Source organism: Dermacentor albipictus, chromosome 1, assembly GCF_038994185.2.
Source record: "Dermacentor albipictus isolate Rhodes 1998 colony chromosome 1, USDA_Dalb.pri_finalv2, whole genome shotgun sequence".
Taxonomy (NCBI): domain Eukaryota; kingdom Metazoa; phylum Arthropoda; class Arachnida; order Ixodida; family Ixodidae; genus Dermacentor; species Dermacentor albipictus.
Window position 1 is genome coordinate 190,194,335 of NC_091821.1, and position 125,107 is coordinate 190,319,441.

A 125,107-nucleotide genomic window follows, 5' to 3' on the forward strand; every position below is an offset into this window, starting at 1 on the left:
TCGCTTGGTATGCTCTTGAGTCACACAAAGACGAAACGTGCGCCTGAGCAAGCGGAACGAACCAAAGAACTCGGTGTCTCGGAGGGAGAAACGATCTACGCGAGCCAAACGTCGTGATCGGCACGGACAGCCGGGCCGCGACGTGCCATGAAGGCGGACGCGATCAGGGGGCTGACGCCTCGATGGGATCGTCCGCTATCTCGCTTGGGAGCACCACGCAGGCGCATGACTCCTCGCCAGCAGCACGGCACACATCGCAGGGGACGCTTTCCCACCAGACGCGCTACGGCGCAGCGATCACGTCAGAGGCGTCCCGCATCGGACGCTGCACCTAGGAATCGCGCTGTAAGCGGAACGAGTAGCCGCTTCGCCTAAACACGAGGGTTCGAGTGACGCACGTTGGGAATTGGGAAACTAGACGAAGGGGAGAAGAAGGCGAGTGGCGCGCCACCTGTCGGGGCAGCGCCGTACATTGCGAGGAAGGGGTCTTCTGTGTTTGCCGCAAGATGGCTCTGCGTGCGCCCCAAGTGCAGAAGAGATGTAGCGGAAACGTACTTCACTACGCGTTTAACTGCGACTTCTGTAATTTACATGCTCGTAATTACCGATAGACACCGCAGTATATCGTTCCACGGCACGATTCTAAACCAACACCGCATTCACTAGAGACGCTTTTGTCCCGCTTTGAAGCATCGAACTCATGGCTGAGTTGCCATTTGTTGGGCGTGTTGGTACATTGAAAGCATATTTAGCGCCAGCAAACAAGGACGTAAGGGAGACGACAACACAATGCGCTAATCGGGAAGGCTATCAGCAGCAGGGTTTCCGGAATCAGTGCAAGTTTCGGTCGTCGAGGGGCTGCTAAAAAGGTGCAGGTCTGATAGCACAATTCAGGACACGGCAAATCAAGGGACGGAACGTAGAAGGAAGGTAGCGGTAGTGCCCTACCTGCATAGAACGGCACATAAACTTAAGAAAATGGCTAGCCGGGTGGACACAAAAGTGGTCTTTTCCGCACCAGAAAAGCTGGCAAGAATATGTCGATTGACAGACCCGTACCGTAAGCCAGCTGCCGGGTGCTCTACGAATCATCGGAAAGCGCCAGTGGGATGCGCAGAGAGTGTTGTATATGAGCTTCCGCTGTCCTGTGGGAAGAAATACATCGGACAGACAGGGAGATGTCTTAATGACCGATTGCGGGAACATTGCCAGACTGTGAGAAATAAGCAAAATGGTCATCTGTCATCCCACTGTCAAGAATGCGGCTGTGCGCCGGTCTATGAATCCTGTCGTGTTCTTGCGAAGCACAAAGATAAAGACGTGCGAGAGATCATTGAAGCGCAGGCTATCTGGCGGAATAGAGACACGTGTGTTAGTGCCCCTTCAATCGACCTATTAGATAAGGAGACGGCTTTTTTGGATGGATAAGATTTCGATAAGGTGGCGCCACTGTGCATGGTTTATATATGTGTACTTCCTGAAGATCAAGTTGTTGAATAGCGCATTGTGTTGTCGTCTCCCTTACGTCCTTGTTTGCTGGCGCTAAATATGCTTTAATGGCTGAGTGGTAGCGTCTCCGTCTCGCACTCCTGAGACCCTGGTTCGATTCCAACCTAGCCCATCTTGCAAGTTGTTTTTTATTTATTAATTGCCTTCCGCCATTTTTTCGTTCATGGCCAACGCAGCCGACGCCGACGACACCGACTTTTTTGCGACACGAGCTCCTTAATGCTGTCATGCTAAAAGAGCTTTCGTATGCGCTGGGCTGGCCTGTATAAGTTGGTGTTTGATCAGCAGCATAGCATCCTGAGTTGGCAGCTCTGGACGAAAGCCGATCAAAGTTATATGGGAGGATGTCATTCTGCTCAGCGTATTTCGTGAGCCGATTTAGGGTGACATGTTCCATGGCTTTGCCTAGACATTACGTTAAGGACATAGGACCGAGGTTGTCCAGAGTGAGTTTATGAGGATAGTATTGGCCACCCTCCATTCCTCACGTGTACCCCTTTTCTACATTTATTGACATGTTCAGGTAGATAAGAAGTTAATTCATCATCTAGATTTCTTAATATCTCGTTAGTTATTCCGTCAGGTCCAGCCGCCGATCTACCATTAAGACTGTGAAGAGCCGCCGTCACTTCACTCCCAGTGAAGTCCCGGTCAAGTTCTTCACATATGCGTCCCATATATTCGGGGCTCTCGTCTCCTTCATTTGGTTGTTTAGGTGGGAGAGATTTGGCTGCGAGATTATCCACGATATTCCTCTGTGTTTTATCCTGGCATTCGTGATGAACTAACTTAGCTGTAGCTATTTCCTTGGTTGTCCTTGTTTCATTCTCGTTGATCAAGTGCTTGAGGAGGTTCCAGCTACATCCATGTTTGAGTCTACCATCAGCCGAGTTACAAATCTCATCCCACTGTTGCTTCACGAGGGTCTTCGAGTGATCATCAATTTCTCTGTTTAATTGCGCTATTTTTTTCCTTAGCCTTCTGTTAAGACTTTGCGTTTTCCATCTCTGTAATATAGCCTGTTTGGCCTCAATCAGATGCGCCAGCCTGCTGCCCATAGCCTCAATATTTTCCTCTGTCCTGGTTTCTTTAGTGGCCTCTTTTATGTCCTCTCTGAGCTGGATGACCCATGTCTGAAGGGGGTCCTGCTCGGCATCTAAAGGCCCCACTTTCCCTCTGTTCGCCCTGATTTTCCTGAACTGATCCCAGTCAGAGAATTTGAAGATTCTAGTTTCCTGTCTCGGTATGCGTATGCTTATGTACATGATGTAATGATCACTGCCGAGATCCATGTTTGAATTTTCCCAGTTGGCTCCTCTTGAGTTGTTTACAAAAGTAAGATCTGGTGTGGAGTCCCTGCTTGTGGACGTGCCACAACGGGTGGGATACGCCGGATCAGTAATCAAGCATAACCCCAGATCCATGGCGAGACTCCATAGCCCCTCTCCCTTCTTTGTGTTCCAAGTGTATCCCCATATGTGATAGGGAGCACTAAAGCCCCGTCCAATAATGAGCGGGGAGATTTTGACAACCGAAAGCACCTTGTTGAAGAGTGCTCTAAACCTGTCTCATGTCGTTAGGACTGCTGTAAATATTCAAGCAGAAAATGCTTTGCGTCTTACCTCTGTTCCTTTTAAGCAATATCTCAACTAGAATAAATTCAAACCTGGAATGTCTAAGAAGAATATCATGCTCAATGTATGGCAACTTTTTGTCAATGAGGGCCGCCAACACGCTCCCCATTTTTTTTTTGTCTCTACATATAACTTTGTACCCAGTAAGCATAATTTTGTCCGCTAAGGTTTCCTGCAGCATAATTACTTTTGGCCTGGCCTCAGATGACCTGATAATCTGTCGCAGTGCTGCTTTTTTGTGTTGGAACCCGCGACAATTCTACTGCCACACGTTAAATCCACGATTACTGTCCATTGTTATTAAGTGAGGCTGCCTTTCTATCACCCGCTATTTTTCTCTTTGTGATGGCCCCCGACAATCCAGGATTGGACTTTATACTATCCGCCTCCGATGGCAGATACTCATTGTCGCCATCCCCTCGCGCCTCAACCTTCCTAAGTCTTTTCTCCATCGTTAGCCTCCATTCCCACAATTTTTCCACTTTAAAGTTAGTCATTTCCACTGTCTCTCTCATCGCTTTAATTGCCTCTTTTATTTCAGTGAGGGCTGAGAAGACTGAATTATTCACGGAGCTCACCGCCCTCTTTCTAGGGGTAGGGGAGCTGGATTCCCCTGGATCGTTGATTTTGCTTACATGCCTATCTATCTCTACTCTAGCATGGCTAGACTGCTCTTATTTACGAAGCTCTACTACCTGCCTTGTCTGGTCAATTATTCATTAGCTTTTCTTAAAGAAGTTACTTCTTTAATTAATTGCTCTATTCTGGCATCATTGTCACCACCCACAGCCGCCGAGACGCCCCCAGCAACCCTCGCCAAGCCTTTCACTTTGTCAGCCCAGGTGGTTCCTGGCGTCTTCTTCTCGCCAGGTATTTTCATCTTCCATGTTTGTATCCGCCATGCCTGCGGGCAGGTGGGCTTACTAGGCCCAGCAAAGGCCCTGCTCTTCACTACTTAGCTCCGCTGAGCTCATCTCGGCGTGTAGGAGCAGAAAAAGTACCGTAAAATTTTGAAAATACAAGCCCCACCTCGAATCTTGGTGTCAGTCGATTTGCCGTCGCTTCGCAGATCCAGTGGTATGCTTCTTTTCGTTGTACTCTCAAAATTAGCGAGCGGAGCATGGTAAATAACGGAGCCGAGGCTTCCGCGTCTGAACTGCTCGGCGCTTCCAAAAAGTCCGGTGACTCATCGGCTTTTGTGAGCATCCAATTCGAAAAAGCTAGACGATTCTACAGGTCCCTATCTTCCAAGCAGTTGTGCTGGTTAAGGTGGTACGGGAGAAAGGCCGTCATTTTTTTTAATCCTCCAAATTGATGACTTGGCAATTGGTACCAGTGCGGCCACGTCCTGCGCCCTAGCATGAGGGTTTGGGGCCATAAATGCTAGATCATCCGTGCGTAGGCTGGGACTCAAAGATGGAGTCCTCCGCCGCGCTTTCTTGAAGCTGCCGGTTTGTCTCAGGTTTTCATAATTCCTGATGATGGTCGATGCGTTTGGTCTACCGCCACACTTCCATGACTGATATATATATTTACGGCCTTCCTCTTGCCATTTCGAACCCAAGGAAAGGATCATGTTTACCTTCTGCCCATTAAGGGCCGTTTATAGTCCGACGTAACGCCCGCGCGCGCGCACGCTACGTCACGTCGGCGAAAACGACATCCCTATAGTCGGGCGCACCGGCGCAGCCAACGTAACCGGCGGCTTCCGACGCGCCCCGACGGGCCCGGCGCCATTCGCGCGTCGGAGTCGGCGGAACTCTCGCACCACAATGCATTGCGCGCGAAGAAAAAGGCGTCTCCACAGGCGGCTTTTGTGGACTGCGTGCAACTTGGCGAACGTTCTGCGCATGCTCCGAAGATAGCAGCCGTTGGCGCGCGCGTTGAAGCATAGAGGGGATGGCTTCTCGGCTGGCGCAGCGCAACCGACGGAGCGTGACTGACCACGAACGACGCTCGCCCGCGCGCCGATAACGTCGGACTATAAACGTGCCTTTAGAGAAAGACGTGACGACTGAGACGAAACAAAACGCACCTTTATACCTTTGCACTGACGTTGTCAATTCGCTTTTGTGGTGATAGGGTGTGTGGCAAAAAAAAAAAAAACATCCGTGCACTTTATCTACTCTAAGACAACAGCTGTCACAGCTTGTTTCCAACTAACACCAAATGCGACGTGTTACTTCGGCCGCGGAGCGGCAGATAAAGCACCAGCTCGATTACGATGTTTTTCTTTATTTCCTTTATTTCGTTCTGGATAACTCAGAAGGAGCCTGTTCGAGGACACTGCTATATGATCCGCGTGGAGCGCAGTCATCTGGTATTCTACACATTTCACGAGGTTTATTTATCAGTCGGAAAAACTTAACACTAATTTAGTACGTTGCTGAAAATACCGCAGTTAGATGCCCCTGGGCTGTACCTTCAAATGTGTCATTGACACTTTGATAATTAGGATAGTACATGTCGAGTTATATAATTAGGTACAATTACCTAATTAAATCTCAGCAACGAAAAAATTACTGGCAGCTACTCCATTGTACTGTAAACAATATGCACTAGGCTTTCTTCGAGTATCGCATTGCTCTCTTTTTTATTTTTGGTGCATAATAGTTAATTGGGACACGCTTTATATATTTATGACCTTTGCATGCAAGTGACGATGTTTCCATCCCTAATAAATGTTGCAAATTATTAGAATTTTTTTTCATGAATCGTTAGCATTGCTTACTGCAAAGAGAAGCAACACTGATACCCACAACGTTCACGTGCATCTGACACGCCAGTGATAAAAGACTCTGCCGAATGTGTTACTAAAGTCTATAGGTTTCTTTCGTGATCAAAAAGGACGCAAAGCAATTTGAAGCATGTGAACATGCAGCAACATAATCATTACCTAGGCATAGGCTATTCATAGCTTTAGAAATAATGTTTTATTGGCTACCCCAATCTCTTTCAGAAGTATAATAAAGTTTGTCATGTGTGTATATTTAAATATATTGTATATGTGCATGATGTTTACAGTGTAAATTTAAAGCAATGCTGAAATGAGAAAATTCGGATGAGGCAGCCCCCGCCAGTGCTTCTAATGCGCGTGTTCTCCTACTGTTAGGATTTGCAGAAATAAAACAAAGGTATGGATCAAAAGCCGTGCACGTCCGCGACAGCAATGATGCAATAAGCTATTAGCCCCAGTAAAATTTCAAGTGAAAAGGTCGAGGAAGGTCAAAAGAAACCTCAAATTATGTGGGCGACAAATCGGTTATGGCACCTTGGATTTGTGTGTAGGGGTGGGGGCTCAGACCCCCCCCCCCCTCCCCCCGGAAATCTCCGGAGGGGGCTTGGGCCCCGGAGCGTGTGTGTGTGAAGTGATTATGAAGGGAGATGGAAGAGATAAGTGCAGTGCCGTAACTGTCTCTCACAGGAGGACACCTCAACAGCACCCCCGGAGCCGCCCCGCAGTCGGCGCCTATGGGACCATGCGTGTCAGAAGTGCGTGTGCTCAAGCTTTAATGGTGCCGTTGGATCAATAAGTACCCAGGGTTTACCCGGCTTGTCGATGAGTTAAAGTGCTTACGATGGGGCGTAGCGCTCCCCGATGAACACATAATGCGATAAGAGTAACGGTATTGCGATTTCGTCATTTCGCCTCATTTCAATCTGGTCGTTTTCACGCAACCTAACTTCACAACTTCCGCCATATCTTGCCCTTTGTAATTACATACTTTTCGACGGCGATCCTCTCACTTCACATTCACTCTATCGCGTGAGGATAAGGGCAATTAAATGAGGGTGAGAGCACCTTTGCTGGGGTTTGTCCTCGAGAGGGTGACCGTGCCTAGTCCTAAAACGGATGGAATCGCCGTGGTCTGCGAGAGAAAAGGATGGCGTCGTCATCATCAGACGCTGTACCATTCAACCCTTCAGGCTCTACGGCCACTTCTCCGGTGGAGTCCTACGGTCTCACGCAATTTGACGCAACCGCAAAACTTGATTCCATCGCGAAAGGTGGTCTTCCTGAATTAGGGGTATCTCCCGTGACGGAATCGAGAGACAAGGTTTAAGAGCTTGTTTAAGAGCTTTAAGAGCCCTATAAATGACCACGGAGTGGAATCCATGTTGGCTTCATTAACCCATCAGCATAATAAAGAAATAAGGAAACGCAAGTATGATGGAAAATACGCGATTATAAAACAGACGTCTAGATTCGAATAATCGCGAAGTGCTCAAAAACAACAGTGAAATTATAAGTTTGGAAGCCGATAAATAGAAAGACCTGACCTTTCTTTAAAAAAAAAATGATGATAGTCGATGAAGCAACCAACCCAGTCTAGTTCTAGCACGTTAGCAGGCCTGACGGCTTTCTTTGACGACATTGGGCTCGCACATGACACTACGGGACCGCGCGAAACCCGCAAACAGCAACTCTCCCTCCAATGTTTTTTTTTTTTTGTGCATGTGTGTGTGTGTGTGATTCCGCAGTCTCCTTTTCTCTAATACGTGATGTGATTTTATCGTGACTACAGTGCTGAGGGTATACTGTGGCCTGTGTTACTGTGCCCAGAGTGGAGTGCAGGGACAGCCTCATGAAACGTTTTCTTATCCAAAGTAATATAGGTTGTGCTTAAACTTCCTTAGAAAAATGTCATTAACGTTTTCTGTTCATTTCACCGTGATAGGCATCTTTAAATGGATCACCTCAATGTGACAATTAGGCTCAAATAAGTACCAATATATGCATTTTAGTACCGTCACACTTTTATTTCAATAAATTGATACCCTTTATCCGTCCCCATTAAAAGAAAAGACGCTACTGAAAGCCAGCTGCAAGTAAGAAGGCATTAGAAATGCACAGTTTCGTGAAAAATACAGAGAACGAGAGAGAGAAGAAAGCATGCTTCCTTTATTTTTGCCATTTATGTGAATTAATAGGAAAATATCCTCATATCACCTAATCACCCCAGACGAAGAACGCTCTGAAAGTAGCACGACCAGTATCCTTCGCGGGCTCTCGGACTTTTTACAAACGAACTCTTATATTATAACCCTATCTTGTGAAAGGTGAGAGCTCTTGTCTTGTTTAATCATATGCAAAGGTGGTAATAGCCAATCGCTTTGCTGTCGCGACATGCAATAAACATTTTTCTGAGATTTTTCCCTCCTTGTGCACTAAATTGCGCACGAAGGTAAGTAGGCACTGTCTTGTAAATAAAGCATACCTATTCTGTTTTAACCACACAGGTGTAATAATCTTTTGGATCTTGCAGAGTAAGATAGTGGCAGCGCGCCTATAGATATACACATGACCGAGGAAAGATTGCTCATGACGTAACGACATACTTAACTAAAAAATAAAAGAAATCTGGTGATTTTTAGCTGCAGGGACAACTGAAGACTTCAACTTACAGCAGACATTCTTGAATGCTTAAGGGTACAAGCAAGTAATAGGGCTAACCGGTATCACAACTGATATCAAGATGCCGAACACGAACGCCCTTTAACGGATAGTGATCGTGCTCAGGTGCTGCGATGCCTCTTCAAGTTTATTAAAATGCGAACCAGCGTGCCAGCAGTGGATAGTCATCGCTTCCTACGGCGGCCCTCGTTTTGGCAGTTTCATGCAGAACTACCTGCGGTCTAAAGCCTGTTTCATTGCACCATTCATGCGTGGGGGTGTAGCTCAGATGGTAGAGCGCTCGCTTAGCATGCGAGAGGTACTGGGATCGATACCCAGCACCTCCACTGTTTTTTTTTTCTCGGCAGGAGTTTCATTTATGTACAGTCCTGTACAGTCACGCCATGCAGTAACGTCCAACATCTAAAGAGGAAAACGACTTGAAAATGATAAGTGTTCGTAGGTCTTATTTTTTTTTTAAAGCCACCTTATCAATCCCGTCATCTTGTGCTCTTGGTTCCCGTGTATTCGCCTGCGCATTGGACAAGCGAGTGTTCCTTAATATGCAACATGCAACGCTCTTTCTTCCTCAAATGACCAAATGACTAAATGACTGCAAATCTAAGCATAAAACTAGTTCATTGTCACCATCGCCATTTCGTTCGTCTGACACGCCGCAGCTCGTTAAACGGTTACAGCCACCTGTTAAAAAGTTTGCGGGTACGATTTCAGGCAACTGCGGCTGCATTCCGATGTGGACAGAAAGCAAAAATGTATGTGCAATGAGTATTTGGAGGCCGTGCGAGAAATCCGAGCGATCAAAATAATTTGAAGTCCTCTATATGGAGCATTACTCAAAGCGTAACCTTGTGCTAGAAACTTTGTGCCTTATTTCGAGAAATGAATACTAAGAATCTGCAGCGAAATGCATTGCTGTTTCAGTCAATGTTTCTGCAACCTCGGGCAAAAATCCGGCAGGACCCATGTCAAGATGACTGTCGACGGTAACGCGTTTAGCATTGAATCAATACAGCGACACAACGTATTGCCACCGTCGAAACGAGTTATGTACGTATTCGATAGGTGAAACGCCAATAGTGACGGCACACAAGAAAGAAGACAGGACAAGGCGCGCTATCACAGCGCCTTGTCCTGTCTGTATTCCTTCTTGCGCACCGTCACTATTGGCGCTTCACCTATTGAAAGCTATGCACCAACTAGCCCCACAACGTGTTTTATGTGCGCGCTTCTTGAGAACACTCGGTGCCATCTAGCGCCGTCGCCAAGAGGCCTGCGCATGGCATTCGAAATGCATGGCGCGCCGGCGCGTACGCACTGTGAGAAATGCGTCATGCGGCAGCCGTTCCTTGGCCGTTCTCCTCCCTCGCGTTTCTTTCTAAACATGTTGCGGCAAACAAAGATCTTTATTTGCCGCAACATCTTTGTTTGCCGAAACAACAAAGGAGGACTGAAGCAAACTTTGTTTGCTTCAGTCCTCCTTTTACGACCAACCCTCAAGACACCACATGCTTGAACCACCAGTGCGAACTTCTTCTCGCCTTAGTCACATCTCTGCTAAAGCACGTTTACGTGGCCGCACAACACGTGACCACTTTTTTTTTCCCTGATGCAATAGTTTTTTTTATGTGCTGCCTGCCCACTTCGCTCCCTGTACTGACCGAGGACCAACCAACCAACCGACCAACCAACCAACCGACCGACCGACCGACCGACCGACCTACCGACCGACCGACCGACCGACCGACCGACCGACCGACCTACCAAACAAACTCTTTGTTACAGGTTTTCAACGTTAAAAATTAATTACAAACCACCTTCAATAGTCTGCCTATGTAAATCCTTCCACCTAGTTCGTTTTCTTTTTGCTTATGTATGTCGCGTTGCTTCTTTCAAAATTTTTTGTTCGCCTGTTTCAAGTTGTACCAAATCAGCATTATTCCATTTTTGTTGTTGTTGTTGTTGTTGGCTTTAATTGTATGTTCCGTTTTCTTTCTTTTGCGCAACCACTTTTACACGTGTTTGTACTGCCCCCCCCCCCTCCTTCAATGTGACGATAAATGAAATGAAATGAAACGACCAAAGACTACGCTAAAGAAGACAAAGTCGACGTACATGGTATATGCATTTATGTGTACTGAAACTGGGGGCATTACAGATGATACAATGTTGCATAATTGCATGATATTTTCGCATTATTTGCATTATTTTCTTCGTTCCACTGTCAGACCTTACTTTTTTTTCAGACCCTCCATTTCTATTATTCACGTGGAGGGTTTTCATTCGCTTTCCTTTTTTACGCACATTTACTATCGATGTTGTCTTCTGTCGTGTCAGTTGACATGCCTTTCTGTTTTTGACTGGGAGGCCAGGTGGGCCCATCCCGGGGATGTGGAGTCTAGGTGCAATGTAGTAAATTTTCTGCTATATTAGCGCTAATTACTAACGCACTATTAATTTCACCTGCTCTGCGATTAATTCTCGCTTCTTGTCTCGTTGAGTCTTACATTTTGATAGCTTTATAACCTTATAAGTATAACATTTTACTACTCGCTATGACGCTCCGGTGACGCGAAGGGGCCGTTTTTTTGACAAAGAGGTCAGATATATCCAGTTTTCACGTACGCCAATCCCGTGTGAAGTCGCGAAAGAGGACCCTGTCTTCAATACGGGTAGTGCAAGCTTTGTTTAGGGTTTCGCAGCGGAAGCCTATTTGACAGCCTCTGATCTTTTGCTTGTCTGTCCTTCAGGGTTTTTGACAGTGTATCCGTAGTTTTGTAGAAGTTTTATCTTTTACGCTACAATCAGTGATGTCTTCTTTGCGACGGGCCCTTTTACATGTGCCTAGGACACAGAAGTCCTCCAGCAGCTTTCTTTCTTCCCTTTTTAACAACTTTTGATTATTTTCCGCCAACCCTTTATTAAGCGTTTTGGGGGAACTATAGTCATGCAGCACTCACTAATTCCTGGAAAGCTTGTTTGCAACCATGCTCTAAAGATGTTGTAAAGATTCGTGCAGTATGTTTTAAGGGCAATGAGTGAGCTTCAATTTAAAACTGATACCAAAGGACACAGCTGATACCTTGTCCATGATGGTTATATGTAGTTTTACATGGAAGCGGTTATCCTCTCATTGGTCGGCATTTTTCGTGCCCATATCCGTGGGCAAAAATGTGGGCCAATTCTGGAGGTCGTGCAATGCCGGGCTGACACGCGGCGGAGGTGAAGCAGGCTTCAAGTACTCAGCAAAGTGAAACGAAAAGTGCATACATTCTTCGGAATCACGCATACAACATACATAATAGCATTCGCTTGAATGAAGAACAAGCACAAAACAAGCATGCGAACCACATAATTAGTGATAAGGCGCTCCTGATAACAATGCAAAGCGCGTAGCACTCCCCGCATACGTTTGCCGATAAAGATTACTGTTGCGCAAGCTGCCGCGGCAACGGCAGCTTGCGACGTGGGGAGTGACGTCACTAGCCTTTCGTATATAATAATTTAATTATGTAACGTGCCAAAACCACTTTCTGATTATGAGGCACACCGTAGTGGGGGACTCCGGAAATTTCGACCACCTGGGGTTCTTTAACGTGCACCTAAATCTAAGTACACGGGTGTTTTCGCATTTAGCCCCCATCGAAATGCGGCCGCCGTGGCCGGGATTCGATCCCGCGACCTCGTGCTCAGCAGCCCAACACCATAGCCACTGAGCAACCCCGGCGGGTCTTTCGTATATAAAGAACCAGCCTATAGCAACCGATTTCATTGTTGCGGCAGCACCGCTATGGGTAGGCAACGCATAGACTCCCTAGGAGACTCCCCAGGACTGCCGAGAAGCAGCGTAAATGCAAGGAACGGCAAAGGGAAAAAGAGACGCCAATACGACCAGCGGCGGCGTGCTGTCAAAATTACATTTACTCCGATTACTACCATTACTCTAAAGCAATAAAGCATTGCATACCCCACTGAGAAGTCGTACGGGTGGTTTTCAACAGCTTTGATGGACATCCGCTTTCGCAGGGCCGGGAGGGCCAGTCACTTTTTTTTTTCTAGTCAGTACAGGCGTAACCTTCCGGCTGTAAATATGTGCGTTTGCGTTTGACTGTTAGATAGTGAAATAAAACGAACACTCGCCAATGGAAAGACATGTATAGGAAAATAAAACGACGTCTCGGGTCCCGTACGGGACCGTTGGTCACAATGAAGCCAGCGCAGTGGATCTTGAAGCAAGCGCAGTGACGCAATGAAGCAACCGCAGTGACAAGAACCACTGCGCTTGCTTCATTGTGATCAAGGGTCCCGTACGGGACCCGAAACGTCAAGTTTTATTTTCCTATGCATGTCTTTCCATTGGCGAGTGTTCGTTTTATTTTATACGTTCATTCCTCGCCAGACGGGTTTCCGTCGAACTCTGGATTGACTGTTAGATTTTCGATTCACTTAAAGAGGGGATATTCGCCCACCTCTAATTTCTGTACGAGTATTTGATTCATTATATAAAATAATTGTAATTAGTGACATTTTGTCAAATTACCATAATTGCGACTATCGCACAAATATTGATGTCTGCCAGCGCTAAGAAAGTTGGACAGTAAACATTACAATGTTTGCTCGAATGCCCTGTGTTTAGTTATCAAAGACAGCTCGTCGCAGAAACACAAAGTAAAGCGTTGGTGACAGCCTACGAGCGGAGCCGCGACCCCTCGCCGTCCTGTACGCCGTACTGGTTATTCGTCGATGATTCCGGCTTGGTGGGACCAAGAGCTGAATCCCAAGTTTCTGAGCTTTGCTCAACCTGTTCGAGTGACGTTGCAGCAAGTAGAGGATTCCCTACAGTAGCGCAGTCACAAATTTATTTCGAGGGGCAAGAGCAAGGGCGGTTGAACCAAGAGGTGTTGGTTGAACTCTCATGTAACTGGCGTTCTATTTTTTTGTAGTGAGAAAATTACAGCGTCTGTTGCACGATATCAACTTATAAATTATACTACTTTTTGTCGTTCACGAGTGCACCTGCATCCCGCCTTTATAAACAATTTAAGCGCTTTATTTTGACACTCTGCGGTCCATAGCCCCCGTGCCGAATTACTGTAGTTCAGGTAATTTGACTACTGAACTATTGTTTACTATACCTGCGATCATACATAGGTATTTCGCGAAAACGTGCCTGGTGACATTTGTTTTTCTTCTGAAGTATGGTGAAAGAAAGAAAGAAAGAAAGAAAGAAAGAAAGAAAGAAAGAAAGAAAGAAAGAAAGAAAGAAAGAAAGAAAGAAAGAAAGAAAGAAAGAAAGAAAGAAAGAAAGGAAGATACAAACAAACGTGTAATGAACCTACAAACCTGGCATTCTAATTTTTTTTTAGTTTAACTGCGTAGAACCCAACTCAAAAAATACATGTATGGTTTTGTAAATGAATCTTTCTGTGATATCACACACATGCGATAAACACACATTGTTTGAAGACATGGCAGCAAAATCAGCGCAGACAATCAACGAGCATTGTTGCGTTCAAGTTCAATTGCACGTGCTGAATGCAAGTGAAGTTCTTCGAGAAAACAAGTGGCACGTCAATGCATTTCACCGCAATTTTGGCGACATGTATTTTGCAACTGGTGCTTGTTGAGAGAGAGAGAGAGAGAAATATTTACTTAATTTCGACCGCCTGTCCGGGGCTTCTGGGTACATGTTAAGGTGATTCGCGGTTAATGTGGAGCGCACATAAGACGAAAGACAGAAAGTTAGCGCAAAAAGCACTGACTCGCAACTCAGTTTATTTTTGAAAAACATGGTTCGGTACATAGAGGGTGTTTGTCTTTTTAGCTGCACCAAATATATTAAAAATTGCCTGTGGCAGATGGCACAATTCTAACCCTTGTTCTAAATTACTCGATGACACAGCCAGTGCTTCATCGAGAAAGAAAAATGATTAATTGAACCCTTTATTTAATTATTTACGGTACATATTTCAATCTACGAATTGTAGCTAGTGAGCGTGAAAGGTATATCGACGGTATAACGGGCTCACTTGCAACATATAGCCTCTACCCTCAGTGTGTGTGCGTGCGTGCGTGCGCGCTGAAGTGGTGAAGTGCTGCCCCAGACAATTATTTTAAAGATTTGCTAAGGCAAAGAAGAGTTGTACAAACTACATAGGCGATAACTTCCAAAATCAGGTTATATACGGATGATTCAGCATTAGTTATAGAGGCTAATATACCCTGGATAACGTTTTTGTTCTTCAATATGACGTTGATTAAATCATATTATGGTATCAAATACACAAGGAATAAAAAGTTTTTAAATGTATAAGCTGGCCGTACAGCGTCCTTGTGGTTCCAAAAAAAAGTTTAGAACTAGGTGTCCTTTTTTACACTATACAGGATATTTAAAAATTGGCTGTGTCATGTAGATAGCACAATTCTACTCCTGGAGTTGTATTTCTTGAAGAGGCCGACGTTAATCGTATGGGGAATCAAAATGCGTAATCAACTAGATAACAAAAGTTCACGAATTGGGATTTAACTAATTACTTTCAGGCACATATTGCAATTTACGGATTGTAGCTGGTGAGCTTAGATGACATATCCAAACGAATTATGAGGATGGTACCGGTTTCGAGATATGCGCCTTTTAACTTACGGTAAACTATTGTTCAACATACTTTTTAAATGAAAGTGCCATTTTAGGCACTGAAGCACAAAAATAACTGAAACGCCAATATATTTTGACGCTGACTTTGGGAATGAATTCTCGAAACTGGCGTCATCCTGAGAATTCGTTCCAAGCGGATATGCCTTGCGAACTCGTCGTAAACAATTCTTAAATTGCACTATGTGCCGTAAAGCAAAGCAAAGGTGAAATCAGGTAAAAATAAGCAAGTTAAAGGCGAAATTTGTGTTAATGCGGAAACAACAACTCACCATTACAGATTTCTATACATATCACAAGATGCACACCGAAAACGAGTAGAATTACGGGAAACAAACATTTGCTTTTCACTCTATAGTCACTCTTAATAAAATGGAAAACTTCATCGAATTCAATTGCTGAAAATGTGCACTTAAAAAGCAAATGAAGGAAATATTAATTAGAGAGTGTATAGACCGTTTCATCGGGCGAGGAGGATAGGGCGCGCGGAGAGCCTTTCTTCCTATCTGGCTTGGGCGATCCGGCGCGGCGCTGCTTGAAAGTATTGCTGTCGCGTGCTGCGGAACGATTTCGAGATGTTTTAGATGGTGCTTTGTGAAATTTACGCCAAGTCCGTTCATATAAGGTCATCAGGGAAGCTTTTCAGTGCAATGGTCGTCGGTTGCGATGTGTCCGCATTCATTCATTCATTCATTCATTCATTCATTCATTCATTCATTCATTCATTCATTCATTCATTCATTCATTCATTCATTCATTTTTCATTGTTACATGAATTGTACAATGAACTGTTAGGCCCGCAGCCAAAGGCTAGTGTGGGCCCATAGTCAATATGCATATATCAGCAGCTACAAAATTTAGTACACGTCTACTTCATATATAGAAACAAAATTTAAAACAATTAAGCGATAACAAACACATGAAATTAACAAAAGAAATACAGTAGAATATTAAAAGAAATGAATCAAGCAATATTAGATTGGTACAGCTTTTTGACAGCGATTGCAAAACACATGGAACAAATAAATGCAGTAGACTATAAACAAATGAATCAAGTAATTTTAGATTGGTACAGCTTTTTGACAGCGATTACAAAATTGTTTGCCATTTTTACTCCATGAGAAATTGAATTCCAAATTTTGGCACCATGAAACTCAATCAGTCGTTGACCATACGTGTTATGTGAGACAGGTAAGTTAAAATTAACCCAAATTCCTCCGCAGCGTACCGGAGGAACCATTCGTTCTGTGGTTTCGACACGTCCACGTTGAAATCGCAAACGACAAGGATGGGTGTAGTTTACTCTGTAGCGCAATGCGAAGCTCTTTGAAGGCAGAGTTTCCGAAGCTTCATTGTAGCTTCATACTAAGAACGGCGCGCTGTTATCTCGGAGGTCATGCTTTTGGGGTGCTGCGGTGTTTCGCAGTTCTACTGCATGATACTGTGACGTGTCCGGTAGTTCCAGACAAGTGTAACGCGCTGCGCGAAGCTGAAATGCTTGGAAAACGCCGTATTTGCTCTACAATTAATGTAGGGCATAAAAGGCGTCAGTGGTCAAGAGCAAACTCCAAAAGGGCCACACTACGGGCGCCGAAAGTAAAATTGCAAACGGTTGCAAAAGCTGTATTTTTTAAAAGTTTAGTGTACTAAAATGTTTTTATTAACATTGCATTATATGGAGGTGTCAAAATTGCAACTCCAGTGACGGCCATCTCGAAGGAACAAAAGTTGATCTCAAAGGTCATGCAAACACCAGAAAGGATTGCGAAAGCCGAAATACGTCATGGTCGCCATGTTTTATACACGGCCCTCATATTTGCCGCAGTTAGCGCTACGAACGCGCGACAAGCGTACGATCGCATGATCAGTGGGCACTTAGCCGATTTGTTGAAATGGTGCGCCTTCACGTTTTATGAAACGTTGCGGAGAGTGCTGGTTGTCTCCAATTGTTTTTCGACCAGCCAGTTTTGTAGACATGCGCGCTTTACGCGGTGAACTTCTGACGCTAACTACGTTTCTACATCCCTGTGATTGCTGCTTCATGGACCTCGTGCAGAGCTATGTCGAAAAGCGGACGACATGAAGAGCACCCGATTATTTATTGTACGTATTTGTACTTAAAAGAAAACGCCGGATTTGGCACACACCTGCGAGCATGGAGGATCCCGAAATTCTTACGATAGAATGGGAGATGATGGACAAATCCCGATTCTTCATGTTCAGTATTATCAACTCGTTCACCTTGCGTTGCCTGGTGTACCCTCTGACGGTTATCAAAACGCGACTACAAGTCCAAAAACAGGGAAAGCTTTATAGTGGTACATTTGACGCCTGCTCAAAGATTCTGCGCTACGAAGGCTTCGTAGGTTTGTACAGAGGCTTTTGGATTAATACAATACAGATGTTCTCGGGTATCGGCTACATCTTCACGTATGAAAAAGTGCGGGACGTGCTGTCTCGACACGCTGACATACACGACCGACGTTTAAAGGGCCTCATAGCTGGTGGCTGCAGTTCTCTCGTGAGTCAAACTATCATCACACCCTTCGATGTTGTCTCCCAGCACATAATGGTTTTGGGCCGATCGAGCAAAAGCGGCGGTATGGTCATGAACCCGCTCAACATCAGCGCCGACCTGAAGAGGAAGCACCTCATCTCTGCAGCCATTGTGCGTGAATTGTATCGGAGAGACGGCTTCAGCGGGTTTTACCGGGGCTACTTCGCATCGCTACTTGCTTATGTGCCCGCCAGTGCGCTATGGTGGATGTTCTACCCGGCCTACGCCGACGGGCTGCGGCGTGTCCTGCCTGGCTGGACGCCTCAGATGTTTGTGCAATGCATGGCAGGACCCATGAGCGGCATCACCGTATGCTTCATCACCAACCCAATGGACGTTGTGCGGGCCCGCATCCAAGTGCAGCGCATGAATTCAGTCACAGAAACCTTTTGGCAGCTCTGGACGGAAGAACGCATGCGTATGTTCCAGATTGGCCTGTCGGCTCGCGTAATGCAGAGCGTGATCAGCTCATTTCTGTTGGCCCTGGGCTATGAGACGCTCAAGCGGTGGAGCGTACACGACGAGTACAAAGACAAGATTCGGTGGTAGTTTACCAGGCACCATTACTGCAAGCTTGCCAGAAGATAACTGTAGTTAGGGCGCTCCTTGCAGGATGTGTGCTTGTACTACGTGATAGTGTTTATTTCCTCAGTGGCAACGTACCATAGCGCAGATTTATTTCTATAAAGAATGATAGATCAAGGGGAGCTTATTATGGTGTGCTTTATTTGCTAATGTCATGCCTTGTCACATTGTAGTGGCAGACACATTACCTACTTTAATGTGCACCAAATTTATTCCTTATTTATAATTAGTTCAGCTTCAGTGTGCTGCTGAAGTGAGTTAACCATTTTTGTGAATAGCACATTGAAACTTTTATGTTAGATGGAGAAAACTCCTCCTTTCCTTTTTGCATACTATCAACGTTTGTTCCATTCTGTGATAACTTTATCTGTCAAGCTTATAGCAGGCTGGACTTTGTTGAACAGCACAGCACATCACCAGACCCGTGTGCAATAAGTAAAGATTTTCACTAACTTATAAATTTAATTGTGTCATTTTCTAGTCTACAGGTTCTAGGAGAATTCATAAAGCCGTTCTCTTCTGTGCTAGTAATTTTTAGATATGCAGCCATGAAATGGATTGCTAAAAAAATGATAGCCACAAGTGCATCTGGCAAACATGTACCCTGCAGATTTTTCTTTCTCTCTCTGGCTCGGTACACTTTGAAGGACTCAAACATTAACACATTTTCAGATTATCTCTTTTCCATGTTTTATGTTTGCAGAGTTGCAAGTCATAATAGCAGTACAGTGACACTTATCATGTATGAAAGTGCAATGTTGGCATGTTATTTCATGAGGCTAGTTGATGTAAATGTAATTCACAAGGAAAGAAAGGAAAGAGCAGCAATAGCTAATCAGAAAAGTCAAGACATTTTCCAAATGGTTTCAGTTGCTGCATTTATTAAGGTCTTGCAAGACAGAAGACAGATAGGACCTATACATGAATAAATAAAAATTTCTTTATTACAAAAGAATTAAGGCAGTATGTATTTACATATAAAATTGTCTGCAACATTGAGGGGGCTGGGGAAATTTCATTGCACAGTTTAACGCAGTGAGAGAATTTCCTTGTTTGCAATGTTTATTATTGTGTTGAAGTCCACATCCAAGAAGCTTCTCCAAAACCGGTGCACCCTTCCCCACACTTGTGCTGGAAAACATGGGCTCCCTATGCCATGAAATATTCGTGCCACCGCACGACCATTGAATGAGTGGTCCCTGTGTTGCATCACAAGGCTTCGAATTTCCTGTCGAAGGCTGCTTAGACATGGCTCCTGTTGTGAGGGGAAGGGCAGAGGGGGGAAGAGGAAATAGTGAGCCTGTTACTGAACTCTCTTCAAGGCTGCAACAATGTGAGACACCAACTCTTAAACCATAATGTACTGTACTGTGTGATGGCAGCTGTGGGATAGTGTCGGTTAACATTTTGTTCTTTCAGATTAATTCATGCGAGCTTATTGTTGCCTAGGTAGACTTGCACATTGCAAGCTAGCACAAGCCTGTATACTCTGTTTCACAATCTGGCCCAGGAGTGGAAGCTACAAAGCATGCTCTGGTGCTCAATACTTGAGCAGGTGACACTGTGATATTGATGGATACTTGTGTGATCACACATCTGATGGTTCACACCAGCTGCAGCTTCCCTTTCAGAGCGAGAGTAATTGGAAACAAAGTATACGCATCAGCATACTTTTTAGATGGTCTTTTCTACAACTGACCACACTAATAAAATAGTGCTGCCATAAATCTAGCAGCACCAAGCCACCTGTAATACTGCACCATAAAACATACTTAACATTTTAAAACCTTTAAATATCAAGTTTGCTTTTCCAAACCCATTAAAAAAAATTTCTCACTGTGCTTACGACAAATACTTGCACACCCTAGGAAAATAAAAAAAGAGGTCTGCTGGCATTCTCATGAGCAAGCTTAAATTTGTGAATAAAATGATCGTAAACCTACTCGTTTCAGAAACTTCTTGTTAGGTTATTTTTGCTAGCTTTTTTTGTTGTTACATGAAACAAGTATAAATTGTTCATCTGTTGTTGCCAACAGCAGTGGAGCAATTTAGTCAAAATAAGGGCATTTAAAATATGCCAACCAACTTTCTCAGGTGAGCACAAATCTTGTAGTACTACTTACAGTCTGTGCAGGCTCTTCATCATCATCTTCATCAAGGTCCAACCTTTCATCAAAATAATCTTCAATCAACTTCTTAAGTGAATTGCTTTTTTCTATGCTTGCAGTCTCTGCACACTCGGCACATTCTTCACAAGATGCACTGTAGAGCAAAAGAATACAAATTTTGATGCGACTCTGAAATGCTCGAATGCAGTCTTGACAGACACAAAGAATAGCTGCTAGCGTGCTGTTGATTAAAATTATGTTCTGGGGTTTTATGTGCCAAAACTACGATATGATTATGAGGTATACCATAGTGGGGGACTCCAGATTAATTTTGGCCACCTGAGGTTCTTTATGTGCATCCAATGCTCGGTACACAGGTGTTTTCGCATTTCACCCCCATCGAAATGCGGTCACCGTGGCTGAGATTTGATCTCGTGCCCTTGGGCTTAGCAGTGCAACGTCAAAGCCAATATGCCGCCACGGTGGATGCCCTTATGCTGTCTTGGATACATGTACCCCAAACAGGCAATACATAGATTCAAATGTCACCTAGTGACCGCTCAACATGTGACCGCTCTTGTATCTTATTGGTTCCTGGAAACTCGGTTTTATTGAATGCTTGTTTTTTTTTCTTCTAAAACTAGACACGATGAAGCCAGGGAAAAGTATTCAATATGTTCCATGCACCAGCAGCTTTAATGAAATAATACGAGGCTAGCCAGCATTATTACTCGTAGTTTTCTAACACATGCAAGCAATTATTAAATAGAGCTCTGGTTCTGATCTGCAGATTCAGTGAAGTGAATGAAAAGTAAAGTAATGCTTTATTACCTGCAGGGTAAGTGCTATCTTAAGTTGGAATGACAACAATGTCTGCTTAATGTTAAGATTGTGCTATGTCACAATCGAAATGCTCTGCAGCTGCACTTGTGTTCAAGGCAACCCTGCGGAGGAAATCTAATAGTCCTCACAAAAGTTAAACCAGTAAAATAACATGACATAAAAGTACAGGACAAATACATGCTTACAGTAAATAGTGCTTATTAATAATTTAAAGAAACCATTATAGTACCTATAACTGTCAAACACAGTATGCACTTAAATAACATGACATAAAAGTACAGGACAGCTACATGATTACAGCAAATAGTGCTTATTAATAATTTTACAGAACCATTAAAGTAGCTAGTATAGTATAGTAGTGTAACGGTTGCACACAGTATGCACTTTAACAATTTGCTACTGTTACAGCTCCAGTACAAATGTGGATTGTGATACAGGTGGAGCAACAGTTTCCGAGCAACAAACAGTTCTCAACAAAAACATAAAATGCTAATCGAGACTTGTCATGATGAGCTGCAGTAGAACTGCAGAGCTGCTACCTTTGGAAGGCTTCATGCACTTTTCTTAGACGGGCAATATCCATCTTCTCTTGCTTTTGTACTCTTTCATACAAGTAATCCAGCAGGTGATCGCAGTCTTCTTCAGTGAGGCTGGCCGAGACATTCAGGTGAAAGGCAAGGTCTGAAAACTCCACAATGACACCTGTCTTGCGCGAGTGTCCTGTTGCTGTGGGGAGGAGGTGTCACAGGGTAACAGTTAGCACACACTAAAACTGATTGATTTCCGTCACACTCACTTACCATGAAGCATAGTGTTGTCATACTCTAGTCTCTTCAGATCCCTCTTGACCAGCTTAGAATTCCAGCCCATACGTGCAGCCACATCCACAACAGGAAATGACAGTGTGTTGGCAGGCTCTTGTTCACAGTTTTTCTCTTGCAGTGCTATTGCAGCTGCCACTGCTGCATTCTGAAATTGGTAGATGGCAGTTGCTGTTTTACATCATGCACTCTAGTGAAACCATGTTCTTTAGTTATAAGTATTAGTGTAGTTAACTTTAGTCAACGCAACCCTTAATGGTCTTTGTATGAAACAAAATGTTGATTCATCCTGGGGCTTAATAGCAACCAGTGTAAACTAAAAAAACTCAAGAGGTGTGACTGGAACTGCAGAACGTTTTAAAACGTAGAATGAAAGATGCAAGCAAGAATCATTTGGGAGGCACCATGCTACATACTTACAATGAGAGTTGCAGAACACCCTACACTTCTGTAAAAGACTAAGGTACAATGCACATTACAAAGTCATTATTTATAATTTGCCTTTGTAAGTGACATTGATACAATTTTACATCAATGAAGATCCCCTTTATGAAGGATTGCCAGAACATTCTTTTGAGCTTGGCAACCCTCACCATTGCTCTCCTTATGTTTTGGTTTAACATAAGGAAAATGGGCCTCATTGCCAGGAGATATATTGTGAAAATAGTTGCTTCATACTGAACTTTTTCTGGAAAAGCTTGGTGGATTGCACATAAACTTCCTTATTGTGCTCTACAAAAATATGGGGAACAGAAGACCACCTTTGCTTTTATGATCAGTGATCAGTGGGAAGGGTACTGTTTTTGAAATCACTAATTTATCCAGGCTCATTTAAATTGGCTTGCAGCAGTTACAGTATCTTCTCTATTAGAGCAACTGTTTCTGCAAATGTTGATATCCTGGGTGCCATTTCTGGGGAAAGCAGAGACAGTGTCAAAAGCTTTGTGCTGCTGTTAAACCCTGTTAAAAAAAGCACAGCATACACAGTCATCTGCTCTTGGAAAACTTGCGCTTTCAGGTGTACACCCTGTTCACCTTGGACTTCATTTAACCATCTGATAACAAGCAACTAGCTTGTAAACTGAAGAACATGTTAACTGTAACAAAACAAGCAGTGAGGAAACCACAGGCAGAGACACTGTCATATCTCTGTGGTTTCATTTAAAGTCAAGATGTCCAACCAATGCCAAATTTTGAGGAGCACTAGAAAAGTTTTGAGATGACCAGAAACGAAGCTGCTGTCTTGTATACCGCTACATTTTCTTGAAACGCCCTGAGATTCTATGTACTTTTGTTCTGATAAACCATTTTTAAAAAGCACTTTCTTCTACTCATTTTCTCTTGGTGCTGCACTCTTACTCTTGTATCTATGGATAGCTTCTTCAGGGCTTGAAAAACTCCTGCAGTGCATGCGGCGTTTCACTGTACAACACAGGAAATAATTACGCAGGGCCACAAGAAAACTTTCGGGTGGATGAGACATGAGTTTAATCTTTGTGGTCAAAAACAGAGTGCACAGGTGCAATGTCACGGTACATGATGATTCCCCTCAGTGCTGCCCTTGCCTGCCATTCTCACAGCTTGTTAAAGCTCCAGGGAGGCATACTATAGTGTATCACTTAGCTGTAGCAGTCCTTTGTTAATCAGTAGGAATAGTGGCAATGTCACCACTTTTTTTTTCCATCATTCTCTTGCCAACACTTTGTGGCAGCTCTACTTTTGTTGGTGGACTTCCACTGCAAGAAATCCACACTGCTCACTGGCACTTATTTTCTAAATCAAATGTCAAAAACCTGTTTCGAGCTGACTCGATCAAAACTGGCCAGGATTTCCTCGCACCATTCAACACAAATGCACTTTTGCTTATTTGTCAAGTGTGAGGCACCCATCAGGATGAAATTTTCCGGACTCTCAGATGCTGGAGCTAGATTTTTGAAACTGCTGGTGACACAGTCTGCAGGGCCATTGCAATGTCCTTAAATGTAACTTGATTGTTCTCAAACACAACTATTTCCACAGCAGCAATGTTTTCTCCGTCGACTGCGATCATCAGGCGGCCAGTTTTTTCTTCGTCTTTTCAGTTGTACCCCTGCTAAATTCTTGAAACTAGTGGAATATTGTTAAATGGGAAATGACAAGCTCCCTAAAAACCTGCTGTAAGCACTAAGGGCTGTCAGTTTTATTTTAATCACTCTTGAAATCATAAAATGTTATAACGCAAAGGTTCTCTCTTTCCCGCTTTATTGCAGATGGCGATAGAGTGCAAAGCAAACAATAACAAATTTAGCCCTGCATGAATCAACAATAAGCCTTGCCTGGGCAAATCACTAAAGGGCTGCTGTTCGCCGCAAGATCAAGCTACAGGTGGCAGCACTGTCGCCACGTTAGTGCAGATAGGAGGTCGGCGGCACACATTGAAATGCGCATGCGGCGGTGCTTCGCTGTGAACGAGTTGGACCGATTTTTTGGTAATGAATCGTGCTGACTGTAGCGAACTGATTATATTGCCCTCCTATGCCACATTTTCGCACGAAATACACCAAAAGTTTCTTTTTACTTGAAAGAAGCACCAATTGCCATAGAAGAAAGACTGGCAATCAGCCAAACAATGTGTGCTTCAGCACTTACTTGGGGCTTTTTGTAGATGTTACGTTGGCATTCCAGCTGCCCTCCTAAAACTGTTGTGCAGCTTAATTATTACTGCACTATCTGCAAATCTTCCACTAGCTATAAAAAAGCATCCCTGCACAGTAATGTTAAATTAGCAAGATAATGTGCATTTTAAACCAATAATTTTAGACATACATATCCATTTTCCTGTTGTTTTTTTTTTGTTCGCTGCAAAACGCAAATAGTTAATGAGTTTGATTAAGCAAGCTAGGCCACTGTGGGTGACAGCACATTAGCAGGATCACCAGGTTGCTTCAGACAAGAATATTTTTATTGCACTAACACTAAAAATGCGTAATTTAAGAACAGAGCTTCCCTTGTGTGGTTAGGTGTAAAGACTAATTATTTGAGAGGCTAAAGTAATTAGGTTTTTCTATTTCAGCTAATAATGACTACTGTTTTCCATCGAGCTAACACTCTACATTGAAGAGCTAAAGGAAATTATAGTAACTGCCTTTCAATTCAGTCTTATGATGTGCTGTGTCTAGAGACTGCTGTCACACATAACCCTGACTAACACCTTATTTTAGCCTTCCTTTTGTAGCAGCGAACCAAAAAACAAAAGCCCATGCTTTACTATATATAGAGGCAAAATAATGTCTCCCTTGTTGCATCAGAACCACATACTAAAAGAACACTTCAGGCTGCCGTATAACCACTAGGCGAGAGTTGTGCAATTATCACAATGCAGTTATCGTAATATAAAGTGTATGACAATAATGAGTGCTTGCTAATAATTCTTTCTTTTTTACCGCTTAGTGACATTCATGGCACCTAGTTCATACTGCGTGGTTACAGAGATTATGGAGTGATCAACACATTGCAACAAGTGGCTGAAGCGCGGCATTTACATGTTGCTACGACCACTTGATTTCTTTAAAATGAGGGAAAATGCTTTCTGGAGTGACTTGAAACACAAGATGACATTAAAAATAGTATGATTGTGGAGAATGGAGGGTGCGACGATAGCACATCGTGCGCTTGACATGGGCAGTCACAGATCTTACTACAGCGTACTGACAAGAGCGCAAGGCCAAATGTTTCTGTACAAGATGAAAAAAATGCAAATCAGCTTTTATGGCCGTGCTGCAACCAAGGAAAAAATGTTAAAAAAAATGCGTAAACACATAGGGCGTAGCAGATGAAGCACGGCGCAATCTACACTAACTGCAGTTCAAGAAGTGCCTGCCAGAAAGCGACTGCTAGATCTAGCAGCCAATAACTCTGTTTCTTGGAAAAGAAAAATTATGGGGTTTTACGTGCCAAAACTACATTCTGATTATGAGGCACGCCGTAGTGGAGGACTCTGGAAATTTCGACCACCTGGGGTTCTTTAACGTGCACCTAAATCTAAGTACACGGGTGTTTTCGCATTTCGCCCCCATCGAAATGCGGCCGCCGTGTCTGTTTCTTGGAAGTGTATTAATGATTCGTAACAGTTTGACTCAAAACTTTGCTAGGAACACTTGTAGTACCTCATTAAAACATACATGTGAGTTTGAAACTGGTTAAATGTACATATCGTAATATCTTCAAGACTGCCTGACTCTAGGCATATATGTGAATTGAGTTTTGACGCTTACCTTGTATTTTTCAAACATCTATCATAAATAGTCATTTAGGTCACGTCTTTATGTGCTCATGGGCAGCCTAGCATGAAAATGCTGCATGCACCATGTAAGGTTACTGGCTGACCTACCCTGTGGACAGGAAAATAGGTCAGCCCCTGACCTTAACTTGGCTAGACCACTTACAATGTGCGAAAGACCCCTATATAAGATGAGGGGCTAATTTAGCTATCTTTTCCTGAAAGAATCTCTAGTTCTTGTTTATACAGTAACAATAAACACACTCATACTTAAATGGCCTTTCACCAGTTGGGAAATTTTCTGTTATATGCTGAAACTTGTAATGCACCATACTAGGGAGCATTCTACTGCAAATATTTTTTAAAAGGGTAGGACAATAGCTGAGATAGAAGGAAGTGCAACATTGCAAGCGATCATGCAAGAAGGCAAGCTACGCTCCCTGTAGCAAAGGCTCTCATTATCTTGACCAGTGTCTGCAAGCGACATTCCTCCCCTGCCAACTCCCATATCATAACTGAGAGCCCATATTTACGCCTTGAGCTGTGCCTTGTTCTTTCGCTTCTCTCTCTCTCTTTTTTTTTGCTGCGCAGTGGATTTTCAGTGGCAGCTTCACATGCTCTACGTTTCATAAAAATCCTTGCGTCATTTGCATTGCTGCTGGCTATTTGTTCACTACAAGCAGGACCTTAATGCGGTAGGTGAAGATTGTGACATTTACTGGTGAGGAGGTTGGCTAATCCAAGAATAAGTGTGCCCAGACTTTCCTTGAACATACACCTGTTTTCATGGCATACAAAGGGGTAATATTTTTCAGAAATATTTGCAGCACATGATCTATGCATGGGGCTTGTTTGTTTGCTGTGCCCAAATCTGGAAAGATGCCTATTAAGGTACAGTTCAGATTGGTGAAGCAACATTCTTAACATGTGTTATTAGGAAGCACATTTTGTCTGGCTATTGGTCGAATAATTAGTTACACCAACGAACTTGACCAAGAAAATCATGATGGTAGGCGTGAATTTAAGTTAGAAAGTTGCAAATGACAAAAAGCAGCACCTTACAGACTGCAGCCTTCCTTCCTGGCACCACACAAAGCAATGGTAGAAGCAGATGACCTAAATTGATCTCTTTAAATGCATCTTACACACACACACATGCACGCACGCACATCTGAAAGAAAGCTGTGAGAGATAACAATGGAGATTGTTATGAAGAAATGCACCTAGGAGCTTTTGACGAAATGTTATTCTATTGCAAGTAATGAATAAGTAGCTTTACCTAGAGAAATCAGTATGTAAAAATAATGCCATTTGTTGCAGCAGAAGGGAATGGGAATATATTATGCATATGTTACTGGAAGACAAAGCAACAGCACTGGTTTTGATATGAATGAATGGATGCACACAGATGTTCCACGTTATTGTGATTAAAAAAAGAAAAGAAAGGGAAGGGGGGCACAGGATTAACACCGAAGCACTTTGACGATTATATCTGACCTATCTTTAGCGTGTTATGCCCACTAACGAGCAGTTAAATTGTAAGTAGTAGGACTGTGCCACCAATGTGCAGTGTTTAGTGCTAGCTTACTAACAGAAAAATGTAATGGACACGTCTGGAGTTGCATTAGTACTTTAGCTTGGTGCCAGTGTAAGTGGCAATGAAAATATGCACCTATTAGCATCATCATCATCAGCAGCAGCCGCCTCCTTAATGTCCACTGCAGGACAAAGGCCTCTCTCTGCGATCTCTATCACTGTCCTGCGCCAACTGATTCTAACCTAGCGCCTGTGAATTTCCAAAGTTCATCACCCCACCTAGTCTTCTGCCATCCTCGACTGCGCTTCTCTTCTCTTGGCACCCATTCTGTAATCCTAATGGTCCACTGGTTATCTAACCTACGCATTACATGGCCTGCCCAGCTCCAATTTTTTTTCTCTGAATGTCATTTAGAATATTGACTATCCCCATTTGCTATCTGATGCACACCGCTCTCATGCTGTCTCTTAACATTACCTCAAACATTCTTCTTTCCATCGCTCTTTGCGCGGTCCTTAACTTGTTCTCAAGCTTCTTTGTCAATGTCCAAGTTTCTGCCCAATATATAGGTGGGGCGATGAAATTAGGAAATTCGCAGGCACTAGTTAGCATTGGTTGGCGCAGGACAGGGATAATTGGAAATCGCAGGGAGAGGCCTTCGTCCTAAGTGGACATAAAATAGGCTGATGATGATGATAGCACTGGTAGAATGCATTGATTGAACGCGTTTCTTTTCAATGATAGTGGTAAGCTTCCAGTCAGGATCTGACAATGTCTGCCATATGCACTCCAACCCATTTTTATTTTTCTGCAAATTTCCTTCTCGTGATCAGGGTCCCTTGTGAGTAATTGACCCAGGTAAACGTACCCCTCCACAGACTCTAGAGGTTGACTGGCGATCCTGAACTCTTGTTCCCTTGCCAGGCTATTGGTCATTGTCTTTTGCATATTGGCCTTGAACCCCACTCTTACACTTTCTCTATTAAGATCCTCAATCGCAGTGTTGCTGAACAGGTCAATGTCATCTACAAACCAAAGGTTGTTGAGATATTCGCCATTGATCCTTACTCCTAAGCCTTCCCAGTTTAATAGCCTGAACACTTTTTCCAAGCATGCAATGAATAGCATTGGAGAGATTGGGTGTCCTCGTCTGACCCCTTTCTTTATAGGTATCTTCCTATTTCTGGAGGATTAAGGTAGCTGTGGAATCTTTGTAGATATTTTCCAAGATATTTAAGTAAACCTCCTGTACTCATTGATTACGTAATGCCTCTATGATTGCTGGTATCTCTAATGAATCAAGTGCCTTTTCATAATCTATGAAAGCTATATAGAGAGGCTGATTGTACTCTGCAGATGTGTCAATTACCTGAATGATGGCATGAATGTGATCCATCGTACAGTATCCCTTCCTGAAGCCAGCCTGTTCTCTTGGTTGACTGAAGTCAAGTGTTGCCCTTATTCTAACAGAAATTATCTTGGCAAATATATTATACAATACTAGAAGTAAGTTAATGGGCCTATAATTTTTCAATTCTTTAACGTCTCCTCTTTTGTGGATTAGTAAAATGTTGGCATTCTTCTAGTTCTCTGGGACCCTTGAAGTCTCACAACTTCAAGGGTCCATTTTTCAAGGATCGCTTTTCGACATTGTTTTGTATTGTATTCCCTTGATTTTGTATTTTCTTTTTCAATGTTTACCAGTGTTATTTTTTTTCCAATGTACAAATTCATTTGTATCTCCTACTATGTAGTTCCCTTTCTTTATTATCATATTTCTGTAAGCCCAACTACCCAATGCTCCTCCGAGCCTGTAGGGTAAATTGGATAACCAAACAAATAAATTTAATAACAAACAAATAAACAAACAAAACAAACATTTCATATAAAGGGCTGCAAGCTTTTTGTGCGTGATGTCTCCTCCATCTTTGATTAGATCGACTGCTATTCCATCTTCTCCTGCCGCTTTTCCCCCGTTTCATGTTTTTCAAAGCCCTTCTAACTTCGTCGCTAGTTATAGAAGGAGCCTCTGTAACCTGTTCATTACTAGTTCGAATGGAGGTATTATGGCTGCTCTGACTGTACAGGTCAGTATAGAATTATTCCGCTGCTTTTACTATATCTTCAAAATTGCTGATGATATCACCCTACTCATCTATGCCAAGTTTTCTTCTCACTGATTTCATGCTGCATCTATTTTTTACTGCTTCCTCAGTCTCTCTCGCATTATAATTTCGCATATCCCTTACTTTCTCCTTGTTGATCAGTTTTGACAGTTACGCGAATTATATCTGATCTTTTGAGTTGGACACTTCATTTTTGTCGTTTCTTTATTAGGTCCTTCATTACTTGGAAGAGCTTACCTACTGGTTGCCTTGGTGCCTTACCTCCCACTTCAATTGCTGCTTCTGAAGCAAGTCTAGTTAGTTTCATTCATTACCTCTATGTCATTTATCTCTTTGTTCTAAGTCTACATATTTGTTTGCAAGTACCAGCCTGAATTGATCTGCTTTCAACCTTACTGCATCTAGGCTGGCCTGTTTCTTTTTGATAAATTTTACTCTTTCTCTCTTCATACTGAGGTGAATCCTAGACCTCACTAACCTATGATCACTGCACTTTACCCTAGCCAACACTTCTGCATCCTGCACTATGCTGGGATCTGCAGAAAGTATAAAATGTATTTCATATTTTTTTTCACCATTAGGGCTTTTTCAGGTCCACTTTCTGTTGCTGCGCTTCCTGAAGAATAGTGTTCATTATTCGCAGCTTCTACCAACATCTCTCCTTTAGTGTTCCTAGAACCGATGCCGCAATTGCCAATTGCTTGTTCCCCAGCCTGCCTTTTCTCCACTTTTGCATTGAAGTCGCCCATGACTACAGTATACTGAGTGCGCACATTTCTCATCACTTATTAAACATCTTCATAAAACTGTTCTATTTCATCATCATTGTGATTGGAGGCTGGAGCATAGGCTTGTACTACCTTTATTCTATACTTCCTATTTAGTTTTATGACGAATACTGCTACCCTCTCATTTATGCTGTAGAATTCATCAATGTTGCCCACTATGTCCTTATGGATTAGGAATGCTACCCCATATTGCTTCTTATCTGGGAGACCTCTACAGCACAGGACGTGGCTGTTAGCACTGCATAAGTCTCACCAGTTTTTCTAACCTAACTAAAGCCAATAATATCTGAAACAATGCCTGATAGTTCCTCAAAGAGTCCTGCTAAGCTAGCTTCACTCGAGAGGGTTCGAGTGTTGAACATTGCCAGGGTCAATTTCCAGTGGAGGCCATAAGCAGCATACCATAACCAAAATGGTTGTGCCCAAGGGGTGCAAGAAAAACGGTTTGTAGGCAGTGATGTCGTCATATAAACTCACACACACGCTCACAAAAAGCTTTTCCACAAGACTGGGGCTATGGTCTTGAATTGTGTACATACTTTTAATATTGAACAGATGAAGTGTAGAAATATGAAATGAAACTTGGTTACACCACTTTTCTATTTGAATGCACAGGTTTGCTCACCTTTGATGCAACTGATCTCATTTGCTGTGGTCCACCATAGCACTTGATTGTGCATGTTGCATACACCTTATTTAGCACTCGCACAACTTTATCAGGATGGAACTCCAGGAAGCACAAAAGTGTGAGGATATCTTAGATGTAGGGGTAGAAAATAAGTGCATAGTTGGCAATGTTAGTGGACATGCAGTCATTTATGACCACAATAAAGAAGTGGAGAGAGAGAGAGAAAAAAAAAAGAGGACTTACTCTCTTCTTTCAAGTCCAGCTCCTCTACTGCAGCTTCAATTGGAATAGCAATCTCATACATGGAATTTTCATCCAACATAGGTGCCTAAAAATGGTGCACAAGTTATTTGAACCAAAAGACACGACATAGTATGACCAAGCAGAGAAAACTTCATACATACAGTGTTACCCTCAGTTTTTCTGCTTTCCACGAGAGGTGTGAAAACTTTCTTAAGAAGCTTTCTAATGACATGCCGATCCACTGAGTTTGCATATATGTGGCGCTTCAATTCATTTTGGTCTTTCTTCTAAAAGGGAAAAAAGATGTGACATCAATGCCAATGTAACTAGCACCATTTGTACCCATTATCTCTACTTCAAATACCATATGATATAACAACAAAAAATAAAACCAGGTTTGAACCCATTCTCAGGTAGTTGCTGGCTTTACACTATTTTGCGGAATAAAGGTGGCCATTAATGGCAGTTTACAGATAGGGTTCTTACAAACTCTACATGCTACCACTAAGTTTTGTTACAAGTGCAGCCCAGCTAATGGCCAGAGGCACTCCCTGTAGAACACCTGAATTAAGAATATGAGTTCTAGAATTCTAGTCACTTATGATCATCAAAATTTGTAATATTACAAGCTGGAACATGTACAACCTTAATTTTGCCGCAAATTCACTTTATAAAAACATGTCTAGTTCTCCTTCCTAATTCATATTAATGCTGCCACCTCTTCCTGATCTGTAACATTTGACTCCATCCATGATTCGACTCTTGCTTGTGCTCCTGTGCAGTGCAGAGATAACCCTTTTAACAGCCAGAAAAGTGCAAGACCAACAGATGTTACAAATACCAACCTCGGGCTCCAAAAACAGGTGACAATGTGACGTGAGACCATCCCGTCCAGCCCGTCCTGCTTCCTGGACATAGTTCTCAAAGCTCTTTGGCATGTTATAATGAATGATTGCTCTGATGTCAGCCTTGTCAATCCCCATACCAAATGCAACAGTTGCTACAACTACACGGAGCTTACCTGCAAACAAAGCACACAAGAAGTGGATTTGCTTCTTTGCTTTAATATAATGTGACATGCAGATCCTTACCAGTCATAAACTTTTTCTGTACCGAGCGCCGCCTGAATGATGTCATTCCAGCATGATAGGCTTCTGCATCCCATGCTAGGTAGGCCCGTCTGCTCTTAGCTGCTGCAATAAAGCAATGAGAAAGGAATGCTTCAGAAGAAATGCAGAACTATTTACAGTAGCCCAACACATGCCACATGCTTTTTTTTTTGCTTACCTTTTGAACCGTTGTCTCTTTCAATTGGCTTTTCAAGATGCTGCAAACTGGTTCGAATTAATGAAGCTAGCCGCTCTGTCTCCTCCCTTCGTGTGCAGTAAACTATGATGCTTTCACAGCTGCCAAACCTGCTCCCCTTTAGAAGCTCTATAAGAGCCTGCACACAGGTTAAAGAATGAAGCAAGAGAGTGTTAGAGATGGGCATTTTCCATTTTACAAGGCTTTTTGCATATGTCTATTATGCCAGGCACCAAACATGAGTTAGGAGTTATGTGACAGATTTACCAATGGAACTTTCCTTTGTGGTATCCACCTTTTTGAAATTGAAAGAAAAAGTGTGCTCATCTCGTGTTTCAGTGGTGGCAGAATGATTGTTTAGGTTTTCCTGCTTCCAGCAGTGACGCAGGAATCTTCTTCGAGGAAGGGGGGGGGGGGAAGCAAAGGCCTGGGCAGGCGGCTGTTGTTGCACATTGTTTAATGCCAGGTATCCTGGCACACAGAAATTTCGAAGGACGGTAGAGGAAAGAGGGTGAATTGGTCTGGTGTGCCCCCTCTGGCTTCCAGGTGGCACATGGATAAAAATGTCTTTATATTGGCTTCCTGGGGTTTCTTGCAATAAAAGTTGGTAGTCTGCACTCTGTCCTATCTTTCTTTCTGTCGTTCTTGTATATTGTGCAGTATGTTTGCTAGCAGAGACACTAAAGATGAATATTAAGTTAAGCTGTATTAGTAAATTACATCTTGTAATAGCAAAAACCACTATCTTACAGTGAGAGAAGGCTTGGCAATACAATAAATGCCATAAAAATGAGACAAGTGATGATGACACCTTGAAGTGGCTGCACCTCCTCACCATGGCATCATGAATTTTGACTGCATCTACTTGGGTGTAGTTAATTGTTTGTGAGTAGAGGAGGACTGCATTGTACACTAAAGGAACCGAAGACAACCTTACAAGTTTTGAAAACATTTACTGTGCCACAATGGCTCAAATATGACAAAATAGCTTGAAATCTGTCATGCCAAACTGATGTTGTGATGATGGGGTATCGGTAAGAAATAAAAAGAAAAGGCAGTTTGACCTTTATTGTAACAGCTAGTAATCAAAATGTTATCATAAAATCAACAAAGGCAACAGTTTCATAAGAATATATAACCTGTCTAAACTAATTTCGTGTTGCTCTTTAGTATCTTTTTAACACTTCCACTACAGCGTGGGTCACCAGTGGGTCGCAGCAGTGATTCTCACTGTTTGTTTTGTTTCTTCTGATTTGATGCATCAGGCCGCCATCGCTCTGCACCATGACTCACCAGTGGGCCATGACACACAGTAATCAAGATTTCGAAAAATGTTAACACAGTGAACAGGTTTGTCATTGAATGCTGGTCCATGGGTACTCCTTTTTTTAGACACTCTAAACATCAAGTGAACATAACAGACGTAAATGGCAGCTGTGTTATGCATGGAGGTGTCATTGACGATGAACATGCTTATACAGCATAAAGTGATTTTTGTTATTATTATTATTATTATTATTATTATTATTATATACAGGTCTAAACAAATGCAACATCCATGCACCAGTTTGCAAAACGAGTCTGTTAATACTCTAGGCATTCTACTTGGCAGGAATCTTAAGGCTATCACCAATTTCAAGAAATATGGCTTCAAGATCTGTAACAAAGTTGTTCCAATCAACATACATCCACACTGCACTTCTTTCACTATACTAACACAAATTTACTAGAAATGCAATGCATATTGATGCAAATGTAGAGGAAATATTTAGGACATAATTTTTGGAAGGAGTGCCAGGCAAAGGATTTCTAGCAAATGGGCATACTCTGCGTACTAGCCAGTTCTAATTTTGCAATTACAATATGTCACTTAAAGTAGCTAATAAAGATGTTAATTAGATAACTTTATATGTGCTGGATTAGTGAAATTGTTCGTGGACCTAGGAGATTGTGACTAAGACAATGATGCCTGGGCACTGCATCCTCTCTATTGTCCCAACTGCAATTTGAAAAGGCCCTGGCTACAGAGATGGTAAGGTGTTAGACTGCCCCAGAAAGGTGTTGTTCCCGGATTCGAATCCTGGACTGTGAAGCTTTCTTTACAAGCAACCCGCATGGGTTTCCTTTGTAGCTTCGTGCTACATTGGGGTGCATAACAATTTTCACTTTAGTGACACTTCCTCCACCTTGCACGACACCTCCTCCACTTGCAGGATTACACAGAACTAGTACATGCCATATTCAGAGACGGTATGCAATATTCAGTACAATGAAGTGCATGTGATCCTAGTACTGAATGGACGAGCTGTATGACTGAGAGTTCTAAACACACCATAATGCAGTGAAGTACAAAGTTATTATACATACCTCATCACGGTATTTGTCTTCTGAAACCGACAAAATGAGGTTCTTTGGCACAGAAGGTGACCCAATAACACCAGTAGAGGTGTTGTCAATTTGCAAGTGTTCTGCTATGCTTAGACATGTACTCCTTGTGGCAGTTGCTGTCAGTGCAAGGATGCAGTGAACCTTTAGCTGCATAGTCAGGACCTGCAAATATTTTCTTAGCTGAAATAACAAAGCCTCCAGAACAAAAACTTTTATGTGCTTCAAGTAAACTGAACACTGCATTAGCCACTAGAACAAATATCTGAAAGAACACTGAGCAATAATCCTTGTGATATTGCTTTCTTGCCATTCTCATGTTTTCTAAAGACTTTTGACTTTAAGATAACAGGTATATACAAGTTTGCTGATGTAAATTTTTACTGCAGAATATTTTGCATAAGCTTTTAACTTAACGATTCAGATATTCCCTAACATCCTTAGCTCTAAAACATCCTTCTCATTTTTGAGAAATAGCAACATCACACAGAACTAGTCACTTGCATGATTATTACAGTTGCCACCAAAACTGGCACCTCATAACTTCTAAGCAGTGCCAAAAACTGTCGTAAATAGAGCTCCACAGTGTCCACAGCCCAATTGAGGACCAAATCAAAAATTCAAATTATGGAGTCTAACGACCTGAAGCTATGCATGGACTAAGAGTGATGCCACTGCAGGGGCCTCCAGATTAATCTCGACCACATGGAGTTCTTTACCATGCATCTGAATATGAGCACATAAGAATTTTGGCATTCCAGCCCCATTTGAATACATCCTACATGGCTTGGAACTGAACCCGCAACCTCGTGCTCAGCAATGGAACACCGTGGCCACTCATCCATTGTGGTGGGTGAGGTTGAGAACTACATTATTACGATATGCACGGCTGATAGGTGGTGCCGTCCTTAAAGGGGGGGCACGGGTCTTAAAAACACAAAAAAATTGGGATTTTGGAAGTGTTGCATTCGAAATCTACAACTATTTTTCTACCTATCTGCCAAGTTTGTCGTTCCTAGAAACAGTATTTTAGGCGAAATAATTTGCGCAATGAGTTCCGGCTGACTTCCAGCCAAAATCAACCCCAAACAGCCCTTTCTTCCCATCACGCAGCTGCCGTTTCGCACTGCCTATTGCCGCCATCTCGGTCTCGTTTGTAAGAACTGCCTTCCTGCTTAAGTTTTCCGCCACTGCCGCTCAGGTTCGACCATTAGATGGTGCAAAATAAATAAATAAAGAAAAGCACATTATTTGTTTTCTATTGGCTGAACGAGCCGACCCGCGTGCCGCTGTCGCGCTGAGACGCCATTTTGAAAAACTGTGTGCAGCGACTGAGAAACGCAACAATGCCCGGGTCAGCGAGAAAGTTTTGTATTCTGAACAAATTCAGCAAAAAACGGAAGAAATCGATGGTTGGTAATGTTAAAGGTCGCCGCACTTCCCCAAGATGCAGCGAGGGCGATGTAGAGGCTACATCGAATGGAAGTTGGCGACAACGGCGTGGGTCCAGCGCGTGCGCCAGCTCGCGAAGCCGACAGGGGCTGCGTCCGTCGTGACACGGTGATGCTGCAGCCTTCCGATGTGGAGCAGAACACAGGATTCGAACCAAGGAAAAACTCCTGGAACTCGCGTCAATGGCAGCGACGAAGTGGAAATCGAATTGTTTTAGCCGTGACAGCAGCGTGGTGGATAGTGCACTCGACGAGATGGCATTCACGATTGCCAATTTGGATCTGCAAAACCAGCTTTTGAGGTTTACAATGTGCACAGCATGTGATAGCGGCAAAATTGAGTTCAAGAAAGGTGAGCGAGAATACAGCCTTGCTGTGAAACTTATGCTCTCATGTTCTAACTGCGAAGACATCGCGTCCGCGCGGAACTCGCCGCATGTAAGTGGCGATCAGACGGTGAACCCGTTCGTTGTAAATATTTTGGCAGTGCCTGCTATGCAGTGCACTGGGAACCAGCAGACAGCACTTAATATTTTTTCGGTGATGAACATTTCCAACCGCGGTCTCCACAACAAGACGTGGCAGAACTATGTGAAAAAAAAAAAAAAAAAATTGACCCCTGCAGCAATTCATGCGGCCGAAGAAGTGATGAGTCAAGTGTTCAAGGGGCACTGAAAAGATGACATTTAAACAGCAGCAGGCAATTAGACTACATTCCTGGTGGTTATTAGGAATGTACATGCGCAAATATGTGCAAACCATTTGTTAATTTTCATAAAATGTTGTGCTGTTTGTTTTTTGCATTTTTCTCAAAACACAAATTTTTGGCACCATGCAATATTGAGGCCTCGATATCTCAACACCTAGAACAGTTATAACTGAAATTCTTTTTGCAGAATGAAGTCTAATGTGTACATTATGAAAGATAGCAAGCGGATTTCTTACCTTTAATTTCAGAAATGAATTATTTTGCTACATTTTGTGCCACATGGTTGCCACATTTTGTAGGCTTACATTCAATAGGCTGTAAAGTATCTATTAATGGTTGGCTATGGTGTTGGGCTGCTGAGTACGAGGTCACGGGATCGAATCCCGGCCACGGCGGCTGCATTTTGATGGGGGCGAAATGTGAAAACAGCTGTGTACTTAGATTTAGGTGCACGTTAAAGGGCCCCAGGTGGTCGAAATTTCCGGAGTCCTCCACTACGGCGTGCCTCATAATCAGAAAGTGGTTTTGGCACGTAAAACCCCATAATTTTTAATCTATTAATGGTCACATAAAAAAGTGTTTGTTATACTTCAATCCTTACTCTGTATGCTATCTAACCATGTGTTACAAATAACTTTTATGGTGCCATTTATTTTTAATTGAGGCCACAAACAAAGGGAATTAAATGTTAATTACCTTAAGAACTAATTGAGCTACACCAAAACTAAGTACATATTTGAAATCGATACAGAAATATCAATAAGATCGACGAGTTTGATTAGTATATATGGGAAAATAAAGAAGATTATTTATATAGCAGTGTCACAGGTTTCACTAGAAGCATAGTGTGGGAAGGACGAACGACAAAGACTAGACAGGTTAGCGCTTGTCCTGTCTAGTCATTGTCATTCATCCTTCCCACACTATGCTTCTAGTGTAACTATGCATTACCAACCAGCCCAAGCCTATACCTTTCTGAAGATCACATGTTTCTGAGGCTCTTTTGCCAACAGACAAAAAGTAGCTATGCAAACAATACCTTGCAGCTAAGAACTGTGACATCTTCAAAGGCAAGCCAAACCCTCTAAATATTGCCTGCTTGAGAAAGCAGAAAGTAATTTTTAAAAATTTTACCAAAGCTATGTTTATAATACAGCCATAATAGATGGTTTGTATAGAGGGGTTTTGAATAGTGCAGAGTTTCATGTTTGCAATTGCAAATGTGTGCTGATTTCGCTTGTCAGAGAAGTTGTGACAGCTATGAGTGGTAGTGTCAACCTGACCTAATTTTAATTTGCTCGTTAGGCAGACTGCAGAAGGCACTGGTGCTTTCACACCACAGATGCTAACAACATGCAACTGTATTTTCCTTTTTATTAAGATGCTTCAGCATTTGCAGATTTCATCTAAGTTTTTCTATCTGCTTGTATCTGCTGTTTTCTCCACAATATTTACACGAGCATGAGCATATTGTGCAAAGCTGCTCCCTTCAGCTATCACTACATGCACAAGATAGCAGCGTGTACAGTAAAACCCCACAAAAAAGTGATGACAATTATGCAACCGGCTCATGTGACATCACCAGAGAAAAAGTACTGGAGGCAAACGAAAACAAGCAAAAGCAGTGAATCACTACATACTTCAAAGACAAGAGGCCACAACATTGTGGTAATATCTTTAAAAGAAAGTGATTCTGCCATACTGAACAGGACTATATAACAGATTCTACTTATGCCAGCACATGCTGTTGCATGTGCTCTTAACCTTGCTCATTTTATCATTCTGTGCCATCATGAAGCACTGAATTGCTGAAAGTACAGCTTTTCATGTAAAGAGAGATGAAAAATAAAATCAATTAGAGCTGAATGAATCAATTGCACTCTCTCGTTCTGTCTGATGTGTCTGTTTGGTTACTTAGCGTGATTAGTGTCATTCAGCATAGTTTAGAATGAATTAATAGATTACCCTTTCGCAATACCAAAACAGCCACTATTACTGTGAGAGGATGCTTGGTAAGCCAGAAAAGATGCAAAAACCAAAGAAGGGTGGCGACACCGCCTTGAAGTTCCCACACCAGCTTGCCCTGATGTTATGGATTGACACTCGAGCCCAGTTAAATTTCTGCACTACAGGATCAATTATATTGAATTCTAAAGGAGCCAAAGACGGAACTTCGCAAGTTTTGAGAATTTCTATTACACAAGAATGGCTCAAATATGATAAAGTACTGTGAAATTTGTGATTTCATGCTGACGTGCAATTCAAGAAATGGAAGTTTAGTCTTCATTTTCTCTTGTACAGTAATCAAGCTCTTACCACAATATTAACAAAAATATAATTTTTAAAAACTGATTTGATGCTTCTCTTTAGTGTCCCTTTAACAGCACCTATAAAATCGAGTCTCAGGTCAGTGTGTGCATACCAGTTTCTAAAAAAAACTCATGCAGGTAAAATAGGACACATTCTGAAGCATTTTATACAGAGGTAGTTTCAAAACCAAATTCTCAGGACAGCTAAATATGCATTAATTGCTCTGTTAAATTATAGCCTGCCTGTAGGATGGTTCAAGTTAGTGGAGACAGACTGTAAATGTTGCTGGATGTGATCACCCAGGATAGCAGCGATACAAAATGTTATTTGCTTTAGTGTTGTATAGCTGAAATGCAAGAGTAGCCAGTCAGAAACAAAGTAAAGCCTGGTGGGAATCGCGAACTTCATACTTGCCTTGTAAAGTTGCAAATATGACGGCCGGAAGTTGTGCGACCACTCAGAAAGACAGTGTGCCTCATCAATGCAAGCAAAAGCCACTGGAGGCAGCTGGTGCACAATGCCGTTGCCCTCCACAAGGCTTTCAGGAGAGACAAGCAAGAAATGAATGCTGCCTTCTCGAAGCTGTGCCAACACTTGCTCCTTCTGGGCCGGTGGCATAGCGCTGTGCAGGAATGAGGCCTTTAAACATGGAGCCAACCTTGCCACCTAAAAGTGTAAGTTATCCAGCTCAGTCACAAGCATGCATGGTCAAAGGAGTTAAGGCACCCAAGAATGCGTCAGAAGACAAATTTCATAAGATACAATGCTACAGCAATGAACAGGTAACTTATAACCAAAACACTGCTGCAGTGCACGAGACAGTGCACTTAAACCAGCAATGAGATGATTGAAGGGGTGCAAAATAAGAAGTGCATTTAGTGTAGCCCCGCCAAAAAAAAAGAAGAGCAGGGTAATGAAGAAGACGTCACCATTGGTGTAGGAGAGTATCAAGTTGAAAGCCACCATACCTAACAAATTCTTTGAAAATTTATATTGTCTCAGTGAAGTTTTATAGATGCGAATCAGCTATATCATCATTCCATATCCATGAATAAATCACTGCATACATGCTGAATGCCAATCTGTTGTATTATCACTGCAGCCTGCAATTATGATTCCAGTGGTTGTGCATCTCGGCATGACTGGCTCATCACCCCCTCCTTACTTTTCTAGAAAATTACTTGGCTTTGCATTTGTAGCATATGTTTTATTTATTTCAAATGACAAGCCCTTGGCCCTTTTTCTTAGTATACGCTTTTGGAATTAGAGCAACCTGTGGCAATTCATTTTTTGTGTTTCTAGTGCTGTATGTACTCTATTCTTTGTCATTGTTTCTCTTTAGCCTTGATGATAGGTCATCATGATCTTTCCTTTCTTTTTTCCCTTTCCTATCTATGTTTCAATCCCCTCCTTCCTAAAGTGTAGGGAATCATTGTGCCCTTTCTGCTGGTCATTGCCAGCCTGCTTTTTTCCTTCTTTTCCTCTCTGTCAATTGTATACGTGCTTTCAAACCAAATAATAAGAACAGCAACAACAACAGCTGTTCACTGCGTACGATGTGTAGCTGCTAAGTGTGCAGATCTTCCCTAATTATTTATCTGCTTCGCATGTTGTACGAAGTGAAGCCCACTGACATTGTGTAGGGAATAATACAGTCTATATAAAGGATGCACTTGGAACAGCACCAGAAAAAAGATAGGATGGTACTGTGTTCAAGACCAATATAAAGTCTAGCCTTTGTATGCTTTTGGAACAGTGGGCACATCAGCAGGAGAATGTTGGGGGTTTGATACACCCAGTTGCTGGTTGCCCAGCAATAAAAACAGTTACAAGTGTTCCTTGAAACGTCTATCCAACCTTGTGAGTGCAAACTCAACTGTGGTAGTTTTGCATGTGGCATCTCAAGTTCTCCTGAGGAGTGGAGTTGTCCCAAGGTATACGGAATGCCGGAAATGGTCACCAGCTCGTAAAGTCAGAGAAAGAGAGAAAAGTGAGCAGTGATTATTTGGCTGCTCCAGTCTATCATGAATTGCCAAGAGAAACAAGAAATGTCAATTCATGTGTGTTGGTATTCGGGATGCACATTGATGTCATTCTTTCAATATGGTATCACATTAGAGCTCTCAATTAGTAACATATGACAGGCACTCACTTGATCTTCCATTAGTGAAATCAATGGTGACACAACCAACGTTAGGCATTGTGTTTTCTGTGCGTAAAGGTATGCTGGGAGCTGGTAGCACAAAGATTTTCCAGTGCCAGTTGAAGACACCAACAGTGTTGACAAACCTTGAATTGGAAAGAGGTCAGTATAGTGACTATGGCAGTTCTGCTCACAATGGACAGATAGAAAAAAACCTTACCACATAAAATTCTCATAATCGTTGTTTCTTGGCCAGGTCTAAACTCGGAAAAGCCAAACTTACGTAGCGTTTCAAAAACAAATTTTGGTGTTTCTGAAAAGATAAGAAAAAATTCCTCAGTAAGGGCCTCTGGCTGCTATTAAAGAAGCGGCAAAAGGCACTAGGCCTATATAATTTCTTAAAGGAGTACTGAAAAAATTTGTCTCGTTTTTATTGATCTATTGGATAGCCGTCGACTCACTAATTACGCTATGAGCCTCAATTTACCAAGAGTGCAACAAGTTATTTATTACGTTACCTTTTATTGAGACAAGTTCAAAACATGCGCCAAGAGCCGCAATGACTTTGAAGGTGAAAATGGTGACCCATCACATCACCGAAACTTCTTGTCATGGTCTCGTGGCACCAGATATGACTGACGCATACACACACACTATGGTCATGCTGCCAAAATCTGAGTCCATTCTGTACTCAATGGGACAAGAGGGGGCAGTATGTCCTCCTGCGTTTCCAAGAGATGCGAATTGTTGGAAAGGCCAACTGCACTTCAGTGATGCACTGCCGTAACACTGCAGGCACTAAACTGCAATCCTGGGCCTTTTGATGTGAAATGGATTATTTGAAGAAGCTACAGGATACCATTATGACTAAGCTGGACAACGCTGACACCAGGATAACTAACAATGATGCTAAGATGGCTGAAATAAACAGGAAGCTTGGTACAACCCAGGCCCAGATAGGCAACGATGAAATTGGTGCAAGAGCAAGAAACCGTAATTAAGGATCAAACTCATCGAGTAAAAGTTCTACAAAAGAAAAATGTAGATCTCGAGACTAGAAGCCATAGATTAAACCTTGTGTTTTATGGGATAGATGACAACGACCAGTCTGAAACCTGGGAACAGTCCGAAACCTTGATTAGGGGCATCTAAACTACCAATTTGGGAATTGAAGTGCAGTCAATCAAAAGGGCACATACGGTTGACTGTTTTAATAAACGGAACGAAAGACCCACTATTGTAAACTTTTTGCCAGATAAAGTAAAGGAGGCCATTCTGAAAAACGTAAGCAAGTTTAAGGGTTTGCAGTATTGTGTGGAACAGGACCTCTTATTTGAAACTCGAGCATTGCAAAAGAAACTGGGAATACGGGAAAGTAAAGAAGGCGGATAAGAAAAACAAGGTTAAGCTAAAATCTGATCATAAATGGCAAAGCATTTACATGGGACGATGAGAAGGAAGAAGTTGTTGCCCTGTCTAAACGGTGACACAGCAGTGATCATCGTCTTCATTGTGATTTAATTGTAGTGGTAAATTACCGAAGTATAATAAACAGAACAGATGAGCTTGCTGGACTGGTTACGTCATTGAAGGCAGATATAGTGTTTGGTACTGAATCTTGGCTTAACCCATCCATCGATAATAAGGAGGTGTTTCCCAACAACTATGCTGCTTATTTCAATGATAGGCGGTGGGTTTTTTTGTTAGTTCACTCATCCCTTTTGTCTGCGATACTAAACATTGGTGATGATGCAGTTGAGTCAGTCTGGTGTACAATTACATTGGCTCACAATTTTTCTTTTATCACTGGGGCGTTTTACCGACCACCCAGCACAGATTTTTGTGTTTTTGAAACGTTATACGATATTGTTTTGGAGGTGTCTGATTCAACCATTTTACTAGCGGGCGATTTTAATTTACCAGACTTGAAATAGGAAAATGGTACATGTGAGGTCTTGAATGGTAAGCCGTATTAATGTAGAAATGAAAAACATGGTTGACAGTTTTGGCTTGATACAGTATCTCCTGAAACCCACTAGACTTAGTCATACCCTGGATCTTCTGTTTTGTAACTCGCCTAATTTAATTATGTAAATATCACTCCAGGAATTAGTGATCATCAGGTTGTCATCGCAAGTATTAAAACGAAAACTCAGTGCACAAAAGACGCACCAGTAGAAGGGTATTCTTCTTTGATAAAGGTGACTATTCATCAATTTCCGATAAACTATTGACTATTTGACTAGGAAAAACACAATGTAGATTACTTGTGGAGCAGATTTAGAAATAGGTTACTTGAACTTACAGGAGAGTTCATACCAAGTACTGATTCTGCTAGGCTTAAGAAATGTAAAAACCATGGATCACTTTTCGTATCTTGAGGCTAATTAAAACAAGAAGGTGCATCGTTGAAAGATACGAAAAAACCAAAGGACAAGTCGATTTTAAAAATCTCTAGGAATTAACATGCAAGTACAAGAAAACTGTTGAAAAATGCAAAAGAACAATATTTCAAATGACTAAATGACAAAATGAGGATAAACCCTAACTCTTCTGGCAGTACTTGAAGGGAAGTGGGTCTGATCCTGTTGGGATAAATGAAATTAATAGCAATGGATGCACTCTTTTTGACGACGTAGAAAAAGCAACATGCTTAAACAGTTACTTTCAATCAGTTTTTCTTTCTAATTCTGCATGCAGCCAACAATTGCCTAATAGCAGCGCTCCTCTTATGCAACCGCTGAAACTCAACGTTAGTGGCATTTTAGCTCTACTTAGGAATATTGATGAAAGAAAGGCTAATGGCCCCGATGGTATTTCTCCAAGAATTTTAAAACAGTGTGCTCGCCCTCTTTCACTTTACCTTTATCTAATATTTGAAAAATAATTATCTACTGGTCAGTTGCCACAGGACTGGAAAGTAGCAAACGTAGTCCCAATTCATAAAGGAGGTTCAAGAAAGGACGTTACTAATTATAGGCCTATTTCACTTATTTCAATTTCCTGCAAGATTATAGAGCACATAATACACTAGGCTATAATGAAACACCTAATGGACAACGCGTTGCTAACGAACCGTCAGCACGGTTTTCACGTACGACACAGCTTCTTGAGCTCTACAACGACCTAGCATCAGCAATTGATTTGGGAGGGCAAATCGACTGCATTTTTTAAGACTTCAGCAAAGCATTTGACACTGTTTCCCATTCTCTGCTTTTTCAAAAACTTCTACTAATTAATATAGATTCAAGTGTTCTTCAATGGATTGAGAACTACTTGTCACAGCACTGTCAGTGTGTTATCTTGAATGGCATCAAGTCAGTTTACCTAGAAGTCACGTCAGGCGTTCCGCACGGGTCTGTGCTGGGGCCTCTTTTATTTCTTATCTATATTAATGACATTCACTTAGGCATCATCGATAATTTACTCCTCTTTGCAGATGACTGTACTATATATAGAAAAATTAAAAATTAATGTGATGTTCCAGAACTACAAGCCAATCTTGAATGTATTTGCGAATGGTGTTCCATGTGGAAAATGAATCTGAACACGAGTAAGTGCGTCTATGTGTGTTTTATTAAGAAAGTAATGACTAAATATTTGGGTGTGCTGCTGTCGGGCGACTGTTCTTGGAATGCGCATGTGGATTATGTGGTTGTCAAGGCCATAGTAGCATTAAAGTATATTCAGAGAAATTTAATATGTGCAAATTCCAGCCTTAGAAGCATGGCGTACCTAACATGTATAAGACCTATCTTTGAATATGCCTGTACTCTACGACCCATCACAAACATGTCTGATCAATAAACTTTAAAAATTCAGAACAGAGCAGCCAGGTTTGTCTTGAATAGGTACGGTAGGAACTATAGTTGCACTGAAATGAAAAAAAGAGCGGAATTGGGAATCACTTTCACCACGCCGAAAGAAATTGTGGTTAAAACTTTTATACCAAATATTTATTAACAAAACTGGAATTGATAGCGAAAGTTATTTAAAACAGCCAAATTATATATCTGGACGGACTGACCACAAGTACAAAATTATGGAATACCAGGCCAGGACGAACCTGTATGCAAATTCTTTTTTTTTAGTAAAAACGATCGCTCAGTGGAATCAACTGGTGTCTGAGCAAGTGTGCAGTGTGAATGAAGATGATTTTTTTTTTTTTCAAGATTGTAACCACCCTGCTGTAGCGCCTTCGGGCAAAGCGAGGAAATACATGAATTAAAAAAAAATAATAATAATGTTGTCACTGCTTCTGAGCTCTATAGTCACAGACTCTCCTGCCCCATACTGGAATCCAGCCTTGTGAAGTACTTTTGATGCAATGCGAGGTAATTTTCATCCAAATCACCTTTATGATTTCCACAGCTGTGAACAATATCATTCGCAGCAGGATGTTAGCGGCTGAGTGATGATTTTAGCGGTCATTTTGTGTAGCTGAGAGGTAGTGTACTAAGTCATTAGAGGCACATACAGTCTTTGCCAACAGAAACAAAACCACCGCACACATCACAGCAGCTGGCTTCAGGACTTCTAGTCAGACTCTTGTTGCACCTGCACTGCTCAAAAGCCCTGGAGAAGAGGCAAAATATGATCCACAGACTTTCTAGGGAAGACTAGTTTTGAAGCTTTTTAACTACAGGATTTCCATGGGCACAACATGAAAACCAGGGCTCAATAACACTCAGGCTTCCACTGGCTTTGTTTCTTTTGACAAAGGCTCTAAATAGCATGTAGTTTGCACTTATGCAGAGTGCACTAGTTTCCAAATTATCATACAATACTAATGCTGCCCAAGCACTACAAGTGAGATGCTCTATTCAAAGTGATGCCTAAGTGCTAGGCCTCACCTGGAAGTTTTCCATGAAGGTCAGCTTTTAGAAGTGGCTGGACACCTATCCTTTCATTTTCTTTGATGTGTGCAGCAAGATTATGAGCATCGCTTTCATTCATAGTGTTTTCCACTCTATCTTGATGTTCTGTGGAGGAGACATATTGTTCCAATGAATGTAGGGCTATAACAGTTTTTTAGATGAAGCTTGAGCAGAGCTACCCTCCAAAACAATTTATAATCGTGCAAGACATCAGAAAATCTGTACAAAAGAATAACTTACGATTAATATCTTTTGAACAAAAGACCCTTGTCAAGGTTTCTGGCATGTTGCAGCTCTTGATACCACGTGCCATTTCAGCAGCTTCCTCTAATGTGGGCAAATGGGTCGCTTCTGGTTCAGCAGGGATTTCAAGCTTACCTAGAATAAAAATTTAAGGAAAAACAACAATCTTGGTTAGCACAGCACTCTTGTTTCTAGAATCACCTAAAAAGTGCACAGGGAACATACTTGTGTTTGTAGAACAGGAACGTGCCCAATGGCCAAGTTCACCACATTTGAAGCATTTTGATGAGCCACTTTTAGAAGAGGCTCCCTCTGAGAAATTGCGTTTCTTTTTCCACTCTTTGTATTTCAGCTGCCGGACATTCACTTTGTGATGACCACGTGAAAACTTCTTTCTCTTCAGGTTGATCCGCACAAAGTTTTCGCTAAGACTTTTACTAGTTTTATGCCTGAAACAGCATGTATTTCATATTTGAAGGCATCCATCATTAATCAGCGCAGCTACTACATAGAAACTTCTCAACACAAATATATTTTTCATTACCTTTTCGTGTTATCCTTTCCAGCTTTCCTTGGTTGTATTGCAGAACTTCCGGATTGTATGTCATCTGGATCTGTCATTGATGGCTTGTTTAACTCTTCCTTCACTTCAGAGTGTTCATCAGAACCAGAATTTTTCAAAGTCTTTCGTCTTTTCACTGTCTCTTGTTTCTTTCCAGACAGTCCAAGTGTGCTTGCAGTGTCTGTTATTCTCTGTCGTTTCCTCTTTGGCTTTTCGCAGTCTTTTTTTGCCACCACTTCAACCTCGAGACTCTCACATGCTTTCTTAAGAGGCTCCTCTTTCAATTTATGTGCAGCCTGCGATGGTAGGCATTTCTTGCTCTCGTCAAGCTTATTTACTCGAATTTCTTTATTTGAGCATAACTGGTGCTGGGTGTTTGGTATGTGACGAATAGTACCACTTTCATTTTGTGTATTTACTTGTGATTTACCTAACTGTGTACTAGAACTGTCTTCCTCAGATGTAACCCTTGAAAGCAATGTGAGATGATGGGACACATGCAGCTGCTGTACAACAGGAGTCTGAGGAGGTGTGGGTGTGAGAAACACATCGTCTGTTGATTCTACGGATGAACAGCTGATTGGACAAGTCTTGCTGACCTTTGTTTTGATGTATCCTTTCTCACTCAACCTGCCACTGCATGTGCTTGGCCTACATGCCAAGGGAAGTTGTGACGACGATGATGGAGGCGTGAAGAACACCTCATCATCAGCAATGCTATTTCTTGACAGCCATGACTCGTCAAGGCTATGTGTATAGTACAGCATACGTGAAGCTGATACCATCTTGCATGGAGATATAGATACTCTATCTTCATTTGTGGCTGTAATTTCTTCATTTGGAGTGCATTCCTTAGCTTGTACATGTTTGCAGTCAGTTTTGGAAAGTGCTACAGAGCTCGAGTTTTCCTTGTGCACTTCCAATCTCGTACACACAGGTTCATCTTGCACACTTTTAGATCGATATCCATGGGACATGCATCCTGGTTTGGATGAACTCTGAAATATAAAAATGGTAGTCAAATTCTCTGGTTTCCGACATAGACGATCATATGCTGGGAGGCTTACTTCAAGGTGAAACGACGCCAGCAGCTTTTCACGGACTTTGTTGGTGTAAACACTTGAAGAGCTTGGTCGTACTTTTTTTTGGTTCGCTGCAGATTTTCTGTTCAGTGAGACGTCCCATACGCCATCATCTGAGGCTACCTAGAAATGCAACCAAAGCAAGCCAACTAAGCATTACTAACCTCTGTACAGAATGAACTATGACTTACCGATGAACTCGGTTCAGAGAGACTTTTCTTGAGCTTCCAGTACTGTGAATAGGCCTCTGAAATATGTCCATGCGCACTGTTAAAAAGTGCAAGCGCACGTAAAGAGGACATAATAGTCTCCTTAAAGTATGTCGAAGAATACACACACTAACGAAGTTTCGAGAGGTTGCAAACAAGTTTTTAACAAAAGCATGGCGTCTATCAACAGAAAACGAAACGCAATCGCTTCGTCTATGTCGACTGCTTCAGGCTGGTGTCACTTCTTAGCAATGATGTGGCAGGGATGTCGACGCTCGCAGCTATGCAAGAACGACAGTTAAAATTCCAGTTTGTTTCGGAGTTTAATAAGAGAGAAGATGCACCTGATATTTTTTCCGGTGCGTCCTTTATGTCAGCCTGGAATAAGAAAACAAGAAAAACAAACGTTTATGCTCACTTCCCGTAAAACTCAATAGTTAATACAGCACGCAACTGGAAATACTAACGGCAGTAGGTTTTCTGGCCTTTTCAATGATGAATGTCTTCTCCCACTCCTTAATTACAACTTTAAGTCGTTGAAGATCTTGATTAAAGTTCATTTCATCAAGGACACAACGTCAATGATTCTGACAACCTAATTATATATAATTTATCCACATCGCAAACTTTCAATGGTTTCGCGGCAAAAATAAGCTGATAAACTAGGCTTGTCTTGACAGTGACTTGACTTCGCGCCTTTAACAAGTATTCAATGCATCATTTTATTTATTTTTCTTTAAACCAAAGCTTGCTTTTTCTACATAATATTTGCTACATAAATGTTTTTGGCCTGGTTTATGACTTTACGCAATAAAATTTGTTTCAGTAGCGTAAGCTTATTGTTACAATATGCAGGTGCTTTCGTTTTTGCAGGGCCTGTGATGCCTGTAGCTTTTTTTCTGTTCTTTTGGTCCGCCTTAGTGGTGCTTGGTGCGGTGCATGGTGTGGACCGTGTGGTGTAAGGTGTATCGGGCGTACATTTCGGGTCATGCGAAGTTAGCGCTGGAGTAGTGTAGTGTTCAAGTGAGAAAAGTGAGTGCACTGTGAGAGTGAAGGTGTTTGCATGCAGTAACTGAAGACACTGAGGGGCGTGCCTTTTTTTCGTCGTCGTTTGTGTACCGCATCTTGCTTTTTTGTGAGATTGTTATATTTAAATTAAGGAATTGAGCTGATTCAACGCGAGTTAAAATGTACTTGTAACTTATGTGTACAAAATTGACGATGTGTAATGGTAATCGCATTTCGTTACACAGAAAGAACCTTTGAGTGCGTGGTCAGGTACCCATCGTACCCATCAAGCTCTCGAACGTACCGTCTCGTGAAAGTGATAGCTCCTTTTGCTGGACATCCTCGCTGCTTAAGTTAGCCTGCTTGACGGACAGATATATGGAGCACAAGTCGAGAAGAGCGTCAGGAAATGGATGCCGCCTCCAGAACCTTGCGTAATATGAAATATTGTTTCCTTCATGTGCATGGAATGCTGTTCGAATATCGCCATTTAAGTTAACCCGTCGATCACCGCGAACACAGTTGCTTAAAAATTCACGCCACTTCTGTAGACTTGCACCAACGATGTATGGCTTATGCACTGCAATTATACGATCCTCCCATTTTCGGGTTTTGTATTTTTGCTAAATTTATGAAGTAAGGTTAGACCTATATATTGTATGGTTATGGAGAACTCCAGTGTATAACCTAAAAAAAAGAAAAAAAAGAGAGCCTTCTCCGTATTCGGTTTTACTTTTCGTTTATAGTTCGATCTGCTTGCGACTGAGAACAACCCAAGCTTTCTGTGCCAGCTCTTTTTTTCTCAAACATGCTATTAGAGGTTGCTCCAAGGAAGTATCTTCCGAATGTCCGAACTGTTCGTTTGTTCTGTTTTTTTTTTATGCTTCATTAATTCTTACTGGCGTACATGTGTATTACAATTTGCAGCATTGCTATGCCATACCGGCTGTGCATTTACACATATGTGCCTCAAGTTGCAGCAAGTTTTTTCTTTATGTTGGAGAGGTCATTTTGTTTGGAATGTCAGAGAGCATTGAAGCAGTGTTTTCTGATGTGCAGTAGTGTGTGATATCTCGTCAGGAAGGACTCTGATCATTTTTTGTTATGGTAGCCCTAGCCCTGTCACATGTAAGCCCAGATGCTTTTAAACGTCCCTGAAGTAAACCTACATTTTGCACAAGGATTTAAAGAAATGTGTGATGTAACAATTGGTTTGAAAGATCATGCTTAGATTGGGCCAAGGTAGCTGCTGAATTTCATGCCATAAGCTGATTTTCTGCTTGATACATTTCAGTTGATTGTAGTAGTTCATTTCAACCCATATATAGCAAAAATTGTGAAGCAATTATCACTGACATCATGTGGCTCTGTACTAAACAGCCCTGGCCTGGTCACTTTTATTCATGCCTGCAATAGGGCATGCACAAAACTGTGACAGCAGAAGCATACCATTTTGTCTGCACTAACATTGGCTAGAGCAGATGCCTGACTAGGATTTTGATATTGAAGTTTCAAGGACTTAATGCTGCCCTGGCAGTGTGTGTCTGCTTTTTATGAAATGAATGTGGTCATCTTGGAAAAAGTTTGACTTAATCTGATTGTTATGGTATGATATAGGGTTCAAATTTTGGGAAATCTATGGTTTCTTGTGAAACTAAAGGGCCCTATGTACATTTTACCTGCTTTTAGAGATTCACACAGGGGAGTGGGTGGTTTTAGCTTTGGGTTATAGTGGTTGTGTCGATGCACTGCACAGGCATGTAGAGAAAAACCAGTGTCATTTACTGCAAAGACAAGTGCTTCTGTACATGCCATTGAGTGGGTGCCTTGCACTGGTGGGTTCCTTTTAATGATGGGCTTCACTGTACATATAAAATTAATGCTGGCTTTGTGCGACTTTTTTGTGCCAACCGTGACTAAATGTTTACATGTCGACCCACTGGTTTCCACAATGCTAAAAGGTCACTTCTACATTATGATTCTGTTGTGATTGCTAGTGACTGCATGAATGTGGTCATCTGTCTCATACTAGTTGGCTAAAAAAAAGTGAAGTCACTTGGTTTGAGATAGTTTTCTGAATGCTCAAGCTCTTCTCTGCCTTGTATTTTCAGTATGTGCAGCACCATTGTAAAATTCAATGGGCACCTTACCCCAAGTGACCCTCTTCATCACCCTGTTCTTATTATTGGACAACCCAAAAACCTTGCCAAAATCACATTTGATGATGTCAAGTGCAAGCTTGAGCCCCGTGTTGGAGAAGAGGTATGTTTGTACACTTGTTCCTATTTAAATTCTAATTGTCATGCCATCCTGAAACCAATTGCAATGAAATTTCACTTTAACTAAATTGGGAATGAATGAGTGGCATGTAATACTGAAGCAACCTTGGTAAAGCTGTAAGGCTCGTAACGGTCTAAATTTCTTATTAACAGCCTTTTAATAGTGCCTTAGCAGATAGCACATGTAACCTGGTGGTTAGCAACTATAACATAAGTCCCAGCACATCGCCTCCAAGATTTTTCAGCACCCCACAGGCAGCTGCAGGTGGTGCCTTATATCTGAGGTCACGCCAAGGAGCCCCGCAATCAGTCATGCATTACTTCTGGCGAGCGATTATAGTTGCATTTTTTTTCCAGTTTTAGTATCACAAATGCCTACTTTTGTAAGCCTTTCATGATGCATCCACTCTTCTTCAAATGTAAAATGTTGCACGGAGGCTGTTCTGTATTTACTCTGTCTGAATCTAGGCTCAGTGAATGGCCCAAAATTTCATTGCTTTTGACCTTTAACCTATTACTTTGAGAGTTCTTGTTGACCTTTGACTTGCATAATGAGTTCATTTCCTCTAATCTCAGCAAAAATGTGGCTCTTATATATGTCATCAATGAAGCAGTATGTGCAGTTTCGATGCTAAATTATGGTAAACAGCTTCAGGTGTCATACGCCACATGCTTTGCCATATCATAAGAAGCCAACAAACAAAGACACCAAGAACAACATGGGGGAAATTACTTGTACTTACTCAATTAATTAAAGAAATGATAATGTAAATAAAAGTAGATGAAAAAAACATCTGGCCGTAGGTGAGATACGAACCCACGTCTTTGCATTATCTGTGCAATGCTCTTACCAGTTGAGCTACTGCGGCGCTGCCAAGGTTTGCGAGGGGTGGGGCTGGCTAACAATCCTAGTGTTAATTCTAGTAGTAAAACATAAATAACACAGAAAGTGGATGGGAAAACGGTGCCACAGTAACTCAATTGGTAAGAGCATCACACGCGTAATGCAAAAACGTGGGTTAATATCCCACCTGCGGCCAGTTGCTTTTTCATCCACTTTCATTTAATTTATCATTTCTTTAATTCAGTTAGTAAGTACAAGTAATTTCCCATATGTTGTCCTGGTTGTCTTTGTTTGTTGGCTTCTTAAGATATGATTAATAAAAAAGTGGGCCAGTCGATTCCCTTTCTTCTCATTAATTACATGCTTTGCCATGGAATTTAACATTTGTGTAATTGTCATCAGGTGTCTTTGCAGCGAAATTGATATATTGCTTCTTGTGACCCTTTCTCACAGCTGTGTGTTCTCAGCTATACTTCAATATCTTTTGGACAATAGATGTCGTGATGATTACCTGGTGGGCAATTATTTAAATTGAAATACATCCCGCACACAGCGGTGCATTTCCTGGAGAGAAGACATTCTAATTGATCGATTTGCGACTGTTCTATTGCATGCCTTAGCTCAGTGTATCCACCTTTGCCTGGTCCATGACTACACCTTAAATATAGCTTTGAACATGCCTTAACAACAAACATCAGCTCCTAATCCTGCAGATGATGTTAAGCCCTTCATCTGCCATAGCTAGGACACACATGCCTGAACATGAATGGTGTGATGAAAATGCAGTGTGCAATTCCAAAGTCTGCTCTTTCTGCTCACACGACTGTGCATTTTAGTGCTGCATTCATCATCATAGTTCTGAAAATTTCAGTGCTGATTCCCTTATCATTGGACAAAATGAAGTGGATGGAGTCATGAGCTACAAGAGTAATAGTTCTGAGAAATGTCAGACAAATCCTATTTAGTGTGACTGCTTAGCAATAATTTAGAGAAAGCAGCTAATGCACATCCTGTGCATGCTTCTTCATAGCAGTGTTGCACTATGTTTAACCTACCTGTTTCATTATGTTAGCAATTGCTGGTCCAACTTTGTTTTGGTTTTACCTTATCTTGCCCACATCCAGAAATGTTTGTGTAAGCAGTAATATGTAGGGATAGTGTGAAGCAGCTTACCAGTTATATCCGAGTACTTATTTCTCTGCCACACGATGTCTGCACAGGAAATTAAGTAAATATACTGAGCTCATGGGCCATACTCTACATATTGCTCAAAATGGCACTGGCCATTGTTAGGCGAATCAGTTTTTAATTCCAAAATTGTGCTGTCGGCTAGGCTTGCCCAAAAGCACAGAAAGAGGTTAAATCTTAGCAGGTGCTTTACCCACTGGATGGCCAATATTCTCTTGTAGTTCGTTTTCATATTTTTGCTTACATTGTGACGGCAGTTATGCAGGACGCTCATCTAAATATAGTAATTGCTTGTTTCCCACCTGTTTTAGATGTTCAAAGCAGCTGTGGGCTCATTGCACCCTTCACCCACCGACAACTGCTTCTTATACTTGAACTTAGCCATTGTGGCAGCTTTGCCAACCAAGTGCTCACGTCACAATACGCCGTCACATGCTCACTCGCTTACCAAACTGGTGAAGAGCCTTACAGCAGGAGTGGACGAGTATGTTGTGGTAAGTTTTGATTGATATCACTGCAACAGATTCTGAAGTGGGAGCTCAACAGCTTGCACAGCCATGTGCAACTGCATATTCTTCAGAGTGCGATTATTTTCTAAGCACTCAATGTACTCGTGTAGCACTTTGCATGGAATTACAGCGCATTAAGAAACTAACCATGGTAGACCATTGAGTGTACTTACTGTCATGGCGACCCGTCATGGTAGCTGTGTGGCTATGGCATTGCACTGCAGAGTCTGAAGTTGTGGATTTGACCCCGACTGCAGTGGCTGTATTCTGATGGAGGCGGTATGCAAGAACGCTCAATTATCATGCATTGGGTGCACCTTAAAGAGCCCTAGGTAGTCAAAATTAATCCGGAGCTTCCCACCATGGTGTGCCTCACAATCAGACCGTGGCTTTCGCACGTAGAGCCCCAGAACCTAATATAATTACTGTCATGGTGGTATCATCAGTGTAAATTGAAATCTGTACAGAAAAAAAAAATTAAAGTGAAAATACCTTTGATGTGTAACTAAATGGCAGAGCAACATTCAATTGCTGTAAGAGAGAAAATAGTGCAAGAAACGTACATGAAAAAGTCTTTCTTGTCCCGTTTATTCCTCTGTTTTCCTTCTTAATACCGTTTAACCAAGTAGTTCAATGGCAAACTCTCCTGAAACTCAATTGCTGTATAGCGAGCTTCTGAATGTATCAACCTAAAATCTATGTGACAGAATAGGAATAAAAGCCATGGACATTACCAGAAATCAAACTTAAGATGTGCTGTTGTTCTTGACTTGTTTGAACTGCAAAACTGACATATTGTGAGGCTTTGTTGTATGCTGAAGAGTATTTATTTATTTATGTATTTATATATTTATTAAAATACCTTCCACGCCCAAAGGCATTACATAAAGGAGTGGTATACATAAACAACAATGACATACATATGCAGCAATAAGGTTGTATAGTTGTATGAAGTTTACAAAATATTTATACACAGGTCTGTTTTGTTACATCACTTTAAATTAGTATGTGTGATGGCATGGTTTTCTGCAGGTTGTTTGCCAGAAGTAGGGAATGCTGGCAAAGTTGGTGTATTTACTTATTCAGTCTCGAGGTACAGAGACGTCATTTCATGCACTGAAGCACACAAGTGTCATGTGGTGTCATCTTGAAAATTCAAGTGGATCCGCCGTGCGAATTCCACAGCTATAATTTGTAAATTTCAATATGGGCCATAATGTAATTAGTTAAAAACCTAATTAGTGAATGTTTATTAATTAATCGATTCTGCATCTATATTTTTTCTGTAAGTATTGTCCGCGGCTTCGAGTAGACCAGCTCATGAATTAGAATTGTGATATCTGCCACAGGCAACATTTAAAAATGTTTGAGTGTTCGCTGAAACACATTAATATTATCTTATTAACACAAATATTATATTTGTCATTGCCACAAACGGTATGGTCCTAAATGAAAAAAAAAAAAATTTACATTGCTTCTAAATCTGTTCTGCAAAGTGAAATTTGCACCAAAGTTTTTTACCCATTTTTCCACTGCTGAGTGCTAAGGAAGGTCACAAATTGTATGGAATTTCATAAATCGCAGAATGGTGCACAGAGCTTTGCCACAGGGCTTGCACCAGATCCTAGTTTCCTTTCAAAACATTCTGCCGAAAGGTGCCCAGAGAGCACGATTTCAAAAACACAATCTTTGAGCATTGACATAAGGCTGCCATCTCTGTAATAATGAACCTAATGGATGTGCTGTGTTCATCCAGATCACTTTGAAAACAGGAATATTGGCATGGATGAGCTGAGCAAAGCATGAACTGAGCTCATCCTAAGGAAAGCTTGCCAATATTGCATTAATGAGCTGCGCTTGTCCAAAAGCTTAAGGGATTAAAAAGAAACTGTCATATCTAGGCCCCTGCTGTTCTTGCACATGGAGCAGGGTAGACATTAACGATTAAAAAAAATTTTCACCAGTAATTTTGCCTATTAGCACAAAAGTGCTAATTAATGTTTTAATTGCTCATCTGGGGGCACATGTGGTGCTTGAAAAATTTGAAGCGAAGGACTAGTGAAGTTGTGTCTGCTTAGCAGAAATCCCAAGATGATATAAAGCCTCAATTCTGATCCAAGGCTATGTCCTTGAATACCTCACGCAGTCCGTGTGCACAATGAACTTTACCCGCCATGGTTTCTCAGTGGCTATGGTGTGGGCTGCTGAGCACGAGGTCGCGGGATTGAATCCCGATCACGGCGGCCGCATTTCGGTGGAGGCGAAATGTGAAAACACCCGTGTACTTAGATTTAGGTGCACGTTAAAGAACCTCAGGTGGTCAAAATTTCTGGAGCCCTCCACTATAGTGTGCCTCATAATCAGAAAGTTGTTTTGGCATGTGAAACCTCATGATTTTTTTTAACGATGAACTTAACGTCAAAGAATACATATAAGCACTGTTTAGTAACTACCTAAATTCTCAGAGAGCGGCCAGATGCTCTGTTAGGTGACTTGTCCAGAGAGAGAGGAAAATGAAGAAATGGGGAGGTTTGCCCAATGGGAGTACCCAGTTTGCTATTCTGCACAAGGGAGATGGGGGAAGGGTGGGAGTGGAGGGGAGCATAAAAGATAGACTAGTATGGAGGGCAGCCTTATTGAATGTCCTTAATGTTTGCTAATTTCACTGCTCTGAAAATTTTCGTCTCAATATTTTACTTGCAGGTAGTATGCGAGTGGCAAGATGTGTTTGCTAGTGCTTGTGCTGTTGCCAGAGCATTTCCAGTGTACACCCGAAAGTCCAGTGGTACTCCAGGGTCTCACAGTGTTACAGTGGAGTTCCTGCTTGTGGATGGAGCAGGCGGAGGTCGCCACTTGGGTGAACCTGAATTGCGCTGTCTCACTGCAGCTGCAGAAGGCATTCAGTTGACAGCGAAGATTGTTGACACTCCTTGCCATGACATGAACACAGTGGCATTTATCAAGGTATGACCATTGTGGTAAGCTTTTGCTATAAGTACTGTGTGCAAAACTGCAAAACTAGTACAAAACAGTTGCAATATGCATGAACTTTGCATGATTGGAATTTGTGCATACTTCATATGAAATTTGGTGCACGTCAAATTTTTTAAGAGAGGCTAGTGGATAAAGGAAACAACCAACTGAGCATGGTTTCTGTAACCCACATGTGTGGAGGCAGGAGAATGAACGCTGCATTGATTTCGCTCATGTGGCTGAAACTGGTCATGCCATCTGACAAGTGCTACCAGCTAGTGAGTGGCTGCAAACAAGGCACATTGGAGAGAACCAGAAAGTGTGCTTGGACTTGGGAAAGCTCAAAAGGCAAACTATAGACAGCTTGGTCTTGCATCTTTGGATGGCTCTACAGTTTCACAACAGTGAATGGTTTCAGGTACTAGGAATGCATATACTTGCTTCAATTCAGTTTCTTTATGTACGATTGTCCGACAGAGTTCTTGTGATGCACATTATATGCCGATTTAGCAAGATCCAGAAAAACTGACAAATGGCATGGCGGTGGGATGGTTGAACTGACAGCTGGCACCGTGTGGGAAAAACTGGCCAGGTGGCAATCCTAGTGATGATCCACATTTTTGTAGAGACAGCGAAGTGATACTTAATTAACTTGTGTAACTACGGCACATTTTATTCCTATAAAATTTTTTGTAAGTGTTTGGCTGTTGCATGGATGGACAAGCTAATATATTTAGCTGTAGTCACAAAGGTCAGCTTGAAAGGAAAAATTGTCACCCACCCAAATGTGGCATGAAGCTACAAAGAAAACCCATGCAAGTTTCTTGGAAAGAAAGCTTCGTAGTTGAGGAAAAATTTGCCCTGGCCAGGAATTCAAACTCAGAACCGATGCCTTTCCGAGGGGTCCCGCAAAGGTCAGCTTGTTTCTTTTTGCAAAATGAAACTGCTCACAAGGGCTGCATGAAAGGGCTGCTGTATGCATCCATTAAGATAGCTGAGAGGACGACAGTGGCAAATGTGGAATAAGTTAATATGGGCCTGTGGTTGTAGGCATCGTGTGTTCCTCATACAGAACCACCTCAAGCACTTCAGCAAGAGCACGACATACGTTGCAATTTTTGTGCTGCGCCTAGGTCTGGGCCTTTGTGCACATAGCCATGTGGATCATGGTTATTGGGTCACCAAGTCTGTGGATTTCAATGCAGTCATTGACTCTTTTTTTATCTCGTGCATGTGTTTGCGGAATTGTTTGCTTGTCCAGGCTTTTCATAAAGAGGTATAAAGCATTCAAAACATGAAGTTTAATTCATCTGCATGAATTAAGTAGCTTTGTGGATGACTTTGGCCTATTTACTTTAGGGTATGCATCGATCAGCACCTCTCCATGAATAGAATTATATGCAATTACTGCTGCTAGTATGAGCATCTTGTTCTGAAATGGCAAGTCCTTGTGACAGTCTATTTCAGCTTTGTTAGGTTTCTGTTTATGCTGGCTGTTTTCAGTGTCACTCTGATGTCACTGTTAGCATGTTCTCTAGTTAGGTCGTTGCCCTGTCAGTCCAGACGAGCCTCTGACATGCTTGACATCCATGCTTGCGGCACATTATTTAATTTGTGCCGAACTCGACTACTAGCCTGAGCTGTACTTGTTCTGGCTTTTTGTACTTATGTCTCAAGGACAAGCCGTACTCATCCAGGCTCCAGCTGCTTTTGCTTAGCTTGCTGGAAATGAGCTGCGCTTGTCAACTCAGTCCTTGCCATGCATTTGAGTTTTGGCACGTGAACATATTTTTGTATGCTTTCGATTACTTTTGTTATCATTTGCTCAGATAATTATGTTCAAGCCTTACACATGTCTTAAGAAGAGTTCATTTTTGATTGAGTATGTCGGGTGACTATAAGAATAAGATGGCAGGGCTTTCGCCCTGCCATCTGCTAGCTGGCTGGTTTGCTCAGATGGTAGAGCGGCTGCCCCAGAAAGGTGGTGGTCCCAGGTTCTAGTCCCGGACCAGGATGAATTTTTCTTCAACTGCAAAGCTTTTCGTTCGAGGAACCTGTATGGGTTTCTTTTGTAGCAGTTGCTACGAATGGGTGGATGTCTCATTTTCCTTTCATTAATTGGCAAATTTTGAAAATGTTTTTATGGAAGAACTTAGGATGTGAAAAGTTAAAGGGCTCCTCACCAAGCTCCATTTAAAATGTTGGTTGTGGTGGTCCCTGGAAGCTGTAAACCACTGTCCAGCGAGCATTCTAAGACAAGATTTTTTAAGAAGGGTTTAGCAACAACGAAGATAGAAGCAAATAAAAGGCTTCAAGCTATGCTTCCTGCACCAGAGGCTGCTTCACGTTACCTTGACCTGCCCACATGTGACATTCCTTTTTTGCCTTCTTTAATATTAAGGCCCAGGACACATGCAATGGTAGTGTCACAATCCCAGCCTTCCCCCCCTTTTTTTTCATTCCCCTTCTTTTGATTTATACTGCATTTCTGGAGATGGTTTTGTGTTCACTGTTACACGGGGGGTTGTTCATATTGCTGCTCGCTGTTTGTGTATTACAGGCAGTACACACGTGAAGCAGAGATGGCAACCTCTGAAGTTGTCTCTTCTGGTATAAAGATTGGCTCCTTTAAAAGGGGCATGTGGGCTTTCGTTCGAACTTTTAGCTGTTTTTGCAGAGCTGTTTAGCTGTTTTGCATACATATTTCGTGACAAGATTGCCACTGCATTATTCATGCAGTGTTCTAGTCTGTTTGCAATGCCCAAATCTGATGATGGGCCCTTTAAACTATGGGTGCCTTGAAGATTTAAATTTAATGTGCTACTTTGTTTTACAGCCCTTAACTTGTTGACCCTTTACTTTTAATTCAATTTTTTCAGTCACGCTTGTCACATAAGACATATAGAACTGGAATGTATTTGTTTGAACAGAAGTCAATAAAGCTCAGTGCGCTACCAGCATTTCAGTAAGGGGACTTGCCTTTACCAAGATTGAGACCTATTTTAATTGCATTGTCCACTATGATAGATAAGAGCATTGGGAACCTTGGGCTGGGTTGCTGTCAAGTCTTCTGAGTGACTTTATTTTTGCATCGTTTCCCTTTTGTTTTCTTATTTCCAGGAGGTGGAAATTGTTGGAAGTGCTCTAGGCCTCAAGCCCACTGTAATCAAGGGAGAGGAACTTAATACCAAAGGTTTTGGAGGTGTGTGTTTTGATTGTTTAAATTATGCTATTTCTTTTACAGCACTTAAATAAATGTACACATTAGAAAGGCCATTTGAATTTTGAAGTGTAGATATGACCATGTATTCTGTTAGTTACATGTTAGAATTTAGCTTGGAGAAAATGTGGAAATTTATCTGTGTTAGTTTTAATGTAAAGTACATATAGTGGCTTCCTGCTTTCCAGTTATTTTCCATTCTTGTAGTGCTCCGTTTAATATTTTGTCATTTAAGCCTGCATATTACCATATATTTAAGGAACATTGAAGTCATGCCGCTTAGACTATATGGGTCATATCACGCTACACTTGAATCCCGCTACAACGAAATTAATGGGGTGTGCAAAAAATTTTGTTGACGCGGAAATTCGTTGTCATGATATTATCAAATATGTAGGCGACACATGACTCGCCGACGCAAAAAGCAAGCTTTAATTTTAAAAAATTGGTCAGCTTAGCTTATTTGCACTTCTTGCCAAGCGATAGCACAACTCGACTCTCGCATGCCGCCAGCCGAGCCATTGCCTCATCATCGCCTTAGGACCTGATACAATGGCTGATTGTATCGAATGCGTCCATGACCTGCAATGAACTTGCCGGGGTTGCTTAGTGGCTATGGTGTTGGACTACTGAGCACGAGGTCGCGGGATCGAATCCTGGCCACGGCAACCACATTTCGATGGGGGAAAAATGCCAAAACACTCGTGTACTTGAATTTAGGTGCACGTTAAAAAACCCCAGGTGGTCGAAATTTCCGGAGTCCTCCACTACGGCGTGCCTCATAATCAGAAAGTGGTTTTGGCACGTAAAACTCCATAATTTTTATGACCTGCGATGTAGTCGGTGGTCCGGGCTCACATTGCACGGCTGTTTCATCTTCATCTGCCGAAACAGTCTTCCCAGACACTCTTCAGGAATTCTTGGTCTGTCAATTCTTCGTGCACCACCACGCACGAGTTGGCTTGGATGTATTCATTGGGATGTACATCGGCGGGCACATCTCCACTTTCCTGCAGGGCTGCCCACGCGGCTGCAACTTCATCAGACAGCGACCCGTCTCCATCACTACCTTCGTTCTCAGAGTCCGAAGTCTCGGCAGTCTGCGCAGTGAACCCAGCATGGCAGAATAAAGAGGTCCACTTTTGTTTTGCGGCCCAACTGCGTGTTCAGAAGCAGCCTTTGAATAAGGCACTCGCAGTAGGCCCGCTTGATGTTCTGGATGACCCCTTGGTCGAGAGGCTGAATGATAGAGGTGCAGTTCGGTGGGGAAAAACCTTAACTGCATGTTTTCCAGCTTGGCATCCTCTATAATGTGGGTGGAACATTGTCTAAATGTAGACAAACCTTTCAGCTTTACCTGCCCATGTTCCGGTCGAAGGCTTCCGCCCACGCTAAAATAGCCCAGGTCATCCACACCTGAGTGTTAGCCACATACTTCTCGGAAAGGCTCAGATTTCCTTTGAAGCAGCGTGGTTTGGCACTTTTTCTGATGACCAAAAGTGGCCGCTTATCAGAACCATCCATATTGGTGCACAGGAGCACGGTTATTCTCTTCTTGCTGTGCTTGGTTCCGTGGCAGTGCAGCTTCTTAAAATCAAGGGTGAGCAGCATCTCATAGAAGAGCCCGGTCTCATTATCATTATAAATATCCGATGGTGTGTAGTCTTTCAGGATGCCTGTGAGGCTGGCTGACGAAGTGGCGCCGTCACTATCCGCCGAAGCAGCTTCACTGCACAAAACTTTGCCAATGATGCTGTGGCGTGACTTGCATATGTTCAGCCAACCTATGCTGGCCTTAATGTCATCAATTCCTAGCATGCAGGCATAATCCAGCGCTTTTTGCCGCAGAATATTGCCGCTAAGGGCGATTTTCTTCACCTGCATCTCCACAAACCAGGTGTAAACTGCCTTGTCCAAGGCCTCGTGTGCCAGCTGAGTCACTTTCTTGTGCTTCACTGATGTCCCTGAACCTAGCACTTTGGCTATGGCATCTTTGCTCTTCAATATTGTCGAAAGAGAGCTCGCTGGAATTCCAAATTCTTGCGTGATGACTGATTCTTTTCTTTCCAGCTTCAGCCTGTGCGATAACTCGAGCCTTCGAGCGATAAAAACTTGCATTTCTTTGCGAGCTGTGATGTGCTTCAGCTGACGATCCAACTGCTTCGAGAGACAATGACCAAATGGTGTTCAATCATTTGTTGTCAAGCGTGCATTGCCTGAATGCCTCGTCACACCCTACCTTGATTTGACCTCGCAACCGCTACTTCATATAATAATTGGTGTTGTACACCGGAGCCATTTTCATGAAACTTTGGAGAAAATAAATAATTAGAAATAATGTAAAAATAAGATTATTGCATGTATGTTATTTGTACATGCACCATTTTCCTAACCATTATGACCCAAACATTTCCTCGGAGCTCGGATGCTCTTTCATAAGAGCACGTTGCATTGCTATTACCAACGCGGCATGGCAGCTTTCTGTTTTGTTTACGTTGCGTCATGGCCTGAGCAGCTCCAGATTGTGTGGTTTCTTTAATGCTATCAAGGTCGACGCTTTGTCAAGGCATGAAAAATGTTTTAGGGATTTCGCTAAGCTACAGTTTAAATAATTTTGGTCACGTCTGCTCCATAAAAACTTTGTTGACATGAAAATGTGTCTGCAAAGTAGTTCATTTTGGAGGGAATTTGTATGCATTATGTTCTATGAGACATTGATGGGGAATGAAAAAATCTTCATTGTGGCGAAAATTTCGTTGAAGTAGACTTCATTGTTCTGAGATTTGACTGTAGATGATACCGCTACAAGTTTGTGTAAAAGAAATTCTACATGTTGGTGGCTGCGTGAAAGTAGATTTTGCAGTTTACCATATCTACTCGAATCTAGGCCGGCCCCGATTCTGAGCCGACCCCCAGATGTTCGAAGCCAGAAAAAATTTAAAACTTACCTCGAATGTAGGCCGAACAAAAAAGTGAGGACAGCATTGACAAAATGAAAACAGCATATATTTAATATGAACATGCCGAGCTCACTCTACGTTATCATCGCTGCTAGCCTCGTCGCTATATCCCAGACCACGCGCATGCTTGCGGACGCACGCCCATCCATGCGCAGATAATGTGGCATTGCTCGCACACATCGAAACATGGCGCGATCTTGGTGAACAGCTCCTCTCTGTTATTGCGCGCTTATCTTCTTTATCGCTATCATCTCCTTGTTGCATTACACGCAAAAAGCGTCTCCCGTTGCCCCCTCCAATGACGGATGTTCTCATCAATGCTGAAGTCCTACCCGTCTTGAACGTTTGACGATGCCTCCATGGCTAGCACAACTTTTCGTTTGAACGCGGCATCGCTTATTTAGTACCATAGCGTAGCCCATAGCACGTCGATACGACACAGGTCCAAATAGCGACATCACTCATGTACAATACAAATGGGTGCGTTTTTTTTAAATCCTCAAATCTAAACCGACCCTAGAGTTTGGTATACGATTATTTGACAAAGAACTGTCGGCCTAGATTTGAATGAATATGGTATTTGATGCATTAAAATTTAACTTGCCTAATGCTGAGGCCTTTGTTTTCCATGAAGTTGTCTCGGTGGTACAGCACAATATTTTCTTTCAGTCGTATGTTCAGCGACTGATTTGTGCTAATTCTGTTTTTCGTAAATATGCGAGTTACTATCATTGTTTAAATGTAGTTGACAAAAATGTTCTATCAGAATGGAAGATTTCAGTGACTTCTCTCGAAGCTGGGCAAAATTTGGCAAAATATAAAATTTGATATGCTTTCAAACAACTGCCATGAGGGCTGTACTATATATATGAGAGCTGTACTGAATGATGCAACTATTGAATGTATGCAAGTCTAAAAACACACAAGAATGGGTGTTTGATGGTCTGCGGCACTATCTTCAATGCAACAATGGATTGTCATTTGGCAATAACAAGTTGCAAGATCTCGCCACAAGGACATAAAACAAATTGGCAGCGCACATTGTCTCATTTCATCAACGTGTGGTAATATATTTTCTGGTGAAAGAGCAAATTTCAGCTATGGAAATTCATAAGAAACTTCAGCTCGTGTACGGTGATGCATGAATGAGCTCGAGCAGTGTTCGAGTATGGGTCAGGCATTTTAAAGATGACCAGACGAGCATCGAAGATCAGTCTAGGAGTGGTCATCCCTGAAAAGCCACAATTGAAGCCAACATTGAGATTGTTGAGGCACTCGTCAAAGAAAGCGAGTAATAATAAACAAAATAGAAGAATGCTTGAAAATAGAGTTCAGTGAAGTTCAGGAGATAATTTAAATGTTAGGTTACCAGAAAATAAATGCTGCTCGATGCATTAAGATGCTGTAGCAGCCCTGTTACTCATTTGACGGAAAGCGACTTGCAAGAAAAAGGGATCATGACAACGCCCTCGCGCAATAGTGGATGGAATTGCGGAATGTAAATGAAAGTGCTTTGGCACCCACCTCAAATGGTATTGCCTGTAGTGTGTTGTAGCCTTGATGCTCAAATAGGATCGATGGTGTAGGATGCGACAGTACATTTTGTCGTCTTAGACAGAGTGTGCTGAAATTAGAATTGCAGCATTGTCTACTTAAAAAACATATTGGGCTGTTCTGTACTGTTTGCAGCGATATCATAGTGCACACGAAGGAACACAGTTATTTGTGTATGAGTATGACCTGAAGAAGGCTGGGTAACATTTGTGGCATGAAGAAGGGTCCTTGTATAGGTTTCCTATGACAATATTTGGGTTAGGAAAACCATTCCACTCTGCAGCCAAGATCTCTTGCAGCACTGAAATGAAAGTCCACCTTAATATCTAAAGTAGTTAGTGCTGTCGAATCTTGATAATTCGAACTCAAAGGGGCCCAAATAAATTAAAAGAACTTGTTCTTGAAGTATTCGCGCACCATAGCATGATGCATGAAGAGTGCGAGTCGTGAAACATTGTGGAACGGAAGCACACAGCGAGCGAGGACCACGAAACTGCCTATGCCGGCCAATGCTCACTTCCCGATAACGGCAGAAAACGTAACTTCAGGGAGTGGGTTAAGGTGGTGCTGGGCCGCCATGTAGGCATGCGCGCGTGGAGACCGTTGAAGGTGAGGGAGGTGAGAGGGAGGCTGAGGGGAGCGTAGTTGCGAGGAAGGGCGGGAGGGTAGTGGATTTGCTTTCCCGCCAGCTTGATAAATGGCGCTGATTACCTCTGCCACCTAATACTGCCACCGAAGCAGTGAAGTTGCCGAGGTCGAACTGGGCCTCTGCGGGTGCTTCCCTCTGCATGCTCACATGCTTTTTCCTTCGTCTGCTGAGAGATAGGTGCTGCGTTTATTCTTCGTCCTGCATTCTTAACATGAGTCATGTCTTATCAAGGTGACGAATTCGTCACTGATCATAATCATGTTGGTGTCCTCCCTTCTGTCATGGTGGTGCCATGTTCAAAAGACCAGGAGAATGAGATACTGGCTGTCTCCTTCGCATCCTTGTATTCAGGGTCTGACTTGTCGTTCAGTATCTGATATGGTGCACTGTCTCCAACAACCTTTCCATTGGGACGATCTCGGTTTAGACTCGCCATTGTAAAAAATTGCTGGCTCTCCTGTACTCGAGAGTAGATGCAAGCATGAAATGGAAACTGGCAAAGCAGATTGGTAGGAGATGATACTAGCCACAATCTTAAAATCTGTGTAGTGCATGTTAGCAACTGCACACCCCACCACACCACACTACACCACGCCATACTGTGCACCGGTCCATATGGATGCTGCCCAGCCAGAAAAAGAAAACCGGCTGAAGGTGGCATGACAGACAGCGAAAGACACCACGGAGACAGAGCGGATTGCCAAGCTAGAAGAAGCAAAATGCCTGAAGGAGGTGCCACGCAGCATGGCGCAGATCTCTCTAGGCGACACGAAACCTGTGCCGCAAATCTCGCGGACCGCTGGTGTTCAAAAGAGCACAGGCAACCCTGTCTCAGCACCAAAAGATGGCAGTGAAGTGTATGATGCCCCCGTATGTACCTTTTGAACGTCGCTATTGGAAATAACAAATAACATACTGCATACTAGAAGTTACAGCTTGAGTGATATTGTGAACAAACATTAGGAAAAACTCTGCTTCAATATTTCTTGTAACTTGTTTGGGCAGTAACTAGCGTATGTAATGCGGTCCTCTCCATAGGGTTGGGGGCCAGAGACCACATTTTCTTAAGTTTTGACTGGTTGCCCAGATGATCTCCTTTTGTTCTCGCAACGAGCCCTGATGTTCTCATTTGAGCGTCCGGATAATGGCTCTTGCTTTTGGCTCAAGGTCACTTGAAGGTCGCCGGCAATGGGAGCTAAAAGCATTTCATGCTTAAAAACAAGTGTGAGTGAGAGCAGACGTGAGCAGATGACAGTGCGGAACAAGCAGTCCGGCTGAACCAGACGCAAGTACGAATAGAGCGTTTGGGCAGGTCCTCATGACACCAGTTTCTCGCACGAATGTCACTGTTGGGGCCGCTCTAATTAGTCTCCTCCGCTTGCGGCTTGCTTTCCACTGCGGCGAGCCATGAGAAATCTGCCTGGGACCAATCCCTCCCGCGGCACGCGTTTTACTGCTAGTGTGGCTGGGGTATTACAGTGTGATGCAGAAACAGCTACCTTGCCATTTGAGAGAGGGTGAAATTTCCACCACACATTTTTTTTTGTTTGTGTGTGGCATTGAGGGGTCTCTCCTAAGCTTTTCCTCTATAGCGGGGTCGGAGCACTGCTGGTCGGAGGCACTGCTGCGTGGTGTGGCGAACTGCTGAGAGCATTGTTGGAGCGTGGTATTTTCGAATTAATCGTTATAAATGCTTGCACGTTCGTTACACCGGGCATTTTAACCTATTGGAATACACATTATTTTGATAGGACCATAGTTGGTTTGAATAAACAGAAAGTTCGAATTAAGCGTGTTTGAATTAGCGAGCTTCGACTGTACAGTCGAGCCCACTTATAACAACATTCAAGTGTCACGAAAACTCTATTGTTAAAACTGGGTTGCATGAAAAAAAAAAAATCAAAATGGGGATGACGTAGCTGTTCAGAAAAAAACTATAATGGAGGGGAGGCCAGTTCTCTCCACCACCTTCCTCCATCCGGCTTGATTGTTTGACTCATTTAACTGTGTAACCCTGCTTCCCGCGCGCTCCAATCGCGTGTTGTTGACAAGCCGCTACTGTTGGCGTTCAAGAATGGCACTGCTATAACAGCTACAAAGAAGGGTCATGGGCTGCAAGTGACATATGAGCTCCGCCAAGGCATCGCTTGTTGGCCCCAAAAGGCGCCTTTTAAGAAATGTGTAAAGGTTGCCGCGGCAGCATCTCTGCTTGAGAAATTCCGAAGCAGCACTGGGACGTGATCACCACAAGCACCTTGCCACGTACTTCCCACTGGCTTACATGAGAAAACCGCATGTCCATCAGCCTTGCTTGCTTTACGCAAAGCTTGCCAACAACCTTCTCCAAGGCATGCAGGTGCTCCACGTAGGGAAGTGGAAAGTCTCTCATGAAAACGAGCCCACGAGTGACAATCATCTATAAGACTTCAGATGGGGACAATGTTGGGGCAGCCTGCCGTACTGTATGAGCGCTGCTGTCTTGGCCGACGCTGTTGCTATTCGATACAAGCACGTTCGCAACGATCGCCTCACCAGTTAGAAGAACTTAGTCTCCAAATCTGTTGCAGTGCGCTTTCTTTTTGCCGGCAACATCATGCGTTGCTGATGATCAGTGGGTGGATCAACCATCTTCCGTTTTGGCGGCGAGCCAAATGAGACTGAGAAACAACGTGGCCAGGAATGACTTCAACGTAACAAAGACAAGCATGAGTGACTTCATCCGTTCGCAGAATTGCACAGAATGAGGGCCATAGAATAAACAACCAACTGTGAGGGCCCAGCGAGCAATCTGAGAGTAGCATCACCAGCGTTCTCAACGCAGTTGACGCGGTGCATTAGTGTTTCAGAGGGTGGCACGGCACAGCTATGGGCGCAGCCCATTCATGTTCGGAGGCGTGGAAGGGCGACAGGAGAGATGCACGCGAGGCTGGCACGCATCTCTCATGGAGAGAAAGTGCGTGGTGGCAGTTCGGGTGGCAGGCGATCGTGCAGCAGCTTGCATTTCACTTTTTCTTTTCAAGGATTTCGCATTCCATTACCTTTTGGCTTGGACACCCAGCAGCCAGATTTTGTTATAACCGATAATGTGGCATGGGGACATTGTAGTAAGCAGGTTATTTCCCCATAGAAAGCATACAAAAGTTGACGGTGAAGCATCTTTTCATTGTCATAACCAATATACTGTATTGTTAAAACCAGTATCATTATAAGTGAATTTGACTGTATTACCATCTGACTATCTGCAAGTTCTCGCATTTAAAATTATGAGAATTTTCCACTCTGCTGACATATGTAGCACTGGGTAGCTTCACAAGGTCCATGCTTTTTTAGATATATACTGAAGGATTTCTGGCATTTAAAGATGGTTTTCATTAACTTCTCTCAACTGTAGGATGCACTGGAAAGCATACAGATCTAGACTTGTATAATGTAATGATCAGTTTGCAATTCTTTTACCACTACATCAGTGGTCTGAGCAGCGCTTCGGCTTACGGTATTACCAGCATGGTCTAATAGTCAGTGGTGGATAAGAAAAGAAGTGGGTGGAAAAGGATCCTTACATCATATACAGGTCCTACTTGCTGCGAATTTTACTCCGGCCACCAACACAGTTTTTCGTGGCTTGAGCACTTTTTTTTTTTTTTTTACAGCGAAGCTGTTAGCTTCCAGTTAGTTGAAATTTTTCGTGTGTACGTCTGTTAGCAAAAATGTGGGCCAATTGCGGTGGCAGTGCAAAGTCAGGAACAGTAGCTTGTACTACCGTAAGGCAGAGGCTTCAAGTACTCAGCAAAGTGAACAGTGCATACATTCTTTGCAATCACACATACAACATACAGAACAGCATACATTTCAATAAAGAACAAGCCCAAAACAAGCATCTGAACCACATAATTGATAGGGCGTTCTTGATAATAATGCAAAGCACGTAGCGCTCCTCGCATATGTTCCTGGTAAAGATTACTGCTGTGGAAGCTGCCGCGGTGACGGCAGCTTGCGACGGGGGCAGTGATGTCCCTAGCCTTCCATATATGAAAGAACCAGCTAAGCAACTGATTTCATTGTTGCAGCACTTTTATATGCGGCGGTGGGCTGTCAAAATTGCCATTACTACTATTGCTCTGAATTATTATTATTACCATTACCCTAAAGCAATAAAGCATTGCATACACCCCTCAGCATTTGCGCTGGTGATTTTCAACAGCTTCACTTTACATCCACTTTCGTAAGCCGGGATGGCGAGTAAACTTTTTTTATCTAGGAATCTCATTATATTCAATGTTTTTACTGCTAAATATATATAAATTTTATAGAATATATTTTCAAGATATAGTTTACTTGCAAGTAAATTGACTTCTGCATTTTTTTTTAGTTCAACTTTTAGTATTCTTTCAAGAAAAGTCACTTATGTCAGATATTTGACGACGTAGATCTCCGTCATTGTTGTCTGATGTACCTGATAATTCGAAGTAAAGTATTTCAGCAATAGAATCAGCTTGCACATTAGCAAAAAACAGCATGAGCAAAATCAGTCGCCTAAGAAAAAAAAATTCAGCGTGGTACATTGAACCCTTTCAGGGTCGATTCTTTTCGCCATATGCCATCGCCCAGGGTCAATTTTTTTTATTGTAGATTTAAATTCTTCTGAGAGACCTATTTAAAAAAAATTTACCGTAATTCTTTTAGGGTGATCATAAAGTGACAAAAAAATATTTTGCATTGGCATATATGTACTGTTTATTCATAAATAACAACAATAAAAAAAAGGAAATAAACTTATAAGACTTAAAACTTTGATTCATTGTTATACACATAGTTCAAGGCTTAGAAGATGTGCACATGAGAAAATTTCGCAAGTCTCAAATGTTCCTGCTCTTACACTAATATTTACATCCATAGCGTAATCTAACTGCGTAAGTGAGCGCAGTCAAGAAAACTGTGGTTCTGTGCCCGTCAAAAAAGCAGAACGTGCGACAAACGTCTGCTAATCTTCATGTTATCGCCAACCAGAGGCAATTAATTTTCGCGAGTCTCCAAAAACAAAAATAGGGAAACGCATGCGTGGTGGCAACCATCGTATGCGCACCCCTGTGATAAATAAACGAGCAAGTAACAGGCGGTCGCCCTTTGAGCGATTAGTAATGATATAGCCATCAATTTTACGAGTGCAAGAAGCCGAGACCACCCGCGGAACAAAACCCAAACAAAACGCCACCAGCCTGCACGCGTGCGAGTGCGTGAGCGGTAGTATATAGACGCACCAGGGCAAACAAACCATGCAACAAAAACTGAGAGGCAGGCACGAGAAAGAAATTTCCTGTTCCCGTGTAGTGGCAGCATATATCAGGAAAGAAAAAGTTAGGAAATTGGCGTGCTTTAAACATAGAGATGGTGCCGTAAATATACAGCATCGACCATTTTGGACTTGTTCGTGACACCGTATATTTACGTCATTGATCCTGAAAGGGTTAACATCAGTTTTTGCATAAAGCTGAAATCTTGCTGTTTGACTAGAAAATTTTTGATGGTTAGAATAAACTTGAAAATTAATTTTAATGCAGCCACAAAACATGTACAGTCTCGTCTGCTCCTGTGTGAAAGCAGATGTGATTCATTGCATCTGTTTTTGTGTAACCCTCAAATGGGAACCTGATTTATGTTCAGCTGTGTTCCTGCCATGGCAGAACTTAGTGCGTAAGGTAAACTAAGCCACTGGATGACGAAATTTTACAGGAAAAGCAACCTTTGGTGACAGGGAGTCCCAGTCTGTGAATAGCGAGGGCAAAACTTAGCTCGACAAAAGGGAATGGGGCCTTTGCTCAAAGGAGCCCAACTGCATTAAGAATACTTTTCTATGGAGTATAAATCCAATGGGCTGACCTACTACAGCGATGCCAATCAACGTGGCCTAACTATGCAAACGTGCCAGATGCACACTGTGTGCCCATCTAGCCTCTCAGTGCAACGCATCATGTTCCTCTTATAATAATATAGAATTGAGCGATGGGTGATGCATCGCCATGGACATGCACCCGACCAGAACCTGGGACTTGTGCAGATCCCACCGGTGATAAGCTATGCACTTTGGGTGTCACCAAGATACCCACGTGCATTGCACTAGGTTCCAAGATGGTGCTCTAAACATAGGGATACGGCTGCATTACTGATCCTTAGCTAAGGTTATAATCGTAATATATATATTTTTTCATGAAATCAAAAATGCCCTCCCTCATCCTCACACCTCATGTTAATTTGTGGTTGTTTTATTTGTACAAATGCAGTATCTTGATGACGATGAGTCGTTTGGGTGGCTCACACTCAAGAAAAACAATAAAGGAGACTTGCAGCATGTGCTGTGCTGCAAGAGTCCTGAATGCGTGTGGTGCAAAACACAGGGAAAAGAAAAGATCCCTTGGCCATCTTTTAAGCAGTGGTCATAGTGAATAGTAGACTGCTTCGTTCTAGTTGGGTGCTAGCACAGTTCTTGCCTGACTCGTTTGTCATTATTATTGCAGTGCTACTCGCACCACTGAGCTGATTGTTTGATGACAAATGCACCGAGTGTCAACTAGCTCAGGGGCAAATGCATCCAAGTTGGTAGATATTTGATGCTGCATATTAATGTGCATGTTGGCATGACTAGGAAGGGTGAATTACTCAATTTTCCAAACTAGGGTCACGTAACTAAGCATTTACTGTAATGTCTGACTAGCCTATCTTTTGCTGTTGGCAACACAATTGTGATGTTACAGCATGTTAAAGAAACTTGCTAATAAAATGCTTCTGCATGTCATTATTTGATATTTAAAGCTAAGTATTTCTATTAGAAGATTTCTGTATTCACACACCCATAACCATTTTGCTGTTTGGACTTTGGAAGGTGACAGTACTTCAAGCAGTAACAAAGGTGGACATGACAAAGCATGCATTGACCATGCTAGCTATCTTAGCCATGTTCCAGACACCTTCCAGTAACAAGTTGCCAGAAAATTAAATGAGCAAGTAAAACTGCACACAGTTCTTGTTAGGGTCCTATGTAGGGAAACAAAACGAATCAGATGCCATGCTTGTACAGTCTGTATTCATATGTAAACACACTCTAATCTCTATTCCCGATGATGTATGAGGGCAAGCAACCAGAAATAAGCAGGCAAGCAGCCTAGCAAAGAAGCATTTTCTCCCTTCATGCTGGGTGTGCATGAGCATTGTGATTATAAATATCCGCAGTCCCCTTGGAACGTACAAGGAGCTGCAGAATTTTGTCAAGTCGATGTCAATGTTGCAAATTGCTACGATGCAAGTCAGCTGCCCATATGGTCCTTAAAACTTGTATTATAGTGTGTTCTCGTCAACTTTTGCCAATTGTGTTCAGTCATAGATGCCTGTTTTATGCTGAGGAATGAAAGCACACAAGCATTTCAAGTTTCAAATATTGTTTGAAATTTCAAGTTTGAAAAGGAAAATAGCATGATTTGACAAGTGTTCACATGGAATTATACCAGAAGAAAAATATTCACTGTGGACTTGTTGCCAACTATACCATGTGAGACTGAGTGACGTGCGAGTGACAAGAACTTAAGTATTCTTTCTTCGCCCATGTCTAATGTTGGGTACACTATAAGTTACACAAGCAAACATGAACTTGAACTCTGTCATGGAATGGTCTGTCCATGTGACTGTTGCCCTCTTTCACTGCTGTTCAGGAATAGTGACAAAAAAAAAAAGCAACTATTCTCAACGAGATGCGAGCATACTTTGCTACGGTTAGCAGCATGTTCATCCAAAGTATATTTTATTGCTTCTTCCTTTTGGAATAATTTGGCACCGTTTTCTCTGGTACTTCCTGCTAATTGCTTCTCAAGTGTGTCCAATCAAGTGTTTCATTTTGTCTGAACGACTTGATAACACTGTAGGCATGCACATAAACAGCCACTTATGCCTCCATGTGCACTTGTCTAGGAACACCTGCATGGTGAAACATTAATTCAAGCAGTTTCTGCGCTGTTTTATTCTTAAGTTTCGTTTTTAGTATTAATGAACTTTCGCTGGGAAAGCAGAAATTTTTCTGATGCTGGAATGACCAATTCTGAAAAGGTCATTCCTTAAAGGGACACTAAAAACAAATACTAAGTCGACGTAGACTGTTTAAATGCCATTCCAGAAACCTCGCAATGCTTGTTTCGTGCCAAGAAACGACTTAGTTTATGAGAAAATTGCATCTGAAGGGTCCGAATAGTGTTTTCGAGATTCAAATCTCCCGCCATCGAACCGGGGGAGTGGTGATGTTGCATACACCCTTTGCTGCCGTCGGTGAGTCAAACGGCGCCCGACAGACGGCGGTACCGAGTCAAGTCAGAGCAGCGGATTCGCCGCTGCATCTGCTTTTTGGTCAAGTGGCGTAGACCATTTGAGAATCCCATGACATTGCATGGAAGTTGAATTCTCCGCTACTTGCAGTTTGTGTGAGTTTCGCAAGCCAGCAAAACCAGCGCAGCACTACGCGATGACTACTGAAACGCGATAGCGTGGGCGGCCTCGGAGTCGAGTGAAAACAAAACTTTTCGACCACTTGTGTCATTGTCAAGAGTGATTTCAATCGGTTATTTTTTCTAAAAATGAAATAGAACTGGACAAGTAGTATTTTATTTCGTCTTATAATACAAGGATGTTTTTTGCAAGGAGTGGTTGAGTACTAATGACATAATTTAACTGAGGAGTGCTTTCGTCATGAGGCAAGTGTTTGAATGTCCTGGGGTAGTCTCTAATCATGTCCTGCATTGACCTCAATTTCTTGATTATTAAGGCTCTGTTCACTATAATATTGATGCATTGGAGGTTCTCAAACACTTATCTATCACTTTAGCTTGACTTAATAGGTGCCTTTAAGTGTCCCTCTAAGTTTTTTTTTTTTTGTAGGTCTGTACTCTGTCGGCCGGGCAGCAGTGCATCCACCTGCACTTGTCATCTTGAGCCACACACCAGAGGGCTCTCAAGACACGATTGCCTGGGTTGGCAAAGGCATCGTGTATGACACAGGAGGGCTCTGCATCAAGTCAAAGGTACTTCATAGAAACCCCTAGCACTCTTTTAATATGATTAGCATTTTTAAGGTACTTAACGCACTTTCTTGGGTCTGACTGTCTGTCTCTCTATGTCTCTAACAATTTTCCCACCAACTTGGGTCGCTGTATAGTCCATGGTCTAATGGGTAGTGCATTGGGCTGCTGTGCTGAGGGAACAGGGTTCGAAACCAACCGTTACACCAACTTGGGTCACTGAATATGTAGTACTGGGTGTGCACCACTGGTCATGTGCCATTGGGTATGGGCCACTGCAGTGAACCTTTGATGCCAACTTGGGTCTCTGGGTATGTGGCATTGGGTACTTGACGCTGTTCAGTGAACTCCTTTGATGCCTACTGGGAGCACTTTGTACGTGCCAGTGGGTATGTGCCACTTTTCAATGACAAAAAAGATCCTTTAAAATTTCTTTGGTGCTAGGCGGAATCAAACCCGTGCCACGTGTGGACTCAGTGGCAGCCTCTAGTTGCTGCAGCGTGTGCAGTGGGAAGCACGAGAGAGGAGCCCAGCCGCACACACATTTTGGCGTTGGCAATATGGTGTGTTGCTACGATGCTTCAATGCTAGTTACAATAATGTTGTCATTCATTGTGAGATGGTTCCTACTGGAATTTTTTTTTCTTATGCCTAGGCATAATTCCTTGAAAGCGTCGGAGCTTGGGCTTGTTGGGGATGCGTTATGATACATCATACATGATTGAGCACAAAAATGTTCGCTCTCCATTATTTATTATGCTGTCAATTTCTCCTTAATGATTCTGCATCAGTGAGTGCATTGGGTTAGCTAGCGTGCAGAAAGTGCAAGACAGCACAGCAGAATAAGTACAGGCAGGCAGAGAGACACCATGATGGCTTAACAACTGTTGTCTTTATCACAGCTATGCAACATATGTACAGGGTGTACCACATAACTTGAACCAAAAATGAATATATGCGAATGCCACGTAGCTGGGCAGAAACAAGGTGATGTTTTTTTCCGTTGCTTAGAGATACTCTGGGAGAGATACTCTACTTGGAGATAATTTTTTTCAATCTGCCTAATTAGATAGTCTCAATTAATTAGAAACTTCTCAAATATAATTAGATGAAAAGTGTCAATGAGAAAATTGTAGAGCAACATAAAAAGCTCCCGATACAGCTTTCTATTGCTCGATACATGCTACATAAGTGTTTTTCTGAGCGTGAAAAAAGCCCGCAAATACACTTAAAATTGCTATGCAACTGACCGCTCGAGGCACTTTGCGTATATTCGCAGGCTTCTTTCACGTGCGGAAAAACACTTTTATGTAGCACGTAGTCAGCAACAGAAAGCTGTATTGGGAGTGTTTCATGTTGCTCTACAATTTTTTGTTTGACGCCTTTTATGTAATTATAATATTTGACAACTCAGTTAATTAAGACTAATTATCGAATTAGGTGAAAGAAAAAATAATTTGAGTACTATTTCCAAGCGACGGCAAACATCATCTTAGTTCTGCCCAGCTGCATGGCATTTACTTATCCTTAATGTTTGGCTCAAATTACGTGGACATCCTACATATTACGCACGCACGCACGCGCGCGCGCACACACACACGCACGCACGCACGCACGCGCGCACACACACACACACACGCACACACACACACACACACACACACACACACACACACACACACACACACACACACACACACCTGCATAGGGTCCTGTTGAGATATCAGGGGTTTTGCTGCCTGACAGGAAAAACAGGAAGAAATTGGGGCTTTGTGAGCTAAATCACTCATAGGAACATGTAATGACAAAGAGAGCTGCTCGCAAATCATGTGACGAACTCATCTCTATAAATTTTGTTGTTAGGCATTATAAATATGTTTGAAAGAAACCACATTAACAAAAACAACAAATAAAGATGGGTTTGGTGATCTCTTCTTTACATTGTTCTCTGCAGTTTTTTAACATAGGAATAAAGTACGAAAAGTAGTGCATACGGGTATGCTTCGCAGAAGGTGTAATGCTTTCCTGAATCTTACAAGTCTGGCTTGATGACGTACATTGTATGCATTGGGAGCATTTCTCCATCCATCCTATACCTGTCTGGCCTTTTGTCCTGTTTTACTGGTTCCTAATAATACGCTCTTGCAACACAATGGAATACCAACTAGACGAATCAGCTACCCTCCTTTGAATCTGCCGTAGTTGGGCAAACATCCTCTCGATGTCACTGCTACCGTTTGCAATGCAGAGCAATGTCATCGCTGCATTAGTTTGCTTCCTAGTGCATTATCGCCGTTTACATGTATGCGATCTGCGACAAATGAAATGCAGGGGGCCATTGTTGTGTTCATGTAAATGTGGCTACTAAAAAAGCAACAAGCCCTCGTTCACTCAACACTGGCAGGCACTGAATATAGTATGTTATATTTTTATGTGGCCATTTTTGCTTGAGCATTAAGCAGAAAACAGGCATATATACCGTATATTAATAACATGATATATGATATATATCTTGACCACTTGCTCACGAAAGGTGGGCAGTGTTCATTAGTTTTGTAACAAGGGGTGAATACGAAGAGCAATCAGGTTTAACCTGATTCTCGTAAATTTTGTTTGGGATGAAAAAATCTGGAGCTATCGGACTTTACCCGAAAACGAAGGATCCTAATTATATAGCACACACAGTCCCATGCTTGTGTACAACCACCATATTCATGACAGGATGAAGAGCAAGAAGTAACTAGACGTTAATTTACATGTGCACTGGTGCATGCTTGCATGTGCAGTACAATGTAGCCAGACTGTTTTTCTGAAATTGTCCTACTAGAATTGAAACTTCTGCTGCACTTAAGCAGCATAAGTTATTTGAAAAATTTTGAAATCACACTGAGTCCAATGGCAGGAGGAGAAGAGCAAACCAATCTACCTCATACCACAGCTTCCGCAGTCACTCATTTAACCTGTCGAAGATGTCACCATCAAGCTACTCTGGACTACTCAGAAGGACCTTGTCCTGTGAGCCCTGCTGGTCATGCTACTTGTGGTGTGCACACTGATAACAGACAAGTCCAAGTTCACGCTGTTCACATGGGCCTGTGGTGCATGTTTTCCACGGCCTTCAAACTGTGCTGCCAATGGTGGCAATGCTGGCATTTGCAGTTCACTAAAAAAACTCAAAATGAGTGACTACATGCAGTTTTAATCCAAGTTTGTCTTGGCAAACTTGTGAATTCTTGGTAAATGGAAATTTTTAATGAAATTGCCCTTAAAGGGTCCCTGAAACGGTTTGGACAAACTTTGTAGACGTATAGGGTACAGCTACAGTAAAACAGTAGTACCACAATTTAAGCGAAGCGTCTCGTATTGAGACAAACACGGATTATTACTAGTTACGTTCCTCCCTAGCCATGCTCTTCCTCTTCAACTAGTTCGCCAAGTGATCAGGGCTAAGCTCTGCTTTCACTGGCTCTGCGTCATGATGTGACATCGCAGCTTCTTCTTCCGGTTGTCTTGAAGCCAGTGCATGAAGCCTTTCCAACCTCCTTGCAAGCTGCCTGGCCGTCGATCCCACACAAGAGCTATCTAAACAGCGTGCATTGTGAGCGTTATGTTGCTGCGCCGAGTGTGTCCAGTATTCTGGTAACCGCAGGCAAGCTGGGTGTTTTTGCACATGGGTGGAGCCATAAACTAAAAGTCCCTGCATACTGCTACCGCAGTGATGAAGGGGCTTGAGTGTTAACATGAGCACCCCGAGCGGCCCTGCACAGTGCAGCCACCTGATGGTGCAGAGCTTAACCAACCAAACAGAGCTACTATTGCTGTAACCAAGTCTAAAACATTTTAAAGATTTAAAAAGGTGACATTTTCATGATTACGCTCCTGCCAAAAATTTACACCAGCTGCAAAGTAGAATATACTTGGTTACTGCTACATTAGTTCTGTGTTAGTCTGGTTGAGCCCTGTGTCGCCAGGTGGCTGCACCATGCAGGCTGTTCACATTTGTGCCTCCACCTCTCTGGTAAAATACCCAGTCTGCTTGCTTTTACCCGCATACCAGACACATTAAAAATCTGTTATGGTAGTAATCCTCCTGTGTGAAGTGACGGCCGCAAACACGTGGATCCTGGAACTGATCGTATACCGGCAATCTGATGTGCTGCAGCAACTCCACTCGACTGCTCCCTTGCAGAAAGACAAGATGTCACAGCTTGACATGTCACCGATCACTACGTTCGAAGCCCACAACGTAACAAGGGCGAACCATGGTGCTCATGAAAAGAAAGATTGAGACCAACGCTGACTGCACAGCTCTCGCCAATACAGAGCACATTGTAACACAAGCAGAATACACTTGCTGTGTGCTGGAAGTGCTTGAGTGTAGTGATAAATTGTCCTTGTTCATTCTCTTTCTGTTACTTCTTTTATAGAAACAAAAAACCAATATTCCAACTATTATGAACAACTTATTTTCACCATAAGGTTGGAAAAATTATCAATAACGTGCCCTGGGCAGCCAATTGGATAGCTCAACCTGCTGATGTCGTATGGCCACCACATGTCACGTGGTGTGGGGTGGCTGAAAACTCTGGGAGCTGTGCCACTGTGATCGGTAGCAATGTACATTTTTAATATCTTATAATAAATTACATGCTTTATGCGGAGTGCTTAAATGTGTCACTTAATGATCAGAAGAAACAACCTTAACGACTCAGTATGTTTGTACAATTTCGTCAGAATTGTTTCAGGCTCCGTTTAAGGTTGGTTGGTAGATTCTGGATTAAAGCGCTGAAAAAGAAAGTGCTTTAACGAAACCACATCTTTTTCCTACTCCGGGTAAACTTAGCTGAAAATTATTATTGAATGGGAAACTGAGTGACCAACCTCAGTTGATTGCTGCAGGCATCAGTGTTTCTGCCTTTCCTTTTTGGGTTATCTCAACAATTTTCTGCAATATGACTATCACCAAGGCAGTTTTTGCTGGCTTTTGTTGGTGCCATGTCGAGTGTGGCCCTACCATGGTTGTGACTTGCTGTGGCTTCTTTGTGTTGGCAATTTTAGTGAGCTGCGAGCTTGCTTAGCATTTCCAATGGCAGCACAGAAATGCCCGCACAATGCACTCATGCTGGAGATGAAGATTGAAGTTATCGATGACTTCTAGAGTGGTTGGTCCACTAAAATGGCTATTTTTTTTTAGTAAATGACTCTTTTCTTTCTTTTTCTTGTGAATCTTTTATGCTGCTACCTCTAGTCAGTGGCCGTGTGCAAGTAGAAATTTTGTAGCAAGCTTTGTAATCATCTCTGATACACCTATTATCTGCTGCTGGTAACCCCTTTCAAAAGATAATTTAGCGTGTGTTTGAGCTCAGTCTCTGGTAAATGGAACGCCTGGTAACCGAACTTATTTATCAGGTCTTTGAAAGCCCAAGAAAAACACACAAGGGCAGAGCCTAAACTACAGCATACAAATGTAGAGCAGTTTCACCACTATAGAAGTGCGTGTTCTGTTTTCGAACCGTTTGGATTCTATTTCTTTTGCAACGTCTTTCTTCTTTTACTCTGTACCATTACTGTGTCCAAGATTAAATTAAATGTGTTAATGACTGACTACATTAATCTTCGCACATCAACACTGTCCTTGGCAAAGGCAGATAGACTAATTGGATTGTGTTGAGCCTGCTAAAATGTGCCTGATTCTTCAGTACCCATCTAGTCAAGTACTCACTTTAATTACACAGGCACTCAGTCAGTGGAATTTGGCGTCTACCTCATAGACACTTTGAGACGAAATGAAATTGTCTCAGTGTTCTGCATGGAATGAGCCCTATTCATCGTACCTTAAACTAAAACCTCGCTTGTGTCCACAGAGCTTATATTTTGTACTGCTTTGAAAACTCACTACAAAGCTAATTTAGACGCAAAAGCAAGGGCAAAAACCAAAGCAAGGTTATTGTGAGGAGAAAAATAGAGGGGGGGGGGGGGGTTTAAGGTGCATGCATATTATAGTTGAACCTCAGTATAACGAAGTTGTACTTGCAGCAAAAAAAACTTCGTGAAATCGCAAATTTCGTTAATTCATGGTTTTAAAGTTTCAACAGTAAAAATATTTCACAAATTTCCAGAACATTCCTAGTTGATAGTATGTTCTCGGTAATGAATTATAAACAAATCACAAAAAGGTAGCACCATAATAGCGTGGCTATGAGTGTTAGCGTATGCGTGGTGCAGATCTTGCCAAGAGCAATGCATCGGTGCGACTCATGGCGTCCGAGATTAGCATGTTACATTGTGTGGTGCCATCAGTCTTGGACGCCATGGCTGATTGCGCTTATTGCCCGCAGCAGTCATCAGATGGCACCCTCGAATTGAAATTAAAAGCGCAGAAAGCTATGGGTATTCGTCCTAAGAAAAAAAAAAAAGAAATGTCGCGGTTTTGCGAGAAAGGCTGATGTGGATGGTGATAGCAAAGAAGACAACTACACTAAGTTTCGTAGATTTAATTGATCTCATGAACGCACGGGCAAAGATCTCACTTGATGACCAAGAATGCTCGCTGTTGCAACATGAGTGAACGCTTTGCATCATGGCTCGGAAACTTGAGATGCGTGGGAACGAAATGAACATCAAGGCATGAACCATCTCGGCTCAACTTTTGCACTTGCCGAAGATTACCTCCAAGGTACAGCACGTGGCCTGCGTATAGTCAGCCATGCATAACTACAGCAAGGGTAGCGACTGGTGTGCTAAGGAGAGAAGGTGGATAGGCTCGCATTACTGTTACTTTACTGTTTCTGCGAAAATAGGCGATACCTTGTGTATGTGAATGGTATGTGTGGAACTATGATGCGCAGGAACAATGTGTGTAGCTCCAAATCCAGAGTCGCCAAAATATAAAGAGTGGAAAAAAGAGAAACGTAAAAACTTGTGTCTAGTGTCAAGGTTTAAAAGATTAAGTGTGCGCTTTAAAAGGGAAGGTTTCATTTTCGCTCGATTCCGAGGCCACCCACACTTTCGCATTTCAGTAGTTCAGTTCATTACATTGCGAATTTCGTTAAGTCAAGGTTTGTTACATAGATGTTTGCCTGTAAAATTGTAGCTTGGTGGAAACACGCCTATGACCCTGTGCAGTAGCCCAATGGCTATGATGTTGCGCTGCCGAGCTCGAGGTCGGGGTTTTGATTCTGGCTATGACGGCCACATTTTGGTGAGAGTGAAATGCTAAAATGCTCATGTGCTTAGATTTATGTGCGCATTGAAGAACCCCAGGTAGTCAAAATTAATCTGGGGACCCTGCTATAGTGTGCCTCATAATCATATGTGTTTGGCACGTAAAACCCCAGAAATAAACTTTAAACATGCTTATGGACTGTTTTTCTCCAGACTGCTATGTGTGGCATGAAGAGAGACTGCGGTGGAGCTGCTGGGATTCTTGGGGCTTTTTATGCTGCCGTAAAACTAGTAAGTATGTTTGCTTTCTTTTTGCCTTGAACATGCTTAAGTGTTATGGACAAATTTCTTGCTATCGGTTGTCTGCACCAAACAAGCTTGATTCCTGCAATTTTATCTAGTATCAGCAGCTTTTGTTTACTTCAACTTGGAAGTAATCATCTATGTCACTTGTTTTCATTTCATTTTGCACAATTTTTGTCTCCAAATAACCCCTCTCGAATATATATATATATATATATATATATATATATATATATATATATATATATATATATATATATATATATAATATGAGGTCGGTGAATGGGAAGTTTTATCAATACAAATTGAATATGAATAGTCAAATGCAGACACATATATTTACAATAGAAATATTTATTTTGGAATAATTAAGTAGGAAGCTTCTACCAACTAATTTAAAAAAAAGACGGCCAACAATCACCCACAATTAAGATAAGCTTTACACACGATATCACTAAATGTCATTAAAGTAACTGCACAAATAATCTCCCAACATCTTTGCAGCCTGGTTAGCAAACAAGCTTTCCAAGAATGAATGGTGGTTTAAAAAATATCAGAAGTTGTAGAAAAAGAGCTGCTGAAGGACATGTTTCATGCCTTATGTTTTATTACATTTATTACTGAAATGTATCGCGTTTATTAAAAGCTGTATCAACCCTCTCCCCCCCCCATGTAGTACCCTCTCCTGGAGGGCCTTTAGGAATAATGGGAATAAATAAATATAAATAAATAAATTTCATTTCATTTATTATCACCTTCAAGGCCCAAAGGCGTTACACAAGGGGGGGGGGGGCAATACAAACACGTGTAAGAGTGGTTACATGCAAAACAATGAAAAAAAAAAACATTGCTGATTTTGTATGACTTTAAACAAGCAAAAGAAAATTTTTGAATTTAAAGAAGTAACACGGCAATACATTTGCAAAAACAAAAAAAACGAAAGACTAGGTGAAAGGGTTGACAAGGGTAGACTATTCCGAGTGGTTTATGATGGGTTCATGAACGATGTACGCTGGGAACAGAAAGTTATTCAAAGTGATTTGTTAGGTATTCACGAAATTTTTTGCGGTCAGTAGTACAGGTAACGAAGTTGTCAGGGAGCGCATTCCAATAAACAATTGCATCAGGAAAGAAGGAAGTGGTCATGGCAGATGAGCAGCCGGGTAAACGTCCTATGGCAGAGCTGCGACTTACGCGAGAGGAAGTTCGCAATGGTGGTTTAAGAAGGGGGTGCCTTGAGCGTGGACTGTAAAAAAAAAAAGAGTGCAGCAAACAAAGACGTGATATGATGTGGCGTGACTTCAGTGTTGGCAGACCTATTGTTTGCTTCAAAGAAGTGACACTAGTGTACCGTGAATAATGTGAAGTGATGAAGCGGGGGTGGCTCGGTTTTGAACGGATTCCAATGATGCGGCTAGGTAATCTTGAGATGGATACCAGACAGCGGAAGCAAATTCGAGTTGTGGACGGACAAATGTCACGTACGCCAACTTCTTTACTTCTGGGGATGCCTTCTTTAAATTTCTTTGTAGATACCCGAGTGAGCGTGCAGGTTTGCGACGTATTGTTTCAATATGTGTTATCCAAGAGAGTGATGACATCAAAATAAGACCCAGGTACTTGTAAGATGAAGTAGCGCTGATATTGACAGAACTAATGCGATAAGTGGACTTAAAGGGACTGCGCTTTTGGCTAAAAGACATAGATTTGCATTTCGATAAGTTGAGAGGTATGTGCCATTTTTCGCACTATGACGAAATGGCATCGAGGACACGCTGCAGGCAAAGAACATCCTCAGAGGAGTTAACAGTGTTGTAAACTACGCAGTCGTCTGCGAAAAGTCATAGTTTATAATGTATGTTAGTAGGCAAGTCGTTCACATAGATTAGAAATAATAAAGGGGACAGACCATAAAACCATAAAAACATGTAAAAGGGCCCGTTGTAAAGGAAACATCACTGGTTGTAGCGTAAAAGATAAAGCTGTTACATGACAGATTGCAAGAAACGCTAAATTATGAACTACAAGCAAAAATCGCAGGTTGTCATGTAGGCTTTGCCAGTGGTACAAATTCGACAGTGGTTGCTGCAGTCTTGTCTTGTGAAGGAGGAAACCATTTACTCTTATGAAGTTCTACCACTGAGCGTGAAGTTGAGTTTGTTTCCTGGCTGAGATGACTGCATTCCTATAGGTGCGGGATGCAAGATTGCTCACATAGTATGCCTTTGGTGCATTTTAAGAACCCCTGGGAGCTTCGATACTGTGTCTCTCATAGCTGCAATGTTGCTTTAGGATGTTAGAGAAAAACTATTAAGTCAAGCTAAAGTGATGGATTAGTGCTCTAGAATCTCTAAGGCGTCAATATTATCACGAACAGAGCCTTAATAATAGAGAAATTTAGGCAGATTTAGGACATGATTAGAGACCCCCCCGAGACATTCAAGTACTTGCCCGATGACGAAAGCACTCCTCAGTCAAATTATGTTTCTAGTACTCAACCACTCATCGCACAAAACATCCTTGCATTGTATTATAGGACAAAATAAAATGCCACTTGTGCAGTTCTATTTCAGTTTTCGAAAAAATAACTGATTGAAATTATTCTTGACAATGGGTGGTTGAAAGGTTTTGTTTTCGCTCGACTCCGAGGCCGCCCATGCTTTCGTGTTTCAGTAGTCATCGCGTAGTGCTGCGCTTGTTTTGCTGGCTCGTGAAACTTGCACAAACTGCAAGTAGCAGAGAATTCAACTTCCATGTGATGTTGCGGGATTCCCGAACGGTCTACGCCACTTGACCAAAAAGCAGATGCAGCAGCGAATCCGCTACTCTGACTCGACTCGGTACCACCTTCTGTCGGGTGCCGTTTCACTCACCGACGGGGCAGCAAAGGTTGGTGATAACGTTTGGACGTCACCACTCCTCTGGCTGGGTGGTGTGAGATTTGATTGTCGAAAAAGGTATTCGCACCCTTCATATGCAATTTTCTCGTAAACGAAGTCTTTTCTTGGCACGAACCAACCGTTGCGAGGTTTCTAACAGTCCATGTCGACTTGGTATTTGCCTTTAGTGTCCCTTTAAAGGACTCCTGAATCACCCTATAAGCTTGATGAAGAAACAGTCTGCGGATAGCTTACGCTGCTGTGAACATCTCGGCCAAGTTTTGCAGTCGTGTGCAGCATGTGTAGCTTGCAAGTGGAGGCTGAAGTCTCCTTTCTCTCAAACGCTCTCTTTTCAACGGAAGCCTGCTCCTCACTCTTTCCTGGGAGCTTTATTTCGTAATATAGCAAATTCCCATACGTGGCTGCTATTGTCCTATAGATGACATTAATCAAGAAGGGTGTTTGGATCAGTGTGTGTCTTCCTGATGTTACTGTGTATATTTATTGACAAAGTTTAATAAACAGGCTGAAGTGAAAATCTGCTTTTGAATTTCGATAATTACATACTTCCGGAAGAAGCTGTCTCTCGCCTGCTCATGCTTGGCCGTGGCCGCCTGCATAAGAATTAAAATTTAGTGACCCTGCATATCGGTGTCATAGCCATTGGGTTTTCAAATGTAGCCAATTTGGCTAGTTTTGAACACTGAACTAGCCTCGAACCACGCGAAACTTAAGGTCAGACCACAGGCATGCTTGCCAGCGTACGCTCACTCCTGGCCGCTCCTGGTTCGACGCCTTGGCAGACTTCGCTTCGTGTTAAGCTATTGATAAAGGATGGTTAGGTGGGCTAGCTGGGAAGGCATTATTAGAAAAACTTGGAGCACTATAAACACATAGGACATTGAAAAGGAAGGTGTGTATGGTGTGTGTGTTCCTTTTATATGTCCTGCATGTTTATAGCACTCTTAGCTATTTATAGTACTTGTAGCAAGTTGGATGTGGCTGGAGCATATGAGCATGAGCATTCACTTGAGCTGTGTCGTGCACAAAGCAAACACTGCACATACTCACTACAGTTACATGTAGGTGTGGGCTGCTACATAGCGTATATACCCCAGCCACCACGGGCTGCCACGAAGAGTGTGCTGGCTGAGCTCACTGCGGCTCACTGAGGACAACTGCGTCTGGCTTACATTTGGCATGTTGTAGGTGCCAAAATAGAAAGTAGTGGCATCTACATGAATATGCAAAATCAAATTTGAACTGCACACTCGGTGATGTAGTGTAAGCACAGCGTTGTGGGCATGCCCCACTCCACCGTAGCCTTCGCAATGCAAAGCATTGAAGGAGTAGAAGCACCACAAAGGGGGTGTTTGATTGCCAATAACTCCACTTCTGCTGAACGCATTGAAGTACTTATTGCAACAAAGTAATTCTGAAATAGCCTATTTTAACTTCAAGTGCATTCCTCCACTTCGATAAAGTGGTTGAGGTTCTCTTTAAACTTCTTAACCCTCTCCACACAAGATTCTTTTCAGAAAAGCCGCTGAAGTTTCCTAAGATTTTATGACTGACCCGTTGGGAACAACTTTAGTTATTGCAGTATCGGCAGCTAATTTATTTTCTCTTGTACTTTACTATCATTTATTATTTCATGCTTTTGAATCTTGGATAGGTATGGCCACAGAAACAGTCCATATGAAGCTTGACATTTCTTGAAACAGAAGTTAAGCATGCTTTCGCTATCCTCCATATGTGGCATTCCTGGCACAGGGAAGAAAGGACATTGCAGAGGTGGTGGCAGATCGTTCTCATTGAGTCGTGTCCATGCGAAAGAGGCCGCCAGCAACTCACTCTCTTCCTCACAATTGCCATTACTAAATTGAAGCCCCAATTATGGCTCACTAGAGCTTTTCATGTCTAATTGTTTACTTGAGGTGAAGAAACATCCAAAAACACCACGATTCTGTTATTGAAAAAGTCTGCCATCATTGCTACAGCCCCCTAACTCTGGGCTGCCATTTTTAAAACCTAGGGATGCCAGACTCGCTGTGTTTCCACTAACTGCATTCACAAAACCAAGTTTTCTGGGAGACTGCTAGCATCTAGTAGCACAGAATTGGCACCAATATGATAACATGACTGCCACTTATCTCACTTGGTAGATGAAAGGAAATCTCTGGACGATTAAGATTCTTCGCTTACACATATTGGAAAAAATTCATGGACCTTGGCATGTAAAAGCTTAAATCAAGTGGTATGTATACTGAAGTGCTACTGTAATGTTGAAGCCCACGGTGCTTAGCTTACGTTCCATGGATGTTGCTGTAACCTAGTGATATAGGTACTATTTTGCTCTATTTGCCTCAGCGTTTGGAAAGAGGCGTTTGTTCTTAGTGTAATCTTTTTGCAGGGGTTCAGTGATAATCTTCATGCTATCTTCTGCCTGGCAGAAAATGCTGTTGGTCCAGATGCAACACGGCCTGATGACATAATTACAATGTACTCTGGCAGGTGAGTGGAGCCCCAAAGAGCTTGTTTGCATGTAAATCATGTTGATGACATCACTTTCATTTGGGCACATGCAAACAAGTGTTCCTTTTTCTGACTGCTTTCAGAACTGTTGAAATCAATAATACTGATGCTGAAGGACGTCTTGTTGTTGGTGACGGGGTATGTCGTCGGTGTGCTCTGTTAGAAGGGCCTTCTTTGTTGTATATTTATTTGCCAGTTTCTTACAACAACCCATATGCATAATGAATTAAGCAAAGCCTTTCCACTTTGGCCTGCTTCTGCTGTCAGTATTGAATACAGTCGTCTTCCATAAATTCGACCCTGACAGTACTGCTGAAATTAAACAAGATGCAAAAAAAAAATAAGGAAAACGCCAAAACGCACTGCCATTTCATTTTGCAGCAGTTGTCTAACACGCTCCCAAATCAAATGCCTGCCCACTTTCTATGTTTCCAAAGAAGAAAATTAATGTAAAAATTAGGTAAAAGCTCCTAAATAAAGTAGAAATCTAGCGCGCACTTGATTTTTTAGCAAGAAAAATGGGCAAGGGTCTAATATGTGTTGCACTATGGCGGCCAGGTTTCCCAATGTTAGCTTCGCTACATGGTGTTTTGAAGTCGGCTACGGGGCAGTACACTTGTTTTATGCTGTAAAGCATATAAAGGTAGGTTTGGTTTCGTATTCGATTGCGCTGCGCAGGCAATTTTTGGCGCCATTTTTGCGAAAAAAAAGTGTGCATCAGAATCACGTAAATACCATAAATGAGACATTGTGAGCCACAGTTATCACTTAAAAATCTTCCTAGGACAGGCCGAAGGTTGGCGTTTTCAACAGAAGATGGTGCGTGGGCAACACATTCACTGCCCTCTAAGCTCCGCTGAGACAGACGCTGCCACTAAAGGGATTGCTATTGGCATCGCCATAGGGGTCGTGCGCATGTGTGCTGAGTGGTCAAGTTCTAATTGCCCGGTGAAGGCAAATTTTAGTCAAGAAATAAAGGTTTGAGCATGGGCGTCGGCTGGGACCTTCGGTCACGATCAAATTAACTGAAGTTGAAATAACAGAAGTCTACTGTATTCGCAGTGTGCTGGAAGACTCTGTCCTTTCAGTAGTGTATTATTACTCCAAGTGACAATGTTGAATTGAAACTTCATCCAGGATTCGAATGCTTTCTGTTCAAAAATTTTATGGATCTGCCACTGGAATTGATTGAAACTGGCTACACTTACAAATGGTGCCAGATTGTACTGGCCTAGTTGGCCCCAGCTGGGTGTGGTTTGCTGTAAACTAATTATTGGTGAGCTGGCTTTAGTTGCAAACTGAAGTAAGTTTGCACCATGCTTTAGTGGCCAGCTGGACACCAGTTCGCAACAGGAGCAAGTGCATTTATGTTTTCGAACTCCGCTAATGCATGTTAGAAATGATTCTGCAGCAACTGCAGCGCTGCAACCCGGTAACCTGCACCATGACAGATAAGTGAACACTGCACTGTACTAGAGAAATTCACTCTGTTGACAACATTAACCCTTTCAGGGGCAATTTTTTTCACCATATGCGACCGCCCAGGGTCAATTTTTTTATTGCAGATTCCGATTCTTCTGAGGGACCTATTTCGAAAAAAATTTACCGTCATTTTTCTAGGGTGACCGTAAAGGGGAAAAAAAATATATTTTGCGTTGGTATATATGTACTGTGTTCAAGAATGACAGCAATAAAAAAAGGAAATAAACTTATAAGAATAAAAATTTGATGCATCGTTATACACATACTTGTAGGCTTATAAAATGCACACACGAGAATATTTAGCAAATGTCAGATGGTCCTGCTCTTACACTAATATTTACGTCCATGGCGTAATCGAACTGCATAGGCGAGCGTTCTCAAGAAAACTGTGTGGTTGTGTGCCCATCAAAAAACATGTGATAAACTTCCGCTAATCTTCATCTTATCGCCAACCAGAGGTGATTAGATTTCGCGAATCTCCCCAAAGCCTCACCCACCAACACCTCCCGCATTAACACACTCATCATAACTACGGCCGAGCAGTGGGAGACATTGCGGCTCAGCTTGGACCCAGAGGAGCAGCTCTGAGCCATCCGGTTGGCCGAAGACGCTGCCAGAAAGCAAGAACTGGCCGCTGTCTGAGGAAGGGGGTGATCGGGGGTTAGTCTCCCGACCCCCGTCACCCCTGAACCCCATCAAGAACATAATAGAGTTTTATCTCTCTCTCCAACAAAAATAAAACGCATGCACGGCGGCATCCTTCCTATGTGCACCTCTGTGAGCACTAAACGAGCGAGAAACAGGCAGTCGCTCTTTGAGCGATTAGTAACGAGATAGCCATCAGTTTCGCGAGCGCAAGAAGCTGAAACCGCCCGCGGAACAAAACCCAAACCGCTGCCCGCCCACGCGTGCGCCAATGCGCGAGCGGGAGTATATAGACGCGCCGGAGCAAACTAGCTCTAAAACAGACCAGGCAATAAAAACTGAGAGAGGGAGGCACGAGGAAAAAATTCCCTATATTCCCACATAGTGGCAGTACATGCCAGAAAAGAAAAAGTTTGAAAATTGGCACGCTTTTTAAATGTACAGACGGTGTCGTAAATATACGGCATCGACCATTTTCGACCTATTCATGGCACCATATATTTACGTCATTGACCCTGAAAGGGTCGACCAACAGAGAGGTCTGCTCCAGCCAACTTCTTTTTGCAATGCTTTTCTGAGGATTCTAGGATGATATGTAATGACTAGTATGCATGAGAATGCTTTTTTACGCAAATTATATGGCCCATTTGTTGTAGTCGAGCACCTGTACAATGAACACCTTTACAGTGAAATGACCTGTTTAATGAATGATTTCATAGGCCTCAAGCACTTCATTATGAAGGTCTTCGACTGTATGGGAAAAATTAATGCAAAAATAAAGTAATGGTTACAGTAATGTGAGCGTGAGTCTGGATAATTGATACTGTCGACAATCCAGGTGAAAAAAAAAGTCTAGATTATTGAGTCTCGGTAACAACCAATTAAGATTGTCAGAAACCAGCAAGGAAACCAGCTGAACAAGCTGGGTAGTTGCAGTTCAAGTGCAGCTGTTAGATTGCAGTTAGTCAAGTGCAGCTAAAGCTTAGTTAAAGCATAGATATTCCAGCACACAATTTCCTTCTGCATAGCCAAGCTGTAGTTCTGCATGTGTGACATATCAGAACGCACACAGACCTCTGCTGGCTTGCAAATGGTGAGCCATTCACAAATGCATGACATTTGCAATTGCCTTGGGGACTGACCATATCATCACATCAGCAGTAACTTCATTTGTACATATCAAATAATTTCCACCAAGAATGCTTACTTGCACTTTAAACAATGTCAATTTTATATACACTTAATTATTTGCAAAGTACTTTATGATATATTGGCTAAGCAGACTTCACGTGTGGCTGCTTCCTTAAGAGGCATCTCGATTCTTTCATTTGTGGAACTCATTCCATCGACCCACTGTAATGGTAGACTGTTGCCTGTGGGCTCCCAAGCCACAAATAAAAAAAAAAATTAAATTGGTGCTCTAGTTTGTTCTTGTTTTGAAGTCAGTCTGAACCAGGTATGACACATCTTCTGGTCTGTCAGCTACTGAAACTACCATTCCCAGTTGGTTCCAGTACAGTTAACGGGCTTAGGTTCCAGTTGGTTTCAAACTGTGACCAGCATACTCCTGTTATTCTGCAACTATGCAAACTGCTGTCCAATTCGCCCTGAGCTGGGATGAACTGTTACCTTACTGGGACTACTATATTTCCATCTGCAACCAGTTGATACCAGCTGTAACCAGGTAAAATTTCTCTTGGGATATTGAAATGGTTGCATGGCTCCTACAGCTGAAACAGGTGCTTTGCCGAGTTAAGTTGCACTTCTGTTACTGCTGAAATATTTGACTCCCTGGTGCTATTGTATATGGATGGACCTTTGCTGATTGCTCCTTTCTGTTGCACATTTGGTGTTAGGTGGCATATGCACACAAGGACCTCAAGGCTAACATAATCCTTGATATGGCAACTCTGACTGGTGCACAAGGTGTTGCTACCGGGAAGTACCATGCTGCTTTGGTTAGCAACTCTGCTGACTGGGAGGAGTTGGCCATGCGGTCAGGCATCCTTTCTGGTGACCTCATTCATGCCATGCCCTTTGCACCTGAGCTGCACTTTGTTGAATTTGCCAGTGCCCTCGCTGACATGAAGAATTCAGTGGCAGTGAGTACTGAATACTCATTCTTTTTGTACTAGCTGCAATTTTTTTTTGTGTGTGTATGCTTGTGGCTAAAGGCAACTTTGCGAGCACTGACTAATTGTGTCACCTTTAAGGGCTCTTGTGTTGCTAATGTTGCATAAATGGGGTGTCCCTTCGCCTTTGCTGCTTTGAAACATATCAAACTCAACATACTAGATGAAATACTAGATGCATTCGTCCTGTCTTCCTTCTACCTCTGTGTCTTGTCCCTAGCGCAGTTTAAGTTCACAAAAAATGTGTTACCAACTAGCCTCCCGGTACACTCTCCTTGAATACTAGATGGAGGGGCGTCAAAATCCTTCATTGCTATAAATTGTTGCCCACCGTCCGTAAGTTAAAAAAAATATATGTATTGGTAACTTGTTTATTTAAAGGATGCTAAAACAGGTTTGGATATTCCACTAAAATGTGCACTGGTGAGGATAACATTCTGACTGTCCTCATCGAATATAGTCATCAGTGCACTGTGTGGAGCTTGCAGCTGGTTGTGAAGGGTCACTTGCTGTTGTCTAGAGGTTGTTGCACACTGTTTCAAACTGTCTCAAGCTGTGCAGTAAATCCTAGCATAACATTGGCAGAAAGCATCATGCAGCCACAGCAGCAAGTTGTTGCATTGGCTTTAGACATTGGACCACCTGGCTGTATACTCTCAAAGAATAGTTTGGAGGGCTTTACAGGTGAAGACGCAAGTTCAAGGTGTGCTGTTCTGAGAAAATTTACTGCATGAAACTGGTTGCATCTTTCAAGCTGCACAAGTTGGCATGTGCTGGTTTTTTGATGCGGCAAACACAAACTACCGATTCACTGTCGTGGCAAATACAGCATAAGTTTGCAAGGTTATAGACAGTGCACATGTTAACTATATTTTATACGAAAAGCTAGCCTTTGCCCCAGTGTTCGAATGGGACCTACTCAATAGGAGGAGGCGTAGGCCATCCTACTGCTGTTAATTTTGCACTGTGCTGCTCATGTAGCCAGCATCGCTCTGTAATTGAGCTTTCCCTCTTTCAATCAGCATTTAACAGACTCACATGAAGCTGCAGTTAATTGAGCAGGAATAGATGCCAGTGTGCTCTTTTTTTTTCAACAGCCATCTTTCTGCACTGAGAACTGATCCCCATAATCTCGAGTCCTGTCGACTCAGAATAGTCACTGTTAGTGAATTGTACCACAAGGACGAAGGACACTGATGTTTTCTCTTTTTAAGAAGATATGCTGAAGAAATGTTACAACTGGCACTTCTTTTTTTTTAATTCTTTTTTTTTGTGTGTTTCAAGGAACATGTGAAAGGGGGTGCATTTTGGTACTGATCAGAACCTGCCTGAGCTGAGCAAACATTAAGCAAGCATTTAAGGTTGGTACAGAAAGCATGAGATATCTACACATCCAGCTGCTCCCTGGCTGTTCCTGAGTTGCAGGGCATGGCAGAAGGCCTATGTGGTACATACCTGCGTTGATGTCACTTCCGGTGGCTTTTCTTTTTCCTGGTCTTCCTCCACTGCAGTTGATGGGCAGAGCTATTACTGAAATTGAATCGACGGTTTCTGTTCTCTGACACACACAATATAAAAAAGAATTTTTGTTGAATTACACTGACAGCTTTCCAAACCATTGCATCTTCGAATTGCCAAACCATTTCAGTTTTACTTTAAGTGCATCTAGCCACTGGTTGATTTTGTATCTTACATTCAGTAAAATATAGCCTTTCAGAGCTAGGTTGCTATATTTTTGTGTAGCCGCCATTTCCAGCTCTGTTTCTCACATAAGTTGCTTAAATTTATGTTGAAAGCTCTTCAGGCTTCATATAAATTGCTCCTATTTCTACAGGACCGCAACAATGCCCAGCCATCCTGTGCTGGTTTGTTCATTTGTTCTCATCTGGGCTTTGAATTTCCGGGTGTGTGGATGCATGTAGACATGGCTTATCCAGTTCACTGTGTAAGTACTTTTACATTGTTTGCTTTGCCTGTGCTCATTATAAAACAGTGATTTTCAATGTTTTTTTAACACACCTTGTCGCACATAAGGAATTCTTTTAAACTTTGGGGTTCGTTTTTGTGGTGGGGCAGGGACTGGTGTTCTCAAACATGAAATAAAAGGGAAATCAATGTACCATGGTGTGGTGTGCTGCAGTACTGTGCAAATTGCATGCCATGTGTGACAGTGTGGGCTGTTCATAAACTATGTAATTCACTCACAGTGAATTTGCTCACAGCTTGTGCTGTATGTGTACATGCAGTGGACAATGTGAACTAAATCACTTGTTTTTGTGTACGTGCATTACAAAGGGATGTGCAATCAAGGGATGGGTAAAAGAATTTGAACCCTGTTACCCTGAGTAACGTAAGATTGGCAAGTGTTTAAAAGTTGTGAAATTGCTCTGTTTGAACGTGGACTTAAAAATACTGAAAATACTTTCCTTCAATGAAACATAGCTAACTATAAGTCATTTGTGAAACATCTGGTCAGCGATGTTGTAATGATGCCTTTTCTCAATGCTGGTGAGTGAGCGGTCACATTCAACGCTCTGCCCAGGGCCTTTTGACTACTCACGTACATGAAAAGCGTGGAAAGGCATTAGCATCGGAAAAGGCATCGCTGCAGATAGCGGCCCTACTTAATTTTTTTTTATATGCTTGATTTGAAGGTGGAAGCACCCAATATTTTTGAGTGCTAGCTGCATGCCAAGGAACATTGATCTAGGCTTGGCTCCAGGTGTGATTAAGTACTCAAGCAACACTGCCGAGTAAAGGTTTAAGATGCCAAAGTTTTGTTACCTTTAACAATGGTTAGCAGTGGAATAATGTGTGATGGTGGTAGCAGTGTTTTTACACCCCACAGAGTAGAAAAAATAATGAACATTTGCCAACAGAAAAAGGACTATTGCGTAGACCATTCTAAAAAATGGGTGTGCTCTTTGGAGCCAGCTCCAGAAGCAGAGGGCAGGCTGACCTTGTTATGAACCTATCGAACCACTGGCACTGCAGTGAAAATTATTCAGTGGTACGTGGAAGAAATTTAGAATGTTGTCAGAAAGGCACATTATTATATGCCGTGATCACTTTTAAGTTTTCTGGAATTGTTATATATTGTCCGTTGCAGATAACATAATTCTAGCCCTTGAGCTGGTTTATTCATAGAGGCGGGCATTACCTGCACGAAAAGTGAAAACATATATTCAACTAATTAAAGAAAATTACAGATGAACTTTAAAAAAATACTCCGTTTACAAGTCATTGTAATTGCTATCGCAATCAAAAGACCGACTCCCAGCTCACTGCTGCCACGTGAGGCCACAACGAAGTCGCAGTGAGCAGCCGAGCAAGTGCGTGCAAGCGGTGACAGATAGCCAGCACGTAAAAAGCGAGTGCAAACGATGCTGCCCCATTGCCTTTTCTTTTTTTGCTAGTTCTAGAGAGTTGGGTGCAAAAGCTTTTCAAGATAAGGAGCGGAAGACATAGGTTGAAACCATGGCCATTAAGAAAATTCTGAATTAACTCAAATTTTAATGCCTCGAAATATCAGTTCATGAGGTTTTGCTGTATTGCAACACGGTGGTAGCAGACACCAGTAGTCATTTGCTTCCACAGAATGAACAGTCACGTACTTCTTTTCAGAGTGCAAATTTCATGCTGTGCACCATACATGAAACATTTTACCATGATGGTTCAGTGGTTCATATGTTCCTTTATATGCTCTGTATTGAACGTTTGTGCAAAACGTTTTGGTTTGAGTTTGGGATGAGCTTGCTTGGAAGACCACCCTCTGGGCTATCTCAGTAGCTTTGGCTATTGCCGAGCACGATGTTTGTGGCCAATGGGAGCCACATTTATAAAACACCTGAGCATTGAGGTTCCAGTGCACATTAAATAGCCCTAGGTTGTCAAAAATAGTTGGGAGTCCTCCACTATGACATTTCTCATAGACCGAGTCTAGCTATGAGACTTCCATCAGTTGTCATTATTGCTTGAAATACCTTCTGTGGTGGCATGAAGGGTTAAAGCTTAAAAGGAAGAAAATGAAAAGGTGTCATTTTTATGCCAAAGCAATGTAGTATGTTATGTTTGCAATTTATGCAATTTATATTAATAGCTCTGGCTCTTTTATTCCAGGGGGAAAGGGCAACAGGCTATGGAGTTGCACTCCTCCTGACCTTGTTTGGACACTGTTCAAAGAACCCACTTTTGAAAGAGCTTTCATCTTGGTGCAGTGCCAATGCAGATGATGTAGAACGGGCCACCAAAAAAATACGGTTGGTCTAGTGTAATCTTTTTTCAAGGCTTTATTGCTAGGTCAAGCTCCAGTATGCTTTTCTTTTTCAAAAAGAAATTTCAGTCTGACGTGGTGTTTTTAAATAAGAAAATGTCATGAGTGCATCTGCTGCCCATTACATGGTCATGATGCCATGATGTTCAACGTTTGACTTGTGGTTGTGTGCTTACAATGTGTGTGTGGCTGTGACTTGAGTTACAATTAAACATTTTTACCCATCTGACCATTGTGGGACATAAGGCTTGTTGGCTTGTCCTGGCTTTTCTTTATAAAGAATTTGAAATGTTCCAAGAGGCTTATGAAAGCTCGTCTTTTGTCGGATGCTTACTGACAGTATGCAAAAGCTGGCTTCATATTCATACTACACTAAGTTGCACCAGCAAAACAAACTGAAAATGAGTTCATAATGACTGTTAGTCCCAGGTATTTCAGGCATTCAGGGTCAAACCAAATCAGCTCCCTTTGGATCCTAATTTTAAGGTAATAAACTGTAGTGGACTTAAGGGCAAGACACCGGGTAAAATGGCCAATAGAGATGTCTAAATTTGGCTTTCGGTCCACTACGGTGTCTCTCATAGCCCCAGGGTTGTCTTGAGGCATTAAACTCTGTGAATAAATTTTTATAGGTGCGGGTCTACACCTGGCATTACTAAACATTGCCAACATAGTACTATCGCTCAGGGGAAGGGGGGCAAGGGGGGTGGCTTGTTATCACTGCACGCTCGTGCATATGGTTGCTTTGTTGTGCAAATGCCATAGGATATTTTTCAGTATGCTTGCTCCCAACTATAACTCCGATGCTGTTAATTTTATGCAGTGGAACACGCTCAGATTTTTGCAGTTCATTTTCATCTTGCAAGATGATGTCCTGCTTCTCTGATGACGGGTAGTGACTTCAGTACAGGAAAACCAGGGCCTCCAATATTGCAATTAATCGTTTGTTCCGCATGCAATTGACACAATTGCACACTGCTATATAGGAGGCCAAGCAAAACTCTCGCATGTGCCGCACTTTAACAAAGTATTATTAAGTTGGCACGTGCTTGGTAAAAATCTAACCTGCTCATTGCTTGCCTGGCATCTACAGTTAAAACTCAATCTAACGAAACCCAATTTTATGAAGTTCCTGATCTAACAAAGAAATTTTCGTTCCCCGGCAGGTATCTATAGGGTTCAGTGTTGTCATCAACCCGAATTAACGAAACTATTTGCACCAAACCTGATTTAACAAAGTTTTTCCTGAAATAAATGTAAAAATGGCAGTGATTTTTTGCCACTTTTGACAGAGACTGTTTATCTTCGAGTGTGCACTGTAACGCTATCGCGTTACAGCGTCTGAATGCCCTAGTAACGGCCCCAGCTTTATTTTGATGAGGCTGCACGCTGCGCCCATGTGTGAAATAATCTACTCGGCAGTTGGTAGCGCTCTTATGTACCAGATAGCGCTAGGGGTGGCAGTGGCATCCCAGCCAGTACTCTTTCAACCATCTTGAAAAGAAAGGACGCCATCATTTGGGCCGCTTCATCCGGGAACATGTCAAAGAAAAAACTTTTGGCATGCGCAGGTATGAGTTAGCGGCAAATACAATGCCGCGGTACCTTTTGGGTGTCACTACATTACAAGTTTAGATTTTGAAGAACCTAAAAATCCCTTTCTCGATTTTATAAACTTCCCGATATAACAAAATAATTGGAGTGTGTTCATCACTTCGTTAAATGGACTTTTGACTGTATACATGTACAAAACATAGGCATACAAAGCCACAGCCACTTGGAATCTTGGAATTGGAGTTTGGCATTCCAAGCTTGACTTGGGAACAAGTGCTTTTTCCCTACCATTCTTGTTTGATGTGGCATGGGTTCCTATTGCATGAGTTAGCATTGGTGTGGTTTCGACATCGATGTCGGAGAACTGTGCATACAAAGCAATTATGCACTGAATGATACATAAAATCATTACTAATGCCATAGGGGAAGATTACCGAATGTTGTCTGCTACTAGAAGGTGGCATGGTTTATGGGTTGTCCTTTTGTTTCACCTGCTTCATTGTGTGCTAAAAAGAAAGATTAAAGTAGATACGGAGTTGTTAGCCCGTTAGTTCCCAGTATGTGAAATTCCATTCAGAACTTTAAAATATTTCTATTCAGTGACAAATTCGAATTTATAGTCTGGATTATAAGATGTTGTATATTGCAACACTGGGGGGCAGTAATGTACAAAATGGATGCCAAGCCAAGCAATCTTCATTTCGTGCCGCCTCCTTCAGCATGTATCACATGAAAAACGGTACAAAGCATAAGTCTGCTTGTTCGCAGCCTACTGAACGTAACCTAGAAAACAGCTGTGGTCCTTGTTCAAAGAAAGCATTACTAGACACTTTGAACAGAAGACATATGTATATCCCCCTTAGCATGCCTTACAGCAGTTTCACCATACATTCCAGATGAACTAATGTTCCTTGCTGTGTGTTCTGACATTGCGAGGGACATTCAAGCACACTTTCTTCTTGAGCAGTATGACATTCTCAATAGAAGGGTGCCCTGGTAGATGCTTATGGTACAGGATAAGGCTTATAGCAAGCTCTGAAAGGAATTCCCTCAAGGGTATGGGCGAGGATCCCTGCTGCTGAAAGTTTTTCTGCATGAACCACGCATTTACAGCAGCCATTTTCAGTGTGCAAAAATAAGTACATGATCATTTGGACTTCGTGGAAAAGTTACAGAAATGCATTCTGTCGAGAAGGTTGACACACCCCAGTGATCTGGTGTGGGCTGGAATGATCACTGGACGCTCTACAAGAACATGCTTATTAAGAACATGCTGTCCCCTTTTCACAGAGGCAACTGGGTTGACACCAATACAGTTGGAAAGGAGAGTTATACAGTAGCTAACCGATTTTTCGGACTTCAAAAATTATGTATATTACAGACTTCACAATGCACCATCATTGTTCCCATAGAGCTAATGCATTTTTGCGACTGATTTTTTCAGGCAACATAAAGCCAAAAGTTCGATTTTCCGGACATAATTTGACCAGCGCTATGAATCGGGGAGCTGCACGACTAGCTTCAGATCGGACTTGAAGTGCCTTGGATCGGTATAGTAATTTGATTAGCAAGTATAGGAGGTGTCCAAATGCATGCGGCAGTGGTGGCGCCTGTTGTAAAAAACACCGATCTTAAAGGCCATGCTTCTGCCTGTAGCCTGTGGTGGAAGCGATTTTGAGAGCTGGAAACCGGTCATGCGTGGCCAGTTTTGGACACCACCTATGAACACCAGGTGACGCTCACTATAACCACCACCATCATCAGTTTTGCCTCGGTGTCGTAGGTAGTGTCATGCACGTTTTCGTTCAGTAGTGATCCGCCAGCTTTTATCCAGTACAGTGCAAGTGAAATCATCGCCTGCCATCACTAGCTGCCATACAACATATCGCTATTTCAGTGTGTTGCGGTCGTTCATTCAGCGCAACGCTGACATGTTTTCAACGCCATGGCCCCTGCTCTTCACTCGCCTCCACCATATGTGCCGAAGCATGGAAAATATTCGACCATGACGGTAGACAAGAAGGCCGCCATCATCGGACTTATCGAGCAAAGACAGACCCAAGTCAACGTCGCAAAGGAGTTTAATAGACCTTGCCTGATTATGTGAAAAAAAGAAAAGATCTTGTCTGCAGTCTACCAGTCGCACTGCAAAAGTAAAAAAAATAACCGCAAAGGACAACATCCAAAGCTTGAAGAGGCCCTGCAGCTGTGGTTTAAAGGAGTCCTAGCAAAGAACCTCCCCGTTTCGGGCAACATGCTCAAGCTGAAAGCCGAGATGCTCGCTTTAAAAAGGGGCATTCAGGACTTCCAAGTTCACCGATGGGTGGATCCGTGGGTTTCAGAAAAAGCACGGAGTCTCTTTCAAGAAAGTTCGCGGGGAGAGCAGTGCCGTGGATCAATCTACTGTCGCGGATTATCGGACAAGTAAATTGAAGGCTCTACTACAAGAGTATGCTCCTGCAGACATGTTTAATTGTGATGAGACAGACCTATTCAAAATGCTGCCGGACCATTCACTTTCCTTTACTAATGAGGCCTGCGTTGGTGGGAAGCATAGTAAGGAGAGGGTAACTGTCATGGTCGGGGCAAGCATGGTTGGCACTGAGAAACTGCCCCTTCTAATGATAGGGAAGGCGAAAAACCCGCGTTGCTTTAAGGGTGCGAAGAACCTGCCTGTGTGGTACAGCAGCAATACAAAGGCCTGGACTACACAAAGCTTGTTCGAAGATTACGTCCGCCGTCTGGAATGGATGTTTGAGCACCAGAAGAGGCAAGTGGTAATAGTCGTAGACAACTGCGGGGCCCAATGAGGAAGTACCCAAACCCTCTCAAGTGAAGCTAGTCTAGCGGGACTCTTTGAGGAACTGTCAGGCATTGTTTGGCATATAATTGGTCTTAGTGAGGTTAGAACTGGTGACCAATCCACAAAAAGGGAGACGTTAAAGAATTGAAAAATTATAGGCTCGTTAGCTTACTGCAAGTATTATATAAAATATTCACCAAGATAACCTCCAATAGAATAAGGGCAACACTGGACTTTAGTCAACTGAGGGAACAGGCAGGCTTCAGGAAGGGATACTCTACAATAGACCACATCCATATCGTCATTCAGGTAATCGAGAAATCGCAGAGTACAATCAGCCTCTCTCTATGGCTTTCATAGATTATGAAAAGACATTTGATTCTGTCGATATACCAGCAGTCATAGAGGCATTACGTAATCAAGGAGTACAGGGCAGTTGCATAAATATCTTTGGAAGTATCTACAGAGATTCCACAGCTACCTTAATTTTCCACAGCTAGAAAGATGCCTATAAAGAAAGGGGTCAGACAAGGAGGCACAATTGTTCCAATGCTTTTCACTGCATGCTTGGGAGGAGTATTCAAGCTATTAAACCTGGAAGGCTTAGGAGTAAGGATTAATGGTGAACATCTCGACAACCTTCGGTTTGTAGATGACATTGACCTGCTTGGGAACACTGGGGACGAGTTACAACAAATGGTTAAAGGGACACTAAAGCGAAAAATGATTTCTTCGGCATCAGTAGATTACCGTTCTACAACAACAAAAACACCTCTGTTACAACGATAAGACGTTTGGTAAGCCAGAAAAAGCGCAAGAACGAAATACAGGTGGCGACACCTACTTGACTTCCCGCACCTGGGGTCTGTGACGTGTTGGATTTTGATGGCATCTTATAGGGCCTTCTAATTATATATAGCGGTACAGATTAACTACATTGTGTTCTAAAGGATCCAAATATTAAACATGACAAGTTTCGGGAACCTTTGTTCAGCCAACGCGGCCCAAATGCGAAAACATACTTTGGAATCCCTGACGTCACGCTGACGTACCGGCGCTGGGGTTTCGGCGCGAAATTCAAATACTGATACTTAGACCTTCATTTTCTCATGTAAAAATCAAACTTTTTTTTAAACGACTGCCTGCAGGGTACTCAAACAATGATCCATTAGTCTAAACTGATTGTTTCGCTTTAGTGTCCCTTTAAGGACCTTAACAGAGAGAGTCTGAGAGTGGGGTTGAAGATTAATATGCAGAACGCTAAGATAATGAATAGCCGGGCAAGGGAACAAGAGTTCAGGATCACCAGTCAGCCTCTAGAGTCTATGAAGTAATATGTTTACCTAAGTCAATTACACAGGGGACCCTGATCATGAGAAGGAAATTTACAGAAGAATAAAAATGCGTTGAAGCGCATTCGGCAGACATTGTCATATCCTGACTGGAAGCTTAATTCCCATTATCATTAAAAAGAAAGGTGAACAATCAGTGCATTTTACCGGTGCTGACATATGGGGCAGAAACTTGGAAACTGAAACTGACAAAGAAGCTTGAAAACAAGTTAAGGACCATGCAAAGAGCGATGGAACGAAGAGTGTTAGGCGTAGCGTTAAGAGACAGGAAGAGAGCAGTGTGGATCAGAGAGCAAACAGGGATAGCTGATATTCTGACATTAAGAGGAAGCTTTAGCTCGGGTGCTCCTATCTAAATACACGCAAAAGAAGTTGTTTTTCTCGCAACCACTGCATCTAATTTGACGAGGTTTGTTGCATTTAAAAGAAAAATTTAAAATCTAGTGACTGTCTGTTTCGAATTTTCGTTTTAGGCCGACAATTTTTTATTGGGCAAAAATTGCAAATTTTCAGAAACTATCACGTTTACAACTCCAATTTCACAGCCTGAGTCCTCTCGGTGATGTAATCTTCCTTCGTCTAATTGTATGCTTGGCTATCACTAGTACTGCTTCACATTCCCGGCGAAACTGCACCCTCTCTCTCTCTGTTTTCTTTTTCTCTGAGTGAGTATAAGCACTGCTGCGCATGAGTGCTTTTGATCCTGATTTCCAGTGAATGCGGCTTGGCCTCATTTTGGTTACTGAGTGTATTATACAGTGTTCCCAACCATCATGCACCAATACTTAAAAATAAAGCAGTAGCGTACGTTACTCGAAGAAAACCTAGTGCAAATTGTTTCCAGTACAGTACAGTGGAGTAGCTGCCACTAATTCTTTCGTTACTGAGATTCAATTCGGTAATTGTAATTAATTATCTAACTCGCGAAGTACTGTCCTAATTGTCAAAGTGTCAATGACTCATTTATAGGCAGCAAAAATGACATCTGATTGTGGTGTTCTCAGCTAAATACTAAAATTGCGTGCAATTTGTTTCGACTGGCTAAGAAACTTCGCGAAATATGGAAAATACCAAATGAGTGCGTTCACACCCGCATCATAAAGCAGCGCCCTGAAATAAGCTGAATAAAAGCAACTGTATTGCCTTTCGCAAACTCGAAGAGGCAGCGTATCACGTTGGTAATGGTACGGAAGGAGTACCAACAGTAGGTTTTGTGGCTATTGCAGCTGTTCCTTCCTCGCATTTCTACGTCACACTTATCCGTTTCTCAAGGCCGTCTGATCACATTGATAACAAAAGCCTCTTGATAACACGCCCGAAGCGCCGCTCAAAAGCAATATAATAGGCATAGGATATTTCAAGATCCCAGCTTTGCTTGCACTACATCGAAAGAGTGCGTGCGAAGCTATATTTTGCTCCAGAAACTTACTTCGGACCATAGCCAAATTAAAGGGACCGTTTTATTTTTCATGAAAATGTATACGTGCTGCAAAAACAGGTTCGTGTAAAAAAATAAAAGCGAGATAAACGGACCGGGAAGCGACCAACGTGTAGAGAATAGACAAAACCGATGCGTTCAAGTAAATATTCCGCTTCTAAATGAGCCGAATTGGCAATCAAGATGTCAGAAAAAAAAGAAAGAAAAAAAAAAAAACAGATTTCAGTGTGCCCTTATTATCTATGAATTCATAAGCTCGTGAACAGCAGCTGCTGCATAGAGGACATGTTCTAATAGGTCTGCTTTTGAAGCTACGCAGTACTGTGTCCGTTTTATCACATCTTCAGTGGTTTTCTTGATGACTGACGCCGGAATTCTACGGCAACCATCCGTTATCCTTGTCTTGAGCTAATCTGACATATGTCTCGATCATGTAAGCACGATCTTTCAGATAACCCCAAAGAAAGAAATCGAGTGAAGAGAGGTCAGGTGACCTAGCCGGCCAATTTACAGGCCCGTGCCTTCCGATCTATTGCGCATGAAAAGTCTCATCCAGCTAGTTTCGCGCTCGGCTGCTGCTGTACGCAGGTGCCCCGTATTGCTGATACCACAGATGTGGAAGACGTGACAGCGGGACTTCGCTGAATAACACATCCACTACACCTTCAAGGATTTCGTTCGTGTAATGCTGTCCAGTCAGTGCGTGATCGAAGAAGGTGGGGCCGGTTATAGCACCGTCGCAAATTCTGAACCGCACATTGAACGACCACTGGTTCTAGTGCCGATTGCGCTTTACGCAGTGTGGATTGTAGTTACTCCAATAGTGTGCATTATGCAAATTTATCTGGGTGTGTCTGTAAAAATTTGGCTTCATCTGTGCACGTGATGGCGCTCAAAAAGTTTAATGACTCGTCGGCTTTTGTGAGGACCCAATTCGAGAAATCTAGACGATTCTACAGGTCTCTATCTTCCGAGCACTGGGGCTAGTTAAGGTGGTTCGGGTGAAAGGCCTTCATTTAGAATCCTCCAAACTGGTGACTTGGCAATTGGTACCTGGGCAGCGACGTCCCGCGCGCTAGCATGAGGGTTTGAGGCCATAAATGCTAATACATACGTGCATAGGCTAGGACTCAAAGATGGAGTCCTACGCTGCTGTTTCTTGAAGCTGCCGGTTATCTCGGGTATCATCATCTCTGATGATAGTCGACGCGTTTGGTTTACCACCACACTTCCGTGACTGATATATATTTGCGGCCTTGTCAATTCGCTTTTGTGGTGATAGGTATTGTGGCAAAAAAAAGAAAAAAAAAAACATCCGTGCACTTTATCTACGCTGAGACAACAGATATCACAGCTTGTTTCCAACAAACACCAAACGCAATATGTTACTTCGGCGGGGGCGTGGCAGATAAGGCACTAGCTCGATCACAATGTTTTTCTTAATTTCCTTTATTTCGTTCTGAATAACTCGGAGGGAGCCTGTTCGAGGGCGCTGCTTTATGATCCGGGTGGGAGCGCAGTCACGTGGTATCCTCCATATTTTGCGGAATTTATCATTTAGAAAACATTTGTGCGCAATTAGTGCGTCGCTGAAAATACCGCAGTTAGATTACCCTTGGCTGGGCCTACAAATGCCTCATCGACAGTTTGATAATTGGGATATTATGTCTCGAGTTAGATAATTATAACTACCTAATTAAAACTCAGTAACGAAAAAATTACTGGCAGCTACTTCACTGTACTGCAAACAATATGCACTAGCTTTTCTTCAAGTAACGCATTGCTCTTCTTTCAAATCTTGGTGCATGATTGTTAATTGGAACACCCTGTATATACATATGACTTTGCATGCAAGTGACAATGTTTCCATCCATAATAAATGTTGTAAATTATTAGAAATGTTTTTTTTTTATGAGTCATTAGCATTGCTTACTGGAAAGAGAAGCAATACCGAGACACACAACACTCACGTGCATTTCACATGCCATTGATAAAAGACTCTGCCGAAGGGGTCACTGAAGTCTGTAGTCTTTTTTTTCATGGTCAAAAAAGTACGCAAAGAAGTTTGAAGTGTGGTGAACATACAGGCAACATATTCATTCTCTAGGCATAGGCTATCCATACCTTTAGAAGTAATCTTTAATTGGCCAGCTCCATCTCTTTCAAAAATATAATAAACTTTGTCCTGTGTGTATATTTAAATATATTGTGTATTGCATTTACAGTGGAAATTTAAAACAATGTTCAAGTGAGAAAATACAGATGAAGCAGCCGCCACTAGTGCTTCTAATGCGGGTGTCCTCCTATTGTCAGGATTTGGAGAAATAAAACGAAAGTATGAATTAAAAGCCGTGTATGTCCGCGCCAACAATGATGTAGTAAGCTATTCGCCACATTAAAATTGCAAGTGAAAAGGTCGAGCAAAGTCGAAAGAAACCTCGAATGATGTGGGTGAAAGAGCTCTGGTAATGGCACTTTAGATGTGTTTGCGTTGGGGGGGGGGAACTCCGGAGGGGGTTAGGGCCCCGGAGCCCCCCCTCATACCCCCCCCCCCCCAATAGTCGGCGCCTATGGAATGAGGCAAACTTAATGTGCCTTGTGTAAGCTTTGTTATATATAGAGAATGCTCTTTTTTAGGAATTATTCTTCAGCGCTCTTTAATCAAACATTTGCATGGTGTGACCTGGAAAGTGGGATTTTTTTTTTACTATGTAAAAGTAGGAGAGCCCATGTCTCCTTTTCTCACCTGGCCGTAGCTGCACGTGGCTGTCCGGGCGACTGAGCGTATACGCTGCTCGCGTGTCGCTTCTTAGAGCAATCTGCAGTGGATGCATTGCTGCCAACTCCAGATAAATTTCCTTAGATCTAGGTATTTTTGGTGTTTAGGATTTTTTTTTGATACAGGGAAAACTTGTCAAGGAAAGAAAAACTTGTACTGCAAAAAATTACCCTACCACATCATTTAAGCTGGAGTGCAGCGACTTCATTAATAAAGTTTATAAAACAAGCTTGACAATAAATTTAGACTATGCTTTCGCAGTCGATCTGCATAACAAAGACGTATATTGCCAAGTGAACAACCATATGCATCCTAAAAATAGGGAAATCTAGATAATTTCTTTATCCGATTTAGGGGATAACTGGTTTCAGAGGTTGGCTGCTCTGAGCAGATGCAAAGGTTAAGCATGAGTGAGCCGAGATGGCTGATGGCTTCACACTCTCCGTCTTCCCGCAAGCATATTGTTGGAGGTTGCATAATCTAAAATTTTCGAGGTATGGTGAAGCGAGAGACGTACAGCATGAAGAATTCGCTCTTTGGCGTTGTGACAGCATTGTGTTCCTGGTGAGCGACACCAAACTAAATTAGTAAGCTAATGTCATAGAGTTTACACGGCTCATAAAACTAAGATGCTTGCTACGTGTAATTGTCTAATACCTTGCTATCGCTGTGAATGCTTCACCTTTCGGGCGAAGTTGCGACTTATTTTCCTTTTTGCTTGCTTAGTACTATGTGTGTGTGATACCGACTGGCATGGAGGAATGAAATAAAACTAGGAGGGGACATTCCGTCAAGCAGCTAGACTCCACAAGCCAACTTGCCATGAGGCCATTCATGCTTTTTCTCTCAAGAAGTCTGCCCAAAACGTGACTCTGTGCTCGGAGGACTCAGTCTGGAGTGCTCGGTTCCCGGCAGGTTTTCATAGATGCGCGCTTGTTCAGGTGCTTTTAGAGTGCACACTATATGTGCCTCGCCAACTGCATTGTGTGCATTTTTTCCCTATATGCTTGTGCAACTTTGGTTTTTTGCAACGTATAATTATTGAAATTATTGTCTTCGTTGCATTGTGCGAGTGTGTCTAGACAGTCAGCCGCACGTTGCAGCATGTGCTCAGTACACGAAGAGCGTGTACGGAGCGCGGCGGTGGAAGGCACCCAAACTTGCCGCGACATGCTCATGTGTGAGACTGACCCTTTTTGGCATGAAACAAAGACTAGGACGGAGCGTCGCATGGCTATCTTAAAGCCTAGTAAAAAAAAAAAATACTCATGGTCCGCAGATATCAATGATTTACCGATGGCAGCTGCGTCAGCAGGAGGTCATTGTATGAGAAAGCAGGTGTACAAAGCATGGATGCAAGAGGAGTGAAAAGAGCAACACAAATAAAACCACCGAACCCATGCTTTTAAGTCTGGAGGGTCAATGCATTGATTTCTTTATCGACATCGGTTGCATCATGGCATCTTAGGAACGAAGGAAGCACTGGCCACACACAGTATCATCGGAGAGGAGGAAGCCCCCAAGTGCTTGGCGTCTGCGAAGCGCGATCTCATGAGCGCTATCACAGGTTGTTGCAAGAGAAAAGGATGTACCAAATGCGTGACAGTGTCCCAGTAAAGCAAAGATATCACTTCGACATCTATGACACGTTTCTTCTGGACATTGGGAATATAATCCCTGACAACATGTGCACAAAACTGCCAGGGATATCCCAAAAATGCATCAACATCCCATGTCCCACACCGAACGTTATACGGGCATCCTGTGGATCTCGCAAAGGACTATGCAGGAGAGATGTTCCGAAAAACGTCCCTTGCAGGACTTCCTCTGTGATTGTTGTAACTCACATATACAGGGTGTCCCAGCTAACTTTAGGCGTTTAAAAAAATGCGAATGCCACGTAGCTGGACAGAACCGAGCTAATATTGTTTGCCGTCGCTTGGAGATACTCAAATAATTTTTTCATTCTGCCTAATCAGATAATTAGGTGAAAAGTGTCAATGAGAAAATTGTAGAGCGACATGAAAAACTCCCTATACAGCTTTTTGTTGCTCAATACGTTCTACATAAACGTGTTTTTTCGAGCGTGAAAGAAGCCCGCAAATGCATGCAAAATCGCCGCATGACTGGCCAATCGAGGCACTTTGCATGTATTCGCAGTATAGTGAACTATAATTCGCAGGCTTCTTTCACGTTCGGAGAAACACTTGTATGTAGCAGGTATTGAGCAACAGAAAGCTGTATCGGGTGTTTCTCACGTCGCTCTACAATTTTCTCCTTGACAGTTTTTATCTCATTAGAATATATTGAGAAGTTGATTAAATAAGACTAATGATCTAATTAGGCGGAATGAGAAGAAATTGAGTATCTACAAGCGACGGCAAACAATGTTACCTTGGTTCTGTCCAGCTATGTGGCATTCACATTTTTTAAACTCGGGCTAAAGTTAGCTGGGGTATATGTTACATGAACTCCGTTATCACTTTCCTGACTTTGCATCGTTTTAAGCAGGTCCTGTAACACGGGGAACGCAGAATTAGAATTCATTACGTTTGTTAGTGCGTTTATAACCAGATTGAAATTGTTTAATATAAAGGATCGAGCCATTCTTCTTGGCTTAGTGGGCGCATTATCCGACTTAGAACGTTCTTTTTTCTTTAGCGCGGCACTTTGTTTCGCAAGATTGCTACGGCATGTTGCTCGTGAAACCGAAATAACGACGGTTTAATTGTTTCAGTTTTACTTTAACTTTTTGTTGTTAATATTAAATTTGTTATTTCGAAATACCAATAAAAATAAGTATTGTGTAACTGAATGTTTTTATCTAGAAATTGAAAATGTATATAAATATTCTGGTCGTTTCTTTTAACGCACCATCATAATAATTTTCTCTCGTATTGAGCCATGTTTTGAACAAAAGCAGAACTATGTAGAACCACAGAGAAAAATTCTACAAGAGGGGACACGGCGAAAACTGGCGGCAGGAAACACGTCACGCCTAATATTCACACCATCCGTTAGCTGACGCGAGCATCGAAAAAAAAAAAGAATGTGAAATGAACTTGCAACGTTTCATTTATTTTTTATTCTTTCCCGCTGAAGCTAAAAAGTTTTGCTTATAAATGAACTTACACTTTGCGACTTATTTTTCTTGCGTTACCGAGCAACAACGTAACGGCAAGCCAGACGCGCCAGGTGGATGCGTCATGCGCCAGACACCACAGAGTTTCCTACTTTATTGTACGAAACTCTATGCCAGACACCCCACACACGCCACCGAAGCGAGAGAGGCCGGCTGCGCATGTGAAGTTCGCCCGTTCAGCGACGTGCTTCTTTTGGATGTAGCCTGTTTGCTAGGCTCCCGGCGTATTCTTGCGTTCCTTCTGCTCTTCGACACGGCACCAATGCACTATTGGACTACGGCAAGGTGAGAAATTTTGTTTGACAGTTTGCGATGCATTTCAAGAAATTTAGGCTTTTACTATAGGCTTTTACCATAGGCTTTTACCATAGGCTTTTACCATAGCTTTTACGGCACGAAACCGAAACTTGTGACGCAATTAGCGAAAAACAGCTCGGCCGTCTTGTCGCAGTTGAGTTAATGACTTGTACTGGGAGATGTTTGAGACGCTTTCTAGAGGCCCCAACATTATTGACTTATTTGGGTAGTTTTTTGGCACATTCGCCGCACCCGGCTTTGTGACGCAGTGAAAAGCAGCTGGGACGCGTGTGACGCAGTTAGTTTTTCGTGTACTAAATCGTGCTTGTACAAGTTCGTGACGCTTTATTTCCGTGACCCCCAACATTATTGTAATTAATTTCTGTACTTTTTGGGGTACTTTTCAAGTACATGACCATAAGGAGGTGAAAGCGCACAGCAACAAACATCTGTCATCCAGAAGAGCCTGCTATCTTCGAATTTTGCCGCACAGTACAGCTGGTTCGGAGCGAAAGGGAAGAGGTTCAGTGACCTGAATATCGGCAAGATGATGTATAGTAAGTTATTTTTCATTACGGAAGTTTTTGCTCTGCGTTTCTTTCATTTCTCATTGTTTATTTTTAATGTTTCATTGTGTATAATGTTCCTGAATCACCTGAGGATATTTCATAAAACTTGTGCACACACCCACGCAATGCTTGCGCAGAATGCGAAGGCACAATGTGGATAACCCACAAAGTACATGTTACTGTGAGACAACTGGGTGCAATCACTGGTGGGCCTATATTGTATGCTATTTTAAAAACTAGCTTATATGTCAATGATAAATGACTACCAAGGGCATCATTATTCAGGAAATTTGAGCAACGGGAGGTAGTAATGGTTGTGCAAGTTTCTGCTTTTCAATCCAAAGATGCCCTACTGGCTTTAAAGAAAGAATGGACGTTTTTGATGAGTGTGCAGGCAGCCTGACCAGTGACAGATCCTTCAGCGCCATCCTGAAAGATAAAAAAGCAGGCATGTCATGGTTTCGTCACGCTCCTGAGAGGGCGGCAGCAGAGAGATGACTCAGCGTGAAGAAACCCTTTTTGTGGTACGGTTATGTAAAAGGGCTGACAATCATTTTTATGATACTCATTCTTTTTTCCTTTTAGTGCAACTTAAAGGCTTTCCAGTTTATTCATTGTCCATTTATACAGTTGTAATGCGAAAAACATTGTGGAACATTTACCTGAATCGTTCGTTAATTATGTATGTATCCCACACTTTGTGGGAGCTCAAGGAACGCTTAAAAATTAAGCATGCTGATTTTTATGTTCACAGTAGTTGTATATATTATAATGTTCACTGCTTCGGACAGAATAAAAGTATTTTTCTTGTATTGGTGTTGCTTCCCGAGTTTTTGAACTTGCAGCTCCATGGCAGAACCGATGTCCGAGAATTAAAAACATGCACCATACATATCAGGCACTATATGCAGTATGCACATTCTAGTCTTGCCCTTCTTCCTCATATCTCCCGTTGAAAATCTCTGTGACACTCCAGTATCTGAGAAAAAAGACATCTAACATCCCAATCAAGTACTACATGCAGTCACTTTGGGACATCCGAGGGAGGCCGTTTTTTGTCTCACTTGGGTAGCGTTTGGGATTAATCTCAAGTATCCCCAGGAAGTACACAAAATTCCATATGGGACATCCTTCGTATGTCCCTACGATGCCTTTGTGTTGTTGAGGAAGACACCTATATATAAATCCTGGTTATCAATAATCACAGATAACCATTTATGTTCCATAGATGTCCACATAACATGATGGTTTAAACATTGCACACGCCTTATAGTTATCTAGATTTATCCAAACAGCATCACAAATACATACTATGGATAATCTAAGTACGATCCAGATCATGTTGCTGTAACGATATTCCAATATAGGTTTATAAAACATCTAGCGCATATTCTCCCGTTCAAGCTTGGTGCCACAGCAGATGTACTATCAAGGACAAATCTAATGTTCGCAGCAGATGCTGTGTCACAGAACGCCCAAGATCAGACACGTCGCGTGCACACATCAGTGCGCACGCCCGCGACGAGGAAGCGCAGCGTACTCATTCGTCTGGACCTCCCACCTGGCACACTGAGAATATTAATGAAGTGCTGCGCGTACCCACTGTGGCAGCGAGGAAACTCTTGAACACGTTCTTTGCCGTTGTTCCCGATACAGCGCACACAGGCAGCCACCGGTCGCTTTCGTAGCAGATGGAAATAGCGGAGATAAAGCAAAGGCACATAAAAAAAGGAGGTAGAGAATGCCCGTGAGAAATAGCCTAACAGGCCACTCGAACGCAAGAACTTCAAGAGTGCCTTGACCGACTTGTGGTGCTGGCGTTCCAGAAGACGTATTCTGTAACGATTCGGTTTTCGAAGAATTCGCTTTGCGAGCAGCGATTGGTCGCTGCCTGGGTGACGCTATCGCCTCGGGGCGCGCACGCAGATTATGATGACGTAACGTACATGTCAGTCCTGCGGAAACCGAATCCGTTGTCTGCTACGAAGTGGCGCGAGGTGCTTCGGTGTGATCCGCAAGCGCAGTGTGCTGTGTGCAGAGCCTGTGCGTGCCGTGTGCACGGGCGAGATCGTATGCGAAATCGGCGTTCAGAGGAAAATGGCAGCGATGGTGATACCTATGGCGCCTGTATTCGTGCTTAGTTAGGGAGGGCCAACTCAACTTTGGGGGTGGGCTAACTTAAAAATTGGGGGAGCGAACTTGAAATTTTGATGTGGGCCAACCTAAAATCTGGGCGTGGGCCAACTTGAAATATGGAGGTGCGCCAACATAAATTTGCGGTTGGGCCAACTTGAAATTCTGGGGTGGGCAATCTTAAATTTGGGGGCGGGCACAAAAATTTGGACGTGAGTCAACTTAACCCTTTAACGGCAAGATAAGAAACACTTGACCTAGAATGTTTTTATTGCTTTATTTCTTCTTGATGTTACTTAAATACACAACAAATGAAATATGAAAGGGTTTCTCTGAAAACTAAGTGAGATACAGCGGGTCGAAAATATTGTTGACCAGCTGGTTAGAGGCAAATGTATGGTCAGAAATTTGTGTTTGGTACTTGGTTTGGTAAGGTAAGTATGTGTTCTTGAGGTGCACTTCTATGGAGAAAAAAAAATACAAGCTTTCTTAAACAAAGGAAGGATATTTCGCATTAGCGATAATATGACCACCACGTACGCGAAGACGCTATCGACGAGGTATTCGAGTTTCGTCACCAAAACATCTGCCGCTCCTCAAAGTCGACATTTTTGTGACTACCACTGTTGAGCAGGTACATAAATTAAGATAAATTGAAAGGCACAGATTAATATTTGGTTTACCGCGTCCGCGGCGGGTGCCCAGATCAACAAGATTTGAGTCCGGCGTCTAAAAAGACGCCGGACTCAAATCTTGTTGATTTGAAATAAAAGTTTACGCTCTCTCTATAGCGTATCCAGATATTTTTGTAAGGTCAACAACATTGTTGAGCTGCCAGTTAAAGGGTTAAATTCAGGGGTGGGTCAAATTAAAATGGGGGGGGGGGGGTCAACTTAAGTTTGGACGTGGGCCACCTTGAAACTTGTGGCTGGCTCAACCTAAGTTTGGGGGTATGCTTACGCATACTTAGACAACTCGAGTGGAGTTTGTGCACGCCATGTTAACGTACGACGTACCATGTACCGGCTAGATTCTTGAACCGCAGTAAACGTAATACGCTAAATAACTCACTGCCAGTATAAACGAGAAGAAAGGGGGTTAACCGAGGGGCCCGAATTTTATTAGTCATATCATAAGAAGCCAACACTGACACCAAGGACAACTTAGGGGAAATTCCTTGTGCTTAATAAATGAAATAAAGAAACGATAAATTAATGGAAATTAAAGTGGATGAAAAAACAACTTGCCGCAGGTGGGAACCGAACCCACAATCTTCGCATTTCGCGTGCGATGCTCTACCAATTGAGCTACCACGGCGCCGTTTCCCCAGTCAGTTTCTTGGGTATTTATGTGTCCTAGAAGAACCCTGGGAGTGTTAGCGTTGGGAGTGTTAGGATGAGTGTTAGTGTTAGATGTGTGGACGGAACTCTCATCGCAGTCATTCGCCTTAAGAATTAGCTGAGCCACGGCTGAACGAAATCCTATTAGAGCCGCGGCCTACATGCAGGAAACCGCTCTGATTGCTTAACCTATGGTGCATTACCTAGCAAAGAAAAAAAAAATGCAGTAAAATTAAACCACCAGCTGTCCGCGTGGAAAGCTCACAGTTAATACTGGAAATTAAATGTGCAAGTGTTGTTTGTATACAAACCAGTATGTTTTTTTTAACCAAACTAGCAACATCCTTCATGTACTTTATCTTCCCCAAAATACAAAGAAAAATGATGACGTGACCTTGCGGCGGTACGCCTCTCGTTCATGTGTCTCCTTCGCGCCGTGATGTTCCACTCTTTCTCTGAGTGACGTAACCCAGACGTAACAGCCAGAGCGAACCGGTTCCAGAGCGAACCGTTACAGAATTCGGCCCCATCTTTCATTTCCCCTTAGCCTTCCCCCAATGCAGGGTAGCAAGCTAGAATCTCTTCTGGTTAACCTCCTTGACTTTCCCAGCCCGTTTATCTCCCTCGCTCTTAACGAGCGTTTTAAAAGGGAATTTTATCCGAAAATAGCCAGAGTAGATGCATACATATGTGTATGCAAGCTGGATAGTTTTTAACTATAATTTGAAAAAAAAAAGAGAAGACATGACGCTGTCGTAGGAAAACTGGTAAAAAAGTCTGAAAAAAAAAAACCACGGACTACCGCGTTTTGGAACAAAAATTATCAGAAAAGTTTCGACGAGCCTTCATTGCCTAACCTGTACCTATGGTTGCGCCTTTTACTTCTGCAACATTTATATGCCACATTCAATGTGAATAGCATTTCATGCGCAATGAAGCTCGTGGAATTTAGCGTTTTCAATGATCTAGTATTATAAAAATTTAGCGACAAAACTTTAGTTACACCCCCCAACCGATACGGCATATTAAATAAATCAAGAAAACTTCAATGCAGCCACCTGATATGACGCAGCGCGTACATCTCTGCAATATCAGTATTTAATGTTCATAAACAATCTAATTCAAAAGTAGATTGAACGTCAATAACACATCGTCTGCTTGATATTTGTAAAATACGTGTTAGTAGGACGTCCTTTAGATGTTATGACGAGACGTTGACGAATGGATCGTACGTGGATGTTGCTAGGATATCGGTGGTTCACTGGGATAGAAGTACTTGCAACTACAAACACCCATCCTTGCTATGTTGAAGGTACGTTGCACAAGCATAGTGGATATACAGAGTAAGAATTTTTAAGTTTTTATGGAATTAAAAAAAAATAGCCTGTTGCAGATAACATAATTCTAGTCCATGAACTGGATTATTCACAAAGGCGAACATGACTTGCACGAGAAATCTAAACATATTAAACGAATGAACAACAATCCATTTATTATCTTTTGAATCAATTAGTTTGTGGCACGTATTGCAACTTACGAATTGTAGCCGGCAAGTTTGCAAGGTGGGTCCTCTTGGAATGAATTTCCAGAATTACGCAAGTTTGGAGATATGCGCCATATTACTTGCCGTACGTATCCACTGCTGTTCCATTTACTTTTTTAACGAAGCGCTCTTTTATGCATTCAGGCACAAAAGTTACTGGAACGCCAATGTATGTCGCTCCACACTTTGGGAAATATGTCGAAGTTAGTGTCATCCTGCAAATTCATTTCAAGTGGATACGTCTTGCTAGCTCACCGGCTACATTTCGTAAATTGCAATATGTGTCGTGAAGTAATCAAGAAGTTAATGAGTGATTTTTAATTGGTTGAATATGTGTCGCACAATCCATCTCAAGGATTAGACTTATACTATCTACCACCGGCGATTTGTAAAAGTTATATAAAACTTAAAAATGATCGTGTATATTAGCCACAAATATATTGCCACCTAGCAAAATGCCTGTTACCAAGTAAAAATGTTACAAAGAGTAGATGTTGTACATTCCCCTTAATGCGTGAGAACTGTTGAGTCTATTTATCGGAAGATTGGACTTTGCTGATAAAAATGAAAACGCGGGACTGCCCGGCATATCAAATTGTTTTGTAAAACGTTTAGTATATCGAACATTACGTTCGAAGCTGGCGCTGTGCTAGAGGTGCAACAGGCAGAATGCCCACACGTCAAGATTAGATGCATCCGTATACACAAATATTTTTTATAAGTGCACTGCCCGAGACGGCGAGACAAGGAAGCGCAGTGTACATTACTTCCCGCCTGGCACAATTAAGTAGCATACAGAATTAACAAAAGCTTTTAAAGTAAACTGTATAAGAAAATAGGTAAAGTAGACCCACACATGTGAGATTCACGCGTGATAGTTTCGAACTTTAAATGAGAAGACATCATTTTGTAATTTTGGAAAAAAAAGGGCCTATTGAAGGGCAACTGTTCATGTGTGGTCCGAAAAAAAGTATATTTGTCGTGTTATAAAGTATACATTAGAGGCCATGTGATAAAATTTATAGACCGTTTCTTCTTTTAAGTCAAAGCAGCATACTTTAGATGGCCTGGATTTCTCCGGCCAAAACGTACAGTCGCGGACAGAATATTATGGACCATGAAATTTAAGAAAAAGCTGAATATCTCCGCAACCTCACAACGCAATCTGGTATTTGTATTTTGGACCTCGAACTAGAATATGCTACAACGTTGTCGTGGGCATTTTTACTGGTTACTGCTACAGGCTGCTCGGGAATTGAACGTTTTCGGAGATCCCGTGGTCCATTTTATTCTGTCCGCAACTGTACCTGCCTGTCACGCCTAGCAGATGTCGGTCTTGGACTTAATTAGGAGCCAATTCGTACATTGCAGGGGCAGAAAACGCGTGACGGAGCGGCATAGACAAACGTAGGCAACTGTAACATGACGCAACTGGTCGAGAATAAGCTTTCTCCCTCCGACCATGCAGTAATATTTACTTGTCTTTTTGTATTTCTTTGGCTTTTGCCCGATGTGCTATGTAGTTATGCTGTCACAATGGAACGTAATAAGAAAATGCTTTATGAAGGGACTGGCTCCCGGTGATTCTAAACTTACTTACGCAACACGACAATCATCCGCATGTTCCTCGCTGGAAACTTGACTCAAACATTTAGTTTTACAAAGCTTCTCGCGAATTTCTCGCTCAACAACATAGGAATTCCGGAAGCCGGCCCGAGTGTCAAGTCCAGGAGGGCTGGACAGTCGGGTAAAGGCTCTTGCTCCCTTATTTATTTTATTTATTTATTTACAAATACTGTAGCCCGGAAGGGCTATTGCAGAAGTGGGTGAATACAAAATGTGAGAAAAAAAATCACCATACAAAAGAAGCATATGTGAGTAACATGACTAAGGGGAGCATTCCATGGCATCCCCAAATTCTCTATATGGGAAAGAACGGATGGAACCAGGCAGGTCATTCCAGAGTTCAATTGTCCGAGGAAAAAAACTGTATTTAAAAGTGTTGGTGCGAGCAAAAAAGACGGATAAGTTTAAGTCATTGCTGTTTCTCGTGATTAGGGGCTTTGCACGGGTCAGATATGTGTTAGGGGAAGCATAATGTGGAAAGTAAAATAGAGAGTGTAGAAGTTTCAGAGAATTAATGTGACGACGGTGGGAAAGAGGGGTTAAACCGAGCATATTCAGATGAGATGACGGTGAAAACATTCTATCATGACGGCGGTATATGAAACGAATCGCCTTTTTCTGTACAGATTCAATTTTGTGGATGTTCGAAATTTTGTAAGGGTTCCATATGGTAGACGCATATTCAAGAATACGTCTTACAAGTGTTTTGTATGTAATGAGTTTCTTAGTTTCTTTGGGGGCAGCACGTAGAGTTCGGGTTGGGTAACCAAGTTTTTTTAGTCCTTTGTTGCAAGTTGTTAGAATATGTTCTGACCAGGATAATCTTGGAGTGAAAAGGAAGCCTAAATACTTATATTCATATGCGCGCTGCAGAAAAGTGGATTTATAGGAGTAATTGAAATATGAGCAATGAGTATGCTTGTGAAAGGACATGGCGACTGTTTTTTGAAGTTAATGTTCATTTGCCAGAGTTCGCACCATTCACAAAAACTTACGAAAGATTGATTCAGAGTGTTATGATCGTTAGGTGAAGAAATGACATTGTAGAGAACGCAGTCGTCAGCGTAAAGCCGAATTTTTACTGAAACAGAGCTTGGAATGTCGTTAATATAAAGCAAAAAAGCAATGGCCCTAAAATAGAACCTTGGGGCACACCGGAAGATACTGATGCGTCAGGAGAGTTGAATGAATTAAAAGAAACATACTGTGCACGATCATAAAGAAAACTACGGATCCAGTCGACGAGAAGAGGGTTATTAAGGATAAGGCTTAGTTTATGTAATAGTTTAGGATGTGGTACAGTATCAAATGCTTTGGAGAAATCAATAAAGAGCGCATCTACTTGATGGCCTAAATCAAGAGCAAATCTGATATCGTGAAAATTCAGTTAATTGAGTCATTGTGCTAAAACCACTACGAAAGCCATACTGAGCGCTGCATAAAATGTTATTAGACTCGAGAAAAGTGATAATGTGTTTATAAATTATGTGTTCAAGGAGTTTGCATGCATGAGAAGTTAACAAAATGGGTCTATAATTTATAAGAGATTGTTTCTGCCCAGATTTGAACAATGGAATGACTCTAGCCCGTTTCCATGAACAAGGAACTGTACAAGTAGATACAGATTTCTCAAATATCAATGTGAGGTATTGACACGTCCAAAGCGCATAAAGATGAAGGAACACATTGTTGACATTTTCTGGACTGCAGCTTTTTTTGGTGATAAGATTTAAACTAAGGTTCAGGACTCCTTGCTTACATATTGTAACATTGTTAATTGCACAGGACATGTTAGACAAGAAGGCGTCGCCCATAGCAGAACATAACAGCACGCACCCGTCGTGGTTGCTTTGAGGCTTCGGCGTTGCGCTGCTAAGGACGAGGTCGCGGGATCAAGTCCCGGCCGCAGTGGCCGCATTTCGATGGGGGCGAAATGCAAAAACGCCCGTGTTCCGGGCATTGGGTGCACGTTAAAGAAACCCGTGTGGTCAAAATTAATCCGGAGTCCGCCACTATACGGCGCGACTCATAATCAGAGGTTGGTTTTGGCACGTAGAAACCCAGAACATAATTTAATAACAACGGGCAGTCACGGAGCAGCGTGCGCTCGACAGCATATAGAGCGACGCGCCGATTCGAGCAAGCGGAAGCTTTGTATACGCCGGTTTTCGTCAGATGACCAAAGCTATAATCATTGCATGGTCACTCCGTGGCAGTGAGGCCACTTGGCAGTGGTAGTAGAGAGTTTTGTCAATGTAAGTATAGACGTCATCGATTTGTCTGCACTTTCTGAACTAGCGAACCAGTTCTCGAGAGTGCCGTGCGCGGCGCCGTATGAGTTCATGTCGTGCAAGTGCGGCACATGCGCGCCTCGTTGCCCTTGCAAATAGGGTGTCGAGCGAACCGAAAACCGGAGTTGAGCCGTTTTCAGCAGAACCGGAACCGAACCGTTATTTTTCCGTCATCTTGGAACTGAACCCGAACCGGAACATATGACAACTGACATATGACAAAGATATTGGAGGAACTGATCCGAACTCGTTCGACAAACTGCTCAGATGACCCTGTGGTCCTCCTGCCAGGGGACGTCCAAGGGGAGACGTTGGACAAAATCTCAAAGGCTCCCGTAGCCAACAAACGAATCCCACGCTACAGCATACTCAAATAACAAAATAACTTAGTTCTGACACTCATCATGTTGTTTTTATGTGCAACCAAGGCTGGGTGCAGTACTGCGTGTCGATAAAAAAGACATTGATCTTCATCAAACATACAACTACAAAATGGTGCAAAAGCCCGTAACGTGATGGTAAAAAACAACAACAAACAAACACATGACAGCGTTTGTTTCAGCCACCTGCATGGATGCGTTATTAGAAGATGGTCGCAGACTGTGTAGAACATAACATGTTTTGTAAGGCGAACGCCTTGCCAAATATTAATATATTTAGTCCCTCACTGGCCCTCAGTCTGAACGGGTGAAGTACACACACGTGTAAGACAGCTTTCAGGTGCAAGTATACATGGAATTACAAATCTGTTTTCAACGCATTACGCACTGTGAGGCCCTTCGAAAGCAAATCACAGTATACCTGCGTGGCTTCGGTCCCACTGTGTTTAATCTCGTGCGTAATATTAACACCAGAGATACATCGGTTCACGTCACGTAAAGGTAAGAATGCTGTAAAACCCTATCACTTAACGGCCCAAGCTGTTTGCGAAATCAGGGACTTCTGGCATATTTTCGGCTTCTAAACTGCGGCATTTCGCTCTTGTGTCTAAGGCTCACTTCTGAAGCTTTTAGATGTGTACTTTACCACTATGTTAAAGTCCGGAATGAATACGTGCATTGGTACGCTAGCACAATCGCGACGCAGCTGAAGCAGCGCGAAGACGAAAAGAGCGAAGGAAAGGCAGTAAGGTTAACCAGATGGACTATGGACGGGGGAGAGGGTATGAGGGTTTGAAAGAAAAGGAAAAAGAGGAGAGCGTTCAAGCGCGCAGTTGTAGACCCAGGGTGTCTATAAGCGTCTTTTCAGGTCCGTTGATTTTAGAAAAGTCATTAGAACACGCTTAGATTCTGGGTTGGTGATGGATGAAGCCAAGCACCTAAGATCGTTCCCTCTGTAAAAGGCCGACCATCCAGTTGGCTGAGCGCGCTGGGGTTGCAGTGCCAGAGGACAGTGCTCGACAGTCTCCTCACAATTGCAGTGGTTGCATATAGTGGAGTCGGCCATTCAAGCAAGGAAGGAGTATTCGAATTTGTGAAGGCTATACCCAGTCGTAAGCTGCACAGCAGTATAATGCCACACTGGGAGCTCTTTGATGGTAATTGCAGCTGCAGTGATGAATCATGCGTGCACAAACGATGGTTGGAATACGCCGGAGTATTCCAAAAAGCCAGCGTGATGTAGCGAGCAATTCGTTGAGGTTCCGTGGGTGCGTCCGTTCTTGATAGTAATTGTATGCGCATGCATGGTCTCTGCGTTATCATGTGCTGATCATGTGCTTCACCAGCAAGATGGTTGACAAAACTGTCCCTGTGACCACTAGAAATGTCCCACTGGATAATGATATCACGTCTACGCGACGGTATATTTTTATTATATTTGAGTCATTGATCCAAAATACAGTCGCCATCCCCGGTATCACGGATCATGACTGCGTTGTGGCCACTTGCTCTAACACCTGAGAACAGCCCACAAACACCCTAAGGGTGTGTTTCTTTATGACCGATGTGACTATGAGTCATTATCACGTGATAGTTCTCGTTCTTACCCAGATTTTTGTGAAGTCACCCAGTCACAGAACATAGATAAAGCTTGGATTATTTTCAGAGATAAACTAATGGCTATAATAGAACAACACATCCCTTCAAAACGCTTAACAAGTAAACGTCAGAATGACAAATACTGGGTAAATAAAGAAATTTGAGCAAAAATAAAGAAATACCACCTGTATGCTACATATTTAAGAAATCACAAGCAGTGTGTTCTGCAAGAAATGCGCCGTACAAGCCACAATATTACAAACAAAATTAAATTTCTTCGCTTTGTTCAAGACTAAAAGAAAGCCTTAAAGAATTTTGCAAATTTGTTAAATTAACAGCAAACAAATGACCACAGACCCTAGTTTATTAGTCGATGATAAAATGCTGCCTAATGACTATGAGAAGGCTTGCTCTCTTACCTATTTTAAATCTGTGTTTTCTTCCTCATACACCAGTCCACTCTCTGAAATGCATGAAATAGCCTACGAGAGTATGCGCATGATTACGGTCACTTATGCGGTGCTCTGAAGCTTCTTTCTAATCTAATAAACACATCTTCTGGGGGTCCTGATGCTATCTCGTCCCTAGTAATCATAGCTTGCCCTGAAGAAATTGCTTATTTTTTAGTTGTTTTGTTTAATAAATCATTACACAGCTGTTCAATTTCAGCGCAATGGAAAGGAGCTCATGTAGTGCCAATTCATAAAGGTGGTCTCAAAAATATACAACAGAACTATAGGCTCCTCTCTAACATGCGTGGGCTGTAATATAATGGAACCCATAATCTACAGTGCTGTGATGAAACACCTTCAACGCAATAGTTTCTTTTCAAATTACCAACAGATTCAGCTTCTGGCTTGTCATGCACAACTCAAATAGTAGAATTCTTTCATGATCTTTCGACTTAGGTTACCAGGTCGACTGTGTATTTTTTAACTTCTAAAAGGCCTTTGATACCGTTCCTCATGGCTTGCTGTTACATAGATTATCATGTCTTTGCATTCATCCTGCTATTGTCAATTGGATGAGAAATTGATTGGATGATGGGCCACGGTAACTTCTGGCGTGTGGTCTGTTTTGGGGCCGTTGTTGTATTTAGTTTATATAAATGATATTGCGAAATGACTTCAGTGCAAAGTGCGATTATAGACAGATAACTTTATAATTTATAGATATATACAAAATGATCAGGGGGTTAGCTGCCTACAGAGTGATTTAAACACAATTTTAGATTGGTGCTCGAAGTTTGGCATGTTCTTAAACAGCGCAAAATGTCAAGTCTTGTCTTTCACCCATAAACGCCTCCCTTTGAGATCCGTTTATAATTTGGATGGATGCCTCTTCAACGGGTTGAACGTTATAAATATCTCCGGGTTTATTTTTCAGAAAGTTTTGCTTAGAATAGACATATTGAATGTCTCACTTTAACGTCATCAAGAATGCTCAACCTTATTAGAAGTAATTTCCATAAAGCCACCAAAAGGGTAAAAAAAAAAAAAGGGGAGGTTTACGTGACAAAACCACGATTTGATTTTGAGGGATGCCGTAGTGGGGGACTCAGGAATAATTTGGACACGGGTGCTTTCGCCCCATCGAAATGCGGCCGCCGTGGCCAAGATTCGATCCCGCGACCTCGTGCTTAGCAGCCCAACACCATAGCCACTGAGAAACTACGGTAGGTAAAGTGTAAAATAGCAGCTTTACAACACAAATGTTCGCACAATACTCGAGTACGCTTGCGCGGCTCGGGACCCTCAAACCTCTTATTTTATAGACAAGCTTGAACACACTCAAAACCGCGCTGCCAGGTTTGCTTCTGGAAATTGCAACTTCAACAGCAGTGTTATTTTATTTATTTACGTTAGTTAAAGAAAACCTTGACTTGCAAACACTAGCACAACGCCGCTTAGCAACGTAATCGGAACTTTTTTTCTGAATTTACTTTGGTCTCAGAGGAATAAACAAGAACTTGTGCACTTTTCCGCCCCATTTCATTTCTTTGCGGTGTGATCGTGAGTTTCAAGTTCTTGAAACACGCTGTCGCATGTCTTCCGCCAGTCATTTTTCCAGCTTTATTCAACGCACTAGAATAAGCTTCTTAACTTCTCAAGAGTGTATACGAATTCATATACGGAAAATGCTTTGAAAACATGCTTTGAGTTTCAGTCGTTTTTATCGTCTAACCTGTCGTAAGCGCATACCATTGCGCTTCGTGCGATAAACTATCCTTTCCTTTTCTATGATGCGAATGCGCCTGCCAGCTTGTTGCTGAGCTTTTTCTTCTCTTGTTTTTCCTTTTTTATGTTTCGTTTGTATACCTTGCTGTCTGCTTTTTTCAATCAGCTCAATTTTCGCTTACGTTTTTCTTTTCGTTACAAATGTCACCCTCTGCAATAATGGCCTTGTGGCCCTCCAGGCACCTGTCTAAATAAATATAAATAATATTTGAGATCAACTGCTCATAATCCCGATGGCGCGGTGCCGCCTGTAGGCGTTTAAGGGATGCCATAGAATCACAGAACACTGCTCATTTAGCTGGCGATATTTGTTCTATATATTTAACAGCCGAATGAAGCGCGGCAACTTCTTTTCCCGTGGACATCCGCCGTGGTGGTGTGTCTTTAGCACTGCGCTGCTAAGCACCGGGTCACGGGATTGAATACCCGGCCGCGGCGGCTGCATTTCGGAGGGGGCGAAATGCAAAAAACACCGGTGTACCGTGCATTGGGTGTACGTTAAAGAACACCAGGTGGTCAAAATTAATTTCAATTCCTCCACTATGGCGTGCCTCATAACCATATCATTGTTTTGGCGAGTAAAACCCCAAAATTTAGTTTCTTTTATTGCGATATCAATTATATGGACACTCCAGGCGCATTTCTGCCGTCGCCGTCGCCGTGAGGTTCCGTATGAGTGAAAGCATGTGAGGGTGAGCCGGCGAACGCGGTTCCATTTCGCATGTGCGAGCGAGGAACGCGGCCCGGATGCGTGCCCTCTCCTGTGGCGCGCGAGGCAGGGGGGGGGGGGTGAGGCGAGGAAGCAGGGGCGTTACTCTCCGGCGGCTGCTACAGTGCCTCGTTGCCCTCCTCGCCCGCCGCTCCGTACAAAGTGGAGACAACCGCGGCGCCTTCTGCGGCGTTGGCCACGCGAATCGCGGACGCCGTGTAGACGCTTTGACGGACGCCGTAGGGGACGCGTTGCCGGCGCTCGTGTCTTGAGAGCGGTCTGCGACGTGGCTAAAGTGCACCCCCGCACGGGCCTCATCTTCAAAGCGATCTGCGATGTTTGCAGAGTGCGCGCAGGGCCGGTCGCTTCGTATGCGCTGTGCTTTTGACGTTTCGTTCGCACTGAAGCGAGACATGCATAGTGGTCAATTCGCTTGCTGCTGCCGCTAGTCCTCACTCCAGAATTTCCATAGCGAGTTTCCGCGCTCATCTATAGCGAGATGTGTTCATGTGTATTTGTGCGCGCGTGACACCGTGCTGGTTAAGTTAAAACACGTTGAAGGCCTAATTGGTTTGAATCCATGATAAAATGTGTAAGCGCGACTGAACAAGGACGTAGAAAAAAGCAGGCACACAAAGACAGCGCTGTCTCTGTGTGTCTGTTTCTTTTTACGTCGTCGTTGAGTCA

The 125,107-nt window shown here is 42.5% G+C and overlaps 3 protein-coding genes and 1 non-coding gene across 6 annotated transcripts; 3 read left to right on the forward strand and 1 right to left on the reverse strand.

Moving 5' to 3' along the window:
* The first annotated feature begins 8,812 nt into the window (after nucleotides 1-8,812).
* On the forward strand, nucleotides 8,813-8,885 carry TRNAA-AGC (transfer RNA alanine (anticodon AGC)). Its single transcript has one exon. It is a non-coding gene; the product is annotated as a tRNA-Ala (tRNA).
* An 8,138-nt stretch (nucleotides 8,886-17,023) lies between these two features.
* LOC135898032 (solute carrier family 25 member 44) lies at nucleotides 17,024-18,472 on the forward strand. Its single transcript, XM_065426761.2, has one exon. The coding sequence runs from the start codon at nucleotides 17,364-17,366 to the stop codon at nucleotides 18,312-18,314; it is 951 nt and encodes a 316-aa protein (XP_065282833.1). The 5' UTR covers nucleotides 17,024-17,363; the 3' UTR covers nucleotides 18,315-18,472.
* A 798-nt stretch (nucleotides 18,473-19,270) lies between these two features.
* On the reverse strand, nucleotides 19,271-49,648 carry RecQ4 (RecQ4 helicase). Of its 2 annotated transcripts, none has more exons than XM_065426760.2 (22): nucleotides 49,446-49,648; nucleotides 49,323-49,356; nucleotides 48,961-49,016; nucleotides 48,755-48,892; nucleotides 47,670-48,685; nucleotides 47,351-47,574; nucleotides 47,123-47,260; nucleotides 46,859-46,987; nucleotides 42,226-42,318; nucleotides 42,015-42,151; nucleotides 40,277-40,528; nucleotides 35,375-35,557; nucleotides 32,990-33,146; nucleotides 32,794-32,892; nucleotides 32,548-32,723; nucleotides 31,864-31,989; nucleotides 31,703-31,787; nucleotides 31,457-31,587; nucleotides 22,102-22,270; nucleotides 21,841-22,027; nucleotides 20,474-20,612; nucleotides 19,271-19,605 (listed from the first exon to the last, which is right to left on the reverse strand). In XM_065426760.2, the coding sequence occupies exons 1-22, from the start codon at nucleotides 49,536-49,538 to the stop codon at nucleotides 19,378-19,380; spliced, it is 3,990 nt and encodes a 1,329-aa protein (XP_065282832.1). In that variant the 5' UTR covers nucleotides 49,539-49,648; the 3' UTR covers nucleotides 19,271-19,377. The 2 variants fall into 2 exon arrangements, with proteins under 2 accessions (XP_065282832.1, XP_065282831.1); XM_065426759.1 differs by having other exon boundaries at nucleotides 32,794-32,895.
* A 203-nt stretch (nucleotides 49,649-49,851) lies between these two features.
* grsm (granny smith) lies at nucleotides 49,852-96,857 on the forward strand. Of its 2 annotated transcripts, none has more exons than XM_065426758.1 (12): nucleotides 49,852-50,010; nucleotides 52,098-52,248; nucleotides 54,609-54,791; nucleotides 57,510-57,770; nucleotides 60,900-60,981; nucleotides 75,076-75,218; nucleotides 82,593-82,670; nucleotides 87,975-88,075; nucleotides 88,180-88,234; nucleotides 92,080-92,325; nucleotides 94,190-94,300; nucleotides 96,475-96,857. In XM_065426758.1, exons 2-12 carry the CDS (start codon nucleotides 52,099-52,101, stop codon nucleotides 96,622-96,624), a joined length of 1,560 nt encoding a protein of 519 aa, XP_065282830.1. In that variant the 5' UTR covers nucleotides 49,852-50,010; nucleotide 52,098; the 3' UTR covers nucleotides 96,625-96,857. The 2 variants fall into 2 exon arrangements, with proteins under 2 accessions (XP_065282830.1, XP_065282829.1); XM_065426757.2 differs by lacking the exon at nucleotides 49,852-50,010 and adding an exon at nucleotides 50,050-50,420.
* The last annotated feature ends 28,250 nt before the right edge of the window (nucleotides 96,858-125,107 follow it).

Excerpts from the sequence above, each read along its gene's own strand:
- LOC135898032 (XM_065426761.2), top strand. The coding sequence starts at position 17,364 with ATGGAGGATCCCGAAATTCTTACGATAGAATGGGAGATGATGGACAAA.
- grsm (XM_065426757.2), top strand. The coding sequence starts at position 50,365 with ATGGAGCACAAGTCGAGAAGAGCGTCAGGAAATGGATGCCGCCTCCAG. Across the intron at positions 50,421-52,097 it reads TGCCGCCTCCAGAACCTTGC|TATGTGCAGCACCATTGTAA; the intron begins GTAATATGAAAT and ends TTGTATTTTCAG. Across the intron at positions 75,219-82,592 it reads GGCTCTGCATCAAGTCAAAG|ACTGCTATGTGTGGCATGAA; the intron begins GTACTTCATAGA and ends GTTTTTCTCCAG.
- RecQ4 (XM_065426759.1), bottom strand. The coding sequence starts at position 49,538 with ATGAACTTTAATCAAGATCTTCAACGACTTAAAGTTGTAATTAAGGAG. Across the intron at positions 49,357-49,445 it reads AGGCCAGAAAACCTACTGCC|GCTGACATAAAGGACGCACC; the intron begins GTTAGTATTTCC and ends TTCTTATTCCAG. Across the intron at positions 48,893-48,960 it reads TCTCTGAACCGAGTTCATCG|GTAGCCTCAGATGATGGCGT; the intron begins GTAAGTCATAGT and ends TTGCATTTCTAG.